Source organism: Pelophylax lessonae (genome assembly GCF_965119305.1).
Source record: "Pelophylax lessonae genome assembly, chromosome: 1".
Taxonomy (NCBI): Eukaryota; Metazoa; Chordata; class Amphibia; order Anura; family Ranidae; genus Pelophylax; species Pelophylax lessonae.
In genome coordinates this window covers 233,838,458-233,961,241 of record NC_138768.1, presented here as the reverse complement: position 1 = coordinate 233,961,241, position 122,784 = coordinate 233,838,458, and the positions used below count along the sequence as shown (strand labels likewise).

Below are 122,784 nucleotides of genomic sequence, written 5' to 3'. Positions count from 1 at the left end.
AGTGCTGGGCACAGGACTGAATAATACACAGAGTGCTGGTCACATGACTGCATAATACACATAGCACTGAGCACAGGACTGCATAATACACATAGCACTGAGCACAGGACTGCATAATACACAGAGTGCTGGGCACAGGACTGCATAATACACAGAGCGCTGGGCACAGGACTGAATAATACACAGAGTGCTGGGCACAGGACTGAATAATACACAGAGTACTGGGCACATTACTGCATAATACACAGAGCACTGGGCACAGGACTGCATACTACACAGAGTGCTGGGCACAAGACTGAAAAATACACAGAGTGCTGGTCACATGACTGCATAATACACATAGCACTGAGCACAGGACTGCATAATACACAGAGAGCTGGGCACAGGACTGCATAATACACAGAGTGCTGGGCACAGGAATGCATAATACACAGAGCGCTGGGCACAGGACTGCATAATACACAGAGAGCTGGGCACAGGATTGCATAATACGCAGAGCGTTGATCACAGGACTGCATAATACACAGAGCGCTGGGCACAGGACTGCATAATACACAGAGTACTGGGCACATTACTGCATAATACACAGAGCACTGGGCACAGGACTGCATACTACACAGAGTGCTGGGCACAAGACTGAAAAATACACAGAGTGCTGGTCACATGACTGCATAATACACATAGCACTGAGCACAGGACTGCATAATACACAGAGAGCTGGGCACAGGACTGCATAATACACAGAGTGCTGGGCACAGGAATGCATAATACACAGAGCGCTGGGCACAGGACTGCATAATACACAGAGAGCTGGGCACAGGATTGCATAATACGCAGAGCGTTGATCACAGGACTGCATAATACACAGAGCGCTGGGCACAGGACTGCATAATACACAGAGAGCTGGGCACAGGATTGCATAATACGCAGAGTGCTGGGCACAGGACTGCATAATACACAGAGAGCTGGGCACAGGACTGCATAATACACAGAGCGCTGGGCACAGGACTGCATAATACACAGAGCGCTGGGCACAGGACTTCGTAATATACAGAGCGATGGGTACAGAACTGTATAATATACAGGAGGGTGTTAGGCATAGAGTACAGGGTTCAGAGGTTTGCTAGGCACAGAGGACACTTCTGCCCCCACATTCATAGATCACCTCTGCACCTGGGGACAGTGTCATTAGTCCAGGGACGTCTTGTTACCCTACTTTACTATGAAAAATGAACAAAGCATATCCTTCTATAGTGTGTACTAGCCCCAATCCAAAGCACAGAGTGCTATTTCTTCCATCTGCTATCTGCACAGGTCACTAACAATAGTCCAAGCTGACTCCACAGCATCCTGGATGGGAGTTGGCTTGCAGGGGGGCACCCCCCCCCCCAGCACACAGCAGCTGATTGACATCCACAGCTGTGTATGTATCCCTATGATGCTATGTAGAGGGTGGCGTGTTCATTCTCTTTACTCAGGTTTTACTGAGCTCTGTGATCAAGCTCCCCCCCCCCCCCCCCCCGTCTTCTACTGCTGAGGAAAAAAGAAACTTTGATATGTATACTCTTTGAACTGATGTAGCAAAGTGATGACTGCAGATAAATGGGTGCAGCTTATGTAGGAGCATTTGTTTCATCTCTGTGTAAAACCTGAGGCTAGTCACTTCAGTGGATATACATAAGGCTTTACAACCACTTTCAATAAGAACAGTGAAAGTTGAATAACTGGTTATTATGGTTATAGTTCTTTAGTTGGCCTTTATAAATGGGCAAAATTGTGTTAAGCTGAATCATGGAAATAAACAGAAGAAACACAATTTTTTTTTTAAACTAAAATGTATTTGCATCTTTTCACTACAAAAGTTTACACTTTTCAATGACTTTTCAGCTATAAATAATATAATATTGTACCTTTCCAGGTCCTACAGTAAGATGCTACTCCAGAGTTTGCATACATCTTCTTTTGTTTGATGCTTAAAGCAAATAAATTAAAAGGGAAGGCATTTCATTTTGTTGAAAGGCAATTTAAAAAAAAAGCAAATATGCCATGTAGCGCCAGCAAAAGGACATTACAAAAACTATAAGGGCTGAAACACACTTTGCGATAGGGTGCGTTGAATAAGTGCATGTTTTATTGCAAAGCACAGTATCTGCTTTAGCTTGGTGAAGTGCCATTCATTTTCAAGGATACCCCACCAGACCAAGGCAGCATAGTTCTGATATGCGCTACAGCACACTAATATACACTTCTGTGCATTGTGGTGTGCCGCACTGAAATAAATGCTGTATGTCTATTTTATGGTCTTTTCTTGTGTGTTGGCAGCCCACTCAATATTGAATGCCTTAACACAATGCACATTAATGCATGGTTCAACATGTGTTAATGCAACACACAGAAATAAAGCAGTGTGAATTCAACCTTAGTGAAATACAGCATGTTGCCTAGCACCACTGTTACTAAAGTGCTTCAGTATCTTGTATTCTCCATCTGTAGCAGCTTCTTTTTACATTATTCCAGTACCATTATCAATTTGCATAGAGGCCTTCAGGCACAAAGCCATCAATTCATTCCCCAGTCTACAGTATGAATGCCTGTCGTGTCTTTGTGGTGCTTCGGCTTATGTGCGACTCTAATCACATGACTATTAATATTCACAACGAAGCATTTTATAGGTCGTTCATTAGTGATGCGGCTTGTGCTAAAATTACTTTACTCCATTATATTTATACTTTAGCTTTATTACTGTACTTTAATGCTGGTTTCTACTAAGACAACTAAATAATGCAAGCTAAAACATATCTACAGTGAGTAGTGATAATGTGTGCGCATTTATTTTCCCAAGGGCTATAAAAATATAGATATATAGCGACAAGGCCTTGTTTGCTTATTGCCAGGCATTGCCACGAGACTAAAGCTATTATTATGGAGGATGTTATTTACTCATTTTTTTCCAAAGCACTTTACAGAGAACACTGAACCATCCATGTCAGACTTTTTCGTACACAGACACCTAATGGCCATTTTGTATGGATGCCAATTAACCTGTATGTGTTTGGATTATGGGAGGAACCAGGCCACCAGGGTAAACCCATTCAGATCTAAAAGAGGATACAAACGCCGTGCAGAAGTGTCTTTAGTGCAAATCAAACTCAGCCTAACCACATAACCATGACCATCATTATGTCTACATCAGGCATGTCCAACCTGCGGCCCACTGCCCCCTGACAATTTTTTTTTTTGCTGGGGAGGAAGGAAGTCGGGTCGGGGGCACGGCCACAGCAGCTTCCAACTATTGGTAGGCAGAGGCTGCCTTGGAGGGGGGGGGGGGGGGGGGGGAGGCGAGCATGTGCAATGTTTCTGACTCCTATCCTACCACCATGACAACTTCAAATCACTGTAGTGGTTATGGTGATTAGAGTGTTCCTTTATTATCTCTCAGAAGAAGAAAACCTCTGTATACTGATTCCATTTCATTTGATCATCCTCTAGTTGTGTTAAATTAGTGCAGGGGGCGCAGCGGTGCGGGAAGAGTGCGGCAGCATTTTATTACTTATATACCTTAACTATAGTATATATTTTATATGCGGCCCGAGAAAATTCTCTACACTCAATGTGGCCCAGAGAAGCCAAAAGGTTGGACACCCATGGTCTACATGGTAAAGAGACCCACATGAATCCAGCACAAACGCTAATGATACAAGTACATTTTTTGCTGGTGATGCCAACAACAAGCGGGGTCTATTTTACACATGTTCTGGAGTTGCCTGCTCCTATAGAACTTATGGAACCAGGTGAGAGAAATGGTATTTAAACTGACAGATGTCCACTAAGGCTTTCTTCCTCCACCTAGCACCCCTGTTGGAAAAGTGGTATAAATGTTTGCTCTTAATACGTCATTTGAACTTTGCAAAAGCCTTCATCTTCATATATTGGAAACTGACTACTCCCCCTTCAATCAGTGTTTGGCTCAGTAAAGTGAATGAGATCAAAACCATGGAGGACATTATAGCCTCCTCAAAGAGTGGAACAATTTTTTAAAACCTGGTTCTGTTGGGTTGACCTTACTTGCACTCCAGAATATCAAGCCTAAATGGCCCGTTCAGTCTATGATGGTTCCACTATCCTTCCAACCCCCAGCAACTCACCTCTCCTTGAACTATGAGTTAAGCCCCATACACATGATCAGATTATCGAACGATCTGTCGTCCGTTTTTTGTGGCATGCTAGTCTGATGTGGAAAGTGAAGAGGTTATTTTCATACGAATTTTCCCATACGACAGAATTCTACTTCAGAAGTGATGTCATGTGTTGGATTGTTTTGTATGTGTTCTTTCTCTCTGAGCATGCCTTGTCTTGCTCTTAAGATTTTTTTCTGTCGAAATCTGTACTAATGAGACAAAAATCGGACGTTCTATTACGGACAACAAAAATTGTATAGCCTTTTTTGTGAGCCGAAAAGTCGGAGTTGGCTGTCGAAAGCACCATACTAACAATCCGAAAATCGGCAGATCGGTCGTCGGACGAATTTTCCCTACAGATTTTCTTATCATGTGTACGGGACTTAAGGCCTTGATAGGCTGAAAGGCACTAGTGCTGGCTCTGTTTGGAACATGTGTACTCCTTGGACGAAATAAAGAGAAATTTTATTCATCCTCACCTGGTTGCTGAATTTATCTACATGGAAGGTCTCCTTCCTCTCCCCCGAATGAAAATAAAGAATTACATATAAAAGTCTGCATAGCGTACAGCCAGCAGCACTGATTGGGAGATTGAATAACTCATGAAAAAGGTCAGTGATCTGACTATGATGTAACTATAATGCACTTTAGCAGCCTTCTGTTGCTATTCATGGTCTTGTAGTAAAACATGTAAGAAACATTATATTTTTTAATCTACTTGTAGTATATTGCAATACACAGCTACTACAATAAAGCTGAGTTGTATATCTTTACAGATGCCTAGTGTTGAAATAACATCGATCACACTGAGGTATTTGTATCTCCAGTAGACTCATGCACAGACTTTTTTTATTTTTAACGTTGAGGTAAGCCTTCAAGTACTGTAGTCCCAGATCTGTATCAGCATCATTTTTCTGTGCCCTCTTCTTGGTGACGTGTTGACCTTGTGTGATCTTTTTCCTCTGATCCGAGGCCAGAGACTTGGCGTTGAACGAGCTGGGAATAAAGTCCGCCTTCCTCCATCAGCTCTTTGTGACTCCCTTGCTGAACCACTGTGCCTTTGTCTAAAACAATGATATTGTGTGCTTTCTCCACAGTGCTCAGTCTGTGTGCTATAATTAGCACTGTGCGACCCTGCAGATCATTATCCATTGCTTGCTGGATCTGTAAAGAGTGAATCATCAACAGTTTTTTTTTTATTTGACGTTCACATGTGTGAAACTCCACCAAAGCACCACTTCTCATGTTTATTCAGTATTAGCAATACTGGGACTAAAAGTCTTCAGAAATCACAGTTAAAATATGGACATGTTAACTACTGGCCAATTCTGACATTTCTCACATACAGTACATGTAAGAATCAGCATTCTTTTTTTTTTTTTGCTTGAAAATTAGACCCCCCCCCCCCCCCCCCCAGATATGATATATTTTTTTTTTTAAAGAAAAAGATCTATCTTTGTAACTACAAGGGGTGCAGATGGTGCAACTTAAGATGAAGATGCTGCTCTGGAGTCCCATTGTAACTGTTAGTCTTCTATAGCTCTTAGCACTATAGAATTATAGGTTTTAGCTTTATAGAACGTTTTTTTTTTTTTTGTTTTTTTTCCTTTTCAACTCTTTTACAACTTACTGGCAATTTAAGTAGAATTTGTTAAAAGAGAAAGCACAATCGAAGAAATTAATATCAAATAAAACTGTTTTATACTGTATGTAGGGCACTTGGTTTTAGTTATTGCATCTATCATGTTAATTTTTCAATAAATATCCAAGAAAAATGGACCAAATAAGCATTAAAACAATACAAATACAAAAATATGTGCAGCGCTAGAAGAAGAATTTCCCAACAAAATGAATTGTCCAATCGCAGGAAGCATTCCACAAGTAACATAGACAATGGGTGGTGAGAAAAAGTCCAATATATAATGGTGCAAATCATATAAGTGCAGCAAATCCCGTCACCAGTGAAGGTAAAAATATATTGCGCTCACCAGATGGATGGGACCCCAAAACACCTTATAGTGTAGGAGTCAAACAGGCTTAAGAATGATGAAGTATCCCCACAGATTTTTTCACCGATTCCAACGGCAACCATGCCAATCTCCGGTAGATGAAATAATTCAGAGATTCCCCTTCAACATGGTGGGTGGTAAATCCGAAAAAAATGGAGGGACATATAGCGTAATATTGCTAAGATCAATTTAATATCAATAAAGCTGATACACTTACAGACATCTTTTGGTGGGAATTCATATACCAAAACCTACTGCACATCCATAATATTCCAGTTGACACCGTAATCTGGCAGCCCCGTTTGGTCCTATACCAATTCTATTAACAATCTTTTTCTCTCACAGAGAGAGTCTGTAGCTCTCTCAGCAATGTTGTCTGAGTCCTGGCTCTACCCTGGGTGTCAACTGGAATATAATGGATGTGCAGTAGGTTTTGGTATATGAATTCCCACCAAAAGATGTCTGTAAGTGTATCAGCTTTATTGATATTAAATTGATCTTAGCAATATTACGCTATATGTCCCTCCATTTTTTTCGGATTTACCACCCACCATGTTGAAGGGGAATCTCTGAATTATTTCATCTACCGGAGATTGGCATGGTTGCCGTTGGAATCGGTGAAAAAATCTGTGGGGATACTTCATCATTCTTAAGCCTGTTTGACTCCTACACTATAAGGTGTTTTGGGGTCCCATCCATCTGGTGAGCGCAATATATTTTTACCTTCACTGGTGACGGGATTTGCTGCACTTATATGATTTGCACCATTATATATTGGACTTTTTCTCACCACCCATTGTCTATGTTACTTGTGGAATGCTTCCTGCGATTGGACAATTCATTTTGTTGGGAAATTCTTCTTCTAGCGCTGCACATATTTTTGTATTTGTATTGATTTATCACTCTCTTTAGTTCAGTGATTGATGTCAGCTGCTTACAATTTTTAAGTTAGCGCAATAATTTCTATTTTATTTTGTAAGCATTAAAACAAACTTGCAACTTACAGCATGCTCACTCTCTGCGTCCAGAGCACTGGTGGCTTCATCCAGTATTAGAACTCTAGGATTCCGGATCAAAGATCTGGCAATAGCCACCCTCTGCTTCTGACCCCCAGAAAGCTGTGCACCCTTTTCTCCAGTTTCTTATGGAAGGAAAGAAGACGCACCAACATTACAATGTACAGTTTTCAAAATGTATAATCCCCATTGTTCGTTAAGTACCCCCTTTTCTTCAACATCATGGCAGCCATGTCCCCAACAACATAATTTTATACTGTGCACTTGAAGCAAACTAAATTATATGTTAAATCAAGCCAATAAGGCGAATGACTAATGTCTATTTGTTATCAATTCTCATTCAGACTTTAATCAAGTGTATTTCTAAGTAGAGATGTAAAATTTCTGTAAAAAGTTTTTTTTTCTTGTTTTTTTTCTCCCAGAAATTTTTGGAAAAATTAAAAAAAAAAAAAATCAGTGTAGAGTAGTTTTACATATTTAAAGTCATTGTTACACTGGGAAAATGAAATGCACTGTATATTTAGTATACTTAAATAAAAGTACAGCCTATTCCATAAATAAACTAAACTTGCCTAATTTGAGAACTATTGGAGTGAAAAGCAACTGCTACACTTTCATTATGGTCCTTAACATTTCATTACATAAATTATTTTTTTATGTTTTTAGGGCACCTCTGGCATGCAAGGATGTGTTTTGTCAATTTACTGACCAGACTATATGGAAACAATATGGGGTGATGGTGGAGATCATTAATATGAATCATTTGTAGGTTATGAAGATAAACTAATTTGTCTGACAAATTTATCCTCTTACCTGTCAATTAAGGCCTGAGAGGATAGAAACTATCATCTACTGTATCCCAACAATCATCCAACTGTAGGAGGTAAAAGATGGAGCCCACAAGCAATCTAAACTGGAGCCTTTCCCCTGCAGTGCCCGCTAGTCGCAGAAATGCATATTTATCTTGTTTGAGAACTGCATTGAGAAGTACAGTGTTACTTGAATTGTATTCCAGGTTTTGCTTGTCTTCAGCTGAGAGAGCTTCCAATAATTAAGGACTTTACATAAAGTCTCAGAAATCTTTTATTAGGATCTCTATGTGATATAGTTTGAATACCATGTAATTTTTCTGGGGGAAACAAAACAGAAAACGACTTTGGAAAAACAAAAGGAAAAACAAAAAACATTTTTTCCCCCACTTTTTCAGTTTTTTATTCCAGGCCATCCACCTCTATTTCTGAGTGAAATCTCAGGGAATATACAATACCTGTGTCATATCCATCCTGAAGCTCTGCGATAAAGTCATGGGCACTGGCTCTTTTGGCTGCACCAATAACAATCTCTAGGGGCACAGAGCTCAGTCCATAAGAAATATTACTCTCAATGGAACGGGCAAACAGTACAGGCTCTTGACTCACCATTGATACCTATCAGATAAAAACAGGAAAGTGAAAACAGGCAGTCATACCAAACACAAGTTCTAACAGAACAACAAAAACGGTGTGGGGTCCCCCCTTAATCAATACCAGGCCCTTCGGGTTACCACATGCAATTTCTTTTGTGAATTGATTTTTACTCCTGTTTTATGCAGTATTTACAGAGGCTTTTTGCTTCTTGCAAGTAAATTGACATTTTTAGGATCACATGAAGTATTTGTGAAAATATCTAAATACTGCATGCAATCTGGTTCGGTGAATGGAGCCCAGTGTCTGTTGACAGGCCACCATGATTGGTAGGTTTAAGCTGTATACACACTATCCAACTTTTGTGGTTAGATTTCCTTCAGATTTACCTTTTCTATGTAGTGCAAGGGCCTGCCAGATTGCATACAAATTGAAAGTGTTTAGGTTTGACCTCATATTATATGGTTTTGGTAAATCTAAAGGAAAAAGTCTTCAGAAAATCTTATAGTGTGTATGGCCCATTACTCACTCACTTGCCTTCCCATACCACCTTCCTGCCACAGAATTCTATGCTGGGTAAGTTCTGATGTTGCACTGTGTTGAAGCGTAACCTGGTGGATGATGTCATTGCCCCTCCCCAAGTGACAGTGTTTGGGTCTGGCGATTAGATGCTCAGGCACAAGCATTGCCAAGTAATGCATTTTCCTATATTTAATATCAATGTCACACGGTGCTGTCTACGCGCCAAACTCATAAAGATATGCTTTATATGATATTTTAGGCATACAGTTGTACATACAAGAAACAGTAAAATATATCATTAATACAAAAGCAGAAATGTTTATTCAATTAAACACAACTTAAATACATTCTGTAGGATTAGATTGGAGTATCGAGATTCAGTAATCAGTCATTACTGTATTTGGAACTACGCAAAAACGCATTATTTGAGTAGGCACACTGATAACTACTTAAGACATTTACCATGGCATTCTGGCTAGTGGGTCTTACTGTTTATTATTTGGGTTCACCTGTGGACGGGTAAAATTCTGCCCAATGGTATTCAAGGAGTTCTTCCAGAGGGCCTCACTATATAAAGGGGCCTCGGGTAAGTGGTTTGTCTTTTGGCTGGACAAGCTGAGTAAGAGGAGCTAACCCCCCGCCCGTCTGCTGTGGCCAATTTATGCCAATTTTTGTGTTCTGTGTCTTCTTTAGCACAGGCATGGTTGTATTTGGTATTTTCCTTTGGGTCATTAGTGCAGAGAGCAATCCCATGTTTTTACCTGTATTCCTATAACCATTATCAGCTTGGTGAACGAAAGCCAGAGATGATAACCACAGTTCTGGCTGGATGGCTCATTGGAGAATATAAATAATTTAAATAGAATGTGGAAATAAATATATGATATTACATTTTGACCATAGATACAATGTAAAAAAAATCCCATGCTCTTTTTGCTATACAGGAATGGTAACTACTTGCATTCCTATTCATAGGTATTGTAGGGGATCAGACTCCATGCAGGGACAAATTCACAGTTTCTTTAGGAAAAACTTCATATTTAATCCACAGAATATTCATAAACAGAAGAAACAGGCTCATTGCCATAAAACAAACTAAAGTAAACTTCTGCTCTACTGAGCCTGAAGCCCCGTACACACGTACCGAATGTCGGCCGAACGATCGGCCGTCTTTTGTCCGGTGCTGTCCTGTCGGTTGAAAAGTGCTAAAGACTGCACACAAATTTTGTCGGCCAACAACAGCCGACTGCAGAAGTGATGTCATGTGATGGTTAACTTTCTGTGTGTTTTTTCTTCTCTGAGCATGCCCAGTCTTGCTCATCTGCTGTTTGTTGGCCGAATTCTGTACTGACTGGCGAACAATCGGCCGTTCTGGTGTTGGCCAACAAAAATTTTAATGCCTGCAGGACAGATTCTGTTCGGCCGAAAAGTCGCAGTCGGTTGTCAGAAGCATCATACTAACAAACCGACAATCGGCCGATCGGTCGGTGGCCGAATATTTACGTCCGACAATCGCTACGTGTGTACGGGGCCTTACTGTGTCTGTAGTCCGACAAAGTCCTAGTTCTAAGGTAAGTATCCTTTACAAAGCAAACATTTGTATCCAAATTTCAGGCATAGGCAGCCATGCTCCTAGTCACCTCCTCACATGGAGACATACACACTCTCTCTGAGAGCTAGGACCAGCTGCCTTAAATAAGACCTAGACAGAAATCATTATACTGCGGTCCATGGAATTGGGAGTCTGTCCTACCCAGAGCTTTATCAGACTCCCAGAAAAATCAGCCCCGAAACGGACTTTACTAACACAGGGTAAAGATATATCTTTCTTTACCAAGAAATCATTGCTGACATTACCTTAGATTGCAAATCTAAGAATCTGTGGAGGAACATATATCCCATCAATAATTTTTCCTGTTATCCGAACCTGTTTCAAAGGCACCCCGCTACAGTGGGTAATGTACGCATGTTTGAAAGACATTGATCTTGAATCCATGAGAGAGGACATTAATTATGGATTATTTTATGCATGCTATTGACACATACCTTTGTTTCCAATAATTTGTAATGAAAGGTATTTTAAAAGAGAAAGGTATAAATCATATGATAGGATAACATTGGGGTAAGACATACCTTTGCATGCAGATATTTATGGTCATACATTGTGATCGGGTGACCATCCAGGAGGACTTCTCCTTCATGCACAGGATAAAAGTTCTCCAAGATATTCACACAGGAGCTCTTCCCACTTCCTGATGGTCCCACCAGTGCAGTGATTTTCCCAGGATACAGTGTAAAAGACAAGTTCTGCAGAACATCAAAACAGCACAATATGACAGTTAGTAAGAGTTCTTCTAATTTAATGGACAGACATTCTTTGGTAACTGTTACCTTTGTGTTCATAAAAACTTCACACAAATCTGGTAAAACATGGGTTCTATTCATCAATGCTTTCATCCAAGATTTACACAACGTTGAACCCAAGATTCAGTTGGAATAATTTGTCGGTCTTAAGTAAAATTTGTATGAATCTTGGATGAAAAAACCTGATAAATAAACTCCATTGATTCTGCTTATAGATAAGGGAAATGTCAACAAAAGGGTTAAATAATCTAGGAAAGGGATGGTCGGCACTCAGGATGACATCCAAAAAAGTATTTCTTTACTAAGTAAACATATACAAAGCTGTAAAACAGCCTACGCATTTCGGACACTAGCCATGACTAAGGACTAACGTAGGCTGTTTTACAGCTTTCTACATATTTACTTAATAAAGAAATACTATTTTGGATGTCATCCTGAGTGCCGACCATCCCTTTCCTTACTCTGGTACGTTGGAGGTGTCAGCAGCCTCAAGGTCTGAGCACTGGGTGGAGCTTTTATGTGGGAAGGTTGTAGCGCCTATAACCTTTTTTCCCTAAATAATTTAGTGGCAAATGTAGCACTGCCCCCTTGAGGACTGCTGGATTGTTCACCTTAGGATCCCCCTGGGTTACCATTAGCAACTGCAGTATGCACAATTTAACTCTTTACTCTCTGGCTCAGTCAATGAACAGTCTAGGGGATGTAGTTGTTTTTGTGGTTTTATTTAAATTAGGGATGGGAGAAGGGAAAAGTGGGATACTCCAACTTGAACTATTCACAATAGGTGAGGACTCCTGTCTGAAGATGCAGCCAGGCTGCTGATTCACATTGCCAGTTAAATTAACTTAGGATTACTTGTTAGGATGAATTATCTTTGGGATACACATCTAGTACCCCCTTTCAATCGGCCTGCTGACACCCGTCCTCTGACTATCCTAAACCAGGGTGGCCCCCCTCAAGTCAGGCCTCTAGACACGATTCCCTGTACTCACGATACTGTTTTCTTTAGGTTCTCCAGTGTCTATACCCCCCTCAGTCAGCTCTCATGGACCTCTGGGTTCAGCTCCTTCTTCCTGGTCCCTAGGCCGACTGCCTGTGACCGCGTGCCACTGCTACAGAGGAGGAGGCAGCCGCCACTCTCCCTCCCTCCAGGACTTTGCTCACCAGCCAAAGACCCCTCAGCACATGTGCTCCTGGCTTTTATACAACACCCCACAATGCACCAAGACAATCAGTCTGTGCCAATCACTGGGGCTATATCAAAGTCTGTGTACCCATTGGTCCGATTTCTTCCACTGTCCAATATGCCCCACTATTGGAGCAGTGTAAAACACTCCCTAGACCAGATTAATCACACACTAAGCACCAGGAGCAGACCAAACTCACAGATCCTTCTCTCTGGTAGGCAGAATGCAATATAAATTTGCCTGCTGCTTCTCTGATAGGGAGACAGAGCCAAAAACTATACTCTCCCACTACCACCTACCTAGGAGAGTGCTACACAAAGTTCACTGAAAGTAGACTTCTACATGTCCCACAAATCCTGGGACAATTATTTCATTTTAATCCAAATCTATTTTATAGCAGCAGTGACCTTCTTAAAGAGGTTGTAAACCCTTGAAACTTTTTTTTTTTTTTGCTGCAACCTGAAAGAGAAACCCATAATGAGCTAGTATGCATCGCATACTAGCTCATTATGAAATACTTACCTAAGAACGAGCCCCCGCCGTGTCGCCCGCTCACCTTAATGACGGGCGACATGTCCAGTCGCCCGTATCCGGGATCGCGGCATCCGCCCATCTGATTGGCCGGAGCCGGGGTGACGTCACTCCCGCGCGCGCGCGTGGGAGCCGACGGTCACAGCAAGGGGCTCTGAAGAAACGGCACCAGCGGCCGTTCCTTCAGAGCGCATGCGCCAGTGGCTGCATGTAAGGTAAATATCTCCTAAACGGTACATGTTTAGGAGATATTTACAGTATCTATAGGTAAGCCTTAATATAGGCTTACCTATAGGTAAAAGTGTCAGAGGAGGGTTTACTTCCTCTTTAACTACAATTTCCAGAATTGCAGCGCTATACACATACAGTATACTAAATATATAGTATATGTCATATACATAGAATGTTTAAAAAAAACATTGACGAATTGAGCATCTAATAAATTAGCTGTGAAAATCCACTACTATCATAGTTCACTTTTTTCTTTTACACATTTCATTCGCACCTGAACCGATGAACAGGGACGCACCGGACCCCAGGCACTAGTCATGGCTGCATATGTGTTAACCCAGCCTAACGGGCTTAATTTGTTAAAATTGTCCAAAATCTGGTGTAGCGCTGCACAGAATCCAATCAGCTTCTAGGTTTTATTGTCAAAGCTTAATAAACAAGCTGAAATTAGAAGCTGATTGGCTACCATGCACAGCTGCACCAGATATTGCACTCTCCAGTTTTAGTAAATCAACTTCTAAGCATCCATTTACACCAGCCTCTGCATTACAACACAATGGCTAGTGTGTTTTGCAGTGCCATAAGTGCTGATGCGCCAATCCCGGTGCATCCCATTATTCACTTTTTTTAAACAAACTTTATTGAAACGTCACAGTGACATTTCATCAAGTCCTATCAACCAGTTTGCAGCGACTGAGCTGCAATGATCCAGGAGTTGGGCTTTAAGATTATTGGGGCTAGTGCATCAGCATGGCATCCAGGAAACTAACATTTTCAAAGGAGACACCGGCAATGCCTACCTATTTCTCCCACCAGTAGATCTATATTAATATTTTACATTTGTTCACATTTTGGGCGGTTACACAGGAGATCAATCACTTACCAGCTTCTCATATCACTAAAACACTCTCTTGCCTACAACATGTAACAGCAAGCAGAGCCAGAGATGTGTAGGGGGCAGATCGTACACATGGAATCCCTGAGACGTAAAAAATTCAGTGGGCAATTCAACCCACTAGTGCCAACACATCTGTAATACAGATTTTGGCTGCACCAATTCTTTAACGCTGTGACTGTGACAAAACATTAGCTCATTGGTTCTTTAAATTCAAGTCACAACCTCAAGTGTCTGACTGATGATGTGGTAGTTAGAAATAATCAGGGAACGGTTGCAGAACCTGAAAATCACTGCCGCCAAGAGTAAACATAATTAAATATAAATGGAGCTGTTGACTAAAGGAAAAGTTGTGGATGCAATCCTACAGTATATCAAGTTGTGTGGTACAGTTTTTTTTATCTACTGTCCTAAGATATGAAACACAAGAATGTCTATTGTGGAAACATGTATTTTATGACTCAGAAAGCTATTGAAGCTCAGCACTGAACTCTGTAACACAAAGGGATATTTAACTACAAAAAGGTGTCCGATAATATTAAGAGGCAAAATAATATATTCAAACACTAGCAGCGCTAAATAAACAAACTGAAGAATAAAATCCAAAGTCCTTAAATGGGTATTTCCAGGTCATGTGGTAAGTTGGTTAGACACAATCCTTTTATCACAGGGAGGGTGTGAGGGGTCCTGGCCGTAGCACCTGATTTCCACCACCACTTTGTGCTCCCCCCCCCTATTCTTAAAACTCACCAGAGGATGGTGAATCAAGATCCTTCAAGGAATTCCACCACTAGATTCCAACATTGGACACTGGACCACTTTTCCTCTATTAGCTGTACAATCTCCTCCGTTGCCAACAAACTGGTGCTGTGCGATTCTCTGTCTCTCCCCTCTGAACAGAGGGGAGAGACAGAGAATCGCACAGCACCAGTTTGTTGGCAACGGAGGAGATTGTACAGCTAATAGAGGAAAAGTGGTCCAGTGTCCAATGTTGGAATCTAGTGGTGGAATTCCTTGAAGGATCTTGATTCACCATCCTCTGGTGAGTTTTAAGAATAGGGGGGGGGAGCACAAAGTGGTGGTGGAAATCAGGTGCTACGGCCAGGACCCCTCACACCCTCCCTGTGATAAAAGGATTGTGTCTAACCAACTTACCACATGACCTGGAAATACCCATTTAAGGACTTTGGATTTTATTCTTCAGTTTGTTTATTTAGCGCTGCTAGTGTTTGAATATATTATTTTGCCTCTTAATATTATCGGACACCTTTTTGTAGTTGATCATATCTTTTATAGCAGCTGCTTTGACGTCAAGTCGTTATTATTGATTTTATTCTTGTGCCTTCTTATTTATTTTAGCGCAGGGTGAGTGTATTTATAGGATTTTAATTTTCATATATTTATCACTCCTTACTGTCCACAAAGGGATATTTAGATGGGGCTGGAAATGAATAAAATGACTGTCTGGCTGCAGACTAGGTAACTGAAAGAGCGCGGTTACTGTTCCCAAGAGAAAACTTGATGATCACTATGAGCTGGGTATAACACATACATCCGATACCAAAGAACAATAAATAATGATGAATCATTCAGCACGTGATAACTAATATCGCAGTATGTAATTAGAAACTGGAAAAGATTTCAAAAGGAAGAAGGTTATGTTCAACCTTAAACAAAATATGGGTCAATGGTAACATACCTTGCCATCGTAATGAAATTAGAACATCTAAAATGTGCCTACTATCTTCCCAAAAACAATTTAAAAAAAATCTTATATATATATATATATATGCATATGTATATGTATATATATATATATATATATATATATATATATATATATATATATAGTATCTCACAAAAGTGAATACACCCCTCACATTTTTGTAAATATTTTATTATATCTTTTCATGTGACAGCACTGAAGAAATTACACTTTGTTACAATGTAAAGTAGTAAGTGTGTAGCTTGTATAACAGTGTATATTTGCTGTCCCCTCAAAATAACTCAACACACAGCCATTAATGTCTAAACCGCTGGCAACAAAAGTGAGTACACCCCTAAGTGAAATGTCTAAATTAGGCCCAATTAGCCATTTTTCAAGGTATCAGGTGTGAATGGGGAGCAGGTGTTGTGTTAAATTTGTTGTTATCACTCTCACTCTCTCATACTGGTCACTGGAAGTTCAACATGGCACCTCATGCAAAGAACTCTCTGAGGATCTGAAAAAAAGAATTGTTGCTCTACATAAAGATGCTTAGGCTATAAGAAGATTGCCAAGACCCTGAAACTGAGCTGCAGTACGGTGGCCAAGACCATACAACAGTTTAACAGGACAGGTTCCATTTAGAGCGGGCCTCGTCATGGTCGACCAAAGAGGTTGAGTGCATGTACTCAGGGTCATATCCAGAGGTTGTCTTTGGGAAATAGACGTATGAGTGCTGCCAGCATTGCTGCACAGGTTGAAGGGGGGGGGGGCAGCCTGTAAGTGCTCAGACCATACGCCGTACACTGCATCAATCTGGTCTGCATGGCTGTCATCCCAGAAGGAAGCCTCTTCTAAAGATGATGCACAAGAAAGCCCACAAACAGTTTGCTGAATACAAGCAGACTAAGGACATGGATTACTTGAATCATGTCCTGTGGCCTTATGAGATCAAGATAAACTTATTTGGTTCAGATGGTGTCAAGCCTGTGTGGCAGCAACCAGGTGAGCAGTACAAAGACTAGTGCGTTTTGCCTACAGTCAAGCATGTTGGTGGAAGTGTCATGTTCTGGGGCTGCATGAGTGTTGCCGGCACTGGGGAGCTACAGTTCATTGAGGGAGCCATGAATGCCAACATGTACTGTGACATACTGAAGCAGAACATGATCCTCTTCCTTCAGAGACTGGGCCACAGGGCAGTATTCCAACATGATAACGACCCCAAACACACCTCCAAGAAGACCACAGCCTTGCTAAAGAAGCTGAGGGTAAAGATCATGGACTGGCCAAGCATGTCTCCAGACCTAAATCCTATCGAGCATCTGTGGGGCATCCTCAATTATAAGGTGGAGGAGCGCAAGGTCTCTAAGATCCACCAGCTTTGTGATGTCATCATGGAGGAGTTGAAGAGGACTCCAGTGGCAACCTGTGAAGCTCTGGTGAACTCCATACCCAAGAGGGTTAAGGCATTGCTGGAAAATAATGGTGGCCACACAAAGTATTGACACTTTGGGCCCAATTTGGACATGTTCACTCAGGGGTGTACTCACTTTTGTTGCCAGCGGTTTAGACATTAATGGCTTTGTGTTGAGTTATTTTGAGGGGACCGCAAATTTACACTGTTATGCAAGCTGTACACTCACTACTTTATATTGTAGTAAAGTGCAATTTGTTTAGTGTTGTCACATGAAAAGATATAATAAAATATTTATAAAAATGTGAGGGGTGTACTCATTTTTGTGAGATACTGTATACACACACACACACACACACACAGAGCATACTGTATATATACAGTATATGTTAGATATTTCTTATTAACTAGATATCTGCAATAATTACCAACTATTTCTGCCTCCCTGTTTCTTTTGATTGTTCTTCCCATGTTTGTGCTCCTGCTGCACTCTTGATAATATAAAACAATTATAAAATCCAGCAGATAGAACCCTCTATAATAGACGCAGCAGGAATGCAGATCTAGGAACCGAAGTGAAAACATATCACCAATAGAGCTCATAAGAGATATAAGAAGTTGTTAGATTGGCTTAACTCTCCAACATCTACCAGAAGCTGAATTATCATCTATAAGTGTTTTGTCACTTTAAATGCCTGCTGTCTGATCCTTGATTTGATATACATTTATTTTGCCAGGATCACAGAGACAAACATTAGAGGAAAATTCAGACAACGATTTATTCATACTTTCCAACCTTATTTAAGACATCTAAATTATTTATTTTTAATATACCTGTGCTCGTTCATGGAACTGCTACCTACTGTTCTGTACTGTTCAGTACATGTTTTACCAGATACATATATAAACAAGTATTTAGTTCTACATACCTTTAACACTTGTGCCCTTGGTCGAGTAGGGTATGAGAAGGTGATGTTTTGGAACTCCACTTTACCTTCCAAATGCTCAGGGGCCAGGGTGCCATCATTGACCATCTTTGGTTTGCGGTCTATGAATTCAAACACTTTTTCTGCAGCACCAACACCTTGCATTAGACCTCCATATACTGATCCAATGGACTACAATCCAATATACATAAAACATAAAAAAAATAATATCAGTCTGTTAAGAAGTATCAATTTGCATATGTCAGACACTGTTCCCAGCCAACCCTGTTATTATATTTAGATGCTGAAAAAAGCGTTTGACAGGTCAGACTGGGAGTACCTAACGATGACCTTGGAATTCCTGGGAATTTGTCCAAAAATGACAAGTCATTTATTTATGTATCACCCACCGCGAGAATAAGGATTAAATACCCGTTTACATTACATAATGGAACACGTCAGGGGTGTCCTTTGTCCCCATTATTTGTTTTATCTCTGGAACCCTTTCTTCAAAAGGTTAGACATAATCCTGATATACATGAAGTAAAGGTGAATGGGAAAGAACATAAATTAGCTGCTTACGCAGACGATATGATATCCTATTTTATGTTTAGCAACCCAGAATTTCTTTACCAACTTAAGGCTTACCTACATACTTATTAAGCCTTATCAAACTATAAAAATTATATGTCCAAGTCCGAAATATTAAATATTATTATCCCATCAACCGAGGCGTTGAAGTTCAACCCCTTATTTACTTTTCTTTGGCAACCAGTTACCTTAAAATATTTGGGAGTTAATTTGACTGCCCATTTATCCGATTTATTTAGACACAACTATTTTTCTTTGTTATATGCAATAAAGATAGATCTACGCAGGTTGTCTTCAATTTGCCATTTATGGCTGAGCAAAATAAATGCCATCAAGATGAACATATTACCTCATATTTTGTTCCTCTTCCAAATGATTCCTATGGGGGTCCCTATAGGTTTTTTTTTCTAGTTTACAATCTCTCATCTCACATTACATATGGAAAGGAAGACGTGCGAGAATCTCTCCAGATGTCTTATATAGAACTAAACTAATGGGTGGGCTGGCATTGCCCAATTTTAAATTATATTATATTATATTATATGTGATTGCCTTAAAGCGTATTGCAGACTGGAAACAACCTAGCGACTCCAAACTCTGGGTGCAAGTGGAATCAGCTCCTGCAGACAAAGACCTGTCTGTGGTTCCGTGGCTTCCACGTTCATTTAGGGGCTGGCACCTTCGACATATCTTTTATTCTATCCACTCTATCCATATGGGATTTATAACACCCTCGTTATTCCTGGAAGTACAATTCTCCATTAATGCTGCTTCTTGGTCATACAAATTTTTTGCCAGGATCTATGGATAAAGGGTTTAGGTGTTGGTTTAGAGAATGTCAGCCTCAGTTACATCAAATTCTTGAGAATAATAAGTTAAAACCATTACAATCTCTTTGTGGAAACATTGAGCCCACTACTGTGGATCAATGGCGATATGCACAACTATCCCATTTCATTAATAATTTGCCGCAGCTGCTTCGTACACTGTTCCAACTGAACCATGTTGAAGCTTCTATGCGGTCCAAGATCCACCTTCCGCATTGTATATCAATGTTTTACAAAACTTTTTTTTAATCCCTCCACAGCCCTCGATATCCTGGTTACATTGGGAAAAAGATTTGCAATTAAGTATCACTGATGAACAAAAAGATAGGATTATGCAGTTAGTCCATGTGTCCTCTATCTCATCTAAAATGGAGGAAGTCAATTATAAACTCCTTATCTGCTGGTATTACACTCCAAATAAACTACATGCAATGTCCTCTTTGGCATCACCTTTGTGTTGGAGGGATTGTGGTAGCACCGCAACGTATGGACACGTTTGGTGGACTTGTCAACTTTTTCAGGGGTACTGAAAGGCAGTCGCTGACATAATCTCTATCATGCAAATAGATTAAATAAAGCCAGAACCTTGTTATTTCATTGCTCAGCAGTATCAAAAGGCAGATATAAGAGCTCGATCACTCCATATATATTGAACGCTGCAAAATCTTTGATCCCTTTGTATTGGAATAGCTACAAAAAGTTGATGATTTATGTTTTTTAGAAGAGTTAACATTTATGGCTAGAGATAATGCTGTTAAATACTTCAAAATATGGGCCTGCTTTCATGAGTTTAAAACTCCTGCCTCATATAGTAATATTGTCCTAGGTTTATGACAGCCTCATTACAAACCGTGACGCTTTGGAGTTCATAAGAAGGGAAAGGGGAAAGGAAATTCTTCGTATTGTAAATGCTGTATCGGAACTTATGTACAGATATGCACCCGATCGTTTTGCCCTTCTCTCTTTCATGTTACAATAATATAAAAGACAATGAGTATTTCTGGGGATGTACTGGTATGATTTCTTATATGGTCTTATAAGACATTCCTTTGTTTATATTCCTTGTTGAAATATTCTATAAAAACCTATTAGTATAAATTTGGAATCGTGCAGTATTGTAAAATTAAAACCCAACTCCTTGAATATTCTCCTATCGAATCAATACTCCACTCTAGACCCTTCTGGTCCCAATCCTTGCATCCTTTTTCAGCTAAACCAAACCAGTCTTCCTGTGCTTTGTCTGGTTGAACAAGCCAGCCCTGTTACGACAATCAACACTTTTTGTGCCTAAAGATAAAGGGGATACCAACTTAAACGATGTTGTAGCTCACCTAACTAGAAAGTTTTTTATACCTACTATGTCCCCTTAAGAGTCAGATGCCCAGCACCTACACTTCTGTTTCTGGTCCTGAACAACCCACAATTCCCACCAGGCATGTCTGATGGGGGTTTTCAGCCCATGTATGCTGAAAGCTCCCCCACTGGCCACTTCCTACTGGATATCTGGTGGCCCACTTTACATGACATGCAAGCAGACTCCTCCTATGTGTCACTGGGTTTTTGGAGGACTGTCCAACAGACCTCTGACAGCCAATGAAACACCTTGCATGGGACAGGACCCAATAAGACATAACCTATCTACGCTTTGGTATGCTATGATGCAGGCTTAAGCTGAAATGCGTTAGCATCTTATTGGAGTCTGTCATTGCTGTCATGCAACAACGAAAGTTCCTTAATAAAGAAGCAATCGGGTTGCTGGCTCATGTTTATTATGGATCTGCAGTGAACACTATAGCCAGTGCACCAATACTCTGCTCATACACCTTCCAATATAGAGGTAGAGCTTGGGTGAAACTTTTTGCATCTACGCTTTACCCTCTACTCTCGAGCCTAGAATCAATATTCTCCCATGCCTTTTTCCGGAAATTGTAGAGGGATCTGTAAAATAAATTCTCCTCTGAACAAGTTGGTAAACTGATCTAGCATACTCACAAATCCTTAATAAGTAATACATATAAAGAAGCGGATCACAACTTGCTCACATACTGGTATAGAGTCCCTTTTGATCTTGCACCAGATTCCCCTGGTCCCTGATGAGTGCTGGGGAAGAGCTGAGAGCTCTTCCCCAGCTGAGAGCTTTCCCCTCGTTTCCTGTAAGGACCCAAATAAGGCCCAACAACAGTAAAAAGTTGAAAGAAGTTCTAACTTTTCCCCACTATATCCAAAAGTTTAAAATATTTTTGCTGGAGTTGGACTTTATTTTCATAATATTGGGCTATAACACACAGAAAGTGGGGTTTTGTTCAATGGAAACAAAGCGTTTAAAACATGGCGGGTGTTCTAGTCCTTCCTTGCCCTACCCAAAACTAGAACAAATATTTAATCTGCAGTTTGGATTTAATGAATTTGAGAGTCCATGGACTGCATTTTTATACACCAGAAGGAGGGAAAAAAAACAAACTGCAGTATGCACATTATTTACAGACAACCTGTCATGATAGAAATAGGGAGGCTACCACTGGTTATCCCTTTGGAAAATGTTAGTTGCCTGTCTACCATGGTGACTCTGTCTCACTGACAATGGACAAGCATGGCGAAAAGAAGTTGTGACTTTCTTTGATTTTATTTTTTTATTTAAGTTTTAGTTTTTTTTTTTTTTTTTATTGTAGTGTCCAGCACAGCTTTTTTACACAGTAGGGTAACATAAAACCAATACCAATGTGCACACATGACTAAACTTAAAAAGGTTCAACACCATTAGCCCAAGGTCCATAAAGGTACAGTTGTTGCAAACTAGCAGTCTTAACTGGGGTGAACGTACACTGCCGAAAAACTGCGAAACGGTGTCAATAAATCACATACGACTCCCATGAAGTACAAAACCCAGGTGAGGTGCCAGAGCCTCTTCACATTAAGCGATGTTGAAACAAGTTTTAATACCAAAAATACCAAAAATTTGGAGAGAGGCTCTGATAGGAGCTAGTGGGGGCAAATGGCGAAAGGTAGAGGAAAAAGGGAGAAAAACACTAAACACAAAAAAAAGGAGGGGGAGGAGTTCCAAATTAGTTTTGCAGCTGATTGCTTGAGGGCCAGGCATCGTCACGGAAGCCAAGAACAAACACCTACAGTGCCTTGAAAAAGTTGTCATGCCCCTTGAAATTTTCCACATATGGTCATGTTACAACAAAAAATGTAAATTAATTTTATTGGAATTGTATGTGATAGACCAACACAAAGTGGCAAATAATTGTGAAGTTGAATGAAAATGATAAATGGTTTTCAAATTTTTGTACAAATAAATATCTGAAAAATGTGGTGTGCATTTAGGTTCAGCCCCCTTTACTCTGATGCCCCTAACTAACTAAGAAGCAATTACCTTTAGAAGTCACCTAATTAGTAAATAGGGTCCACCTGTGTGTAATTTAATCCCAGTATAAATACAGCTGTTCCGTGAAGCCTTCGGAGGTTTGTTAGAGAACCTTAGTGAACTAACAGCATCAAGGGACACACCAGACAAGTCAGAGATAAAGTTGTTGAGAATTTTAAAGCAGGGTTAGGTTATAAAAAAAATCCCAAACTTTGAACATCGCACAGAGCACTGTTCAATCCACTATCCAAAAAAGAAAAGAGTATGGCACAACTACAGACCTATCAAGACATGGCAGTCCACCTAAACTGACAGGCCGGGCAAGGAGAGCATTAATCAGAGAAGCAGACAAGAGGCCAATGGTAACTCTAGAGGAGCTGCAGAGATCCACAGCTCAGGTGGGAGAATCTGTCCACAGGACAACTATTAGTCGTGCGCTCCACAAATCTGGCCTTTATAGAAGAGTGGCAAGAAGAAAGCCATTGTTGAAAGAATGCCATAAGAAGTCCCGTTTGCAGTTTGTGAGAAGCCATGTGGGGGACACAGCAAACACGTGGAAGAAGGTGCTCTGGTCAGATGAGACCAAAATGTAACTTTTTGGCCTAAAAGCAAAACGCTATGTGTGGCGGAAAAATAACACTGCACATCACCCTGAACACACCATCCTCACCATGAAACATGCTGGTAGCAGCATCATGTTGTGGAAATGCTTTTCTTCAGCAGGGACAGGGAAGCTGGTCAGAGTTGATGGGAAGATGGATGGAGCCAAATACAGGGCAATCGCAGAAGAAAACCTGCTAGAGTCTACAAAAGACTTAATGAGGAAGTAACCTGTACCTATAGGTACCTATATGTAAGCTTATGACAAGGCTTACCTATAGGTACTGTAAATATCTCCTAAACATGCATCGTTTAGGAGATATTTACTTTGCATGCAGCTAGTGACATCATTGGCACATGCGCTCTAAAGGAATGGCCGCCCGTGTCGTTCCTTCAGAGCCCTGTGCCATGAACGGCTGCTCCCCTGTGCAAGGGCAGGAGGTTTTTATTTTTTCAATATTTTTTTTGAAGGTTTACAACCTCTTTAAGACTGAGGCAGAGGTTCACCTTCCAGCAGGACAACGACCCTAAACAAACAGCCAGAGCTTCAATGGAATGGTTTAGATCAAAGCATATTCATATGTTATAATGGCCCAGACAAAGTCCATACATAAATCCAATTAAAAATCTGTAGCAAGACTTGAAAATTGAACAGATGCTCTCCATCCAATCTGACAGAGCTTGAGCTATTTTGCAGAGAAGAATGGGCAAAGATGTCACCCTCCAGATGTGCAAAAATGGTAGAGACATACCCAAAAAGACTTGTTGCTGTAATTGCAGAGGGGGGGGGGGGGGGCTGAAAACAAATGCACTCCAGCTTTTCAGATATTTATTTGTAAAAAAATTTTGAAAACCACTTATCATTTTCCTTTCACTTCACAATTATGTGCCACTTTGTGTTGGTTTATCACATAAAATCCCAATAACATTTCAAGGGGTATGAATACTTTTTCAAGGCACTGTAACAACAGTCACAAGTGTATTGGCTAACTGTATGAGGTCGACTGATTTTCTTCTGAAATTAAGTGTGTGTTGTATTCCCAGGAGTACTGAAAATCATGCCAGTAATACCACGTTTTTCAGAATTTTTTCCTTTTCTGTGTAGGGCCTTGGTGAGGCATTCAATTTTATTAATTTCATCAACTACAGCTATGCACTGTCCCACCATTGGGGGGGGAGGTCTTGACTTTTTCACTTTTGTGGGATGAAAATGTTCGCAGCATTGAGTAAGTGGATCAGGAACTAACTAAGCTACTTTATTTTGAACTATGAATATATATTAACCTCCCTGGCGGTATGATTCTTTCCGATTTTAGGTGCTGAAAGCGGTACCATTATTTTGCAAGTAATTCTTAAGAACGAGCAGCCCAAGCCAACTATTTACATATGATTTTTTTTTTTACTGTGCGTTCTTCTTTATAACATCTCGGGTATGATAAAGTTTGAAACACAAAATCATAAATTATAATATAATAAATACCTATAAATAAGTTAAAGTATGTATGTATGTATACCCTTCATTAAATGATACTGTCACCAATAACCCATCTAGTTTATACCTACACAACAAAAAACACAAATATAGGGAAGAGAATAGAACAATCACTTGTAAATAAAAGAGAAAAAAATCACTGCAAAGATATTGATTATATTACAACTGATGTAATATTCTCACCTCCATGCAGTCACCTAGAAGAAATTCATAGATGACAAAGGAAATCAAATTACCACTGGTCATTTGCTCTGATATTACCAGGTGTCCGCCATAGTAAAGTATACTAATTTGTAGTGCCAGTTCTGTAAACTAGAAGAGAAATAGTTTTTGATAAAAACATTATTATGTCCTTATGTGGAAAAGCAGTATTAGTATATATCAACTGCATAGTAAATCATGCCATATAAAGCAAATTTATGTGAACTCATTACAGTGTTTAAAGAAGAACTATAGATATGTTAGATACCTACAATGAAATTGATGTTTAACTTTATTTAATCAAGGTGCTAAATCAAAAACTTTTTTTTTTAATTTTAGATAGAATCAGGAAATGTTAAAACCTTAAAGCGATATTAAAGCTTTGTTTGTTTATTTTTAATAATTATATGCTCTGTGTAAGTCTCCATTCACACTAGTACGACTTGTCAGGCGACTCGGTCAGCCTGACAAGTCACGCACCATCGCGTCCCATAGTGTAGTATAGGGCCGGTTCTAATAGGAGCAACACAAGTCGCTCCGACATAGAAAAAGGGTCCTGTACTACTTCAGGGCGACCTGGAGCGACTTGCATAGACATTCATTTTATGAAGTCTGTGCAAGTCGCGCTGCACGCGACTTCACAGGTCGCCCCGAAGTCGGATCCGACCTAGTGTGAACGGAGTCTAGGTTTTGCAAAGAGCAGCCCCGCAGATCCTCCTTTTCCTGGGTCACATACTGGTGTTCCTGGCTCCTCCCTCCTGCTGGGTGCCCCCACAGCAAGCAGCTTGCTGTTGGGGCACCCAAGCAGGCAGGCTTCTGACCCGCGGCTCTGTGTATCCATTCACACACAGACCTGCAGCTTGGTCCCACCCCCTCTGTCTCCTGACTGGCTCACTAGCTGTAAATGACAGCAGTGGGAGCCAATGGTCAATCAGGAGTGCGAGTTTCCAGAGAGGCAAGGCTCTCGTGGACATCGCTGGATCGGGAGAGGGCTCAGGTAACATTAGGGAGGGCTGTGGTGGCTGCTGCACACAGAATGTTTTTTACCTTCATGTGCCTTTACAACCACTTTAAGAGTTCCAGCCATTTTGTGTTTATTAGGAGTCAGCAGCTACAAAAAGTGTTGCTGCTGACTTTTAATAAACACACACTTACCTGTCCCATGATCCATCGATGCGGCCGGCGGGAGCCTCGGTTCTCTCCCTCTTCTCCCTGCCGCGCCGGCATCACAAGTGTGGGCACCTGGCTGTGACAGCTTGTGGCTTCACAGCTGGGTGTGCACTGTGCATCCGCAAGTTGCGCTGAGCTTCCTTAGTGGCCAGTCAATCTTCTGGGACCTGTGACATGTCCCAGAGGTTTGTAAGGAGGGAAGGGGAGAGGAGAACTTCAGCTCGAGCCACCTAGGCGGCCCGGGTGGTAGTGGGAGCGGGTACCTGTCAAAACTAGGTACCTGCTCCCCTCTCAAATTACATGCCAAATGTGGCATGTCAGGGGGTCAGTAGTACTTAAAGTGGAAGTTCCACTTTTGGGTGAAACTCCTTTTTAAGCTGGCCGTACACCAGTAGATTTATGAACGAGTGTTTGTATGAACATTTGATGGATAATTCTCATCAATACATATGATGGACAAATGAATGTCATTTGAAGGTACTTTAAAATTTGGTTTGCTTTTATCAATCAATTTTTGAATGAACATAATTTACAGAGAAAAAACACTTTTATTGTTAAGCTGGCCATAAATGGAAAGAATCTCTGCCGGTTCAGCAGAGAACAGCTGAGATTCAATCCATCTATGGGCAGGCTGGTACTGAAGTTAATTCATTGATCAATTTCAGTACAACCTGCCTATCAGATGTTTTGCATGTGAATACTTTCGGTGGCTATATCCGCCAGCATATGCATTGTGTACATTTTATTAAACAAGCAACTTTTGACTGGTAAGTCAGGCAAAGAAACAAAAATCTGGCACCTAATATATATTTTATTATGCTAAATCAGCACAGGTAAGAGAAAAGTTATACTTACGCCAGTAGACCATATGTAGTAAGTATAGGCAAAAGCTTCCTTTTTGTAGAGAGAGTAGAGTTGCTGTAGCTTATCACTATACACATTGGCCTCTGTCTCCTCATTAGCAAAACTCCGGACAGTTTTAATTGCAGAAATAGTTTCTTCTGCAGTGCTATTAGCCTTTGCTAATGCAGTCTGAACCTCTTTGGCAAGTTTCTATGAGAAAAACAACAGGAGAAAAATAAACACTGAATACGTCTGGAATATTTCACAATCTGAAACAGAAGCCATTCCAGAAAGACGTACATTAATATTTGCCAAACAATGTGGGCCCTCTACGTTCAAGCAGGAATGTGATCTAGGGGCCTCTTCACCCACAAAGAGAATAACATTAAAAACATTGCTCTAGAATGGAAATACGCCAGGGTAGGGACAGATCTGGTGTAAAGAGCAAGAAACTGTTTAACAGACCTTCTACTGATCTATAATAATATGTTCTTCACTGACATGGCAAATGCTGTGCCATTAACATATAAAAAAATAACATCCAATAATCAAACATATATAGTTAAGCCTTGTGCACACAAAAGCTGTCAAATGCGTGTTTACAGGCGTTTGACATTGTATTTTTTTGATCTGCCCCTAAACGCCCCTCTATGGGGTGGATTTACTAAAACTGGAGAGTGCAAAATCTGGTGCAACTCTGCATAGAAACCAATCAGCTTCCAGGTTTTTTTGTCAAAGCGTAAATGAACAAATTAGAATCTGATTGGCTACCATGCACAGCTGCACCATATTTTGTACTTTCCAGTTTTAGTAAATCAACCCCCTAATCAGCACACCTAGGCATTTACAGGCATTTAGAGGCAGGGGATGTTTATTTGGCAGAAATCTGAACGCATCAAAAACGTGTTCAGGAGAGGAGCATTTAGCAGAAAAAATACGTGCCTAGCACTTGAGTGTTCACACTTATGAATGGACAGAATAAATTACTATTTTGGCCAATTAAATTAATTAAAGTGAATCTAAAGTTTGCATTTTTTTTTTTTTAATAACTCATGTTATACTTACCTGCTCTGTGCAATGGTTTTGCACAGAACAGCCCCCATACTCTTTGGATTTTCTTTCTGCATCCCCTGCTGGCGGTCCTGGCTCCTCCCCCTTGCTGAGTGCCCCCAATAGCAAGCCTTTTACTATGGGAGAACTTAAGCAGACTCGCTCCTGAGCCGCACTCCTGTGAATGGATATTGTCAATTCACACACAAAGTGTGGCTTGGCCCTGCCCCTCATTGATTTACTGGCTGTGATGGAGCCATTGACTTCTGCTGCTGTGTAAGCCATTGAGGAGAGAGAGACCCGGGAGAGCCGCTGCTCTCATGCACATAGCTGGATCGCGATGAGGCGCAGGTAAGCATAAGGGGGGCTGGAGGGGAGCTGCACCCAGAAGGCTTTCACCTTAATGCATAGAATATATTAAGATAAAAAACCTTCTGTCTTTAGAACAACTTTAACGCCCAAATGCTTGACGCACCTGAATGCATCTATATGCACCTAAACGTGTTTCAAAAACGCAGCTTTATGTGAATTTTTAACGCTGCTTTATTCCTGTCAGGACAGAAGCGTTCTGAAGAGCATAGTGTGCATGAGGGTAAGGGGTTGATTTACTAAAGGCAAAAAGACTGTGGACTTTGCAAAGTACAGTTGGACCCTGCAAGTGCAGTTGCTCCAGAGCTTAGTAAATGAGGTAAACCTTCACTTTGCAAAGAATACCCAATCACATGGAAGGAAAAGAAAAAAAAAAACAGCATTATTGCTTGCACGTGATTGGATGATGAAAGTCAGCAGAGCTACTGTTCATTTACTAAGCTCTGGAGCAACCGCTGTTATAGAGTGCAACTGCACTTTGCAAAGTGCACAATCTATTTGCCTTAACCACTTAAGCCCCGGAGGATTTGGCTGCTAAACGACCAGGGGGGTATTTTGCGATTCGGCACTGCGTGACTTTAACGGACAATTGCGCGGTCGTGCGATGCTGTACCTAAACAAATTTGACGTCCTTTTTTTTCCACAAACAGAGCTTTCTTTTGGTGGTATTTGATCACCTGTGCGCTTTTTACTTTTTGCGCTATAAACAAAAAAAGAGCGTAAATTTTGCAAAAATAACAATATTTTTCACATTTTTTTATATGAAATTCCTCAAAAAAAAATGTAAAAATAAAATTTTTTTAACATTTTCGGCCAATTTGTTTTATGCTACATATGTTTGGTAAAAAAAATCGCAAAAAGCGTATTTTTATTGGTTTGCGCAAACGTTATCGCATTTACTAACAAAGGGAAAGATTTTTGTCATTTTTGTTTTTTTTTTTTTTAACGCATAATGGCGGCGATCTGCGATTTTTTTTGCGGTACTGCGACATTGGGGCGGACAGATCGGACCCTTGACTGACATTTTTGACACTTTTGGGGTTACCAGTAACATTTCTACAGTAATCAGTGCTATAAATATGCACTGTTACTGTAAAAATACACTGGTAGTGAAGGGGTTAACTTTATTTGAGAGGGAGAGGCTGTGTGTGTCCCTAGGGGCGTGATTCTTACTGTGATTGGCTGTGACTTGAGGTGTAAGGACACTGATCAACGGTTCTACATAGTAGAACCGTATGATCATCATTCATACACCGGGGAGAATGACAGGCGGCTTGTTTACACAAGCCGCCTGACTTTCTCCCTCTCCCCCGACGATCGTCGAGTGACCGGCGGACATCGGGTCCGCCGGTCACACGCGCGGGGGGGTCCGTGACCGCGCGGGAGCGCGCCTCTGGCGGCGCGCGCTCGCTCCCCAGACCCTCCCAGGCTAGTGACGTTAATTAACGTCACTTTGCCTGTGAGGGGCTGACCGCCGCAGTAAATTTACTTGCGGCGGTCGGCAAGCGGTTAAGGCCCTGTTCACACCTGAGCGTATTTCAGCTTGTAAAATGCTCATCTCTGAAGTCTCAAAACGCCCGACAAGCAAAATCCTATTCATTTCAATCATCCCTGTTGACATCTGATTATTTTGTCTCCTGAAACAAAACGCCTGAAGCTCCAGAAAGTACATGAGCTTCTTTTTTGGAAGATTACAAGCATTTTTTTAGATGTCAATGCCTGCCGCCAAACACCTGCAAAAAACTGCTGAAAAAAGCCTGAAAAAAAGCCAGAAAAAACCCCATAAAAAGCCCCCCCAAAAAACCACCTTAAAACGATAGGCTCAAGTGTGAATGGAGCCTACACCCTGTTCACACTTGAGCGTATTTCAGCTCATAAAACGCTCATCTCTGAAGTCTCAAAATGCCCAACAAGCAAAATCCCATTCATTTCAATGGCCACTGTTCACATATGAGGGTTTTGTCTCCAGAAGAAAAATGCCTCAGGCTCCAGAATGTACATTTCTTTTTCTTTTTTTGGCTCATTACAAGTGTTTTTGTTAGATGTCAATGCCTTCCTCCAAACACCTGCAAAAAAGCCAAATAAAACGCCTGAAAAAAGCCTGAAAAAACGCCAAAAAACGATACGCTCAGGTGTGAATGGAGCCTTAGTAAATTAACCTTGTAGTGTGCATGAGGAACATGATTGAAAACTTTTAATTACGTCAAGGGGGTGAACAAGGTCCAGGAGGGCAGTATTTTCAGTAGAAGGCTAGGATCAAAAACTAGGAGGAGGAAAGTTCTAAACTAATTTCAGAAAGTATTATTTTACCAGAAGTGTACATGATGCTTGGAATAGACTTTCAACAGATAGCGAGTCAGTCAACGGTACATAGATTTAAACATGCTTGGTACAAACACAGATCTATAAATTTACAAAAAAATAGAATAAAAATGGGGCAGACTCATGATGGATCACTTGGTCTTTTTATTGTCGTCATTCTTCTTGTTTATTTATAACACAAAAATTACCTAAAGTGTTGTTAAAGCATCTTGATTGTCTTCCTATTTAAGGAGGGCAGCAGACTTTGAGAGGCTGTTGAACAGCAGTTTTCAGGTGTTCAAGAGGCGATATTGCCACCTCCTGAATGGCTGTTTTTTACTAAACCCAAGGGGGATTTTATTTTGAAATACCACAAGCATTGGGCACACAGTTGCTGTGCGGTCCCACTGACTTCAATGAGCGTATCTGGCAGGCGGCACCACCTGCCAAACGCAACATGTCAAGTTGAATTTGCCACATGTACCCACAGCAATGTGAGCAGACCTGAGCGACCACCATGTTAAATTGCAGATAGGGGGCCGAGAATGTGGTACAAAACATGGATCAATCGCCTTTTTATTGCTCCTCTGCCACCTGTGTGAAATGCAGTCAAGGATAGTGGATGGCTCCACACTACATAATGAAATAATGTTTGCACAGAATTCCAGATCTAGCACAGTGTTGCACAATGCACACACCCCCCCCCCCCCCATCCCAAAAAATGGTGTAAAGGGACAGTATATAAAGATTACATCACTCATAAATTGCTTTATGTAAACGAGAAGTGTATTTAACCACTTAAGGGCCAGGCCTATTCCCATCACTTGTTGTTTACAAGTTCAAATCAGTATTTTTTGCTAGAAAATTACTTAGAACCTCCAAACAATATATATATATATATAATGGAGATTGTTGCAATACTTTATGTTGCACTGTATTTGTGCAGCGGTCTTACATATGCAAGTTTTTGAGAGAAATACACATTATTAAATTAAAGAATAAGAAACCAGTAAAGTTAGCCCATTTTTTTTTCTATAATGTGAAATATAATGTTACGCCGAGTAAATAGATACCTGACATGTCATGTTTCAAAATTGCGCACGCTTGTAGAATGGCGACAAACATTGATAGCTCTATATGAGACACCTTAAAAATGTCTGCAGGTTACCAGTTTAGAGTTACAGAGGAGGTTTGGGACTAGAATTATTGCGCTCACTCTAATAATCATGGCGATACCTCACATGTGTGGTTTGAACACTGTTTACATATGTGGCAACTTGCGTATGCATTCGCTTCTTCGCACGAGCTCGGAGTGACGGGATGCTTTACATTTTTTTTTTTCTTATTTATTTTACCTTTTATTTTTTTATTTTTACACTGTCCCTTTAAAAAATGTTTTTTTTTATCACTTTTATTCTTATTACAAGGAAACATAAAAAGACCTCAGATCTCACATCTACCCGTAAAAGTCATTTTTTGTTCAGCAAGAAAAAAATGGGCCCTTTAAGGCCACTGGGCGGAAGCAACGTATGATGTCGCTCCGGTCCTCTAAGGCAATAGAGTCGAGTGGGGGCCATCTTGTTCACTCCTCACTCGACCCCAAACCCCTCCAATGCCCTTCAAAGTATTCAAAACATAGAAATCTGCATTTTTGAATACTGTCAGGTTTTTTAAATTGGCGCCGTTAGCAGCTAAGTAAACCAGAAGTGATGTTGTGGCGTCGCTTCTGGGTTACTTGATCGGAGACCCGATGGAAGCCGAATTCCAGCATCCTCCGGGACTCTAACCAGACAGCAGATGTGCCGGCTGGTTGCTCAGGTCTCCCAGTGGGATGGGGACCCAGGCAGAGTGGCAGAAGGCGGCAGGGGGGACGTGGATAAAAGCCGAGCGGCTGAGCCGCATTGCTTGTTATCACCAGAAAGCCAACCGCCGGCTCTAAAAAAACAAGACCGGGTTAATGCCTGTAGCTGCAAGCATCACCCCGGTACAACCACTTCTTCAAGCCGACGTTCAGGTACATCAGTTTGCGGGAAGTGGTAAAACCGTAAAAATATGCCAACTCGTTAAGTCAGTGCGGTCCCTGCAGCATATGTATTAATACAAAAGAAAAAAGGTGACTGGAATAGCAGTCAAAGGGAAGCTTCTTACATAGGACACATGTGGTATATCAAAAACAACTACGTTAAATTTATTAAATACAAAATATCTTAATAAATGTAAAATATTGAATGAAAATAGTATCAAAAATCACACACACATATAAAAAAAAAGGCAACTTTGCCTTAAATTCTGTCGCATAGACAAAACAGGAAGTGAGAGGAAATAGAGAGGGTTAATCTCCCTAACAGGGACAGCAATAAAAACTGACGGTGGGTCGAATCCATCTTCCCTCTAACCAAAAGTAAAAAGAAAAGTAAGTCAGCCCCAATGATTCTGTGTTTTTCCATATTTAGGTTTTCATGCATTATTGTTGAGAAACTGATCCAAAAAGGTAGAGAGTGAGACTAGTCAAAACTGGCTATTATATTTGTACATTTCTTAAATACCTCATGCCTGGACCACTACTTATTTAACTCATGCATTTATTTATTTATTTCCTTTAGTGAACTGACTTTAACGGCTTGCCGACCGTCAGCAGTACATATACTGCGGCAAGTCGGCTCTGTCACACGTAACGATGTAACTGTAAGTCGTTTTGTACAGAGGCTGCGGACATGGTACAGGAGGGGGGTCAGAGGCTGCGGACATGGTACAGGAGGGGTGTCAGAGGCTGCGGACATGGTACAGGAGGGGGGTCAGAGACTGCGGACATGGTACAGGAGGGGGGTCAGAGGCTGCGGACATGGTACAGGAGGGGGATCAGAGGCTGCGGACATGGTACAGGAGAGGGGTCAGAGGCTGCGGACATGGTACAGGAGAGGGGTCAGAAGCTGCGGACATGGTACAGGAGGGGGGTTAGAGGCTGCGGACATGGTACAGGAGGGGGGTCAGAGACTGCGGACATGGTACAGGAGGGGGGTCAGAGGCTGCGGACATGGTACAGGAGGGGGATCAGAGGCTGGGGACATGGTACAGGAGAGGGGTCAGAGGCTGCGGACATGGTACAGGATGGGGGTCAGAGGCTGCGGACATGGTACAGGAAGGGGATCAGAGGCTGTGGACATGGTACAGGAGAGGGGTCAGAGGCTGTGGACATGGTACAGGAGAGAGGTCAGAGGCTGCGGACATGGTACAGGAGAGGGGTCAGAGGCTGCGGACATGGTACAGGAGGGGGGTCAGAGGCTGCGGACATGGTACAGGAGGGGGGTCAGAGGCTGCGGACATGGTACAGGAGGGGGGTCAGAGGCTGCGGACATGGTACAGGAGGGGGGTCAGAGGCTGCGGACATGGTGCAGGAGGTGGGTCAGAGGCTGCAGGCATGGTACAGGAGGGGGGTCAGAGGCTGCGGACATGGTACAGGAGGGGGGTCAGAGGCTGTGGACATGGTACAGGAGGGGGGTCAGAGGCTGCGGACATGGTACAGGAGGGGGTCAGAAAACTTTCAACAATGCACACTTTACAGTTGAAAAACACAGCTCAGGGTTTTAGAAAAGTAGGCATTCTATTAGTGTAAGGACATATCTGGCCAGCTGGGCTCATTATACAATGTCAGAGGTCACTGGATGGGACTCCCACTCTCATCTTGCTTGCTAACTCCCGAGCATATAGGCTGCAGGGGGCGGGGAATAGAGGTCTGGGGGCGGGGCTCCCACTCCGATCATTGCTCTCACTACAGGCAGCGCTTCTAATCCTACCAGACAGGATGCAGCAAGGGAGCGGGACTGGGAGCTCCACTGATGCTCTGACCCCCTCTCCGATCACTGCTCTCCCTACAGCCGCTCTGATCGAACATACAGGATGCACGGGGCGGGGATCAGAGCATCAGTGGAGCTCCCAGTCCTGCCCCCTCTCTGCTGGCTTGCTCGGGAATGCAGCCTCCGTGCGCTCTGCATCATCCAATGTGCGGGTTCAAGCGGCAGCTGCTTTGGGCCCCTCAATAAAGATTGGGCCCTGGGCAGTTGCCCCGGTTTGCCCTGCGGTAAAGACGGCCCTGTCTGGACCACAGCCCCTCCTGCGCGAACCGATGTAGGACTACGTCGATTGCGCGCCTGGCGCCCTTCTGCTAGGGGCAGCAGCGGGGATGCTGATGCCACGTGGCAGCGGGGATGCTGATGCACGGGGCCAGCAGCCGTGATTGCCGCCGGCCACCCGTGATCGCTCCCCGCTGAGAGAGAAGGAATGGCAGCTGTTGTAAACACAGCTGTCCGTTCTTCTCTCTGGAATGATCACAGAGCGTCTGTGATCCTTCTATATAGGACCACAAGTCTCTATGGTCATTTCAATAAAAAATCTTACTTGCTTCATCTTTGATGCTCTTTCATCAATATACACATTATCCAGTTCTGGACTGGAAGGTTTTGCCCCCCTAATGACCAGGTCGTTTTTTTGCGATCTGGCACTGCGTTAATTTAATGGAAACTTGTGCGGTCGTGCGACGCTGTACCCAAATAAAATGAATGTTCTTTTTTTGCCCACAAATAGAGCTTTCTTTTGGTGGTATTTGATCACCTCTGCAATTTTATTTTTTGTGTTATAAACAAAAAAAAAGCGACAATTCTGAAAAAAAATATATATATTTTTTACTTTCTGCTATATAACATTCCCAAAAAAATCTAAAGTTTAAATTTTTTTCATCATTTTAGGCCAATTTGTTGTCTGCTACATATTTTTGGTAAAAAAAATCGCAATAAACGTATTTTGATTGGTTTGCGCAAAAGTTATTGCGTCTACTAACTACGGGAAAGATTTATGTCATTTTTGTTTTATTTATTTTTTTACTAGTAATGGCGGCAATCAGCGGGACTGCGACATTGCAGTGGACAGATCGGACCCCTATCTGACATTTTTGACACTTTTGGAGGGACCAGTGACATTACTACAGTAGTCAGTGCTAAAAATATGGACTGTTACTATACTAATGACACTGACAGGGAAGGGTTTAACACCAAGGGCGATCAAAGCGTTAAGTGTGTCCCTAGAGGGTGCTTTCTAACTGTGTGGGGGATAGGCTTGCTGCATGAACACAGAGACTTGTGTTCCTAAATAGGAGGAACACAGGATCCCTGTGCTCATCACTGACAGAACAGCGGTCTGCCGTATTTACATCGGAAGACTGCCGTTCTGTCTCAACGGGGAGCGATCGTGGGTGCCCGGTGGACATTGTGGCCGCCGGACGCGCTGATTGGCTTCCCCTGTGGCCAATCGGCATGTGAGCGTGCACCCCCACTAGCTGTCCAGTGAAATGTACGTCATTTCTACTATGCACCTTTTCTACTATGCCTGTATATGTCTATGTGTACAAGGACACATAGGCTAACATGGAGATGCATTTAGAGGCAGAAAAAAAGAAAAAAATGTCAAACGCCTACAAAAGCAGCGTTTTTGTAAGCATTGTGTACATGAGCCCTAATGCTGACTTATATAACAGGTGACTCGCTGACAGGTTTGTTTAACAGAACAAGAAGAAGCCAGCACTCAATAAATAAACCTTCAACCCAATAAAGCCTTTACTACACATTTTACTGTCACCATTGCAAAATGACCTCATTAAAATTGTGAGGTTTATTGGTTGAGTGCTGGCTGATTTTAGCCGTGCACTCCCGGACTGCAGCAACAAGGGTGAGGTGCTGGATGGAATTGTTTCCAGATCTGTTTAACAGGCAGTGGGGTGTTGCTCTGACATGCTTCACATAGTTGGATTCTGACTACGCAGTCACAGCCGTTAATCCTATAATGCATTACCACTGGTTAAATGTTTAGATGTAGTACTTTGTTATAATTTGAGATTACTTCAAGTATATCCAAAGCCAACGCTTTTTTTTTTGGTTCCTTTTGGATAGAGCAAGGACTAGTTAAACCCATAGTCAGTTTTTGCTCCATTGTTGTGCCACTGGGGAGATTTTCCTTCACTTCCTGTCTTGTGAAAGCACAGAGAATGGGAATAAATCTCTCCAAAGTGAGGGAAATCCCACCCATGTGCCACCAGAATATTGCTCCCCATTGGATGATTTCTTCTCTATTCCTCTTCTGGTAACAACTGAAAAATGTTGGATTTCCCATCCGTGCAACAATGGTCATTGGAACAAATACAGTGCATACGGAAATTATTCACAGTGCTTCACTTTTTCCACATTTTGTTATGTTACAGTCGTATTCCACAATGGATTAAATTCATTATTTTCCTCAAAAATCTACAAACAATACCCCATAATGACAACATGAAAGACGTTTGCTTGAAATCTTTAAAAATGTATTAAAAATTAAAAATGAAAAAAAAATCACATGTATATAAATATTCACAGCCTTTGCCATGAGACTCAAAATTTAGCTCAGCTGCATTCTGTTCCCACTGATCTTCCTTGAGATGTTTCTACAACTTTATTGGAGTCCACTTGTAGTTAATTCAGTTGATTGGACATGATTTGGAAAGGCACACACTTGTCTATATAAGGTACCACAGTTAACAGTGCATGTCAGAGCACAAACAAAGCCATGATGTCCAAGGAACTGTCTGTAGACCTTTAAGACAGGATTGTATCAAGGCACAGATCTGGGGAAGGGTACAGAAAAATGTCTGCAGCATTGAAGGTCCCAATGAGCACAGTTGCCTCCATCATCCTTAAATAGAAGAAGTCTGAAACCACCAGGACTCTTCCTAGAGCGGCACTCCCTGGCCAAACTGAGCAATTTGTGGAGAAGGGCCTTAGTCAAGGAGGTGACCAAGAACCGGATGGTCACCCTGACAGAGCTCCAGAGTTTCTCTGTGGAGAGAGGAGAACCTTCCAAAAGAACAGGCATCTCTGCAGCACTCCACCAATCAGGCCTGTATGGTAGATTGTCCAGATGGAAGTCACTCCACAGTAAAAGGCACATGACAGCCTGCCTGGAGTTTGCCAAAAGGCACCTGAAGGACTCTCAGACCATGAGAAACAAAATTATCGGGTCTGATGAAACAAAGATTGAACTCTTTGGCCTGAATGGCAAGCATCATGTCTGGAGGAAACCAGGCACCGCTCATCACCTGGCCAATACCATCCCTACAGTGAAGCATGGTGGTGGCAGCATCATGCTGTGAGGATGCTTTTCAGTGTCAGGAACTGGGAGACTAGTCAGAGTTGAAGGAAAGATGAATGCAGCAATGTACAGAGACATCTTCGATGAAAACCTACTCCAGAGCGCTCTGGACCTCAGAATGGGGCAATCTTCCAACAGGAGAACAACCCTAAGCACACAGCTAAGATAACAAAGGAGTGGCTACGGGACAACTCTGTGAATGTCCTTGAATGGCCCAGCCAGAGCCCAGACTTAAAGCTGATTGAACATCTCTGGAGAGATCTCAAAATGAATGTGCACCAACGCTCCCCATCCAACCTGATGGAGCTAGAGAGGTCCAGCAAAGAAGAATGGGGGAAACTGCCCAAAAATAGGTGTGCCATGCTTGTAGCATCATACTCAAAAAGACTTAGGGCTGTAATTGGTGCCAAATTTGCTTCAACAAAGTATTGCGCAAAGGTTGTGAATACCTTTGTACATGGGATTTTTTTTGTTTGCAAAAATTTGCAAAGATTTCAAACAAACTTCTTTCACGTTGCCATTATAAGGTATTGTATGTAGCATTTTGAGGAAAATATTGAATTTAATTAATTTTGGAATAAGGCTGTAAAATAACAAAATGTGTAAAAAGTGAATCGCTGTACTTTCTGGATTTGCTGTAGAGAGAGTGAATTTCTAAAACGGGGATACCCAGCAATCAAATCTTAATAGAGGTTCTAATCCTTCCCGCTTCTATTAAAAACAAAAAACCTTTTAAAGCTTCAGCTTAAGGGTTATCTGGAACATGGAACAGCAAGCAAAATAAATGTCCTAGTCTTCTATGAATAATAAAATGTGATTTTTTGGGAATTCAGATTTTTCTTCATTATTTGCACCTTAAAAGTCCCACTTTGCCCCTTCCTATTGTACTGTCCACATTACAATTCAGAAAGAGAGAAGGCCAGAAGTGTCAGATCATCAATCACAGTCTAACACAGTGAACATGCATACAGGAGGGAAAGCACAGAGATTACCTCACTCTTGAGCTGCTCCTTTGTTGTCTAACCAGCAAATTAGGGGACAGGGACGTGACTACACTTTATTATTTACATTTATTAGAAAATACATTAGGCGCTTTTCCACTGCATGGTACGGCTCTGTTTGGCGCTTTTCCACTGCATGGTACCGCATGGTACATGTTAGAATGGTTCGGTACGGTTTGGTACAGCGGCGCTTTTCCACTACATGGTACGGCTCGGTACTACTTGCTTAAAGAGTACCCCCTCGGTTGGGGTTCCAAGCGGGCCGTACCTATACCATATCCCACAATCCTTTGCATGCAGCCTTGATTGTTTGTCACTACTAGCCACTGATTGGTCAGAGAATCATTGTAATCCCACCCACTTACTACTTTAGTGGAAAAGCAAACCGAGCCGAGTAGCGCCTATACAGTGCTGAAATGTGCCGACTCATACCACACAGTGGAAAAGCAAACTGAGCCAAGCTGGGCCAAGCTGAGCCAAGCTGGGCAAAGCAATGCCGAGTGGAGCCGAGCCGGTACTTGCAGTGGAAAAGTGCCAATTGTCACCACATGTTTGCATGGATCAGGAGAAGTGGCTAGGAGAATCTCAAATATATTGGCTGGTTAAACAGTCCACATATATGCAGGGCCAGATTTATAAGGGGGCAAAAGGGCCATTGCCTCGGGCCCCCCTGACAGAATCCCCCCGTACAAAATTATATAAAATAATATAAAAAATAAAATATAAAAAATAAACAATAATAATAAAATATAACATTTATAGTAAAAAAGCATACTTTCTTTTATTTACTGTATCTTGGGAAACAATATTTTGCCACCTTCATCTGCTAGACTCTGGGCTGGTATTTCTGCATCGTTTTTCAAAAATGAATTTTGGTGGCTGAAGCAAACCACACATAGAGCACTATGACTGCGTGTGTGTGTGGGCATGTGTGACCTCAGAATGTTTTGTCATGCATTTCAAAAAATGTGACTGTCATTAGGAATGTAAACCAACTCTGTGTAGAAAGGCCCCCCAAACAGAAGTGCCCTGGGCTCCCCGAGGTCTAAATCTGACTGCATATACAGGATGTCAATCGAGTAGTTATCTGCTTGATCAGAGTTAGTTTGACAGTGTGAGCCGAGGAGAGCTGAATAACGGTACTTCCTCATTTACATGTAACCGGCTGTGATTGGACACAGCTGATCACATGGGTAAAGAGTCATGTCATTGACTCTTTACTGAGATCGGGATCGCGCCGTGTCCTAGCAACACGGCGTGGTCACGATCGCCGCTCCGCTCGCCCCCGATGGGGCGCGAGAGAGGCTGTTCTGGTGCGCCGTCATTGGACGGCGTCCCAGGATAATAAGTACACCGCACCGCTTTGACGGCGGGTGGGTAGTAAGCGGTTAAGGGGGCATGGCAGGGGGTGTGTCTTATGCCTAGATACTTTTTGTAATAGGTGTCTCTCATTCCCAACTCAGAAAGTTGGGAAGTATGAGTAAAGCATGCTTGTTATACTCACTGTGGAACCTAAGGGGTTAATCCTCTGAATTGTTTAAAAAGGCTGTTTGATTCTGTCTTCTCTGATCCTCCTCTTCTTCTACAGTACCCAATCTATCTCAGCCTTGGATGCACTCTGCACATGCTCAGTTTGGTGTGTATTGCTAGAGAGGTTTTTTTTTTTTTTTGGGGGGGGGGAGGGTGTGATCAACACAGGGCCAATCAGCACTGTCCAGACAGATGGTCAGCCTCATAGGACAGTGAGAATAAAATGAAATCTCCTCCTACAAGTTTAAGGCAGACACTGATAGAAGTCACAAGACCGCCATATACTGCTGATAAGAAAAGGTATTTAGCAAATGATATTCACAGCAGAAGGAAAACAGCATTTTCTGGAATATCAGGTTAATGACAGGACCTTACTGCTTTTCATTTGGAGGCAATTGTGTAAAAAGGTCAGCACAAGTCTTCACACTGCTATTAGAGGAGAAGACCAGTTGTGTGGACACTTATTAATTCATGAAAAAGGCCTTGGGAACAATGATAACATGGCATAGCTTGTAGTTGGACCTTCAGCATGTGTACTCGTCAGGCAACCATAGCCCTAGGTGTGGTGCGTGTGGTTCATGTTACACGGCCTATATTTAGATACTGACTAATAACAGGAAAAGGGCAGAGGCTTTCAGGTAGCTATTAAGCAAATGTAACCAATGACACATGTACATGTGTGCACCTGAAGCTTCCTCGTGAATGTTCTAGTCTTCCGATGACCTAAAAAGCCAAATAAAGAAAATAAAAGCACAGTGTATTTTTTAGATGTTTATATTGGAATTCCTTAACATGATTGCCAGCCTGCTACAGACTCCACTGCTTTATACACACAGATATAGTAAACGTATGCCGACTGTGCCGCTAGTGACAAATTACCAGCTGCAGGGTAAAAAAAAATAGGCTTCTTGTGTATCCGTATGGAATCGCTCCCTCTGTAGCCAGATGCAGTAAGATGTTACCCTGTCGCTACAAATCGTGAAATCTAGGAGCGATATCATATGGCACTTTTCCCCTGCAAGTCCCGGCTCTGCTCCACTCAGCCCTGCTTGGCTCGGTTTGGTTTTCCACTGCATGGTACCGCATGGTACGGTGTTTGAACGGTTCGGTACGGTTTGGTATGGTTTGCTTTTCCACTAATAGTAAGTGGGTGGGATAACAACGATTCTCTGACCAATCAGTGGCTAGTAGTGACAAACAGTCAAGGCTGCATGCAAAGGATTGTGGGATATGGTACCGGTACGGCCCTCTTGGAACCACAACCGAGGTGGTACTGTTTAAGCGAGCCGTACCGTTCGGTTCCATGTAGTGGAAAAGCGCCGCCGTACCGTACCGTACCGAACCGAACCGTTCCAACACCGTACCATGCGGTACCATGCAGTGGAAAAGCGCAAAAGCGAGCCAAACCGTTCGGTTCCATGCAGTGGAAAAGTGCCATTACTGCCTCAGCTATGGAGAGAGCAGTACCATAGGAAGAAAAAGCAACCTTTTAGTGATCCTCCCACTGCTGATTTTGGCAAATTGTCAGCAACAGGATCGCTAGCAGCAAATCACCCCTGTGTCATCAACCGTAGGACCCATGCACACTGGGCATTTAACTCTGTTCCTGAGACTCTGGCGTTTGGTGTGGGTGAAGGGCACAGGTGCACTGTCCAGCCCCGCTGCCTGTTAAACAATAGGAGAGGCTGAAAGCTGCTGCGACTGGACAGCTGAATCATGTACAGTACTTACAGTGGGGAAAATAATTATTTGATCCTCTGCAGAGATTTTGTAAGTTTGCGCACCTACAAAGAAATGAAGGGTATATATTTTTATCATAGGTGTATTTTAAATGATAGAGACAGAATATCAACCAAAAATCCAGAAAAGACACATGACATAAATGTTATAAACTGAATTGCAGTTCAGTGAGTAAAATAAAAATTTGATTCCCTATAAGCCAACAATAATTCTGGCTCCCACAGACTGGCTACAGTATGTGCTCATGTGGTACACAGATTAGTGATGTCAATTTAAGATGGTGCATCGACAACTCATTATGTGTATAAAAGACACCTGGCCGCAGAATCTCTTTCTTCTATTCAAACCTTGCCATCATGGGCAGGGCCGGTACAAGGGGTGGGCAGGAGGGGTGGCTGCCTTGTGCGTCTGTAGCATGGAAGGTGGAGGGGGAGCTGCCAGGAGTGTTTCTCTGCCTATTAGCTGACAGGAGAGAATGGGATGTGCTCTCTCTCCTCCCCAGCCTTACACTCCTGTCACTGTATCGCTCGTCAGATCGGGACTTCTCCTTCTCCTTCGGCTCCTCCTCATCTTGATATGTCAGAGCAGAGGAGGAGTCTAGGAGAAGCCAATTTCTAAAGCTTTAAACAGACAGCTGGCGGGAGAGATGCTGAAGGGGAAGAAGATTGCGGCTCAGGGATGCCACTGGATGTCAGATCAGAACTATACAGAGTTTGTTACCCCATCTCCTCCCAGCAAACAATGTGGGTAGGGGGTGGGTAATCGAACTCTGTATAGTCCCCATCTGACATCCAGTGGCATCCCTGAGCTGCGATCTTCTTCCCCTTCAGCATCTCTCCCTCCAGCTGTCCGTGCAAAGCTTTAGAAATCCTAGGCTCCTCCTCCGCTCTGACATATTACGATGAGAAGGAGCTTCAGAAGAGGGGAATCTGAGGTCTGCGTGCTTGAGGAAATTACTTCTAGGTGGGATCGATATGGGAGGGGGAGGGGGTGGTTGTGCTGGGATGGGGAATTTGAGAGGTGACAGGATAAGATTTTTTCTAGCAGGGGAATTGAGGGGAGTGCTGGGAGGGGTGATTTGTGCTGGGGGGAAGGGGGGGATTTGTGCCAGGAGGGGGGATTTGAGAGATTGTCCTTGAAGAGATTATTGGGATGGTGGGATTTGTGCAGTTGGGACCACAGTCACCAAACAAACCACTGTTAACACATTACGCTGCCATGGATTGAAATCCTGCAACGCCATTAGGTCCCCCTCCTCAAAAAGGCCCATACAGGCCAGCCTAAGTTTGCCAATGAACATCTAAATGATTCAGAGAAGGATTGGGAGAAAGTGCTGTGGTCAGATGAGACCAAAATTTAGCTTTTTGGCATTACCTTGACTCGACTTGGAGGAAGAAAAATGCTGACTATGATCCTAAGTACACCATCCCTACAGTCAAGCACAGGGGTAAAAACATTATGCTTTGGGGCTGTTTCTCTACTAAAGGTACAGGCCTTTGAGGAGCCAACAGATGAGGCCATGTATTGTAAAATCTTGGATGAGAACCTTCTTCCCTCAGCCAGAACAATGAAGATGGGTTGTGGATGGGTCATCCAGCATGATAATGGCCCAAAACTTACCGCCAAGGCAACAAAGGAGTGGCTCAAGAAGAAGCACATTAAGGTTATAGAGAGGCCTCGTCATTTTCCAGACTCCAGCCAGCCTCCTGAGATGTGTGCAAAGCTGGTAACCAAGTACAAGAAACTTCTTACCTCTTTGCTTGCCAACAAGGGTTTCCTGACAGACTCCATGGCAGCCTACGTGCGGGTTAGTCCCGCCTCCTCCTACCTCATAGGACCCCACTCCCATAAATTTCACTCTGCCCCAGAGACCATGTTCCTTTTTTGTCCTCCTCCTGTTGGATGGATATCAAGTCTTACCTCATGAAGATTTTCGGTCTATTTCCTGGTGATTTACACGATTGATTCCAGGCTGAATTCCTGAAGAGTCCAGTACGCCCTAGCTACTAGCGGGGTAGGACACGGGTGTGCAATCCCATGCATTGGAGAAGCATAAAGCCTGGCCACTGGCGGGCAAGCTGAATATGGCCAATCGTCCTAGCTATTAGCGGGAGGCCCATTAATACACCCCGAATCGATGCACTGGAGGTTTTCGTGTCCCAGGTCAGACCGTGGTTCGGAGCGTGCTTGGTAACGTATGGCAGCCATTTTTTGTATATGTATTTTGTCTTGCGGTGTTTTGGAACGCAGGTGCGTTTCATCTTGCGGCCTCGGCTCTTCCTGTGTCCCAGCGCAGCTTCCGGGTCACCGCTGGGTGTCTGGGGCGGTGCCGGCGCAGTGGAGTGGCTGTTCGTGCTCACACATGCGCACGGATGCTGTCTGTCACGGGGGGGGCGGTGACGTCATCGTCTGGCGGCAGATTTAAACTGCTGTCACAGTGGATCACATTGGTATTGTACTGCGGGCATATGCGGTGGCTTCCCTGTGTTTGATCGTTCTCTGCTAGTGGTAAACTTAATCCTGCTGGATGTCTGTGTGCAGTCTGTGGTGTATACAGCACTTCCTTATTCCTGTGTTTGTTACAGTCTTCCTGTTAAAGAGGTTGTAAACTTGTTTAAAAAATTTTTTTTTTTTTTACAACCTGCAAGAGAAAGACATAATGAGCTAGTATGCATCGCATACTAGCTCATTATGAAATACTTACCTTAGAACGAGCCCCCGCCGTGCCGTCCGCTTACCTGTATGACGGGCGACATGACATGTCGCTCGTCTTCCGGGATCGCGGCATCCGGTCATCTGATTGGCCGGAGCCGCGGTGACGTCACTCCCGCGCACGCGCGCGGGAGCCGACGGTCACGGCACGGGGCTCTGAAGGAACGGCACGATCAGCCGTTCCTTCAGAGCGCATGCGCCAGTGACGTCACTGGCTGCATTAAAGGTAAATATCTCCTAAACCGTACATGTTTAGGAGATATTTACAGTACCTATAGGTAAGCCTTAATATAGGCTTACCTATAGGTACAACTTCCTGAGGAGGGTTTACTTCCTCTTTAAGAGCAGTATGGATACTTCACTGCCCCCCAGTGGCCAACCCTTACTCTACAGGTAAGAGTGGTATTATTTTTACCTATCCCTGTACGGTTCGGATTTAGGGCAGTAGGGGTAATTTTTCCCTTTTCTCTTAGCCCTTCTAGGTCTGATAAACAAACTAAAGCACGCGAAGATAAGGACCTTACTAGGTCACAACGTCATCACACATCTCCTGGCACTAGTCGCCACAAGTCTTCTACCAAACATCACAGGGAAGGCTCCACGCTTGCATCAGCACAAAGACACCCTGATAGAAGATCTTGCTGGGGTTGTGCAGCACGTGTTTCTAATGGCAAATCACTATGTGATGCATGTTTTGCCCATGCCTCTAGAGAAAGGGGGAATGATAACCAGCAGGTGGAATCCCTGGTTAGACGGGTGGTCCAAGAATCCCTACAAAACCTGGAGGTTGACCGCACCTGTAGCCCCTCGGCTGGTATGGCAGACATCCCTGTTAGGGATAGCCTCAGTACTCCCGGCCCTTCTCAGCAGAGCATTTCCGGCTTCAACTCCTCGGATAGTGAGGACGAATCGGATACTCCTGGCACAGGCTTTGATTTTGCCTTGGTCCCTACCCTGGTTAAGGCAGTAAAGGGAGCCCTAAAGTGGGAGGAGCCAGTAGAGTCACCATCTAAACAAAGAAGGTACTTCAAGCACCTAAAGAGAGATAACTTTCCCTTTTTAGGTGAACTTGGTGAAATTATCTCGGATGAGTGGGGATGTGCAGAGAGGAAAAATTCTCTGGTATCCAAAGTTTCCAGGATGTACCCATTCAAGAGTGAGGATGTGAAGCACCTGGAGTCAGCGCCCCTAGTGGACGCCGCCCTCATGAGATTAGCGAGGCACGTCACTCTTATACTCGAAGACACAGTGTCTTTTAAAGATGGGCTGGAAAGAAGAATCGACACTGACCTTAAGAAGATTTATGTGTCTGCTGGAATGGCTTGTAAGCCAGCCCTAGCCATTGCGGCTTTATCCAAGGCCATGGAGGCCTGGACAATAGAGGTGGATTCGGATCTAAGGCCCGTATCAGAAGAAGTAGCCAGAGCTTCAGCAGTGAATGAGCTCAGACTGGCGGCTTCTTTTCTGGGGGAGGCTTCCCTAGATATTATTCGTCTGGTGGCCCGAGGCAATGCTCTCTTCAGTGACAGCTAAACGGGCTCTATGGCTGCGCCCCTGGCTGGCTAATCCTTCCTCCAAGCAGGCTTGGTGCCGTATTCCATTCGAAGGGTCTTCCTTGTTCGGGAACAAGCTGGAGAGCGCTATTTCACGGGCCACGGGCCGTAAGTCGGGGTTCCTCCCGCAGGATCGTCGTCTGTTGGGTCAGAGAAGGACACAGTCCAGACAATCTTCGGATAGAGCGAAGGATGCTCGAAGTTACAGACCTGGTCGTGAATTCCAGAAAACATGGAGGAAAAATCCATCTTCAAACCAAAAGACTTCCAAAGGAGCCTCTTCTAGTAGCCGGGAAGCGGCTAAGTCCTTTTGATGTTGGGCCTGTCCAGACGGTTCAGGTCGGTGCTCGCCTTCTCCGGTTTCGACACGTCTGAGCAGCCTCGATAAAAGATTTTTGGGTCATCAGGACAATCTCTACAGGACACACTTGGTTGTTCTGCAGTCCACCTATCCTCAAGTTCGTTCCCACAGCTCTTCCACGGTCGGAAGAAGAAAGGCAAATCCTTTTGGCATACGTAGATGCACTGCTGCTTCAAGGCGCAGTAGTTCCAGTACCAGCCAAAGAGAGGTTTCAAGGCCTCTATTCACCACTCTTCTTAGTAATGAAGAAGAACGGCCCCTGGAGACCGGTCATAGACCTCACACATCTAAACTCCTTTATAAAAAAGGGAAAATTCAAAATGGAGACACTATTGACAATCCGCCAGGCGGTTCAGCCAGGAGATTGGCTTGTGTCAATAGACTTGAAGGATGCATATTTCCATGTGTCTATAGCAACAGAGTTACAGAAATACCTGCGGTTTGCTGTGGATCAACACCATCTTCAGTTTACATGTCTCCCATTCGGGCTCACATCTCCTCGAGTATTTTCAAAACTCTTATTGGCTGTGGTAGCCCTGATCAGAATCAAGGGAGTGCGTCTTCACCATTATTTAGACAACTTACTACTTCTGTCGCAAGATCGAGAGCAACTCCTGGTTCACAGAGATCTAGTCACGGTGACTTCTCGAGTTCGGCTGGTTGCTAAACTTGGAAAAGAGCCATCTGGAGCCCACACAGGCACTTATCTTTTCGGGGATCAATTCAATACAGTCAAGGGCATCATCTCCTTGCCTCTAGAGAAAATCCTGATTATCAGAGACAGAGTACAGCTGGCCATGTCAACATCTCATCTCCAGGTCTCACAGTGCCTCAAAATAATAGGTACTATGGTGGCCACGACACCTATGGTGAAATTGGCTCAATGGAGGATGCGTCCTTTTCAAACAGGATTTCTTCGCCAATGGTGCCCAGGCGACATGGATCATCTGATTTGGATTTCCCCAGTAATGCGGGACAGTCCCCTGTGGTGGTGGCAGAAGAGGAATCTACTCAATTGCCATTCTATCCTTCCCATCTCTTGGGTCACGATAACCACGGACGCAAGCAACACAGGTTGGGGCGCTCACTGCCTATCAGAGATAGCCCAGGGCAAATGGAATCCTCGGTTACACAGGGAAGTTTCGAACATCCTGGAGCTTCGAGCAGCGTTTCGAGCTCTCCAAGCATTTCATCACTTTACAGTAGGAACATCTGTCCTCCTGAGGCTGGACAATACGACGGCAGTGTCTTATATAAAGCGTCAAGGGGGAACTCGCAGTCACTCTTTGTTGAGAGAAGTCGAGCCAATAATGGTCTGGGCTCAGAAATACTTATCCAACCTCACTGCGGTTTTTCTGCCAGGGACACAGAACATCCATGCGGATTTTCTCCATGGACAACGAGTGGAGTCTTCGTGCCGATGTGTTTCAGTGGCTAAAATCCCTAGGGTTCCTTCCGGAAGTGGATCTGTTCGCTTCCCCGTGCAACTTCAAGTTGGAGAAGTACTACACGAGATTCAAATGCCCACAAGCTTTCGGGGTGGATGCCCTAACAGAGCAGTGGAGGTTTCACAAGGCTTACGCCTTCCCACCAGTTCCAGTCCTCCTTCGATTCCTGATGAGACTCAGGTCGGAAGAAGTGGAGGCTCTTGTGATAGCCCCATATTGGCCGAACAGGCCCTGGTTTCCAATGCTGCTACAGCTGAGCTTTCGCGAGCCAGTTCCACTACCTTCCAGGCAGGATCTCCTGTCTTAGGGAACGGTGCTACACCCTTGCCCGGCCCATCTGCACCTGATGGCCTGGTTTTTGAAAGGGAAAGGCTGGAGGCATTAGGGTGTCCAAGTGGAGCTATCTCCACACTGTTGAATGCGAGAAGAGCTGGAACAAATAGTCTACGAAAGGACATGGAAGAAGTTCATGTCTCATATCCCCGGAAATATGGATGTGCAAGGCACTCCAAAGGTTCAACACATTTTGAGTTTTCTACAATCTGGCCTGGATCTGCCTTTACCAGTCAGTTCTCTTTGAGTTCAAGCGTCAGCTATCTCGGCTTTCACAGGAACATCCTGGGCAAAGCATCCTCTAGTGAGGCAATTTTTCAGAGGAGCTTCTAGGCTCAGACCACAAAGGAAGCCCAGATTCCCTAAGTGGGATCTTCCACTTGTTCTGGATTTCTTTGCAGATCTCAGAAAAGATAACCTGGTTCAACTCTCCATCAAAGAATTGTCTCTTATAGTAGCGTTCCTGGTGGCAGTCGCCTCAGCAAAAAGGGTCTGAGCTAGGAGCTTTGGGATGCAAAGAACCCTTTTTGTCTTTTTTTTCCCGTATTGGGTGGTTCTGATTCCCATGTTGGATTCGCATCCAAAAGTATCCTCTATTTTACATGAAAATAAGGAAATTGTCTTGCCAACATTCAAATCCTCTGACTCTGCGACTCATCCACTGGATGTAGGGCAAATTCTGAAACTATATCTGGAAGCCACATCTCATTTCCGCCATTCGGATTATTTGTTTGTCCTGTTCTATGGGAAGAATAAAGGCTTGCGTGCTTCATCTAGAACGATCGCATCTTGGATTGTCCAGTCCATTCAATGGGCCTATAGAGCTAAAGGTTGGCTCCCCCGGAGGCGGTGACAGCGCATTCTACAAGAGGAATGTCGACTTCTTGGGCAGCGTTTCGTCATGTGGCTCCCGAAGTTGTATGCAAAGCGGCCTCATGGTCCTCAATCCACACTTTCATAGCTTATTATTGTGTCGAGCCAGCTTCTTTATCATCTGTTGATTTTGGTTTGCGGATACTATCAGTTGATGGTGCAAATTAAATTTCTTTTGAACAGCAGATTGCCCACCCTGGTGTGTTTGGCTAGTTATTTCCCACACGTAGGCTGCCATGGAGTCTGTCAGGAAAACGGAAAATTTATATCAAATACTTACCGTAATTTTCCTTTCCTGATGGACTCCATGGCAGCCGGAGTCCCCACCCATCTGCCGGAGGAGGCTATTTTATGGAACATGGTCTCTGGGGCAGAGTGAAATTTATGGGAGTGGGGTCCTATGAGGTAGGAGGAGGCGGGACTAACCCGCACGTAGGCTGCCATGGAGTCCATCAGGAAAGGAAAATTACGGTAAGTATTTGATATAAATTTTCCGTTTTCTCCACCAAGCACTAAGTCATGTTTTGCTTGGGGATCAAATACGTTTTACTCACTGAACTGCAACTCAACTTATAACATTTGTATTGTGTTTTTTTTTTTTTTGGATGATATTCTATCTCTGTCATTTAAAATACACCTATGATAACAATTATAGATCCTTTATTTTTTTGGAAGTGGAAAAACTTTAAAAATCTGCAGGGGATCAAATAATTATTTCCCCCACTGTACATTTAGGGGCATCCCTGGCATGCGCCCAGGGATGAATGTCTGGAATGCAGTATCAATGTTGAAGTCAAATTTCAATTTAGTTTTAGTTACAGTCCTTGGACTAAAATGCTATTTTAGTTTTAGTCGTATTTAGGTTTTCTTAATTGTTTTAGTTTGAGTCGTATTTTAGTTAACTTAAAATAAAATATTTTAGTAGATTAAATTAAAGTAGATGTTTAGCCTAAAACTAACTAACTCTAAATCTACTGGCAGTTACATTCTAAGACTAATCTATCTAGCCCTGTAAAGCAAAAATCGCTATACATACCTTTTCTGCAGCCGATCCGGTCCCACGCTTAGCTGTCAGCGGCAGCTTCTCTGTGAAGGAGTGTGCAGGAGAGGCAGCTGACAACGGAAGCCCCAAAGTAAGTCTATAGGTGACGTCACTATCCATTCATTTCCTAGCCATTGTTGGCTGTCTCTTCCACATAACATCCGCAGCTGGAGACCTGACCAGATCAGTTACAGAAAAGAACTGTATAGCGATTTTTGCTTTACAGGGTTAATATATTAGTCGTAGAATGTGGCTGCCAATAGATTTAGAGTAAATTCATTTTAGGCTGAACTTCTACTTTAACCCTGCCTGCAACCATATGCAATGCACTCAATTATGCCAAGGTGGTGTGGGCTTTTATGGGTTAAATCAGGCGGTAGGGTCCTTTCACACGGGTTTTGCGCCCGGCGGACATCCGCCAATCCCCGCTGAGCAGGCAGATGACAGGTCCATCTCCGCTCTGTGTGCAGAGATAGACCTGTCAGATCCCCGCTCTCCTCTATGGGGAGATTGGATGAAAACGGACCACCTGTCCGTTTTCATCCGATCCTATCCGATTCGATCCTCCAGACCGTCTGGATTTTACGGACAGGATCAGATCGGATAGCAGCGGGTGTCAGCGGAGATGTCATCGCTGACATCTGCTGCTCCATAGGGCTGCATGGACCATTCGATCCGGTCCACCTGAATAACTGACGGAACTGATCAGAAAGCCCTGTGAAAGGGGCCATAGGGAGGTGACATATTGCTTCCTCTCAACCTGTCAAATGTCCTCTGGAAGGTGATGTACCGTGGATCACTCATCAGAGGGGAACACTTTTGTAAACAAGCCCTAAGAAATTTCACACATACTGTACGCTTTTTTTAGTGTGTATTTAGCCATTTTCCTACACTTATAAAAGCAAATTTAACATTTTCTGCATAGCAAAGAAATTTGTTTTCATAGTGCTTCATTGCTCAGAAATCAGCACTACTATTACTCCCAAGTCTGTAAATCTTACAACACATCTAGAATACTGAGCAGCTTAAAATAAGAGACATTCATTCATCTGGCAAGCAAGAGTGGAAACTGTGAGTTGTTAGCTAAAAAGTGCACAAGGGAGTCTCCAAACCTTGTAATATTTCCCGTAAACCCTGGAAACCAGCATTATGATAGGGAATCCCAGAAAGGTCAACAGCGAGAGCTGCCATGACAGGCTGAACATAAAGGCTATCACTCCCACCGATTTCACCACACTGCGCAGGAAGACGTTAACATTTTCAGAGACCACATCACTAACGATTGTTGTGTCAGAGGTCAGGCGAGAGATGATGTCACCTGCAAGTAAGGAACAAAAAGATCACGAGTTATTACCCTGCCTTTGTAATGACAGATCACAGGGTGTCGTTTTTCAGCTGTGCAGCAAGACAGCAAATATAATGCGTAGCAATCGGAGATCTCCATTCTTACTATAGAAAGCCCAAAAACATGCCTACAAATGTAGCCTAGCATTGCTCATTTCTCCTGGTTGCCTGTTCTCATTTTAATCCAGCGGCTTAAAGGGCTAATACACATAGGCAGAAATTTTTTTTTACTTTTAACGACTTGCCTGCTGGCCACTTTTACCCCCTTCCTGCCTAGGCCAATTTTCAGCTTTAAGCGCTGTCACATGAAAATTGTGGGGTCGTGCAACACTGTACCCATATAACATATTTAACATTTTTTTCACACAAATAGACCTTTCTCTTAGTGGTATTTAATCACCACTGGGTTTTTATTTTTTTGCTAACAAACCACAAAAGACCAGAAATTTTGAAAACAAAACAAAACATTTTTTATAGTGTGTTATAAAATTTTGCAAACAGGTAATTTTTCTCCTTCGCTGCCATGCGCTCATGAGGCAACACTAATGGGCACTGATGAGGCGGCACTGATGGGCACTGATAGGTGGCACTGATGAGATAGCACTGGTGAGCACTGATGAGGTGGCGCTGATGAAGCTGCACTGATAGGTGGCACTGATAGGCCATACTGAAAGGCGGCACAGATGGCTACTGATAGGCGGCACTGATGGGCACTAATAGGCACTGGTAGGTGGCACTGAGGGGCACTGACAGGCAGCACTGATAGGTGGCACTGATGATGAGGCACTGATGGGCACTGATTAGCAGCACTGGTGGGCACTGATAGGCAGCACTGGTGGGCACTGTTGGGACAGCACTGGTAATCAGAACACTGATCATCAGTGCCCTGATTATCAGAGTAGATGTCCATTTAACACAGGCCAGTTATCGACTCTCTTCTCCCCTCCTCACGTTGTGAGCGCGAGGAAAGGAAAGCTGATAACCGGCTTGTGTTTACATTGTGATCAGCTGTTAATGGACACAGCTGTTTATATGGTAAAGGGCCGCAGTGATTGGCCCTTTACCCTGATCTGTGATCAGCTCAGTCCGAATAACACAGCAAACAGGGAGCACGCCACCCACGCAGGGCAGGGAGCAAGCGGGCAGTGTGATCACAGGAGGGTGTCCATGGATGCCCTCCTGGCAAAGTAAACTGTCTTTCGGCTATAGCGTGAGCGGGAAGGGGTTAAAGGTTTTTTTTTTTTATGCCTCTGAATGCCCCCCTGTTTTAGCTCACACATGCATAAATGCATGTGAATACATTCAAATGGCTAGACTAAATGAATAGTCAATAGAATAAGTTTATACACATATGTTTCTAAAAGCCATACACTTATAAACGCACGTAATTACACACCAAAACCAGCATTTTTATTTTTGCTGGCCAATCAAAGGCAGTGATACCATGATCATTAAACTAGGTATTGGTACTTTTGGCAGTGTGGGCAGGTGCCAAGCCCTGCTGAAAAATGAAATCATCATAAAGTCTCCATAAAGTTGGTCAGCGGAGGGAAGCATGAAGTGCTCTAGAATTTCCTGGTAGAGGGCTGCGCTGACTTTGGACTTTATAAAACACAATGGACCAAAACCAGCAGATGACATGGCTCCCCAAATCATTACGGACTGTGGAAAATGTTGCATTTCATTTGGATATCAAGGTCCCGGAGTCTGGAGGAAGAGTGGAGAGGCACAAAATCCAAGTTGCATGAGGTCCAGTGTGAAGTTTCCACAGTCAGTGATGATTTGGGGAGCCATGTCACCTGCTGGTGTTGGTCCACTGTGTTTTCTTAAGTATGTAGAACAAAAGTAGTATGTAAAAGGAGCCCCACAAAGTATTGAGTGCATTCTATACTGTACATGGACATGCTTTTCAGTAAGCCAACATTTCTGTATTAAAAATACTTTTTTTTATTAGTCTCATGTAACATTCTAATTTTCTGAGATACTGAATTTCGGGTTTTTCACTAGCTGTAAGCAATAATCATCAAAATTAAAAGAAAGAAATGCTTAAAATATATCACTCTGTATGTAACTCATCAATATAAAATATAGGAGTTTCACTTTTTGAATTTAATTACTGAAATAAATTAACTTTTTGATGATATTCTAATTTTATGAGATGCACCTGTACTAGCAGACGCTAGTATATCACTGCAGCACCATCTATAGTTCGGAGTGCATAGTACATGTTGTTGCACTCCCAACAGCAAGCGTGTAAGCAAGCAAAAGACCTGTTAATTTTGCAAAGGAATTTACACTCTCCAATGGAATTTTCCCTTAGCTTAGGGAATGTAGTGAAAATTCACTTTGCAAAAGTATATTCAATAACATGGAATGAAAATTAAAAAAAAAAAACTTTTTGCTTGCACATTTTTGGATGATGGAAGTCAGCAGTGCTTCACATCTTTTACTTTACAAGGACAATTCCCTTGCAAAGTGAACAGCCTGTAAATCAACCCCAAGAGCTCAAAGGATATTAAACCAGGACACAAGTATAGAAGGAAGTCAGAAATGACAGCCCACAATTTCCTCTTTGTATGTTTCCTTTAAGAATCAATCTCAGGGATGCCCCGGATACCATAGATACTAATAAAAAAGTGATATTTAGGAAATACAGCGGTGTCATATGTTGACAGAACTATATGTGTTCTTTATTGATTTTACATACAACTGACCTGCTTTCTGCTAATACTTTTTTGTTATTGCTGCTAAAGGCAGATAAAAGAGTCTGATTGCATGACCTAGCTATTAAGTACCCCTGTGCAATCACACCTTTACTGGAGATATTGTGATGCCTGCAAAAAACTTTTAATTATGCCACCACTGTGACTTAAAACCTTGGCAAACCAAGAACAGGCTGGTGTTTTCTTGGCCATCATCTACAGTACAGTGCACTTGTATTGTCTCTGCTACCATCTAGTGAAAAACCTCTGCTACAAAAAAAGATAAATCTGTCTATTGACTAAGGCAGGCCAAACATTATACATTTTTTTTTTTCAATCAATCGTTCATTGTTGAAGGAAAAAAAAAAAAAAATGTGCCTATTCCCCTATCCACACAATCAAGGTGGATGGGGTAATCACTCCTGCTGTGCTATTGAGTTTTTACAGCAGGGAGCCTTCCCTGTCATCAGAATACAATGATCAGTGTTACCGGTGTAACGTTAAAAAACCATACCCCATGAAAATTCCATACCCACGTCACTTCCTGTCATAAACGTAATGGAACAGCTGAGCAGCGTAGCAGTGCGCATGCTCACAGCTCCGGATACGTCATTGAACAGCTGAGGAGCTTAGCATTGCGCATGCTCGGAGGGTAGGGAATTTTCACGGCAGTGTGTGTAACGGTACACCGCCTCAGCTGTTGCGGCAGTTACATTAAAACAGCTCGGCTGCAACATGAGTCATCTCCGCTCCTACCCCTGTCACTTCCCTGATCTCGGCTACTAAATGTAAAAATGTAAAATCTAAATCACGGAGATCTCGGCTCCGTGATTTATATTTTCATAGACCCGCCGCCGCTTTTACATTTAATAGCCGAGATCAGGGAAGTGACAGGGGTAGGAGCGGAGATGATTCATGTTGCAGCCGAGATGTTTTAATGTAACCTTTAATGTAACCGCCACAACAGCTGATGCGGTGTAACGTTACACACACTACCGTGAAAATTCCCTACCATCCGAGCATGCGCACTAGTCAGCTGTTCAATGACGTAGGTGCACCGGAAGTGACGAGGGTAGGGAATTTTCATGGGTATGGTTTTTTCACGGAACACCGGCTATAGCTGGTGGCACTTATCATTCGGAAAAAGAAAAGCAGGGTAATAGTACAGAGGTCGATCAATAGATTGACTTCTGAACAACCAGAGTACCCATACATGGATCAGAATTCAGTTGATTCATGCTGAACCAGCCGAATTTTGATCCATGTATGGCTGGCTTAGGCTTCTGTTTGAGGCAGGGTTCACACTGATGCCAACGGGTTTCTCCGCATCAAATTCACATGACAGGAGCATGTGACTGGCTCTTAATGGAGCTAGTTCACACACCTTCTAGGGCCACGGTCCGAATTGCAGAAGGGTCCTGTGCGTCTTCTGGTCCATTTCAGGTGCGAATTCAGCCAAAATTTCTGACATGATTCACACCTGAAATGGTGAACAGGCACGCACTGGACCCCCTGCTGTGAGCCGCGGATGCAGCTAGTGTGAACCCAGCCTGAGAGTTTGTTCAATGGGGGGGTTTTGCTTCCTATTTCATTGGAGTGCACTTTTCAAGGCAACAAAAAGCATAAAAAATCACTTTGGGTTCTTTGCACCAACAAGCATTACTGTAATGCATTTAATATATAAGTAATAAATGCTGCATTTTTAGAGTATAGATCTGCATTTGGCTTCCTAAAATATTTTCACCCTCTCTATTTGTCCTGTTTACCAATCATTGAAAGTGAAAGTAAAAGAAAATCCCAAATTTTGGGTTGTTCCCAGAAAAGTAATAGAGGGGAAATCTTCCAATGGGGACACTAGTTCTGGTGACCTGGAGGTCCCCAAGGAATTCCCTTAACCTGCAGGGATTTACTCTCACTTCATGTTTAGCTATGGGACGGGAACTGAAATTTCTGCAATGGGACACAGATGGCGATAAAAAAAACTGATAGGAGGTATAACCCTCCCCCTACTCTATCCAAAATGAAAAAAAAAAAGTTTTGTCTATAGTTCTACTTTAAAATAGAACTAAAAGCAACATTTTTTTTTTTAATTTTCGCTAGAGTAAAAGAGAATTATAACCTCTGCCATTTTCTTTTTTTTTTTGCCATCTGTGTCCCATCTTTTCACTTCCTGTCCTGTAGCCAAAACAGAAAGTGAAAAGGAAATTCCTCCAAAGTAAGGGAATCCCTTGCTGTCACCAGATGACAACACCAGGGATTTCCAGCTTCCACAGAGATCCCACAGGTATGGAAGATATATATAGATACGTATATTGGTCCAAGCTGGACCAATGTAACTACGTACAAAATTGGCATACCTAAACTTCAGCTTTAAGTTTAAAGAGTTTTTCAAGGCAAACTTAAAGCAAAAAAAGACAAAACATTTTTAAACAAGTCTGCATAACTTTCATGCAAGTTGGCTTCTGATTGGCTGACTGTTGGTGAAAAATTCCTTAACTTCCTCCCTGCTTCTCCTTGGATAGGAGAACAACCCACTGGTATAGCTAAAAGGCTCCGCTATAATGTGTCCAACTCCTTCTTATAGATCTTCCCATGACATCCCTGGCCATTAGCCTTTATATTCATTAAAAAAGAATGGCCACACAAAAGTTATAGTTTCTGCACAAATCTGTTGTTCTTCAAAGATGGCCGTGATACATCACATCACATAGACATACTGACAGGTGTCTTCAGCAAACATTGACGTGCACAAAAAGGGACAAGCTGTAGTAGTCATTTGTGAAAGCAGAACATTTCACATTGCTCATATGCCATCTTCCCTTAGCTTTTCCTCTCTCCTCTCCTTGGGAGAACAAGTGTAGGGACCTGTCTCCCTCTATACTAAATCTGTAGCATTGCCCAGGGGGCAAGTACAAACCAGGGGCCCATGGTGCAGCGACTCAGCCCCCCTCCCACTTTCTTTCTTTCTGGCCTCCTCCTGATCCTCATTCCAGGCTGAATCTCTGCTCTAGGTATTCTCTACTCACCGGCCCAATCTGGGTTCCTGACCAGGGGGGCAGTTGGGGGGAGCTGGGACAGCTCGGTCGGGTTGTCTCCAGTGGGGCATGGAACCGGCCTCTGCTCAGACACAGTTTCCACCATCTATGCTGGGGGGGGGGGGGGGCTGCGCTCTGTCCTTGTCTTCATCCCGCACTCAGTAGGTCAGCAGAGGGGACTTTTTATTTCTCTTCAATAGGAATCCTTTAGGCATGTCTGTGGCAGAAGTGGTGCAGCCTTTTTACGGGGCATCAGAGCAAACAGAGCAATTGCCCCCCTGCCCCCTGGCCTAGTCCTTCCCTGTTCACGAGGTGAAGCATCCTGTTCTGTCAGAGATTAACAAGGGGCCTTCTGTAGTATACCAGTCTCTGTCCCATGCCATAGCTCTACCCAGCCAAGTAGGCTCCCAGATGTCACTATCAGTCCCAGGGCATTAGTACTCACATCAGAGAACACTTAGCCTGGCCGAAAATGTATTTTGCCATTTGTATGTTTGTTTTTTGTAAAACTTACAAACCTCTTAATAACAAAATTTGATCAAAAAAGGTCTTTTGCATCCTGTTCCCAGCCCTCATAGACCATGTTTTGAGTCAGAACAACTATAGCTGTTTTTTCTGGGTATTATACTATCTCATCCAGGTCTTCTGCTCTGTGCAGGGTCTTTGTAGTAGCTACATTTGCATGGCTGTGGGGTGTTCAGCTCCCATGCCCTGCCTCACCAGGCTCCTCCCCTTCTGGCATATATATGGACACTAGCTCCACCCATTACATCAATTTAGGAAGGCTCTGTCTAAAAGGGAACCTAATACCCAATTACAAAATTCCCTATTACCACACTATTTTGGAACAGCGAAACAGAACAGTGGTAGGCTAGCTAAATGCACCTGCTTACACTCACATTTCTCCATGTTTAATCTATTTAAACATACTGCAAATACAGATAAAAAAAACTGTTGACACAATAGTGATATAATGTGCTCCTACCTTCCTTTTTAAAATGTTGACACAGCTCTGAATTCCTCGGCATTTGGTGTCAGCCCTGCCTACTTCATTTCTGATGGTTTGCAAAGAACACAGATGTCACCTCATCTCCCCCACCCCTTTCCCTATTTCAAAAACCCCTCCTTCTGTACAGGCAGAGAGCACAGAAAGTTATCAGCTAACAACAATTCTGGCTAAATCACTTTTGAAATAAAAGAACAAATAAAAAACTTTCAATGGTATACCATTGTATATTTAACAGAGCAAAAGGGAGGAACATAAGTAAAGTTTATTGTTAGGGTCTACATTAATGGATCTTACAAATGTTCTATTATAAATTGACAATTACACACTGTATGCATTTTGATGTGAAAGATTTATAGTTTGAAAAAAAACAACACTAGTTGCGCACAGACCCCCTTCGACAAAGTCAAGGAAGTGACGAAACGCATCAGAGACGTGGCCACTCGGCGGTCTGGAGGATTCATCGAGGTGAGCGGAGACGTTCCTCTGGCTTCAGGAACACAACGTTATATGACACTGCAGCATACGGGACTAGAGTGAGCTCTCCTATCCCCTCCTATTTGGGCTATTGTAACGATATATGCGCTTGGCAAGATTTTGACATGTACGTGCAATTGGGTGTATTTTATTTAAATAAAGTGGTTTAACGTTATTGCACTAGAGGGGCCCTTCTATTGTGTTTTTTTACATGCTTGTGAGCTGAAGAGTGGTTGCCCATTAACCTGTGCTTTACGATTGCTGCTTTCCTGACTGCTGAGTTGGAACATCTATAGCGCTGTCAGCCTTATCCACGAGAGTGGTGGGCAACAAGTGTGGGTGAGTTGCTAATTTGAGGGGAGTGGATCACAATGGTGGTGGATCTTCTGGGTGTTTCCTTATTTAATTAGCACTGGATTTCCCTGGATCACCTGTTTTATCACTACTACGATATTGTTTGCTTGGACTCTTTCATCATTTTCATTTTGGATTAATACATGGACTATTGCTATATATTTTAGTTGTAGTCTCATTGATTCATCACTTTGATTTTTCTTATATCACGTTGGGTTATACAGTCGTATATTAACACATATGGTATGATATATTGGTTCATTTGTTCTGTGCGCAACTAGTGTTTTTTTTCTCACTATTTTTCAATTTTTATAAATTAAGTTGCGGCACATATATTTATATTCACCTATTTTTGTTTTCATTTTTATCAAGGTGTGAATAGGTTCACTATTAATAGCGCGAGATCTCCTTTATATATAAAGATCTGTTATAGTTCCCAAAATATAAGCTGTTACGCCACAGTATATGTAAGTGAATGTATTTATCTCTTTTTTAATTGAAAATATGTGTAAAGAAAAATATATAGCAGGGAATTTATTTATACACACAATTTTTCATTTCTTTTGAAGGACTTAAGTGTTACTAAAACCAGGACCCTGCATTCACTATATCTGGTCTCCCACAGTCCACAGAACATGGAAATGCAATTTTAGTAAATATAAACTGCTAAATACCTTTTCTCATCAGCAGTATATAGCAGTCTTATAACTTCTATCAGTGTCTGGTTAAAGATTGTAGGGGGAGTTTTCATTCTAGTACTGTCCTAGGATGCTGCAGGACCCCTGACCTTCTGTCTGGACAGTGCTGATTGGCCCTGTGCTGATCATATGCACCCTCCCAATTTAAAAAAATAAAAAAAACTCTCTAAGAATAGACACCAAACTGAGCATGTGCCTCCAAGACTCTGTTTCATCAGTAAATGGGCGCGGGCAGAGTCCCCCCGGCCAGCTTGGCATGCTGCCATGCCAGGGTGAACAGCCCGTGCCATGTCAGGGTGACCGCAGTACGATATTGCCATGGGTTGGGGACAGTAAAGGAAGGGCAGGATCAGAGAAGACAGGATCAAACAGCAGTTTACACAATGCAGAGGATTAACACCCTTAAGTTTCACAGTGAATATAACCAGCATGCTTTACTGCATATACAGACTGATTTTACTGTTGTGGGTTTAGTAACACTTTAATAGTTCCCCATTCAATGTCTACAGTGTCTCCGCTGAAGGATTCTAACCTGTGTGATTTTCATCAAAGAAACCAATTTCCTGCGAGACCAAGGAGCGGAATAACATGTTTCGGATCCTGATATTCAGTCTGGCGAATGTGAAGGTGAAAAGACCACCCCGCAACCCTGCAGAAAAAGAGCTGGAAAAAAATAGTGGAAAACAAACAGTAACATTATATTTTTAAATGCTGGTGTGTAATACTATATTGTCATAGATTATATACTTTTTTCTACTTGAAACAAAAATAGGTCAGAGGGTCTGAATCAGGAGCCCACTAGTTGTGAAGAGTAATTAAACTTTCAGCAACTGAATTTATCACTTTCGGAGTAGGCAGGTTTTTTTTTTTTTATTTTAGTCCTGTGTTCCCGTTTAGGCTGGTGCCATGACAACTGCCCCAGATTTTCTGCTTCAGAATGGCTCCTTTCTCCTGTAGCATGCTATGGAGTCACCCTTTCCATATGGGACTAGAACTGTGTCACACTATACTGCACTATACACTATACTATACCCCCCCAAAAAAAAGAAGAAAAAAAAAAAAAGGATTAAATAAAAAAAAAATTGTCAATTTTTGCCCACTAGGGGCGCCAGACCTAGTGCTGGGTATGGGGGGGGGTTTGGGTTTTTGACCCCACCTTCGGCTGGCAGAGGCGCCGATTGGCGCTCTTTTGGCGGTCATCGGGGCGCAGAGCAATGCGCCCCGACACTCCCCACTTTACTGATGTCCGGTCTGTGATTGGTCCAGACTCCAGCCTGGACCAATCACAGGAGGACATGGACCTGGTGACGTGACGTGTGGGGGCAGTGCACCACCCCAGGGTCACTATCACCTTCCGTTCTCCCAGAGAGAGGACACAGGACAGGAGAGCGAGAGCCACCACCGCCATCGCGTGACCTGAGTGAGTCGGATGGATCGGATCTTCGAAATTGGTGACCTACCCGATGCCATTGGCTGGGGGACTCTGGGGAGGACGAGGGCGGGAGCCGGGAGGGCCGAGGAGTCGCCAGTCGCCGCCACGCCGGAGAAGCCGCCGCTGGTCTAGAGACTGCACTGTCCCCTGCTAACTCCTTCCTGGATGACAGGAAGTTCAGGGAAACAGCATTGAGAGAGCAGGGCCAGCAGCATTAAAAGCAAGTGCTTAATTAAGATATTTAACAAATTTACAGCGGGATTTTATTGTGCTTAATGTGTTTAGCTAAAAAACACTTAATACTAATTTAACTAATTTGAAATGCTAGATAAATTCTGATGTTGCAATACTGAATGTGTTTAACAATTAGATTTCAATAATAGCAATATAAAAAAAAAATCTAACTATACCAATATAAGTTAAAACAGTTGTGCGGTGCCACTCAGAACTACAAAAATAAAGAACAAAGTAAATGTGTCCATTACTGTAGGGCTACAGTATGCACTCATGGAGAAGGAACCCATATCCAGATAGATTCAGAGCTGCAAGATGTAGGTGTGATCAGAATATGGTAAAAACCTCCCCATGTCCAATCGTGTGACTATACTGAATATCAAAACTTCACTCAGTTTAGGGGCACATGGGTAAAAAAAAAAAACCTTGGGGCATCAAATGCAGGGCTGGGAACAATGCCCTTAAAGAGAACCTGTTGCAATGCTATCCAATTCAACAACAATCATCCCTGGAGATTTCATGTGCATTTAATATATTCATGTTATTAACCAGTGAAAGCCCATCATCTTGAATGTGATGTCAGCAGCCCCACCAGACTCAGAGCTCTCATGCAAGTGACACTTTATTGTATTCCCCTTTTCTCTTCCCCTGACAGCTACATGAAAGTTTATGTAGACAGATGAGGAGAAGGGCAGAGGAGCTGGGCCAGAACAGAGAGTAATTAGACACTCTCAGAAGAGGAGACGGCTATGATGTGGCATGATATGAGGCAACTGTGCTAGGGAATTGACTATTCCTGGGGTGGTAAAAATTTTTGGAATGCTTAAAGGCACAATGCACGTGAGCAAAAATTGTTTATGGGAAGGAAAATGGGAAACTTTCTATCAAATACTTACAATAATTGTCCTTTCTTGATGGACCCCATGGCAGCATACATTTAGGTAGCCCCGCCCTCACTCCTACCCCAAAGGACCCCACTCCCATGAATTTTAAGGCTGAGCCAGAGGCCGCATTTCCTAACTAGCCTACCTTTAACACTGGGAAGGAACTCCTGCTGCCATTGAGTCCATCATGAAAAGAAAATTACGGTAAGTATTTGTTAGGAAATTTTCCATTTTCCTGACAGACTCCATGGCAGCATACATTTGGGAATTAACTAGCCCAAACAAAACAAGAGTGGGATGCCGAAAAAAATGTTTCCAACATAGCACGTAGCTAACAGAAAACTTATGAATAGATACTAACAGTATAAGGAAGTTAGCGAAACCCCACAATGAGCTAGAACAGCCTTAATGGAAGACGTCATCCCCCTACAAATATTTCTGGCCCCCTTTCACAGGGAGCCCACAAAGCCTACACACTCCTGGTTGAGTGTGTGGTGATGGATTCCGTAGGAATCAAGCCCTAAGCTTTACAAGCCTGTTGGCTAGCTAGAATGACCCATCCAGCAATGATTTTGGATGATATCTCTGTCCCGCTGGTTCTGCAAGAGAGAGTGACAAATATTCCCAAAACTCTAAGCACATCTGTAGCTTAAAAACATGCTCAAAGTATCCCAATATCCATGGCATCGAACCAGTTATTCTTAGTGGTCCTGCCTATGGGAAGAACAAATCTTTTTTCAGATTGCCACACTACCGTTCTCAAGAGCTAGCAATCAGACACGTCAAAGCAGGTGGTAGGTAATAGTAGACAAGATGTACAAGAGCTAGCAATCTAGTTCAGCAATGCAGATGATAGGTATTAGTAGGAAGATGTGCAAGAGCTAGCAATCAGGATCAACAATGCAGATGACAGTTATTAGTAGGAGTTGCAATGGATAACACAGATATGTTAGTCTCCCCCATTGGGGTACTTATCCTTATAGGAGTGTGGAAACAGGTTGGTAACCGATGTGAGAATCGGATAGAGCTGGTAACCGCCGATGTGAGAATCGGATAGGGCTGGTAACCGATGTGGGGTTCAGAAGTAAGCACAAACAGAGTTGCAGGGTAACAGATAGTAGTAGACACAAGAGCTAGCAATTAGGCTGAGACATGCAAGTAACAGATAGCATATGTGGTCTTGATAAGGGAGTTCCCCAGTGGGATACTTATCGGATCTCCAGGATACAAGCAGCGGCTAGCAGAAGGTAGAGAAGCTCCAGTCGGTCCAGCAATGAGGTACAGGGTCACTGGCAGCTACAACAGAGTCGGTTTAAGCAACTCCTCTGAGCGGTTGCACCAACAACCTCTTCATCCAGACCGGCAGTTCAAATAGGCGCCATGAACGGCACCCGATAATGACGTCACGGCGCCGTCAGGCTTCACCACGCCCACATGCGTTCCACCTGACCAACTGGTGGAACGCAACCCGGAAGTAGGAAACCCCAAGGGATCTTACAAATACAAACAAGAATTCCCTCATGGCGCAAGGCCCAGATCCTGGCAAACCTCCTGACTGAGGATAAAATAACTCTTAGAGAGTGTCAGGGTGCCAGGAAACCAGACCACATGGGAATGCAGGTAAAATAAAGCAGTTTATTGGAGCAAACAACAGTAAACGCACAGCAAGAGTAGAAGCAAGATGAGGAACAAGCCGGGGTCAAGTCCAGAAGCAGGTAGTCATCCAAGCCAGGGTCGAGTCCAGAAGCGGGTAGTCTGCCGATGCGGGGTCATCTGCTAATGCGGGTCGTCTGCTGATGCAGGGTTGTCTGCCGATGCGGGGTTGAGAGCCAAGACAGTCGTCAGGGGATTGATATAGTCAGGTGTGCAGCAGCATCATCACTGTGCGACACCCAGGGAGCAGGCAAGTGATTATGCAATCAGAGTTTATAAGAAGCAGCAGTCTACACATGTCCAAGATGACTGCCAACAGGAGGGCACAATGGCCCCTCCTCCGCAGAGCAAAAATGGTTTCTGAGGAAAGCGAGCATGGAAAGCGAGGAGAAGGGCAGGAGCATGAACATCAGTGGAAGGAACGCAGGAGCGCTCCTCAGTACCATAACCCTTCCAGTGCACCAGGTATTGAACCCAACCTCGGAACAGACGAGAATCCAATATGCTGCTAACCTCATACTCCTCATGATTGCCCACAGGAATGGGACGAGGGTGAGGGAGTGAAAGAAGAATAGCGATTGCAAACCAATGGCTTCAAAAGTGACATGTGAAAGACATTGGAGATACACATGCCAGGGGGAAGACCAAGGGCATAGGCCACCGGGTTCACCTTACAGAGGATGCGAAAAGGCCAAAAAAAACAAGGTGCCAGTTTTGGAGTGGGCACCTTGAGGTTGAAATTACGGGTCGACAACAACACCCTCTCCCCAACATGGTACGAAGGAGAAGATACACTTCTCCGGTCAGCCTGGAGCTTCTGACGCTGTACAGACACCCGTAAAGACTCTTGAATCTTCACCCAAGAGGAACAACTTGGGCAACACAGCGGGTTAGAACCCATAATTGGCCATGAATGGAGACATTCCGGAAGACAAGTTGATGGCAGAGTTCCTAGCAAACTCCGCCCAGGGTAGCAGATCAACCCAATTGTCCTAATGGTCAGAGATATAGCAGCGTAGAAATTGCTCCAGAGCTTGGTTGGAACGCTCAGCGGCACCATTGGACTGCAGATGGTAGGCCGAGGAGAAGGAGAGTCGAATACCCAACTGGGAGCAATTGGCGCGCCAAAACTTAGAGACAAACTGGCTCCTATGGTCCGAGACAATCTCCTTAGGCAACCCAAGTAAACAGAAGACCTCCCTGCCAAACACTGAGGCAAGTTCCTGAGCGGTAGGCAGCCTCTTAAACACAGTGGCAAATTTTGGAGAACCAGTCGACAACCATGAGGATAACCTTGCAACCACGAGATGTGGGAAGTTCAATAATAAAATCAATGGCCAGGTGAGACCAGGGTCGCTTCCCATTGGGAATGGGATGCAGTAGGCCCAAGTGAAGATGCCGAGGAGATTTGTTCTGGGCACAGACCAAACAAGCAGCCACCTACACAGCAACAGCAGTGCGGAGAAATTGCCTCCAGAACTGACGGTAAACAGCCCAGGACATCTGATTCTTACCAGGATGACCGACAGTCTTGGAATTGTGGTACGAGCGCGATAGTCTGATGCGCAACTCCTCAGGTACAAAACATTTGCCAGCAGGTCTCTCTGTGGAGAATCAGGTTGGGCAGCCAAGATCTGTTCTCAACTCAGAGTACTTGCGAGACAAGGCATTAGCCTTAACATTCTTGGAGCAGGGAAAATAGGAGACCACGTAGTTAAAACGAGACAAGAATAAAGCACATCTGGCCTGACGGGGTGTGAGCCTCTTGGCCTCTGAGAGATATGTCAGATTCCTATGATCAGTGAGAATGAGAACTGGAACCACAGTATCTGCAAGCAAGTGTCCCCACTCTTTGAGAGCCAAGATAATGGCCTAGAGCACTCTGTCTCCAATCACCTCATAATTGCATTCAGCTGGAGACAGCTTCTTGGAGTAGAACCCACAAGGAAGTAAGGATCCATCAGGTGTCCGACGCTGAGACAGGAGGGCGCCTATTCCCATCTCAGATGCATCCACCTCTAGGAAAAAGGGCAAACCAGGATTGGGATAAGACAGAATAGGAGCCGAAGTGAAAGCAGACTTGAGGGCCTCAAAAGCTTAGATGGCAGCAGGCGTCCAATTGTGGGAAATGCTGCCCCTCTTGGTCAGATCTGAGATAGGTTTAGCCCAAGAGAAAAAGTTCCTGATACATTTCCGATAGTAGTTGGCAAACCCAAGGAAACGCTGAATGGAACGGAGACCACTAGGGCGAGGCCACTGTAGAACAGCCGAAACCTTCTGAGGGTCCATGGAGAACTCTTCCGCAGAAATGATGTAGCCCAAGAAGGCAACCTGAGACAGGTGGAATTTACATTTCTCAAGCTTACAGAAAAGCCCATTCTCATGTAACTGTTGCAACACCCCTCTGACATCCAGGTAGTGTGATTCAATGGAGTCTGAGTAAATCAAGATGTTGTCCAAATAGACTACCTCGCCTTGCTGCAACATATCACAAAAGACATCATTGATGAACTCCTGGAAGACAGCGGGCGCATTTCACAAGCCAAAGGGAATAACCAGAGATTCGGAATGACCAGTTCTGGTATTAAACGCGGTCTTCCATGCGTCGCCCTCCTTGATCCTTATGAGGCTATACTTGGCCCTTAGGTCAAGCTTGGTAAAGACCGTTGCTCCCTTGAGGCGGTCGAACAATTCAGTGATCAACAGAATTGAGTATTAATTTTTGACCGTGATGTGACTGAGGCTCCTATAAGTATAAGGTCTCAACTCACCCCCCTGGAGAAGTGGACTTGCGAATGTGCCCCGGAGCAAGCGCACCCGCAACGTACTCCTCCATGGCTCTATTCCCCACAACCGAAAGAGGGTTAACCCTGCGACGAGGGGGAATGGCACCAGGTTGCAAGTCTTTAGCACAATCGTACGCACGATGAGGAGGAAGAGTACCAACACGCACTTTGTCAAATACATCTTGATACTCATGATATTCAGTAGGTAACACTGAATCCAAGGAGGTACAAAGTACCTTAACAGGCCCATGGATACACACAGTGCCACACTGGGAGACCAAGAGAGGATCTCGCCCGACTGCCAATCAAAGGTCGGATTGTGTTTCTAAAGCCAAGGGTACCCAAAAAAACAATGCAGTAGTGTTGGGACGAAATAACCTGGAAACAGGTTGACTCCCTGTGAACAGCCTCTATCAACATATCAACTGGAACAGTCTTGTGGGTAACCTGTGCTGGTTGCAGGGGTCTGCCATCAATTGCCTTGATAACCAGTGGAGAAACACGAGGTTGCAAGGGTATGAAATTCGCAGCAGCAAACATACTGTCAATAAAATAACCGCCAGCACCAGAGTCTTCTAATGCCTGAGTAACTACCAAACCCGCTGCCCAATAGAGGACAACAGTGATTAGCGATTTATCTTTATGGGAAACCGGGGACGAGGAAACCGGGGATGAGGAAACCCCACATAAGATCTGCCTACGACAGGACCATAGGTGCGAGCATTTCCTGGACGGGTCGGACAAGATTTCAGGAAATGCCCACCAAGACTGCAATACAGGCAACGGCCCTCCCTCCTCCTAAAGGCCCGCTCAGCCTCGGAAAGTTTGTGGGAGGTGAGGGAGGAATGGGTAAGAAAACGTAGGAGCCAATCTGGTAGGAGGCCTCCGCAGGCGCTCCTTAAACTATGGTTTCTCCCTCAGCCTGGTATCAATCAAAATCAGGAAGGAAATGAGAGCCTCGAGCTCGTCAGGGAGATCCTTGGTCGCAATCTCGTCCTTCAATGCATTGGAGAGACCATGAGAGAAGACAGCCAACAGAGCCTCATTATTCCAGCCCACCTCTGCTACCAATGTACGAAATTCAATGGCATACTTGGCAACGGTTCATATACCCTGTTGAATGGACAAGAGCTGCTTTGCAGCAAAAGAAGAGCGAGCATGCACATCGAATATCCTATGAAAGGAGGCAACAAATATTTTAGATATAAAAAAAAAAAAAAAAAGGAGGCAACAAAACTCGGGTAATCGAGTACCACAGAATTATCGTTCTCCCATAAGGGATTCACTCAGGCCAAGGCCTTGTCCGAGAGCAAAGAGATTAGGAAGCCCACCTTGGACCTATCAGAAGGAAACGCCTGGGAAACCATTTCATAATAAATGGCCACTTGGTTTAGAAAGCCACGACACTGACTCGGTTCGCCCCCATAGCACATCAAATCTAGAGAGACTTAATAGCAAGTGCCTATTAGTCAGCTTTGTATATACCAGCTTTAAGAGGCCTCCAGAAGGGCTGACAATCAAAGAAACAGTGCCAGTAAGACACTGCCCCCCTCCAGCTATAACCTGCATAGAGCAACCACACCATGGAGGGATTAGACTGCTGGCTGCACAAGGACCTGTTGCAGTAAGAAATAAATTCATGCTAAACTAGGTCTAAGGGAGAACTCCACATTGTTAAGAAACAAAGTATTATAACATGTACAATTGCTGCTTAAGCCATGTAATAGTTTATTAAATAACCTTCCAATTCAAAGTGCAGCTGCTGAAGTTTCCTAAACTATCCAAAAAAGACAATGCAACAGTTGTTTCTGTTTGCTAGGTGAGAAAACCCTCTAAGGGGTTTACTACTGCTAAAGGAATACTGACACTGCAGCTTCTCACATCAGAGCACTACTACAGCAGGTGACTAATGAAATAGACTCTGCCATACAGAAAGAAAACCTTGCTTAAACAAACAGTTATCTGCTCAGGACAGAAAAAAGACAAAAGGTAGGCCACTGCACCAAACTTTGATAAAATACTGCCATGTGCCCAGAGCATAGTCATCTCCATGTGTTTTCATTTTGCTTTGTTTTTTTAACATAAGTGGAGTTACCCCATAACAGCCCGCATGGCATCTGGTCCCTTCTGCTGTAACCTAGACCTCTTCCATGGGGCAATCAATGCATCTGCTGTGCGACCCGGATCCCAGAGGCAGGAATGTAGTTGCTATATCTGTGTTGGGCACACTTAACGACCACACGCTAAATAGTGGGGGCTCTGCAAACAGCCGCCAATGGCAGGGCCCACTCTCCACATCGATCCTCTGCATTTGCGTGCAGTAACACCACCCTGCTGATAGCTGGGGACTCAGTGACCATTCGAGTACTCCTGGAAGACTTCTGGATACCACAGGACACTCTTGACAACCGCACAGCTGTCCCACACGAGACCTGTCCGCCTACACTTCCAAAAAGTAGGAAAATGTCATACAAAAATGGTCAGTTGAGTGAGGAGGACAAAAAAGAAGTGAGGCCTCTGGCTCAGCCTGAAAATTTATGGGAGTGGGGTCCTATGGGGTAGGAAGGGGGGTGGGGCTACCCAAACTTATGCTGCCATGGAGTCTGTCAGAAAAAGCACAGTTACGTTTTTAAAATAGTTACATTTTTTGTACAATAACCTTCAATTTGCAAGAATGTTTTTTTTTAAGGTACTCATACTAGACAAAAGGACTAATAACATTTTCAGATGACCCTTTATATTTAGAGAAGGGTGTCTGAATGCAGTCAGAAAATGCCTACATGTCCAATCACCCTCTACTTGTTTCACATCATTTTTTAATTTCCGAACTCTAGTAATATACCTTATTAAATGATTAGTGATCACAGTCTGCTAGGATATACATGCATGGAAAATATTAGATCAGATATTATCACACCAGAAAAAGAGTAATGAGCCAGAATGTTACCTCCCCACCGCCAGAACTGCTAGTATTACAACCGCGCTGGAAAACTGCTTCAAACTTCTTTGGACGACAATACCATCTATGACCAGCCCTGTGTAATATGGGCTAAATATTTCCCCTGTGATAAAGGAAAACTGTATTTGTAAACTGATAACCAGCCCCTGTGCAAAGAAGAGGCTTCAAATAGCAGTCCTAACTGAAGAGTTTACCATTATCCATAAATAAACTTCTGTTTTCTAGTGTAAATACTTTTTCATGCCGCATTGAAATACATAAAAAGCAATGCCTATTACAAAATGGTACCATTGTTGTGAGTTGATATCAGTTCAGTGGTTGTCTCACTTGGTTATATAATGACATCACTTTGGTTCTACTGACCTGCAGAGATGAGTTTTTCAATATGATATCAATTTGATCTATTTTGTATTTGGCTTCTGGATTTATCTTAGGGATTAGATTTAGAGGTGGTTTAGGGTTTGTATAATAAGACAATAATAAGGCAAAAATGATTTTAATGGTTTTGGCTAAGGTTGAAAACTAGCTTTAGGAAATAGGTAGAATTTAAAAGTTGGGTAAAGGAGCATTGTGTGAGATTCAGGGTTAAAAGTTTAACTGCAGTTAAGAATATCATCTGCTTCATGGTAATTTTTTTGGCTGTGATACATTTAATTTTTTTGGATTTTTATATATATTACTCATTCATTTATTATACAGAAAATGAATACATTACATCTTTTATCACTCAGTAATTCGATGTCATAAATACTCACTGAACTCAAACGAATTAAAGCATCGCCAGTAAAACTTATTGTCAACAGGATCCCCATAATTTTTATCAACCTGGCAATGTAAAACCATTGGTGTCAATCCAAGAACATGATATCAATTTGGTCCTAGCTTGATGTAGTAAATGAAGTTTGGGCAGGTATCCTACTTCAACTTTACAAGGGTCCTGCTACTCCTGAAACCTAGGGTCCTCTGACAGATACACGTCAACTTTTTTCTGGAAAATTCAAGACTGGTCTGTACTGTTCCTTCTCCTTCAACTCTTTATTTAACACCAAAGCTGCCTATCAAGGTATGAACCCAACAGGAAGAATCAGAGATGGGCCAGCCTCCACTTTTGCAGGAAGTTAAGTAGGTCTCATGGTTCTTATGTAGGTACAGGCAGGCAATCAATTTAATGTTCTTGGGAAAAGTCCTCTAAAATAATTCTTCCTTTCCTTCTCTGTCTACCTAACAGCACAAGTTTATTACAACATCTTTAAAATAATTCAGAAAGTACGGGATTGTGCACGCTATGTCCATTGGGCTGCCTTAATCTGCATAGATCAACACAGGCTCAACACAAGGCCCATAAAATGAAAAAAAAAATGTATGTTCCCTGCTTACTTCACACAATACATGTGTGATGATGTGTACACAAATCATCACACTGCTGTAACAAGGCATTGCACTGCCCCTACACAATGTACACAATGTATAATAACGATCCTCAAGTATGCTATACATGGCAAAGAAATTTCAGCAGTGGTAACTAATGATCTGGGAACTAGATCTTAGCAGATCTTCTACGTTATGCTGTATAAAAGAGGTATTTCACACTGAAGAATGTTAAAGAGGAAGTAAACCCTCCTATATTAAGGCTTACCTATAGGTACTGTAAATATCTCCTAAACATGTACCGTTTAGGAGATACAGTATTTACCTTTCATGCAGCCAGTGACGTCACTGGCGCATGCGCTCTGAAGGAACGGCTTCTGGTGCCGTTCCTTCAGAGTCCCGTGCCGTGACCGTCGGCTCCCGCGCGCGTGCGCGGGAGTGACGTCACCTCGGCTCCGGCCAATCAGCTGGCCGGATGCCGCGACCCCGGAAGACGGGCGACTGAACATGTCGCCCGTCATACAGGTGAGTGAGCGGAACGGCGGGGGCTCGTTCTAAGGTAAGTATTTCATAATGAGCTAGTATGCGATGCATACTAGCTCATTATGTCTTTGTCTTTCAGGTTGTAAAAAAAAAAAAAAAACCATTTAAACGAGTTTACAACCTCTTTAATAAACATTTTTCCTTTTTTCTTCTTCTTCTTTTTTTCACTTTTTCTTTATGTTGTATTGTTTGTTCCACCCTGCGAAGAGGGTAGTTACTTTGTCTTTGTATTTTTGTGTGTAAAATGCAGAAAAAAACATTTTTATAAATAAAATCTGAATTAAAAAAACTAGAAAAAAAAATTTCAGCTTCATGTTAAAAGATGAGCCAGGTGTAAGGTGCCCTTTAATGTACAAGTAAATCCTTAAGTGGCAGTTACTGTCCCGGGTCCCACTTTTGCGATGCGGGAAGGCTGCAAATTCGCAGCCTGTTCCCGCATCGCAAACGCACATCTGGCAGTTCACACTGCCATATGCGATACGCAGGGGGTGTCAATGAAATGTTAACGACACCCCCAGTTTGATCGCATATCGCAGTGCGATCTGACAGTTCGCACAGGATCGGATCGCACAAGTGTGAACCACTGTGCGATCCGATCCTGATGCGGCTGGAAAAAAGGGTCATGTGCGTGTTTGGTGCGGATACAGTGCGAATTCAGCCATACAAAGTGTATGGCTGAATTCGCATCCGCACATCCGATCGCATGTAATGAAGGAGCAGTGCGCTCCGAATTACATGCGATCGCCGCACTCGCTATAGTGTGAACCGGCCCTAAGAGTCTGAGAATTGCCTGGCTAAGTAAACTTATTTAAAAGAGTGAAGTGTTTTTATTAAGGAGATTATAATGGTGTTTGGTTTAGGAAAGATTAATCCAAGGGTACAGTTTGTGTATTTACATTAACAATCTGATATGTGGCAAGTAATACAGTGAGAACAATGCCATAGCTATTACTCTAGTACCTACTTGATCTTAGAGTCAGTCTTTCCACTGGCTCAGAGTCAATGGTGAAATAATTTAAGGGTATCTAAACCTAAAAACAAAAATGCATTATATTGCATTTTACCAATCCTTAGGCATGGTGTTCGCATTAGTTTTCTTTTTTTTTGGCTTTTTTTCCCTTTATTTTCACCTGTTGATCCAGCCAGTATGTCTGATATTTTTTACCTTCACATAACACACCAAGGTCTTGCAAAAGTGGCAGTTAGAGGGTTGAGATAAAACATTTAGCATTGATGTGGGTGCTTATAATGGTTAGATTTCATCAATTTACAGTGCAATTTACAGTGCATCCGGAAAGTATTTATAGCGCTTCACTTTTTCCACATTTTGTTATATTACAGTCTTTGTCAACGGGTCTGTGGTAGTGAGCCCTTATAGATCCCCAGCTCAGGATTCCCCAGGGCGCGGAGTCTAAGCCCCAGCCTGCTTCTTCACCAGGGCCCCTGATGGTGGGGATGGACTTGCAGCAGACTGGAACCAGGTCGCGGCCCCCAGGTAGGCCCAGCTGAGAATGTGGAGACCTCTGGCGTGTGCAGGGTAAACATGAGACTATAGGAGATCCAAGAGACAAGCCGAGGTCAGGACAGGCAGCAGACAAAGGTAGACGGAGAAACAAAGCCGGGTCGGTACACAGGAGATCAGATACCATAGCCAAGGGATACACGGATGGGAGCTCAGAGAACAGCGAAGTTTCTCAAGCAAGGAACAGTGCACTGAGCATGTGTATATATAGGGAAGCAAACAGGGAGGTGACCCAGGAAGTAATTGACAGGAACAGGATATAACCCACAGTGGAGCAGGTGACGCCCATAGGAAACAGAGAAGCACAAACACCACATGTGAAGGGAGGCAAAACAGAAGCACTGCAGCAAGGAGGTAAGAATATACAGACAAAACTATAGGCTAACTTGTGACAGTCTTATTCAAAATGGATTAAATTCAATATTTTCCTCCAAATTGCTACAAACAATACCCCAGAATGAGAATGTGAAAGAATTTTATTTGAAATATTTGCAGTTATGTTAAAAATAAAAAAAATAAAAATCCCATGTACATAAGTATTCACAGCCTGTGCTCAATACTTTGTTGAAGCACCTTTGGCACCAATTACAGCCTCAAGTCTTTTTGAGTATGATGCTACAAGCTTGGCACGGCTACTTTTGGGCAGTTTCTTCCATTCTTCTTTGCAGGACCTCTCAAGCTCCATCAGGTTGGATAGGGAGCATCAGTGCACAGCCATTTTCAGATCTCTCCAGAGATGTTCAATTGGGTTCAAGTCTGGGCCAGGGCAGGCGCTATCTATAGGCAAGGTAGGCGCCGGCCTAAAGCGCACATCAGTGTGGGGCGGCGCTCGCCCTCCCTCCCTGTCTCCCTCCCTCTCTGCATCCCTCTTTCCCCTCCAGCGTCCATTACTTGTGGAGTAGCATACCTTAAGTCCCAACAGTCCCAAGCAAGCGGGGCGTGCGGCCGCAATGAAAGCGTGTGTGAGTCCATGAAACTCTGATGTCAGGAAGGGCGTGGGCCAATATGTGGGGCTCCGCTCCTTTGTTCCGTGCATAGAGAAAACAGCCAGCATTTACACATTGGTAGGCGGGGAAGAAGGTGGCAGGGGAAGGGACCAACTACTGCATGTGCACCCACAGCTCTGTATAATTCAGGTTGATTATAAAGAGCTGTGGGTGCACATACAGTAGTTGGCCCCACCCCTGCCACCTTCTTCCCCGCCCACCAATGTATAAATGCTGATTGTTTTTTCTATGCAGGGGACAAAGGGGCGGAGCCCTGAACTTTGGCCAAGCCCTTCCCAACATCAGACCTTCAATTTGACAGCTCAACTCATGAACTCACACTCACTCTCATTGCGGCCGTATGCCCCCGCTGGCTTGCCCACCAATCCCTGGCTGTGCTGGATAGAGGTTTATACTGCTGAATGTCCTGCTCTAATTTATTATCTATCTGATGCCTGCATTCTTCCCTCAGCTCCTGTATGCTGATAATCACGATTTTAGGATGTAAGTGTGCAATGTTTAATTCATTGGTGTCTTTGCAGTTTAACAAATTCCTGAACCTTGCACTCTGTACAATGCATTCCTGAACCTGCCCTCTGTACAACGCACTTCTGAACCTTGCATTCTGTACGAAACACACTCCTGAACCTTACACCCTGTACGAAATGCACTCCTGAACCTTACACCCTGCACAATGCACTCCTGAACCTTGCACTCTGTACAAAACGCACTCCTGAAACTTGCACCCTGTATGAAACGCACTCCTGAACCTTGCACCAGGTACGAAATGCACATCGCATACCGCACCCATGGGCAGGGCAAAGGGGGTGGAGTCAGGGGTGAAGCCGGGGGGGGGGGGTAGTGGCTGGTTTTCTCCAGACATGACACTTGCCATTCAGGCCAAAGTGTTCATTCTTTGTTTCATCAGACCAGAGAATTTGGTTTCTCATGGTCTGAGAGTCCTTCAGGTGCCTTTTGGCTAACTCCAGGCGGGCGGTCATGTGCCTTTTACAAAGAAAGGCCACTGGCCACTCTATCATACAGGACTGATTGGTGGAGTACTGCAGAGATGGTTGTTCTTCTGGAATGTTCTCCTCTCGTCACAGAGAAACGCTTGAGCTCTGTCAGAGTGACCATCGGGTTCTTGGTCACCTCCCTGACTAAGACTCTTCTCCCCCGATTGCTCAGTTTGGCCAGACAGCCCACTCTAGGAAGAATCCTGGTGGTTCCATACTTCTTCCATTTACGGATCATGGAGGTGCTTATTGAGACCTTCAATGCTGAAGAAATGTTCCTGTACCCTTCCCCAGACCTGTGCCTCAATACAATCCTGTCTCGGAGGTCTACAGACAATTCCTTGGACTTCATGGCTTGCTTTGTGCTCTGACATGCACTGTTAACTGTGAGACCTTATATAGACAGATGTGTACCTTTCCAAATCATCTCCAATGAACTGAATTTACCACAGATGGACTCCAATCAAGTTGTAGAAACATCTCAAGGATGATCAGTGGAAGCAGGATGCATCTGAGCTCAATTTTGAGTGTCATGGCAAAGGCTGTGAATACTTACAGTATGTACATGAAATGTTTTTATTTTTAATAAATTTGCAAATATTTCAAACAAACTTTTTCACGTTGTCATGATAGGGTATTGTTTGTAGAATTTTAAAGAAAATAATGGATTTAATCCCTTTTGGAATAAGGCTGTAACAAAACAAAATGTGGAAAATGTGAAGCGCTGTGAATACTTTCCAGATGCATTGTATGTAAAACTGTTATCCCAAAAGGCAAAATACTATTGCTGTAACTGCCTAACTAGTTTAGGGTACTGGACGTGATAGATATGTGTAAGAAGACTTCAAAGTGCTTTCTGCCCTGCTGTCAGCCCCCTGCCCCAGCAATTCCCAGCTCCCATGAAACTAGGAGTTGCTGTGTACATACAGCAGCTCTGGCAGTTGCCAAAATAAAATAAAAAAGCTGTCTGATTCAGTGTTTACCAAAATCGTTGTGACAGTGCTAGGCCCTGCCACTGTATAAAAAGAGGTAAAGGGCACCCAGGATTCTCAAGGATGCAGACTAAGGGGCTCCAGAATGGCAATTATGAACAGAAAAAAAATGGGGTTTCTGTTTTATCTAGGTTTGGTAATTTCTGGGTTGGGTTCTTTAGTTATTTGAAGAGTCTTGGTAGGGAAGAAGCCTCTAACTCGATGTCCAGGTTTCACTGGAGACTAGCAGGCTGTGTGTGCAGGTGTGCACAGTCTTTATAATCAAGGGGCTGTCTGTAATTCAGGGATCAACCTAGGAGACAGGAGATCCCTTACCCAGAGGTAAGAGTCAGAGCAGCAGAGCTGCAAGAGAGAAAGCAGGGAGAGTTGAGAGAGAGGTGCAGAGTTGCATGTAAGCACAGTGGTGCTGAGAGATGGTCTGACAGTCCAGACCAAAGACCAGGTTTGAGGCCTGAGCAGCAGCACTGCGAGAGGAAGCCAAAAGGATTGATGTATTTTTTCTTTGTGTTTGAAATGATGATGGGCAACTGTTTTCTTGGAACTTTTACTTTCTTTTAAAATAAAAGTGGGCCAGCAAGCCCCAAACCCCCTTTCACACACGAGCCGTCAGCTTGGGTCCACCTGTCTGTATTTCAGGCGGACCTGATTGGATCCTCCATTCTCCTCTATGGAGCGGCAGATGTAAATGAACTTGTGCCCGTTTACAACCGCCTACCTCCAATCCAACCTGGTCCATTTCCATCCGACTGTCCATAAAGCAAAGGATGCTGTGTCCATGCATAAGCAGACAAGGACATGTTATCTGCCCCCTCCACTCAGCTCAGCAGGGGATCAGGGGAAACCAGATCTGGCCCGTGTGAAAGGGGCCTAAAACAGTATTTTCTGTCTGGACTGAACTCACTGGGAAGCATCTTGAGTGAAACTGTCAGGGCTGGGCTCGCAGCAGCTCTCTTCTCTGTGCTCAGGCTGCTCAGCTGTCGGTTATTTGTCAGCACTCATTGTTTCCTCAGTGGCTCACCTGGTTATTATTATCTGCTCGTCAGTCTCACCTACAGCCAGCCCCGAACTGCCTTGTTCATTCCTTTCCTGCCTACGTCTGGTCAACTGCCTTCGTCTGGTCAACACATTTAGAGTTTCTCTGCAGGAGTGTTCCTGTGAAAGACTGTGAAAGACTTTTCCTGGCTGACGTCACTTCTGGTTCCTGATCCAGTTCCTCTGCCTCCGACTACACTGATTTCTGGTTTCCGGTGTTATTTTACTGCATTTTCTGTCTCAGTTTGATCCATGGTTTCTGAAAGAAACCCGCTGGAATATCACAACTGTTTAGATGCAAAACAGAGAGATGCAAAGTAATAGTGCTACTTTTGTATCTACAAAGTTTATCTGCAGATCTAAGAGATGAGCTTGAATCTACAAATGCTGTCAGCTAAAGCAACTGATAAGTTAAAAAAAAAATGAAAGTGGTAGTAAACTGGTGGCGATTTTAAATTTTTTTTTTAACCTGCAAGGCAAAGTTATAATGTGCTAGTATGCATCACATACTAGCACATTATGTTAAACTTACCTTAGAACGAAGCCCCTCCAGCAGCGTGCTATCACCGCTGATTGGGCTTCCATCTTTACCTGGCCTTCCTTCCAGGTTTGTATACTCCGTCTGTGTGAGCGGCCGGAGCTGCGATGATGTCACTCCCATGCATGCACGTGGGAGCCGCCATTTATGGCAGAGGGTTTTGAAGGCTGGGCCTTTCAGAGCACATGCGTCGGTGACATTAGCAGCTGCATGTACAGTAAATATCTCTTAAATGGTGCAGGTTTAGGAGATTTTTACATTACCGATAAGTAAGCCTTTCTATAGGCTTACCTATAGGTAAAGGTCATGCATGGGAGTTTACTCCCACTTTAAATGAAACATGTCTCTATTTAACCACCTATTAACCCTTAGTTTACCATAATCATCCCTAATCAACTCAATCTTCCCCTTTCTCTCTTCAATTATCATTTTCCTGCTTATTTTTCTGTTTTGCTAACCATTATATTTCTAATCTTTTTTAGTTTTTATTTGTTTTGTTTGTTAGTTTGTCTAGTGTCATATTAAAAATCTGCAAAATGTGGAAAAAACTTTCATTTCATTTGTAAATAACATTTGGTAGCAGAATCATAATTTCACTGTAATGTAAACAGGACAAATTAAAAAATAAAGGTTTAATTTTTATCTACCATAAAGCTTTTTAAACTAACGCTGAACCAACATTTCTTTTAGTTTTGTTACTTTTTGTCTAAGGGTTGCAAAAAAAAAAAAAATAATAATAATATTAATACATTTTGCAAGAAAACCTTGTTTGTCTTTCAGTGTCGGTTCACACTATGGTGATTCGACTTCGGGGGCGAACTGTGAAGTCACGTGCACCGCGACTTCGGCGCGACTTGCACGGACTTCACATAATGGAAGTCAATACAAGTCGCTCCGATGTCGACCCGAAGTAGTACAGGAACTATTTTCTAAGTCAGAGCGACTTGAGTCGCTCCTATTAGAACGGTTCCCTTAGCACAGAATGGACCGCGACTTGTCAGGCTGACCAGTCGCCTGACAAGTCGCGGTAGTGTGAATCGGGACTAAACATTTTTTAGGACTTTGTTATGTTAAAGCAGAACTACACTGCATCTCAGCACCACAAACCAAAAATGCTATTTAATTTATGTTAAAATATTCAAAGCAAACTCACCCATCCAACAATGTCTCCATGCTTTATTTTGCTGAGAAAGCACTTTGAAAAACACCCCCTAACATTTATGTCCATGGCCATCTTGCATAAGGGCAGATGATTTATGTAGTATTTGCTTCCTGGAATCATCTGCCCTTAGCTCAGACATGCAGGCAGGAGGGTGTGCTCAACTGAGAAAACCCCTCCTGAAGACTTCTGGGATGTATGATATAATTTGCCTAGTAACTGAAGAAATCTAAAAAAAATGTTTAAAACATGTAAATATGATTGTCAGGAACGCTCCCTGTGCACACTGAAGTACTGTCATGAATCTGCAACCTAAGGGTTAACCTAGCTCAGGCTAATTTCATTAATTGACAACAGACGGCCTTATTTAAGCACCTCAGCAGCACAGTGTCTTTGCTGTCTGATCTGCAGCTTCTCCTGTGTTCCTGAACCTGAAACCTGTTGTATCCAGTTTGATTCCTGTTTGACCTCCTGGCTTGTCCCTCACCTCGCTTGTCTGCTGCCCGCCCTGACTTTGGCTTGTTTGTGACCACTCTTTGTCTTATCCTTGTCTGTTTATCTGCCACCGGATCCGGACCTGTTCACCTCCTGACAGGGCAACCCTGAGGACCGCGACCTGATGCTATACACGCAGCAAAATCCATCCTCACCATCTGAGGCTCTGGTGAAGACCGGTTGGCACTTCGATTCCACACCTCGGGTTAGCCTGCGTCTACTGCCTAGGTGACTCGTCTGTGCTCCATCCCTCGGTGAGCTAGAGGCTACCCTCTGCACGTCAGGCTCACCTCCAGAGTCCTGACAATGATATATTTTCCTCCTTATTTACTAATGATAGTAGCATAAGGATTTATAGTCAATATTAACTGAGAGATGGAAGTTCCGCTTTAGATAATGACAAAGTTATTGCCGAATAAACAGGCCCATGGCAGAAATGCTAAAATTTCTCTGGTCCTTTGGGGGGTGTACAGGTGTGAGCAGTGAAGTGGTTAGCTGGAGTTCTGCTTATATTTGTTAGTCAAGTCCATCTAAATTTGCTAGTTAATCTAGGGGACCTAGACGATGATGACTGGAATGACGCCCTTGAGTCTTGTACACTCGATTCTCTGACAGACTCACACAGATTTATATCGTGCAGAGGGCATATCTTACCCTAGTCAGAATAGCCAGGTTTGTCCGTTCCAAGTCCCACATTTGCCCCAAGTGTCTCCTGTCCCCGGGTACTTTCAGGCATATTCTGTGGCATTGCCCGTGCATCCAAGGTTTCTGGATGCAGGTGATCCAATTTCTCCATGACCGCATGGGTTCCCCGGTGTCAGCCGATTCTAAGCTGTGCCGACTGGGACTATTCCCTGATGAGGACATGGACAAGCACATGACACGTTTTTTACATGAAACCCTCTTTATTGCTAGAAAATTGATAGCCCGCACCTGGATCCAGCCGTCCCCTCCCACTCTGTCTGCCTGGAATCAATGCCACTCTTCCCTATAAGAGGGTGTTGTATGTTAACAGAGGATGTCTGAAACGATACCACAAAATTTTGGACAGGTGGCTGGAGGACTCCGTCACATGTTCCCCTTAAATTTCAGATCTGTACCAAGTTATACTGTTTAAGATTTTTTGTTTATCTGCTTGCCTAGCCCTAACTCTAATCTTCTGGTTATATGCTGCTACTTTTTGGTTCACCCACGGCTGCCATCATACGCTTCTACACTAATTACTTGGCTTCTTATGCACAGCACGGCAATTGCTTCGGCTTTGCCATCTCAATATGTATTGCTACATGTGTTCCTTCGTGTGTACTACTGTACTCTTATCTGTTGTATTTTTTCTTGATTTTTTGATTTTTGTTATTTACTGTACATGACTCAATAAAGTTTTGTTTGGTTAAAATAAAAATTTGCTAGTGAATCTAACACTACCCACTCCACAGGTTGACAATCCTGCTGTCCAAGGGTGGCTCCATTGCTCTTCCAAGAGAGTGTAGCCACCCAAAGAAGTGTGCTATTGGACAGATCACCAGATGAAAATAAACAAAAAAAAAAAAAAAAATCAACACACTGGTAAGCTACAACATATTCAATTTTGTTTTGGGGTTTAGCTATGCTGTATCTGTACTAGAAAAGGAACTTCCATGGCCTGTTTAGACTGTGAAGAAAAACTAGAGGGCACAAAACATATGGAACTGTACATGACCAAAGGGTGCATATGAAGAGCTATAACAAAAGAAACTATGTTAAAGTAGAAGATCACCTTAACACTAAAATCCCTGCATCTACAGACCTCCACGATCTAACACTAACCTATCTAGCCCTGTAAAGAAGTAAGTATACATACCTTTTTTGAAGCTGTTTTGACCCGATCCCACGCTGAGCTGTCAGCTGCAGCTTCGCTATGGAGGCGTATGCAGAAGACACAGCCGACAATGGAAGCCCCATAGTAAGTCTATGGGAGACATCACTCCCCATTTATTTCAGTCGCTGTCCTCTGTTTCCTCTGCAGCGCTTCCGCTACTCAAGCCCGGATCTGATTGGCTTCAAAAAAGGTATGTTTACTGATTTCTTATTTACAGGGCTAGATAGGTTAGTGTTAGATCGTGGATGTCTATTGAAGCAGGAATTTTAGTTTTTAGGTGGACTTACACTTTAAGTGGTCTAAAAAAATGCCTTAATGGGGTTGTCAATGAGTTATTTTGTGCTCAGGTACGGTTGAGATGTTTGTGAACATCACTTTTATATTCTACTACTCAAGCTAGATTCTGAACGAACTTTAAGCCTGGATCAAACATATCCTGTTGTGTTGGCCCAGCTATAATGGATGACACAAAAGCATGATCAAGCTTTGTTTGGTTTACTGAGGTTAGGCCAGGTTTGTAATAAGGCTACATAGAGTCTGACCTCCAAACAGGTGGGTTTAGCTGTGTCTTGCAATGTGTAAGGTAGTAGGCCTCATGCACACTGGGCGTTTTTACAGCTGCTGTTTTGGGCGTCAGGTGTTTTTTTTTGCAGCCAGTAAACTCCCAGCGTTTTTTTTTCAGAACTACTGCATTTGAAGTGGAGTTTTAACACTGAAAAACACAGAAAAGCTACTGGTCATTTATGAGAGTATAGTTTTGCTAAAAAACGCAAACGTGGAAAAACGCTAATGCAAAACTTGCTTTTTTCACGCGCCATCCTACAGCTAACGCTACTGGCCTTTTTATAACGTCCATTGTGCATAAGGCCTTAGGCTGATGCATCTTTGTGCTAGGAGGATCGATTAACCACTTGCCGACCGCCGCACGACTATTTACTGCGGCGGTCAGCCCCTCACAGGCAAAGCGACGTAGTACTACGTCGCTAGCCTGTAAGGCTTCTAGGGAGCGAGCGCGCGCCGCCGGAGGCGCGCTCCCGCTCCCGCGCGGTCACAGACCCCCTGCGCGTGTGCCCGGCGGACCCGATGTCCGCCGGGCACTCGCGATCGTCTGAAACAACGGAAGAAAGGCAGGTGGCTAATGTAAACAAAGCCGCCTGTCATTCTTCCCTGTGTAAGAATGGAGATCAGACGGTTCTACTATGTAGGACTGTTGATCTCTGTTCTTACACCAGTAGCCATGTCCAATCACAGTTAGAAGCACGCCCCTAGGACACACTTAACCCCTCCCTCTAGAATACAGTTAACCCCTTCACTGCCAGTGTCATTTTTACAGTAACAGTGCATATGTATAGCACTGATTACTGCAGTAATGTCACTGGTAACCCCAAAAGTGTCAAAAATGTCAGTCAAGGGTCCAATCTGTCCGCCGCAATGTCGCAGTCCCGCAAAAAAATCGCAGATCGCCGCCAGTACTTGTTAAAAAAAAAACAACAAAAATGACAAAAATCTTTCCCTTTGTTAGTAAACGCGATAACTTTTGCGCAAACCAATCAAAATAGGCTTTTTGTGTTTTTTTTTACCAAACATATGTAGCATAAAACAAATTGGCCGAAAATGTTAAAAAATTTTGATTTTTACATTTTTTTTGGGAATTTCATCTAAAAAAATGTGAAAAATATTGTTATTTTTGCAAAATTGACGCTCTTTTTTTGTTTATAGCGCATGATCAAAAAATCGCACAGGTGATCAAATACCACCAAAAGAAAGCTCTGTTTGTGGGGGAAAAAAGGACATCAATTTCGTTTAGGTACAGCGTTGCACGACCGCGCAATTGTCTGTTAAAGTCACGCTGAATCGCAAAATAGCCCCTGGTCAGGAAGGGGGTAAAATCTTCCGGGGGCTTAAGTGGTTAAGACCTGAGATTGCTAAGGCTGGGTTCGCACATATGCGAATTGGATGTGGGTTTCCCCGCATTCAATTCGCATGACAGGCGAGTGTGACCAGCTCTCAATGGAGCCGGTTCACACAGCTCCGGGGTGGCCATGGTCCACATTTGTGGGACTTTGGTTCTGATTCAGGTGTGAATTCAGGCAAAAATTCAGACCTGATTCGCACCTGAATTGGTGAACAGGGACGCACTGGGCCCCATGCTGTGAACCGCGGCATATGTGAACCCAGCCTTAGGGTTCCTAAAACCCTCCTCTGCTACATCTGACATCAGGGAGCTTGCCAGTCCTCTGATGTGTATATATCCCCCACATTCCTAATTGCATACATGTACATTGTACATTGTACCCAGAGGTACAACTAATATATACAATGTAAGACACTTTTAATAAATGCCTAGAGGTAACAATATCAGATAATATAATAGATTTGGTAATCTGGTTCACTAGATGCCTGCAAACAGCAAGGTTTCACAACTAGACTTCCAAATGAAACCAATAAAATAATACGGGATTGTTAACAAATTTCTATACAGCATTGTAACCCTTATTTTAACAATTACTGACCTGATGGACTAGCACTTAGGGATTTGTTTGTAAGACATTTGCCAAATACGCTATTATGGTCATTAAATGGATCTGAGGATAAATACTTATTTTATATGATCATCTGCTCCATCTAGTGGCCATAATTCAATATTTCCTGATTCTGAATGAATGAAAAACATTCAACATGGAGAAAAATTACATTCATTTTTGCCCCCATTCACACAGAATGAATGTACATGCAAGTTGCACAGGACAAAAATCTAAGATTTTTTTTTAATTTTTTTATTATAAATACAGATTTTGGAAAATACTTGCACTGTTGTAAACACTGTTGTAAGTCTCAAGGTAGAAAAAAGAAGAGACTTTTAGAACTGTATGTTAATTTTGATTATTCCAAAACAAGGCATATGGCTCAAAAGTTAGATCAGTGGCTTTGAAGGTAAGGGTGGAGTGATATGCTTGTGATAATATTTTGAAGGGAGCTTTTCTGATGAAATGTGAGAGGGGCGAATTCTACCCCAAAACTGTGGGATTGCATTTATGGATGAACCCACTTATTAACTGTACTTTATAAAAACAAGTAAGAAAATATGTTTGAATTTTTCTAATTTATAATAAAAATATTTCCAGTAAAAAATAATATACACTGCCTGGCCAAAAAAAAAAGTCGCCACCTGGAATTAACTAAGCAACTAACTAAACTAAGCATGCAGTAACTATCCTATTGGCTAGTTACTGCATGTGCCCAAAGAATGAGGTCAGCTGACTACCTAAATATACTGAATGACCAGGTTATTCCATCAATGGATTTTTTTTCCCTGATGGCACGGGCATATTCCAAGATGGCAATGCCAGGATTTATCGGGCTCAAATTGTGAAAGAGTGGTTCAGGGAGCATGAGACATTTTCACACATGGATTGGCCACCACAGAGTCCTGAACTTAACCCCATTGAGAATCTTTTGGATGTGCTGGAGAAGTCTTTGCGCAGTGGTCCAACTATCCCATCATCAATACAAGATCTTGGTGAAAACCTAATGCAACACTGGACGGAAATAAATCTTGTGACATTGCAGAAGCTTATCGAAACAATGCCACAACAAATGCATGCCATAATCAAAGCCAACAAAATATTAGAGTGTGTTACCTTTTTTTTTTGGTGGTGACTTTTTTTTTGGTCAGGCAGTGTATAATAATATGTACCGTTTGACAAAAATCTCAAAATCTAGAGATCAAACCATTTAACATTGATGGTGATTTTGATATGCTCTGGGATGGGCACCTTGACTGTTTTGGCCAGAAATACACTGGGAATACGTTTTTGAACCACCTTTACACTACTGACTCCAGTAGGAATATTTTATTGAAAAAATGATGTGAACAATTAACAAAATAAAAAGTGACAGAGAGGTGAGGATCATCAGAATATGTTAAAGGTGGACAAATACCCACATTTATCATTAAAGGCAGGTATCCTATAGGATAAATTGTAGGTTCTAAATGAGCTTTTAGGGCTACTAATCTTCTGAGAGAAAACATGTCATGGTATAGTTATGGGAACCTGACTTTATGCTACTTCCCTGGCTGTCACGCACATCATGTGATATCGCCAACCAATAAGTCACTGACCAGGATCAAACATACAGACAGTGAGGTCAAAATCTCACCTAAATACATGTTTGTGGTCAGAACCTTACTAAGAAAGGGTGTATTTATAAAAAATTTGCATGCTGTTCATCCATCAAATCTGTTTGTAAATTTGTTCTGTGCTATTAGGGTAAAATCGAATATTCTCAAGCTATATACTCTGCAGATTGAGAATGTATGAATGGGGAAAATAGTGCAATGTGGCCACTAAATGAGACTGACTATAACAGCAAATAGGTAAGCTCCTCAGCTCCATCTAGTGGCTATTATGTGGTATTTCCTGCATTCACACATTTAAAGTGGGAGTAAACTCCCATACATTCATTTTACATTAAGGCTTACCTATAGGTACTGTAAAAAGTGTAAATATCTCCTAAACATGCACCGTTTAGGAGATATTTACTGTACATGAAGTCGGTGTCATCATCGGGGCATGCGCTCTGAAGGAACGGACACCCGATTCGTTCATTTAGAGTCATGTGCCGTGGATGGTGACTCCTGCGTGCTCTGGCCACTCACACAGCTGGAGTCTGCGAACCCGGAAGGAAGAGGGGTGAAGATCGAAAGTCCTGTTTGCCTAGGTCAATTTTCAGCTTTCAAAATTACATTTTTTTCACACAAGTAGAGCTTTCTTTTGGTGGTATTTAATCACCGCTGGGTTTTCTATTTTTTTACTAAAAAAATAAAAAAAACTGAAAATTTTGAAAAAAAAAAAAAGTTTTTCTTAATTTCTGTCAGTAAATTTTGTAAATAGGTAGTTTTTCTCCTTCACTGATGTGCGCTGATGGGGTGGCACTGATAGGCTGCACTGATGGGCACTGATGAGGTGGCACTTATGGGCACTGATGAGTTGGCACTTATGGGCAATGATGAGGAGGCACGAATATGCTGCACTGATAGGTGGCACTGATATGCGACACTGATGAGCACTGATAGGTGGCACTGATAGCCGGAACTGGTGGGCACTGATAGGCGGCACTGGTGGGTGGCACTGATGGGCACTGCCGGATGGCACTGATGGGCACTGACAGACGACACTGATAGGCAGTGATGGGCAGCACAGATGGGCACTGACTGGCATCACTAATGGGCACTGATAGGTTACTGTGGGTACTGATTGATGTCACTGATGGGCATTGATTGGGCACTGTTTTGTGTCACTGATGGGCATTGATTGGGTACTATTTGGGCACTGTTGTAGTTTACTGTAATCAGGGCACTGATGATCAGTGCCCTGATCACCTTTCCTGGACTTCCCTCTGAGGAAGAGCCGCTGACCGGCTCTCCTCACAACACACTCTGACAGTGTGAGGCGAGGATAGCCGGTAAACGGCACTTCCTCATTTACATGTGGCCGGCTGTGATTGGACACAGCCGATCACATGGGTAAAGAGCCCCATCATTGGCTCTGTACCAAGATCGGGGTTGCGCCATGGTCCTAGGAGAACAGCGCAGTCACGATCGCTGCGCTGCGCGCCCCCGTCATCCCAGAATGAGAGCCGCACCGATCCGCCATCATTTGACGGTGGGCGGGCGGCAAGTGGTTAAGCTGCATAGAACATAGCATGAGAACATTGGATTTTGTCCCATTTGCACAGAATGAATTTACACGCAATGTTGATGGATGAACAGTAATGCAAATTCTTTATAAATACACCCCATAGTGATGTAATATGAGAGCTAGAAAAATAAGAATAAACTTTTAGATTGTAAGCTCTAACGAGCTGGGCCCTCTGATTGCCATATTGTCTCCCATGCATTTTGGGTGCAATCTGTTGGTGCTGTATAATAATAAGAAAATCTATCTATCTATATAGATAGATATAGATAGATAGATAGATAGATAGATAGATAGATAGATAGATAGATAGATAGATAGATAGATAGATAGATAGATAGAGAGAGAGATAGATAGAGAGAGAGATAGATAGATAGAGAGAGAGATAGATAGATAGAGAGAGAGATAGAGAGATAGATAGAGAGATAGATAGAGAGATAGATAGAGAGATAGAGAGAGAGATAGAGAGAGAGATAGAGAGAGAGATAGAGAGAGAGATAGAGAGAGAGATAGAGAGATAGATAGAGAGATAGATAGAGAGATAGAGAGATAGATAAGATAGATACTGTATAATAATATTAAAAATAAAAATATATATACTTATATATATTTTTATTTATTTTTTTCAAATGCTAGTACACTACTGAGCATATAACAGAATATTACAGATCTGCTAAGTATTTGTCTTTAGAGAGAAAATGTTCATCACTTACCCAATGTGCATAGAATAAGGAAAAAAAAAGCTATTAAGAGGTAACCAGAATCCTTTTTAGAATAAGAAAGAAGACTTCCTATGGTTGACCCCGATGTGTCACTTTCCACCTCTCGTCTTTGTGTGCCCACCTGTGCTACCTCCTGGTCATCTGGAAGGCCAGAATACATAGTTGTTTCCTGTCTGCAGGAGGGGAACTCTCCCATCTGTTTCCATGCAAAGAGGGTCAGAGCGGATGACAGCCAAGTCCACGACAAAAGACTCCAGAACCAGGCATCCTGTATGGGCTTTTCCTCTTCAGAAAACAGCAGCAATTTTATCATGGCATAAGAAGCAATGAGGTAGCACAGCAGAGTCATTGGCATAATAGATGCCCGTAGTCGTTGGGGACCATTCGCCCTGTTCCAGGATACACCTATGACAGCTCCAACACATAGACAGGTCCTCAGCAAAGTGGTTCCCCAGACATCCAGCATAGAGTGAAATATATTAAATTGCATCACATCTTCAAAAATACTTGCCTTTTTACAGCTGTATGTATACAGAACAGTGGATACAGTCAGGTCACAGAGTGTAAATGTAAGAGTAAAAAGCATAACATTGCAAGGCTTCATCTTTACCACCTAGGTGATTTTAGATCCAGGTAAGACGCATCTTCAGTGATATCCCTGTAAATGATGCCACCAGATATCTGATGGTAAAAAGATACAATAATATTCAATCAGCAAGGTCAGTAACTTAAAGAATACATTCCTTACATGTTATAATATAAAGCAGTAGTATATTTTTTTTTCCAAGAAAGTAGCTGCATTATCACGTAACCTCTAATTGTCTGAGCCTAGCCAGTCTCTCAAAATCTGTATGCCAGTAGAATGTTATCAGTACTCTGCAGAGTTGTATAAAGTACTCAAAACCCATACTTGAGTAAAAGTACAAGTGCTCGATCAAAAAGTGACTTGAGTAGAAGTAGAAGTGCTCGGTCAAAAAGTGACTTGAGTAGAAGTACTAAAGTATTCAACATTTTTTGTACTGAAGTATTGCAAGTAGTTTTTTTAAAAAATGTTGCTACTCAAGTACTGAAAGTAAAAGTACCAGTAGTTTTGAAAAAAAAAATTGCTACTCAAGTACTGAAAGTAAAAGTACAAGTACTGTGTTATGTAGTTATGAAAGAAAGAAGTCAAAAGTTTGAACATCATATTGTTTTTTATTATTTCAAATGCAGCTTTTATTTATACATACAGTAGCATTTATTTTCGTATGTGCTGATAATACACATGTTTTGAGCTTCATGAAACCTGCCATCTACTGTTCTGGCTAGGGATGCACCGAAATGAAAATTTTGGGCCGAAACCGAAACCGAAAATGCAGGACGCCCTTGGCCGAAAACCGAAAATTACTTTTTCCCCAAAAAAAATTTGAAATGGATAGAACAGGGGCATACACCAAAAACAGGTAGTGACGTACACCTGTCGCTGCCACCCTGTCACAGTATATGTACTGTGATGAGTTGGCAAGAGGTTAATTTAATTACCAATGGTATTTGTATTATGAAGCATGAGGGGTTAATGTATTGTCACTGCTGGTCACTCATCTAATAGTGATCGACCAGTGGCAGGTAATTAACCCCTTTGTGCTGCATTAGTGCAACCAGTGTTAATTAACACTGATACTGGTTGCACTAATGCAGCAAAAAAGGGTTAATTACCTGCCACTGGTTCTCATTCACACATAGACGTGCTGAGCTGACAGGGATGGATCACATTAGTTCTCTCTATAGCGGCCGCTCGCCCCGCCTGGTATAATTCATAATGCACAGATCGTAGTAGGGACGTCATTAAGAGGCGGACGGCCGGCCAGAGGCGGGACTTTTAAAACCTGCCCTGCGGTGCGCTGCGCCATCCTCCTTCCCCACGGCGGCCATATTTATTTTCGGCACTGTTAACCCATTATCGGCCGAAATTTCGGGGCATCCCTAATTCTGGCAGTGGTAATTTTTATAATAGTAACGAGTTAACTATGCAGCACAAAAAAAAATATCGGAGTAGAAGTATTGAAATCATTGAAAAAATGTAGCGAAGTAAAAGTGGAAGTAGGAGAAAAAAATTCTACTCTAGGAAAGTACAGATACCGCCTTTCGGTACTTAAGTACAGTAGTGAAGTAGTTCTACTTAGTTACTATACATCTCTGGTACTCTGCTTTGGGCAGGTGGAAGCATTTCCTCGGCTCTCCTTCCTGCACTGGTGACTCCGTAGTATTCTGACAGGTCATAGGTAGGTGCAAGGGAAAAGAGCTGTGTAATTGTGATGGATTTTAAAACTGGCTAGGCACAGACTGCAGGTAGAAGCAGGGGGATTTAGCTGTATAATGTTAACACACCGTCAAGAACATTAAGGCTACCATACACGTAAGGAGTTACACTACTGCATTATTCATGGGTCAGTATCTAAAGCTGGCCATACATGGAGTGGATTTTGCCTGGTTCCTGAAGACCTACCAAACTCCAAGACATAGGCGTCCCTGTTGGCACCCAACTACTCAACTTTCTTTGATCTGAAAATCAAAGGAGCTGGATAGAAAATTGTTGGCTGAACACTGGCAGCACCCAGTCAGCTGCCGCCATTATTCTGGGATTCTGATCACCAGGGGTGCCAAATGTCAGAGTATAATGACCAGAGATGCGGGTTCCTCCATCCAAACTATTTAACAGTGATGGGAGAATCAATAGCTTTTTCTTGTTCAGCTTGTGGGGCTAAAGTCCAAGAAGCATATGTGGACCTTGGAAACCAGAACCAGACATTGCCTGCTTTCTGAGAAGAAAGGACAATAAAGGCATTGAGTACTGCAAGTCCTTTAAAAGGTATTCAAGATCTGTAAACGTCACATATTACTTAGCATGCATACACTTATGTATCTAATGATTGATGTGCTTTAACAAGTTGAGTGCTTGACAGCTCTTTTATTTAGGAGTTTAGGAGTGGAAGTGTTTAAAAGTTCTAAACTTTTTTCGAAGAATTACTTTGCACCATTGCTCTTTGTGAAAATCTCCATATGCTTGCTTCATTTATGTCTGCTTTTGTGTTTAAGAACAATACCTCACACATGCCACGCATACATCGTCTTAGCACATGTACAACCAGTTTCAGATTAGGACAGGGAGGTACACATGGCGTGTAAACTGGCAACATTCATCACTACGGTGTGGGGGCCTTGAAATTGCTCATTACCAATGAGGAAACGATTTTGTTAAATGGTTAGGAGAAATTTGCTTCAAAAAAGATAATGAATCTAACAAGAGGCTGTTTTGTGGCACAAGAATAGGTCCAGCAACTTCCACAATCTCCAGGACCATTTCAAGCCCATTCCTTTCAAACCATCAAAAACCTTCTAAATTTCACCTTTCCCATTGACTCCAATGCATTTTGTCAAAATGCCAGGATTTTGCTTACAACATTTTAGGGAATTAAAAACTCTTGATTGCCATCATCAATATTTATTACTGTTTTTAGCACTGATTTTTAAGTACAGTATTATTACTCTTTCAATGGATTTGTAATGGACTAAATGCATGTACATACTACAGGCCATTTTCTAATTTTACGTTTTGCCTAGTATTACAGATATCAAATATAGGAGTAATACCTTGGATTTTTTTTTTAATTAAATAACTTTAACTAAACTTCTTTAGAATAGCAGTGGCTGTTAAATAAACAAATTTTCTCTGTGTAATTCTGTGGCCAATGAGTCAGCAGTGATGAATGATGAATGATGCATGATCAATGATGTAACAGCAGGCCATATGCTGATAAACTATGAGGCTGCACTTGTCTTCCATGATCACATTACCTACAGAAGCATACATTTTTAATAGGCAGAATAAATTCTGTTTCCTAGGTAGACCCAAGATGCAAAAGGAATGGACACTAATTTCAAAAGATAATATAAAGTAGGAATGAATAGGCACCAGGAATTTCAAGCCGCACACCCCCCCCCCCCCCTTCCATCCACCATGTTTTTTTTTATTCCACTCCTACCTTTTTCTACTGGTATAATGCAGAATTCACATATTCACCCAGTCAGCCAATCCAGCGCTGTCCTACTGTGATCTGCTACGCAGCTGTCACACTCTGGGTCCCACGCTGCCACCTTGGTCGCTGATGTCACCAGGTGTCGGGTGCCTCTTCCTGGCTCTGGCAACCTGGCCCCCTGATGATGTGCTCACAAGTTCCCTCACTTACAGCTGTATAAATAGAGCCTGAAGCATCCTGGTATATAAGATGTGCATATCTCAGGAGGCATTAGAGCACAGAAGATACACTATATTACCAAAAGTATTGAGATGCCTGCCTTTACACGCACATGGATTTTAATGGCATCCCAGTCTTAGTCCCCAGGGTTCCATATTGAGTTGGCCCACCCTTTGCAGCTATAACAGCTTCAACTCTTCTGGGAAGGCTGTCCACAAGGTTTAGGAGTGTGCCTATGGAAATGTTTGACCATTCTTTCAGAAGCACATGCGTGAGGTCAGGCACTGAAGTTGGACAATTCATCCTAAATCTGTTCTATCGGGTTGAGATCAGGACTCTGTGCAGGACAGTCAAGTTCCCCCACCCCAAATTCACTTATCCATGTCTTTATGGACCTTGCTTTGTGCACTGGTCCTAATCATTTGGTGGAGGGGGGATTATGATGTGGTGTTATTTTTCAGGGGTTGGGCTTGGCACCTTAGTTCCAGTAAAGGGAACTCTTAAGGCATCAGCATACCAAGACATTTTGGACAATTTCATGCTCCAAACTTTGTGGGAACAGTTTGGGGATGGCCCCTTCCTGTTCCCACATGACTTCACACCTAACCTCACAAATCCGCTTCTGGAAGAATGGTCAAACATTCTCATAGACACACTCCTAAACCTTGTGGACAGCCGTCCCAGAAGAGTTGAAGCTTTTATAGCTGCAAAGGGTGGGCCAAAATAATTATTGAACCCTACGGACTAAGACTGAGATGCCATTAAGTTCATGTGCGTGTAAAGGCAGATGTCCCGATACTTTTGATAACACAGTGTATCATTCTAACTTCAAGTGGCCAGCGGGAGCAGCTAACAAATAAACAGCAAACAAAAATTTTACATTTGCCATCCAATCAGATGCAGCCAGTATTTGGGTATTCTGACAGCCACAGGTGCCAGCTGTCAGAATGTCTGTATGTATGGTCAGCTTACACCAAGAACAAATATATAATATATTGCAATTTACCATTTCTTATATGTAGTGGGCTGCATTAATTTTCCTTTTTCAAGCTAAGTACATGCTCTGCAATTACAGAAAATAGATTGTTGGTCCTGCTGAAAATATTGTTTCCCTAAAACTTCCTGTGCACTGGTATGAAATGTTATTAGCCTTTATAGCGATCTGTGAACTACAGAACAACCCCTTCACCTATGTAATGGTGGTTAGCAGCGTGGGGGAGATTGTAGTCCAAATCAGGAGAGCAGCCTGGGTGGACATTGCTGTTCCCCTAAAGATATATTGCAGTGACTCTGAGTGAGCATTGTTATCCTAGGGCAGGAAGGTTGTAGTCACCGCATCTAAGGACTGTAAGCAGCAAAATATTAACCAACATTTTATTTATTTTAATATTCTTTCCTTGCCAAAACTTATTTTATTGAGTTTTAACATATTATACAAGGAGGTTTAGATGCAACAATATGAAAGTAACATCATAAAAGTACGGGTATAAAGATAATTACAAAAATAATGTAATATAATGAATACAATGTAGTTCAAAAATAGGTATAGCAAATAAGAAAATTCACCCTTGAAAATATCTAGAAAAGGATCAAAATCTAATATATCATAACCGACTAAGATGTGAAGCTTATTAAAGCACAACAATATAATGTTACATGTATAGAAAGCGTAGGTATAAATGTTGCTACCTGAACCACATGGAAAGAGTAAAAGAAGGGAAAAGAGGAGCAAGAAAAGTAAGAATAGGAAAAAGAAATAGGAATAAGAGAAAAAAAAAAGGATAGGGATAAGGTTAAAGATAATCCCCGGGATAATGTGCGACCTCAAGCGTTTAATATACATAAAAGAAGCTTGAATGTATAAATAACCAAGGCATCAATAAGGATTCATCAAAGTTTGAGGGTAAATAGTGTGTGACCCAAGGGCGCCAAATTTTCTCAAAGTTGCAAATTTTGTCACGAGTGATGGCTTTTATTTTGGCATGGATCACAGCTTAGTTAACTTTATGTTTGGCTTCAGCCATTATCAGCGTTGGGGATTTCCAGACTTTGGCGATGGTCTGTTTTACAGCCGTAGTGACTTGCAGAAGGAGTTTAAAGTGGGATCGGGTCAGGTTAGTCGATCTTAAATTTAGAAGTGCTATGGAGGGGTCAGGAGGGATGGGCTCTTCAAACAATGTAGAAAGTATATGGAATATTTCCTTTCAAAATTTTGTAACTACCGGGCAATCCCACCAAATATGTGAATGTGACCCAAGGGCAGTACAACCTCGGAAGCAAGATGCAGGGTAACTGGGGGTAAATTTTGCAATCATTGCAGGGACCAAATATTATCGTGTGAGTACTTTATTATTTGTTTATAATGCATCTGTATTTTGCAATGATGATTTTGTTACATCCCATATCTCATTCCAATCAGTTGTTTCTAACTTACGCCCAAAGTCAGACTCCCATTTAGCTACATAGATAGGGGATTCAGCATCAGGTTTGGCAATAAGTTGGGCATAAGTCGAAACCAGTCCTTTTGTGTAGGGATCACGTTTACATATGTCGTCAAAACAGGATAGATTATTGAGTCTAACTCCGTCTTGAATATATGGTATGAAAAAAATGTTTATTTGAAGGTATCTAAAGAGTTCTGATTTCGGAAGTACATGATTTTCACATAAAGTGGGGAATGATTTGATTGAGGTGGGAGACGTCAATTCTCAGAATCTAGTTAGATTAGAAGCAGAACATGCTAAAAAGGATTTAGGGGAGATCCAGTTAGTATAAAGAAAATGGTTTTTAAGAAATGATTGAAGTGGGATATGTGGGGATTGTAAACCGTACGTTAATTTGAATTTGTCCCAAAGAGCAAGAAGATGCTTGGTGATTGGGTTAGTGAGTTTTTTGCGAAATCTGACGGGCGCAACCACAAAAGGTTAGCCAGAGACAATGGATCGCAATCCACGGATTCTAACGTTACCCAAAGTGGGACTTCAGAGGTTGCGTGATATTTGGGTAGTTGTGCAAATTGGGCCGCATAGTAATAGGTAGTAAAATTGGGAAATTCGAGGCCACCTCTATTCTTAGGAAGGTATAGGGTGTGTTTCAGAAGTCAGGGTTTTGAAGAGCCCCAGACAAAAGTAGTTGCTTTGCTCTGTAAAATAAGTTTAGAGAGGTTAGTGGTGAGTGTAACACCTAGGTATGGCAGGTGAGAGAAGGACCATGAAAAAGGGAGGAATGCTTGTGCTTGTTGTAAATCAGAAGAGGATAGGGCTATGTTTAATGCCATAGATTTATGAGGGTTGATGGTTAGACCTGAAATCTGGGCAAAACATTCAAGTTTTCGGATGAGGTTAGGAGCTGAAATATGTGGGGAAGACATATAAATTAGGATATCATCAGCAAATAAACAAAGTTTATGTTGATGACCAGCAAGTTCAAGACCCTTAATTCAAGGATCAGAACGAATTGATTGGGCAGTGGGTTCTATAAGTAAAGCGAACAAAAGTGGGGTTGCTAAAACGTTTGCTAAGAGCTTGATGTCAAAATTGAGCAATGAAATACTGTAGGTCTATAGTTGGACCAAGATGAGTCATCAGAATGAGGTTTAGGAATTATTGAAACTATTGCCATCAAAGTCTCAGGCCAAAAAGAATGTCCATTAAGAAGAGAGTTAAATGCATTACTCGGAGGCAAAATATGTGCAAATTCCTTGTAGTATGTGGCTGAAAAACCATCCGGACCTGGACGTTTATTCAGCTTGAGAGCTTTAATAGCCAATAAGATTTCAGTAGTGGTAAAGGGGTTTTCAAGATTGTCCCGATCAGTCGAAGGTATAGCTGGTAGTGTTATTTGGGAAAAGAAGGAATCTGCCGCAGTCTGGTCTAAAGGGCCTTCCATTTTATATAGGGAGGCAAGGTTTTTCTGGAAAGTATGGATAATCTTTACAGGGTTACTAGAATATGTGTCTCAGGATAATTTAAATTTAATCAGTTTAGGAGGGCGATTTAGGTTTTTAAGTAGGGATAGACCGATTATCGGCGGCTGATATGCACTTTCCCTGATATATTGGTATTGGCCCTGGAACTGGCCGATATTGCCAATATTTTTGTGATGTCATTCTGCCTACTTAGGCCGCCTCCCTCGCCTTTGACAGCCTTGTCTGGAGTCGGGACTAGTCTCACGGGAGTGTATCACAGCCATACACCCACCCACAGCAGCCCGGTTCCAGCCAGCCACCCACCCACATTCACAGGCCCTGTACCAGCCAGCCAGCCTCCCACAGGCTCTGTACCAGCCAGCCACCCACAGGCCCTGTACCAGCCAGCCACAGGCACGGTACCAGCCAAGCACAGGCCCTGTACCAGCCAGCCACCCACAGCCCCTGTGCCAGCCACCCACCCACCACAGGGTGCCAGCCAGCCATCCAACACAGGGTGCCAGACAGCCAGCCAGCCACCCACCACATGGTGCCAGACAGCCAGCCACCCACAGACAGGGTGCCAGACAGTCAGCCACCTACACCCTGTACCAGCCGGCCACAGGCACTGTACCAGCCAGCAGCCCACAGGCCCTGTACCAGCCAGCCACCCACAGCCCCTGTGCCAGCCACCCACCTACCACAGGGTGCCAGCCAGCCACCCACCACAGGGTGCCAGCCAGCCAGCCACCCACCACAAGGTGCCAGACAGCAAGCCATCCACCACAGGGTGCCAGCCAGCCATCCACCACAGGGTGCCAGCAAGCCAGCCACCCACCACAGGGAGCCAGCCAGCCACCCACCACAGGGTGCCAGCCAGCCAGCCACCACAGGGTGCCAGCCAGCCACCCACCACAGGGTGCCAGCAAGCCAGCCATTAAGCATTAAACAAAAATGAACATGTTCAGTACCAGATTTGTGTCAAAAATTGTCTTTATTTTTCAAAACTTTAAATGTACAAAATATCGGCCCATATCGGCTGATACCGATACGTTGTGACCAAAATATCGGTATCGGTATTGGCCCTGAAAAAACCATATCGGTCTATCCCTATTTTTAAGGGTATGGGTTATAAGTGTATCAGATTTATTAGCTTTAAGATAGAACGTGTGTCAAGATTTACTTTAGATTTTATCAGCAGAGTCAGATAGAAATAGATCAAGCTGTGCTTTATCAAGTTGTAATCTAGTTGCGGGAGTAAGGTTTGATTGCGTGAGAAGAATTGAATTTATCCTCCAGTTTTTGTTGTAACTGACGTCTTTCTTTTTTAAGATAAGAGGCTTGGCAGATATAAGCTTCTCAGAGCACAGTTTTGTGAGCCCCCCAAAGTGTCAATGGGGAAACATCAGTGGTTGAGTTACTAGTTAAGTAGTCTTTCAGAGCTAATTTTAAATCAGCCGAGTGAGTTGGATGGTATAAAATAGTATCATTAATACACCATGTATAATCATGAGTTTTAGGGATCAAGGATGTTAGCGCAGTGCATACAGCACTATGATCAGTCAATATAAATGGGAGGATCAATGAAGAAATAAGCTCAGGAGTCATGCCTACTGTGATTAGTATATGATCAATTCGAGAAAAAGATTTATGAGGATGAGAGTAAACGGTGTATTGGTGTTGCATGGGGTTTGTCTCTAGCCAAGAATCTATCAAGGAGTATTGCTGGAGTAGTTGAAATAACGTCTTCCGGTGTTCTAAAATTTAGTCGGACCCGTGAAAATTCCGGACCCTCGTCACTTCCGGTCACTTCCGGTGATGCTACGTCACCACCAGCTGGTGCGACAGCTGTTGCGAGCCCTGGTGCGCATGCGCACAAGACATTTTCCAGGTCCGATTAAATTTTAAGACTTTGCTAACAGCTGACTGAGAGGAGGAGGGGCTGAGGTGGGACACACACACCGCCGCGGGAAAATTTTACAACACCGCCGCATCATCGAGCAAGGAACATGTTGATCGATCGACTTGGTACATTAAAGGGCCATACACACTATAAGATTTTCTGAAGACTTTTTCCTTCAGATTTACCTTTTCTATGTAGTGCAAGGGCCTGCCAGATTGCATACAAATTGAAAGTGTTTAGGTTTGACCTCAAGTCTTCAGAAAATCTTATAGTGTGTATGGCCCATTACAAGCCTACAATCGGCAGATCTGACGTTGGCCAACAATTTACGGCCAACAATCTGTGCGTGTGTACGTGGCTTTAGGATTTAAATAGTTATTCTACTTGTATTTTACATGTTAAATATTGAAATCGCTAGTTTGGCTTATGACTATGGAACACGAGGTCATAAGTTACATTTTTCTTGATCCCACCTTCCCATTTTCCACCCTATCCCTTATTCCCTTCTCCCTTCCCCCCACCCCATCTCCCTCTTCAAGGTGCTTATTTGACACAAGTTGCCAGCCAATCTCGGGGGTTTTATTATCTTCTGTATGTATATGAATAATGGCTGTTGTTGGTTTGAGAAGTTGTCACAGGCACCCCCTTTTTGTTTATCCTTGGACATACCTCCTCCTTTTGTTATTTGGAGGGCTTTCTCGGATAGTCATTTGGCCTCTGGGCTTGTGATTATCAGCCACCCAGCAGGCCGTTTCTACAAATTGTAAGAAATTTCAATAATTTATAGGATGTTTTGCTTTTTCCCTCTTTCTTTCACTACCCCCTCCTCTTTTTCTTGTGTACTTTTACCTCTCCCCGGGGTGTTATGACTTTGTAGCTCCTGTGTGCATTTAGTGCACATATTTATTTTTTGATTCTCCTATGGCTCCTTTGAATTTGCTTACTTTGAATGCACAAGGTCTTAGCATTCCACAAAAACGTACTAAAGCTTTTCGTTCCTTGGCATCTAAGAAAGCACACATAATATGTCTCCAGGAAACCAATTTTACTACAACATCAACTCATAAATACTTTGGCTCGCTATACCCTCAGGTTTTCACAGCTTCGGCTAAGACCAAGCAATGGGGGGGGGGGGGGGGGGGGTATTAGTGGCTTTCCACCGTACAACACCTTTTTCCCTCCTGGCATTGATCAAAGACCCTGAAGGGCGGTATCTCATACTTACAGGATATTTACTTGACTCTCCAATTACACTTATTTCTTACTATGCCCTAAACAAAACTCCATCCTCTTTTCTTGCACATCTATTCAAGTGATTGAAGCTCATAAATTAAGCACCCTTTTCATTTGTGGAGATTCGAACCAAGTCCTTTATCCATACTTGGATAAATTCCCCGCCCCCATTGTCTCTAGTCCCGGTGTTCTAAAATTTAGTCAGACCCGTGAAAATTCCAGACCCTCGTCACTTCCGTTCACTTCCGGTGATGCTACGTCAATCAACTTGGATACAACCAGGCTGCTGGGTTTTACCTGAGATTATTGAACAACAATAGAATGTTATAAATGAACAACACATTGAAAAAAATCCCAAAAAAGTGCTAAAGTGAAAAAAACGTATAAATATAAGTCCAATCTTGCATGAAAAAATATAGATTTAAATGCACAGTCACATGATAGGATCAGCAATAGGGATGCACCGAATATTCGGCGGCCGAACATTATTCGGCCGAAAATAGAAAAAATAGCACTTTCGGTGTTCGGCCGAATAAGTCAAAAGGCCGAATAATTTTGTGCCGAATAATAGGGCTGAACGATAGTCGATATGATATCGACTATCGTTCTGTGGCCGTAGGCGATATTCATATCGCCGAGGTCATGATATTTACAGGGGGAAGGGACTTGGAGGAGGACAGGAGGACTCTCAGACTTCCGTGAAGCCGGGACACTTCAGCGGTGAGCATACATTACATTACTCACTTGTGCACTGCAGCCCGCCCCACACATTCAGTGAGTCTTACTCTCCTCCCTAGTTTTTTCAATGGCACATTCAGGAAGCCAATCACGCCGTGATTAGCTGCACAGCGAACCAATCACGCGTGCCTGCACACCTGATTGGTTCCGCTGTGCCGCTACTCACGGCGTGATTGGCTTCCTGAATGTGCCATTGAAAAAACTAGGGAGGAGAGTAAGACTCACTGAATGTGTGGGGCGGGCTGCAGTGCACGAGTGAGTAATGTATGTATGCGGCTGTGCTCCTTTCCAGGCTACTACTAGTTCACCTCCAGCCTCCTACTACCACCACTATGACTGACTCTGTCACTGTATAATCTGATCGAGTCCACACTGACACTGACTGACTGTCACTGAGTAATTGATGTTACCACATTAACCCTGACCTGCCCAGTGCCCTGTATCTGCAATTAAAATTTACAAGGCTGCCTGCATGCTTCCTGATTTACATTCCCAGCATCCTTCCCAATCCCTACAGTGTCACTAACATTAACCCTATGGTACAAGGCTGCAGTGTGCACTGAATCCCATTCCCTACAGTAACATTTAGGGAGAGAGAGAGACATGAGAGGACAAGAGAGAGAGAGGACAAGAGAGAGAGAGAGAGAGACATGAGAGGACGAGAGAGAGAGAGAGAGAGAGAGAGAGAGACATGAGAGGACAAGAGAGAGAGAGGACAAGAGAGAGAGAGAGAGAGAGAGACATGAGAGGACAAGAGAGAGAGAGAGAGAGAGAGAGAGACATGAGAGGACAAGAGAGAGAGAGAGAGAGAGAGACATGAGAGGACAAGAGAGAGAGAGAGTGAGAGGACAAGAGAGAGAGAGAGAGAGAGACACGAGAGGACAAGAGAGAGGACAAAAAATTGGCAAAATAAATGGAAAAAATGCGAAACACCGCGTTCGGTATTCGGCCTTCGGCCAAACATTTTATTATTATTCGGCTTCGGCCAAGAATTTCATTTCGGTGCATCCCTAATCAGCAATATAAACATATTTATGAAAGCAAAAAGTTCAGTGCAAAGATGTGCACAAAAAATGGTGGTGACCTGAAAAAAGTGATCTTCTTAACTTTTCAAGTCACCACCAATTTTTTGTGCACATCTTTGCACTGAACTTTGTATATACATTTTTTTCACTTTAGCACTTTTTTGGACTTTCAACATCTTGTCTATAACACAGTATTCACATTTCATTGATGTTCATTTACTTTTGCTGCTTCACATTTTTTCTTAAGATTTTTTATAAGTTTTGTATATTACTTATCTTTGTCAGCTGGCGCCCCACCACAGCACAGAGATACACCTTTTTTATTTTTTTTACCTGCAATTATTGCTAGCGGCTGCTATAGCGGCTACCAATAATCACTGTCTTCTCCCAGTGGGGATGGCTTCCCCATACCCTGCCTGCCACGAGAAGACAATGGCTTGGCAGGAGCCAACCTGTGGTTGCAGGAAAGAAATTTGCTCAATGTTTGGCCGGCCTGAGGCTGGGTTCATACATACACTGTATTACCAAAAGTATTGGGACACCTGCCTTTACACGCACATGAAATTTAATGGCATCTCAGTCTTAGCTTGGAGGGTCCAATATTGAGTTGGCGCACTCTTTGCAGCTATAACAGCTTCAATTCTTCTGGGAAGGCTGTCCACAAGGTTTAGGAGTGTGTCTATGGGAATGTTTGACCATTCTTCCAGAAGCGCAATTGTGAGGTCAGGCACTGATGTTGGATAAGAAGACCTGGCTCACAGTCTCCGCTCAAATTCATCCCAAAGGTGTTCTGTTGGAGGTCCCAAAGGTGTTCTGTTGGAGGTCCCAAAGGTGTTCTGTTGGAGGTCCCAAAGGTGTTCTGTTGGAGGTCCCAAAGGTGTTCTGTCGGGTTGAGGTCAGGACACTGTGCAGGCCAGTCAAGTTCCTTCACCCCAAACTCGCTCATCCAAGTCTTTATGGACCTTGGTTTGTGCACTGGTGCGCAGTCATGTTGGAACAAGAAGGGGCCATCCCCAAGCTGTTCCCACAAAGCTGGGAGCATAAAATTGTCCAAAATGTCTGCTGATGCCTTAAGATTTCCCTTCACTGGAACTAAGGGGCCAAGCCCAACCCCTGAAAGACAACCCCAAACCATAATTCCCCTCCACCAAATGATTTGGACCAGTGCACAAAGCAAGGACCATAAAGACACGGATGAGTGATTTTCGGGTGGAGGAACTTGACTGGCCTGCATAGAGTTCTCACCTCAACCCGATAGAACACCTTTGGGATGAATTAGAGTGGAGACTGTGAGCCAGGCCTTCTCTCCAACATCAGTGCCTGACCTCACAAATGTGTTTCTGGAAGAATGGTCAAACATTCCCATAGACACACTCCTAAACCTTGTGGACAGCCTTCCCAGAAGAGTTGAAGCTGCTATAGCTGCAAACGGGTGGGCCAACTCAATACTGAACCTTACAGACTAAGACTGGGATGCCATTAAAGTTCATGTGCGTAAAAAAGTTCATGTGGTAACCTAGTGTATGCAGGTCGAGGAAGACATACCAAAAACAGATGCACGTGACTGATATTAATTGTTAATGGCACCCCTAGGCATTGGAAAACATGGCAGGCGCCAACACCATGTGGTTCAATGCGGCCTTGTTTTCAGAAAAGGGTTGAGGGACTTTTTCCCCAAGTTTCTTGCAAGTACAGCAGCCTACTCAAATACATGGGCTACTGTGCCTGCGCAAATGTGACACCCACAACCTACATATGCATAAACCTAGACTTAGGACAAGCCTTTCATTTAACCACATAAGGACTGCCCCACGTACATTTACTGTGGCAGGGTGGCCCTTAAGTGCAAAATCACGTACCTGTACATGATTTTGTAGATGGGCTCAAGGGGGTGCCACCTGCGATCGTTCAGGAGAATGACGGAAAGGCGGTCTGCCTAGGTAAACAAGGCGGACTGCCGTTCTGTCAGACAAGAAGAGAGAGATCTTGTGTCCCTACTAATAAGGAGCACAGATCTCTATCTTCCTGCAGTCAGAAGGCTCTGAGGAAGAGGCTAAGCCTCGAAACACGTAAGCCTTTCCAGCTTCAGGGGACGGTACAGCCTTTGATCTTGATGCTGATGACAACGTACCTATTGGATATGCTTTTAACAAGAACTCGTTTGTGAGTATTATACCTTTTATTTGAATAAACCTTTTTTAGAGGATAATGCACTAGGCCGGTGTGCCCTTTTGTTTGTTTTTTCATTTTAGGTTAGAAAGCACTCCCTAGGAGCACACTTAACCCCTTGATTTCCCCTGATGTTAACCCCTTCCCTGCCAGTGTCATTTATACAGTAACAGTGCTTTTTTTTTTTTTAGCACTGATCACTGTATTGGTGTCACTGGTCCCCAAAAAGTGTTACTTAGTGTAAGATTAGTCCGCCGCAATGTTGTAGTCCCGCTAAAAATCGCTGATCGCTGCCATTACTAATAAAAAAAAAAATTAAAAGTCCATAAATCTATCCAATAGTTTGTAGACGCTATAACTTCGGAGCAAACCAATCAATAAATGCTTTTTGGGATTTGTTTTACCAAAAATATGTGGCAGAATACAAATTGGCCTAAACTAATAAAGAAACTAGATTTTTAAAAAAATTTTATTGGCTGTGTTTTATAGCAGAAGGTAAAAATATATATTTTTTTTTCAAAATTGTCTTTTTTTTTTGTTTATAGTGCAAAAAATAAAACCAGCAGAGGTGATCAAATACCACCAAAAGAAAGCTGTATTTGTGGGAAAAAAAAGGACATCCATTTTATTTGGGTACAGCGTCGCACGATTGCGCAATTGTCAGTTAAAGAAATGCAGTGCTGTGTCACAAAAAATGGCCGGGTCATTAAGGGGGATAAACTTTCCGGAGCTGAAGTGGTTAATGGGCTGCCCTAACACAACACACGGCAGTGTGAACCCAGGCGGTGATAATAGGGGGTGGAGTCTAATTTTTCCTGCTTCCTGAACGTCAATGCCACACAATTGTTATAAGGGCAAATTCGGCAGGCGCTGATGCTTTCCCACTGCCTCAATTGGCTTCTACTGAAATACGCCACAAACGCACTGTAAATGCCCATGGAATTACAATGCCTGTTTAGGGCGCTATTGCGGCTGCGGCGATCGCATGTAATTCGGAGCGCACTGCTCCTTCATTACATGCGATCTCATGTGTGGATGCGAATCCAGCCATACACTTTGTATGGCTGAATTCGCACTGTATCCGCACCAAACTCGCACAGGACCCTTTTTTCCAGCCGCATCAGGATCGGATCGCACAGTGGTTCACACTTGTGCGATCCGATCCTGTGCGAACTGTCAGATCGCACTGCGATATGCGATCAAACTGGGGGTGTCGTTAACATTTCATTGACACCCCCTGCGTATCACATATGGCAGTGTGAACTGCCAGATGTGCGGGTGAGATGCGGGAACAGGTTGCGAATTCGCAGCCTTCCCCCATCGCACAAGTGTGAACCGGCATTTAACCACTTTACCGCTGAGTACCGTAGTACTACTGCGGCAAAGTGGCTCTTGTAGGTCTGACGACGTAGACCTACGTCGCCAGACTCCTCCCCTGTAGGCGGCGCTCGCGCGCCGCCGGAGGCGCGCTCCCGCTGTTTTCATTCACAGCGGGAGTCGGGCCAGGGGAGGAGCGGCGGCGATCGCCGCTGCTCTGCCCCGATTGTCGGGGAATCCAGTTTGGAGATCCGCCCGCCTGTGTAAACAGAGCGGGCGGATCTCCTCAGTGACAGGGAGTGACAGATTGCAGTGTTCAGCATAGCTGGACATCCGATCTGTCCCTGGCTCACTCAGTCACCTCCCCCCACACACGTCAGTAAGCACCAGGCATACATTAACCCCTCCCTCTCCAATAAAATTAACCCCTTCCCTGCCAGTGTAATTTTTACAGTAACAGTGCATATTTATAGCACTGATTACTGCAGTAATGTCACTGGTACCCCCAAAAGTGTCAAAAATGTCAGTCAAGGGTCCGATCTGTCCGCAATGTCGCAGTCCCGCAAAAAAAAAATCGCAGATCGCCGCCATTACTCGTTAAAAAAAAAAAACACCAAAAATGACATAAATCTTTCCCTTTGTTAGTAAACGCAATAACTTTTGCGCAAAATACACTTATTGCGATTTTTTTTTTACCAAACATGAGTAGCAGAAAACAAATTGGCCAAAAATTTAAAAAAAATTGGTTTTTACATTTTTTTGGGGGGGAATTTCATATAAAAAAATGTTAAAAATATTGTTATTTTTTCAAAATAAACGCTCTTTTTTTGTTTATAGCGCAAAAAGTAAAAATCGCACAGGTGATCAAATACCACCAAAAGAAAGCTCTGTTTGTGGGAAAAAAAGGACGTCAATTTCGTTTGGGTACGGCGTCGCATGACCGCGCAACTGTCAGCTAAAGTCACACAGCGCCGAATCGCAAAAAGTGGCCCAGACGTAAGACAGCAAAATGCTCTAGTGGTAAAGTGGTTAAGTGTCAAAAGTGATTATTTTAACATTGTAAAAAAAAAATACAGAGCATTTGGGGAGTGTTGTTCAATGGTACCTGAATGCCGGTGTAACTGGCGCAATGCATCTGAAATGTTGATTACCATGCTAATGTGTGTTAAAGGCTGCTTAGCCGTAGCTAACTGAAAATCGCATCAATCACCTTGGATCCTAAACGGCGCATACACTATACAATCGGATTGTACAATCTCCTTTAGACCTACCATCAACTATGTAGAACAAGGACCTGCCTGATTTGATACAAATGAAATGGATTAAGTTTGTCCTCATATTACATATCTTTGGTAAATGTAAATATTGTTTGGCCAGCTTTAGACTACAGTAAGCGATATTTATCTATACAATGAGCCTCTGCTGTGTATGTGTGTGATTGGTGGAGTGCACTTTATTTGGCCCAGGCTAAACCTGCATCAGAGATCGTGCAGCGTAGGGTGCAATGTATCTGTCACAGGTAACAGCAAGGTCCTCCCCTGTCTGGGCCCTCCACACACACCGTGCGATCTATAGGACAGTGATGGGTGAGTGTGCGATCCTTACCTCCGCTCTGCGCAGACACTTCGGGTCCAGCAACCTGCAAGATGCAGCTGTCAGGACACAAGGACCCGCCCATCTCATGACAGCTGAGCCACGCCCACAGCTGTGCAGCACAGGCTGCCCTGGATGATGCTTTTCCTAAGCTCCGTGCTCTGATTAAAGAGACAGCACAGGGTAATAAGGGGAGCCTTTACCAGGGGGATCCGATGAGGATAGGAACAAGGTGCAAATAAAACTCAGCAACCTGGACCTTTATTTAAAATACAACCATACCTCTTTCTAAAATACAGCCCAGGCGTGGTTTATAATGAAATCATTGTGCACTAAGATATAGCAAGTAAAAGATATTACATAAGGGAAAACACACCAAACTGCGCACCTCCCAAGATGCACAGGCATTATGTGTCAGTAAAAATCCCCCCCCCCCTCCCCTCCAAAAGAAATGAACACTAATCTACATGCTTACCCCCTAAACATAAATCCCCCTCCTCCGAGTAAAAATCTGACATCTTGCTGAGATTCCCTCTGAATGCACAAATCTTTGTCCCCCTTATCCCCCCCTCCAAGGTCATATCTTCTCTCTCTCTCCAAATCCCCCCCTCCCCCAAAAAAATCACCCCTCCAAGCACAAATCCTCTCCTATCACTCCGAATCCCCCCTCCCAGCACACATTCTCCCCCCCATACTCCTCCTAGCATAAATCCTCTACCCTCAAATGTCCCCTCCAAGCACAAATCCTCTCCTATCACTCCGAATCCCCCCTCCCAGCACACATTCTCCCCCCCCCCCCCATACCCCTCCTAGCATAAATCCTCTACCCTCAAATGTCCCCTCCAAGGTCATATCTTCTCTTTCTCTCCAAATCCCCCCTCCCCCAAAAAAATCACCCCTCCTAGCATAAATCCTCTACCCTCAAATGTCCCCTCCAAGCACAAATCCTCTCCTATCACTCCGAATCCCCCCTCCCAGCACACATCCCCCCCCCCCCATACCCCTCCTAGCACAAACCCCCCCCCCCCCAAATTCTCCCTCCTAGCACAAGTCCTCTTCCCCACCCCCCCCCCAAAAACACAATTAGCCCCCCCATTTCACCATACCTGCACACACTCCTAATTTCCCCTCATAGAACAATTGTTAATCCCTGCCATCCTCCAAATTCCCCCTCTCGACCCAAAATCCCCACCCAAATCTCCCTGAGTTGCCCCCTCCCCGCCTCACATTTTACCACAGTGCCCAGGGCAGCCCTTGTCACAGCCCTGCTGTGTTCTGACTTCCTCTTAGATGGTGGCTACGTTCGTTCTCCATGGTCCCATTGTATGTAGGAAGGTAGCCACCCTTTCTTGCCCGCTCCCAGGATAGACTATGGACTGTGAGATTTGTAGGGTGCATAAAGCAGTGATCATGACTGCAACTAATGTGCACTACTTGTACTAAACCAATAGAAGGAAGGGGGAAAATTAGAGGTTCGGGAGCTCATACAGAACGTTACAAAGAGGCAAAAAAATGCATTAAGAGACAATGAGTGGGAGTAAATTCCTATGTATGAGAGAATTTCTCCTCTGAATCTGGATTTTAAGGGCAATTATTACACATGAAGTAAAAAAAAGATTATACATTTATTGAGAAATATTTAAAAATTGTTACAAAATCACATTATAAATGGAATCATATACAAAACACAATATCGCCAATTAGGATCACAATCAAGGGCACTCATGTGCCTGAATGAACTCGAAAGGGACCTAATACATCTCCAATTGGAGGGAATAGCCAACGCGTTTCGAATCTTAAATTAACTTGCAGTTCAATTCTTCTTCAGGGAAGATTATTGTCCCACCTCTGAAATAGGGGATAAAAACATTTAAGCTCATCACATATCCATCCTCAAATCTTAGATCCCCCAAGAAACACACATATAAAGCTACATTGCCACTAACCACGTATGTATCCATTGGCAGTATGGAAGGAGAGAACCCCCAAGGTTCTGCCATATATTCAAAGCATCTAAAAAGTCCAATTTTGCCAAAGATACCCCCCCCCCCCCTTATCCCTATCTTTGGCAAAATTGGACTTTTTAGATGCTTTGAATATATGACAGAACCTTGGTCCCTTTCGAGTTCATTCAGGCACATGAGTGCCCTTGATTGGGACCCTAATTGGTGATATTGTGTTTTGTATAGGATTCCATTAAAATCCAGATTCAGAGGAGAAATTCTCTTATATGTAATTGCTCTATGGGATGGTGGCAATTTTTTACCACCTCTGACCTGAGATGCTCTTTATAACTCCTATGTATGCTATTTACATATAGGTAAACCTATAATAAGGCTTACCTATAGGTAAAGTAACTATCTCCTAAATGTGCACTGTTTAGGAGATAGTTACTTCAGATGCAGCCTTTAGATGATGTCACCAGCGCATGCGCTCTGAAAGAATGGCATACCGGTGCCGTTCCTTCAGAGTCGTGCCGTAAACAGCCATGCGGGAGTGACGTCATTGCTAGATCGGCCAATCATATTGCCAAAGCCCACAAACCCAGAAAGAAGACTGGGTGAAGATGAAAGCGCTTTCAGCAGTAACAGTACGCCGCTGGAGGGCTTCGTTTTCAGATAAGTCTGTCATAATGTGCTAGTATGTGATGTAAACTGCCTGGTGCCTATTTTTTTTTTTTTTTTTTAAATATGGTTTACTATCACTTTAATGAAGAATAGATTACAGGGCCATTAGGTAGGGGATGTGTATAAATTATTTTTGGAGAATACCCGTCACTTTAAACTTAGGGCACATTTGCTACAGGCTAAATGGCAATGTTGCCGGATCATAAACATAAGCTACATCACTAACCTGATCTCAAGATATCAACCAAGCCGCTCTCTTCGGTCCTCCCAGGACCACAAGACCTTCTGCTCTCTAGCTCCCTTGTCATCACATCCCATGCTCGCCTCCAGGATTTCTCCAAAGCTTTTTCCATCCTTTGGAACTCCCTACCCCAATGTGTCCGACTGTCTCCTAATCAGCGGTGGCTGGTGCTCCATCGGTCAGGGGGCGTCAGGCGGACCTGGCCATGAACCCCCCCCCCCAATCACTCCAGAGTCCAGTCCACACCATATCCCCCCCTGGGCGCCAGTTCACTTATCTTGTTCCTCTGGAGTGACAGGCAGCGACGGCTTTCCCCTCAATCTCCTCCATGTCCCCTCTCGTCTCGGCGGCCATCTCCCCCCTCCTCCTCCGCCAATAGGATGCCTTCTCCTTTGGCCAATTGGGAAACAAGTCTTAGGACCCGCTTCCTGATTGGCCGGGAGGAGAATCAGTGTGGCAATAGCAAATATTCATTCGCTGTTGTCACACAACTGGGTGGGCTCAGGGCGCAGTGCTCTGCACCCCAAGCCCACCCTTTTTTGAAGCCTATTAGAGCCTCTGGCTCTAATCACGTGCTTAAAAAAAAACAAAAAAAAAAACCCTTATTGGAAACCATGCATCCGGCGCCCTGCATGTAGATTAGGGGTCCGGACACATGGATGAGGGGGGCGGCGCCCCTAATGGATGGGCCGCCACTGCTCCTAATCTATCCATCTTTAGACGATCCCTGAAAACCCTTCACTTTAAAGAAGCCTATCCGGCTTCAAACTAATACACAGTTTCACTTTTTCTATCAGCTCCTCCCCCACAGCTATATAAAAAAAGTGTAGCGCTAATAATGGTATATATTGAAAAAAAACCCCATGGTATAAACGCATAAACTCAATAAAGACAATGTGCAAAGTCCATAAAAAAGAGAGGAAAGTGAATCCAAAAATAAAAATATTGTGCTTGAGGAGAACCACAGGTCCCAGCATGCAGATGAAACCAATATATTCCTCACAACAAACGGGAAGAAGCCACCAGTGGAAAAAAAATAAATGGCTGCTTACCAGATACTAATTGGCCACCCAAATTAATGGGAAAGCCAAATACGCTTGTAGGGAGTAATCAGCCACCAGGGGCAAAATCCTTAGAAACAGCTATTGGGATGTACTTGCAGGGAGGCACATAGGAACCACATGAATGGAAAGGAATGACAAAAGCACATAGCATAATATCTAATTATTATCCCACCTCTTACCTGATTTGGATGTAAATACCCTCAAATTAAAGCTGAAAGTCTGCTGTTCAGTGATTGCAGTACTCTAGTCGACATCTCCCCAAGGTAATACCTAAAATCTGGCCTGTTAGTGGGCCCTGAGGACCACTGGTGTATAGAGCCAAAAAGATTAGAATTGTCGATGTCCCAATATCTATGGACCTGACTGTAGTTGGACTTTTGGACTAAATTTGCACAGTTTTTGCACTTTGTTTTTTATGGTTTCTGATATATTTTTTCTGTATTTATTTAGTTATTTGCACAGAGCACTTTATTATCATTATTGATAGAGTGTGTCTATTTAATTTGCATTATGTTTGATAAATCATTTATTGGCTTTTGAACTTGCACTGCTGATCGCATATATGATTGCGGTTAGTTTATATACATCATACGACCTCTAGTGGCTTGATGCAGCAGCAGTTCTAATTCAATTTGGTTACATTTTCTTTGGTGCGGGTGGGGGAGGGGCGGCAGAAATCACAGTCCTGCCCGGCGCCACACCTATCCCTATCAGAAAACATTTGTTGAACATGCGTGCCCCTGGCCTCATCTCGGGTATTTACGCATTGATGCCCGTCATCAGCATCCTGCACCTACATGTCTCGATGGGAGCAGGACCTCCAGTCCCCAATAGATCTGGAGGACTGAAGCAAGGCTTGGAAAACTGTTGCAAAATGCTCCTTTAATACAAATACACTTGAAGCTGCATATAAGGTCCTTTTCATCTGGTACTGGGTCCCTTCCCGAGTATATCATGCCTAGCCCAGAAGTATTAACAGTTGTAACTGTGAGCAAAGGGGAAATTGCCTGTGTACCTGGTGGTTCTGTTCAAGACTGGTGGGGTTTTGGTCCAGGATTTTCAGCCTGCTCCTGTCCCTGTTCCTGTTCCATCTAACGGTCCATGGGCATGCAAAGCTTATTGCATTGCCTGATACCCGGCTTATATGCGTCCCAGCAGAAGCTGGCCACTTACCCTTTTATCCCTGCCAAACGGACCATCACACAGGCCTGGAAGACCCTGCAACATTGCCTTCCAAGGGGTGAAGTCACACATGACTGCTTTGATGTTCCATGAGCAGATGTCCAGTATAGTGAATGACTCACAGTCTAAATTTCTCAAGATCTGGGAACCATGGGTCGCCTTGAATTTCCCTCTCCAATCGGCTTGTTAGGGCCTCATTTGATTGCTTCCGGCAGGACTTCCAAACACGAGTTATTTTCTCTTTCCCTTTCTCTAGGCTTTATCCCTTCCCTTCTCCCCGCTACATTCTTTCTGGCTTCTCTTTCTTTTCGTTTACACAAATGCCGTCCTCTGGGGTTGGTCGCAGAAGTTGGGCCACCCCTGGGGAAATTGTAAGTATTATCTGCATTATCTTTTCGATATTGATATTATTCCAAAAGTATAGAGTGGTTAATCGATGGTTGCCATGTTTGTAACTCTTACAGATTTTTCTGCAATACCTGACCACATCTGCATTTATTATTTTTTTATATTGATATTTTTTCAAAAGTATAGGAGTTGTTTATGGATGGTTGCCATGTTCGTACCTCGATTTTTCTGCAATACCTGACCACTTCTTAGCCCCTGCGTGGGCAATTTACATGCTTGCTTTTGATTTCCCACAAAGAACCAATAAATACATGGAAACAGAAAACATAAGTGGGCCAAATGTAAATGTAATGATCTGCACTATTCCTGTTCTAAATTTTTTCCCACTCTGCCCCTAAAGACTGCAGGACAGAGCAGGATTACCGACTTCCCAAACATCTGTTTCCCCTCAGTCACTACTTTTTTATTTCTTATTATTGTGTATGTTGATGCTTATACATTCATGTATTATATCAGTTAAAATAAATAATAATAAAAAAAAATTATATATATATATATATATATATATATATATATATATATATATATATATATATATATATATATATATATATATATATATACACACACACACACACACACACACACACACACACATATTTAAGAACACGCGCGCATACAAAGTTGTGTTCATAATCTTACATGCCCCCCTGGCGATTTTTGAAGAAAACACGAGTAAACAGTCTGAACACCTCCTTTTTTTTAAATGTGATTTAATTAAACTATTAGGCATCACAGAATAGCATAAAAATTAAACGAACCACAGTAATAAAGGCAATCCATAAAATGATCCTGATCAAATGTTTGCAAACCCTTAGGCTCCGTTCACATCTCACAATTTGGGACCAGGGGCAGAAATGACACGATTCTGCCCACAATCCCAAATTGCGGAAGAATACATGATGTGCTTTTGAGTGGCATTATTCTTTAGTGGCATCCCAAACGCAATGCGATTCTGCCATAATCACTACGCGATGCGATCGCAGTAAAATGCAAGTTTTAAAAACAAGCTACGTTTGTCGCCCAAATAGGAGCATGAGATACTTTTGGGACAATAAACGCGCATAGGGCAGCCCATGAAGTAATTGGGCTGCCCTATGTGTGACACATGAAATTGCTCAATCAAAAAGTGTGAATGCAGCCTTAGTTCTTGATTTTGTGTATTGTCCACTTTAGCAACAATGAGGATTTGCGATATTTTGTGATAATTGTGCATAAGGTCTTTATTTTTTCATTTGGTGAAGCTGGTCATTTGTCTTGCCAAAAAGCTTTTCGTTTCTGTCTTTGGTTGTTTTGCATAAACTGCATGTTTGAGATCAAAACCTTCACTTTTTTTTTATATTTATATTTCTGATTATATGCTACTTTTTTTACCATCAATTTTGATTACATTTCCTGTGCTGCTGTACTTCACACTCCCCAAAAACCAAGGAGATGCACCTCCATGCTTCACAGTAGGGATAGTGTGCTTGTCCCTTTAGGCCTCCTTGAATCTTGTCCAAAGAATAGCAGTGACGGTTGTAAGCTTATGGGTACCACTGTCTATGTGTTGACAGATTCTAACCAATCATGACAAACTCACTATCTGCTTGTGTTCGTACAGCACACAGTTCTTATTAAGGACATGCTGATAAACAAGACTCACTAGTGCTCCCTAAAACAGAAGCAAAGACTAGCACAAGCATTGGCTTGATCTCTCTTTTAAAAACATGAATAGTTAAACATACATGAAAAGATAAGTAATAAACACTTGTACATCTGCAGTACAGAAGAGGATGGAATTTGCAAGATGGAAAAATATGACGCTCGTAAAAAATAAAATGGCTTCTCTTGTGTAAAGGAAATGTCAGTTCAGTTGTCTTTTTCCACCACTACCAAATCTGGAGCAAAGACAGTTTGGAATTTGAAGGACACAGCATGATGTGGCTTAAACTTTTTGAAAGACTGCTCAGTAACCCCTCCAAACACCTCTTCTTCTCTTTGAAAGTCTGCAGACAGAGGGCTTTTCTGGCACTTCAGAACAGTTTTCCTTACTGGCTTTTCAGTGGAAGATATGTTGGACAGAACCTGCATAAGAAACGAAGAGGATGGTAATGGGATTTGATATAGTAAAAGAACTAGAACCTGGAACACACCTTCCACTTTTGTTTACCATTCCTATTAAATGAGTTGTAAAGGCAGAGGGTTTTTTTATCTTAATGTATTCTTTGCATATTTGCATTTATTTTATAACAGAAGCTAAGAAAAACTTTTTTTTCAACATTTTCATTCTTTTTTCGTTTGTTTTGCAAAACATTAAAAAACTCAGTGGTGATTAAATACCACCAAAAATAAAAAGCTTTATCTGTCTCAAAAAATAATACAAATTTGTAATGGATACAGTGTTGCATTACCACACAATTGTCATTCAAAGTGCTACAGCACTGAATGCTGAAAACTGGCCTGGGCAGGAAGAGGGTGAAAGTGCCCAGTATTGAGGTGGTTAATATCACTTTAAATACCTGACTTTTTACTTCCATGTAGCAGTTTTATTTTGTAGCATTATCTTGGATCAATAATGTAGTTTATTACAACATAGCTATACTGTATGTTAAAGATCAGAAGTAAAATGTGGCATATTTTACCCGGAAAGTCTCTTCCGTCACTGATAACTTTTTAAAATCTTAACTTTTTACATACACTTCACCCTTTTTGTAAAGACAATACCTACCATTTGTCTTACAGTCTCCCTTTGCTCCTGATTAGCGGAAACATACTGGTCTTGGTCTCCATTCACGGGGTATACTGCTATGTGTCCATTGGATTCTTCCACCTCATTCTATGAATACATATTGCATTAGTCTATTATACAGTATTACACATACATCATGTTTAGACCATAATATCAGATCTAGCTCAACTCTAGATGGCTTCTAAACCATGATCAAAATGGGTCAATGCCAATTTATTTTGCTTGCTAAGCAAATGGACAACATATATTTACATAGTTACATAGTTTGTGAGGTTGAAAAAAAGACATCAGTCCATCCAGTTCAACCTATGATGTGCTTGTGTTTTTCAACATTAAACCTCATCTGCCATGTAGTTGCCCACCCCATTATTTTGTTCAGGTCCGCTTGTAAGGTTTCCACATCCTGCATAGAAGATATTGGCATGCTTAATTTAGTATCATCCGCAAATACTGAGATTGTACTAGATATCCCCTCCTATAGATAATTTATGAATAAATTAAACAGGATTGGCACCAGGACAGAACCTTGGGGGACCCCACTTTCCACACCCACCCAATCCGAGTACTCCCCATTAATCACCACCCTCTGGACTCTCCCCTGGAGCCAGTTCTCAATCCAGGTACTCACCCTATGGTCCATACCTACCTTCCTTAGTTTGTACAGTAAGCGTTTGTGGGGAATGGTGTCAAAGGCCTTTGCAAAGTCCAGATACACCACAACCACAGGCTTACCTTTATCTAGGGGGCAGCTCACTTCATCGTAGAAGGTTAATAGTTTGGTTTGGCAAGAACGATTTTTCATGAATCCATGCTGATTACTACTAATAATACCATTTTCATTACTAAAGTCTTGTATGTGATCCCTTAACATCCCCTCCAAAATCTTGCAGACTACTGATTTTAGGCTAACTGGCCTATAGTTACCCGGGATATATCTCGGCCCTTTTTTAAATATTGGTATCAAGTTGGCTTTTTTCCAATCAGCTGGCACCATGCCTGTCAGTAGACTATCCTTAAAGATCAAGAATAATGGTCTGGCAATCACCTGGCTGAGCTCTTTAAGAACCCTCGGGTGCAAGCCATCCAGTCCCGGTGATTTATTTATGTTAAGTTTCTCTAGTTTAGTTCTAAATCTATCTTCCGTTAGCCATGGCGGTACTTCCTGAGGTGTATTATTTCGTTTAGCATTACAAGCCGAGTTAGTGTAGCCCCCCCCCGATTATTTTGTGAAGACTGAAGAGAAGAAATTATTTAACACTACTGCCTTTTCTCTGTCCTCTGTGGCCATATTTCCTTTGTCGTCTTTTATGGGGCCAATGTGTTCTGGCCTCGCTTTCTCAGTGTTTATATACTTAAAGAATTTCTTGGGGTTCTTTTTACTCTCTTCCACTATAAGTCTCTCCTGTTCTATTTTAGCCGCCTTGATTTCGTCTTTACATTTCTTATTACACTCTTTGTAATGCTTGAATGCTGCCAATGACCCCTCAGTCTTGTATTTTTTGAAGGCCTTTTCTTCAGTTTTAATATGCATTTTTATGGTGGAGTTTAGCCACCCAGGGTTCAGTTTTGCTCTTTTAAATTTATTCCCCTTTGGAATGCACTGGCCAATCCCTTTGTTTAGTATGCTCTTGAAGCACTCCCATTTTTCCTCCGTGTTCTTTGTTCCCACGGTTCTATACCATTTGATATTTTCTAGCAGAGAGCGCAGTTTTGGGAAATTGGCTCTTTTGAAATTCAGTGTCTTTATATTACCTTTGTGTTTCCTATTACTATGATTAATACTGAAACTAACTGACCTATGGTCACTGTTTCCTAAGTTGACCACTGTTTAAGGTTCTAGGTTCCAATAATCAGGTAGAAGAAATAAAATGATATCATAAACAAAATGTTATGTCTACTATACTTACTGTGCTACAGGCTTGGGAGTTCCTATTAAACATCAGAAAAAATGGTGTGTATTTTGTGACTGGGTTAATAGTTGTCCGGAACTGAAATAAAATGGAATCCAAGTAATTATCCCAGTCCGCTGCATGATCATTTACTGCTCTCCTGATTGAGGATTTCAGCACATCATAGGATTGGTCATCTAATCCGGTGTGTTCACAGGAATCTGTCACAGTCAGAGTTTGTGGTATATTCCACCTTTCACACAGTAGTCTGCTGACCTGGAATTAGAAGAAGGCCTCATCAAGGTTGCCTATAATTTAAACATGAGTATTAAGCAAACAATATTCCATTATACCAGTTTGTGAACAGTTTGTGGAAAAAGCAACAGTACAAAGTTAATATACAGAATTTCATAATAAATGTGGCCGAACCCACTATTGACTCCCTAGGGTAGATTTTAGCAATGGCTGTTCAAAGTATAGGGAAGACAGGTACCCCTTAAAGCAGAATTCCAGCCTCAAAACGAAATTTTTTTTTGGTTTACATACCTTGTTTTTAAAGAAAATATACTTACCTTCCTTCCTCTTCCTCCCTCTGCGGCCGTGGCCCGCACCGTGACTTCCTGCTTGCATAGACTCCTGGGAGCCGAGAGTCATCACTTCTGGTTCAGGCGCGTCATTCCCTGCTAAACAGCTTCTGGGCATGCCCAGAAGCTGTGCAGGAATGATGCACCTGCACCGGAAGTGAGGAGCAGGGCCACTGCAGGGCATTCTGGGACTCCGACGTCACGAAAGAGGACACGAAGAGGGACGCTCTGGCTTCGGCTGCCCACACCTGAGATGGCAGCGCTGGACAAGACATTTTCAAGGGAAGTATTTCTTCTAAAAGGTAAGTGAAACCGGAGACAGTTCAGAGGCTATCGTTGCTGAAATGCACTAGCCCTGACTACTGGTCCCGGGGGTATTTTTATCTAAATTTTTTTTTTCAGGCCGGAACTCCGCTTTAATAGACATTAGGCTTGCTTACAAATAATTGTAACAGAAACTAATAGTAATCTAAGTAATCCCACCCCCCCAGTTTACAGCTATCTGACTTAAAACCCAGGGTGCCTTTTTTTTTTTTTTTTTTTAATCAGCACAATAAAAAGTACTTACATTAATGAGAAGTGTCCCTTGTGCTGGTGGCTGCTGTCTTCCTCTTCCAGTGACTGTATTAACCCCTGCAGTGCCAAAAGATAACTGCTGCGGTGGGGTTTGGGGGGGGGGGGGGGGAGTAGAGGAAGGAAGATTTGAACTAAGACAGCAGCCACCAGCACAAGGGACACTTCTTGTTAAATGGACCCAAAGTACGGGTCCCTTGCGCTGATTTTAAAAAAAGAAATAAACTTGGGCTTTATTAAATTAAGTAAACTACTCACAAGAGAGTGTGTGAGTGTTCTTTTTGTGTGCTTTCTTTTCATACCTCCTCACAGAAGTCCCAGGACTGATTGCAGTAAATGGTTTTTGAAGCCCCAAATCTGTTTTTAAAAGAAGGGATATAATAATTCATTATTACAGTATTGAAAAAAAAAAACATATTAGCGGTGCAAAAAATACAAAATACTTGTAAATATTACAAAAGGCGCACAGATTTTTATACACAATAAGGCCTCCTTGACACATTACCGGCCTACAGCGGATTCCAGCGGCAAGAATGAATACTTGCTGCTGGGATTCCAGGTTTATTAGAACAGTGTCAGTTGCTCAGCATGTGCAAAGTGATGGCAGGCTGACAGGAGCTTTTGCTGTTCACATGTAGACACAGTTACATGCTGTTAAGGACTGGTGAGTGACCCTGGATGCAGAAAGATGCATCTAGGCTTGAACATCCATCCCTAACCACATGTACCTGCTAGCTGTGCAGCTACATGTGAACAGCAACAGCTCCTCTCAGCCTATCATTACTGTGTAAAGGCTGGGCACCAGTGGCTGCCTGTCGATAGGGGGCGCAGGGGCGCCGCCCCCCCCCCCCCCCAAAAAAAAAAGAAAGAAAAAAAGATTAAATAAAAAACAAAACAAAAAAAAATTGTCTATTTTTCACCCACTAGGGCCGTCGGACATAGTGCTGGGTATGGTGGGGTGGAGTTTTTGACCCCACCCTCGGCTGGCAGAGGCGCTGATTGGCGCTCTTCTGGGGGTCATCGGGGGCAGAGCAATTCGCCCCGACACTCCCCATTTTCAGGATGTTCTGGCTGTGATTGGTCCAGTCTCCAGCCTGGACCAATCATAGCAGACATCCCGGGTGACGTGGCGTGGTGCGTGCGTCAGTCACGCACCGTCCCGACGTCGCCTTCCCGCCCGCCGTCAGAGAAGAGGCAGTGGGCGGCACGCATCATGGAGGATTTGGAGGAAGAAGAGTCCGGTCGGAGGACACCGGTCCGACCGAGCCGCGGCGCCGTGGAGGAGGAAGAAGTCGACCCGACTCCCGAGCAGCACGGTCGCCAGGGAGACCGAGTCCCGAGCAGCACGCTAGGTACCAGAGGTATGAGGTAAGTGAAGTCTCGGGGGGGGGGGGGGGCACGCATTGAATGGGGACATGATGGTTAGGTGGTCACTGTGCATTGAATGGGGACATGCTGGTCAGGAGGTCACTGAGCATTAATGGGGACATGCTGGTCAGGAGGTCACTGTGCATTAATGGGGACATGCTGGTCAGGAGGTCACTGTGCATTAATGGGGACATGCTGGTCAGGAGGTCACTGTGCATTAATGGGGACATGCTGGTCAGGTGGTCACTGTGCATTGATGGGGACATGCTGGTCAGGTGGTCACTGTGCATTAATGGGGACATGCTGGTCAGGTGGTCACTGTGCATTAATGGGGACATGCTGGTCAGGTGGTCACTGTGCATTAATGGGGACATGCTGGTCAGGTGGTCACTGTGCATTAATGGGGACATGCTGGTCAGGTGGTCACTGTGCATTGATGGGGACATGCTGGTCAGGTGGTCACTGTGCATTGATGGGGACATGCTGGTCAGGTGGTCACTGTGCATTGATGGGGACATGCTGGTCAGGTTGTCACTGTGCATTGATGGGGACATGCTGGTCAGGTGGTCACTGTGCATTAATGGGGACATGCTGGTCAGGTGGTCACTGTGCATTAATGGGGACATGCTGGTCAGGTCACTGTGCATTAATGGGGACATGCTGGTCAGGTCACTGTGCATTAATGGGGACATGCTGGTCAGGTCACTGTGCATTAATGGGGACATGCTGGTCAGGTCACTGTGCATGGATGGGGGACATGCTGGTCAGGTCACTGTGCATTAACACTGTGCATTAATGGGGACATGCTGGTCAGGTCACTCTGCATTGATGGGGACATGCTGGTCAGGTGGTCACTGTGCATTGATGGGGACATGCTGGTCAGGTCACTGTGCATTAATGGGGACATGCTGGTCAGGTCACTGTGCATTGAATGGGGACATGCTGGTCAGGTGGTCACTGTGCACTGATGGGGACATGCTGGTCAGGTGGTCACTGTGCATTGATGGGGACATGCTGGTCAGGTGGTCACTGTGCATTAATGGGGACATGCTGGTCAAGTGGTCACTGTGCATTAATGGGGACATGCTGGTCAGGTGGTCACTGTGCATTAATGGGGACATGCTGGTCAGGTCACTGTGCATTAATGGGGACATGCTGGTCAGGTCACTGTACATTAATGGGGACATGCTGGTCAGGTCACTGTACATTAATGGGGACATGCTGGTCAGGTCACTGTGCATTAATGGGGACATGCTGGTCAGGTCACTGTACATTAATGGGGACATGCTGGTCAGGTCACTGTACATTAATGGGGACATGCTGGTCAGGTCACTGTGCATTAATGGGGACATGCTGGTCAGGTCACTGTGCATTAATGGGAACATGCTGGTCAGGTCACTGTGCTTAGAATGGGGACATGCTGGTCAGGTGGTCACTGTGCATTGATGGGGACATGCTGGTCAGGTGGTCACTGTGCATTGATGGGGACATGCTGGTCAGGTCACTGTGCATTGATGGGGGACATGCTGGTCAGGTCACTGTGCATTGATGGGGGACATGCTGGTCAGGTCACTGTGCATTGATGGGGGACATGCTGGTCACTGTGCATTGAATCGGGACACGCTGGTCAATCTTGAACCAACCTAATGATTGTTTGTTAAGTCACGCATTTTTTACCGCGTTTTTTGCCACAAAGCAATACCTATTACATTTTTTTTTTTGCGCCCCCCAAAAATTTTGAGCACCAGCCGCCACTGCTGGGCACCCATCGCTGTTTTCATAAACCTGTCATCCCAGCTGCAGAAATCTAATGATTCTTGTCTCATGATAGGCTTCCTTTAAGTTGGAAATAAAGTCTTGAAAAAGAAATAAAAAAATCTGGTTCCTGCAATTTAATGTCATAATGTGCTAATATGCATTGCACAAATGCAGAAAAGACTTACCTAAAAACAAATCTCTCCAGTGGCATGCTGTCAATGCTGACAGGGCTTTAATCTTCATCCAGTTTTATGGGCTCTGGCTGTTTGAATGCCCGAGCCACAATGACATCATTCCTATGCATGGGCATAGCAGCCACAGCCGTGGCACAGATCTCTGAATGGATGGCATACTCAGTATGCCGTCTCTTCAGAGTGCAGCGCCCACACACCAGTGATGTCACTGGCTGCAAGAAATTGTGAATATCTCCTAAAGGAGGTATTTCTTGTACCTACAGATAAGTTTTATTATAAAAACTAGAACATTTTATTAAGTTTTATTATGAGCTTACCTGGAGGTACAAGTCACCAATCAGTGTTTACTACAGCTTTAAGATGTGATCTTTAAGAGCATGATCAGTCCTGGGTCTTTCCAACGACACAGGTTCCTATTTGCATAGTTAGCTTGATTCATTTTCTTACAAATTTGCCTGAAGTGCAGGAAAGAACACTGCGGATTACTGCAATCAGTACAATTTACATACACACCTATAATAAACAGAGGCCAGCACTTTGGCTACAGATGCTGCATCATTTCTAGAGACTGCCATGGCTTCTGTCCACTTTGTGAAAAAGTCAGTTATCATTATTACATACGTACTGTCCTGAGAGCTTGGCGCAAATGGCCCTATAAAAACCAAAGAGAAAAAAATGTCAGAGTATACCATATACGACACTTAAATTATTATTATACAGGATTGATATAGAGCCGACAAAGAGCTGCACGATTCTGAATAAAATTAGATCACAATTTTTTTGCTTAGAATAAAGATCGCGATTCTCGGCGTAACATCATCTTTCCCATTATACAAAAAAATTGGGCTAACTTTACTGTTTAGTTTTTTTTTTTTTTTTAATTCAATAGTGTAATTTTTTTTCAAAAAAATGCATTTGAAAGACCGCTGCGCAAATACAGTGTGACATAAAATATTGCCACGACTGCCATTTTATTGTCTAGGGTCTCTGTTAAAAAAAAAAAAAAATATATATATATATATATATATATATATATATATATATATATATATATATATATATATATATATATATATATATAATGCTTGGGGGTTCCAAGTCATTTTCTAGCAAAAAATACTGATTTTAACTTGTAAGCACCAAGTGTCAGAAAAAGGCTTAGTCTTTAAGTGGTAAACTGCCTTTATTTACAGACCTTTCGAGCCGGTTCACACATACAGTATGCAATGACAGAAATCACATGCAATGTCTGTGCGATGCAAATTCAGCCATACAGATTGTATGGCTGAATTTGCATCGCATTCGGACACAACTCGCACAGGACCCTTTTTTGGGTCCGCACCAGAATCATGTCCAAACTGCAATATGCAAACTTATCTGGGGGTGTCGTTAACTGTGTATTGACACCACCAGCGAATCGCATATGGCAGTGTGAATTGCCCGCGAGTTTGAGTGCGATGCGAGAACCCGCAGTGGATTCAAGGGTTCCCGCATCGCATATGTGTGAACCGGGACTTCATCCCTTTGATCTAAAAGAACCAAAACAACGTAAAACATATTTATATTTATCTCCCAGTGCTTTACAATGTTGAA

The 122,784-nt window shown here is 43.1% G+C and overlaps 1 protein-coding gene across 2 annotated transcripts; it reads right to left on the bottom strand.

The window, feature by feature from the left end:
• Positions 1-4,568: 4,568 nt before the first annotated feature.
• Positions 4,569-106,686, bottom strand: ABCB9 (ATP binding cassette subfamily B member 9). Of its 2 annotated transcripts, none has more exons than XM_082273171.1 (12): positions 106,585-106,686; positions 88,444-89,133; positions 70,511-70,625; positions 61,107-61,237; positions 52,071-52,276; positions 27,485-27,682; positions 25,442-25,570; positions 18,385-18,573; positions 11,262-11,435; positions 8,471-8,630; positions 7,192-7,328; positions 4,569-5,342 (listed from the first exon to the last, which is right to left on the bottom strand). In XM_082273171.1, the coding sequence occupies exons 2-12, from the start codon at positions 89,054-89,056 to the stop codon at positions 5,085-5,087; spliced, it is 2,310 nt and encodes a 769-aa protein (XP_082129297.1). In that variant the 5' UTR covers positions 89,057-89,133; positions 106,585-106,686; the 3' UTR covers positions 4,569-5,084. The 2 variants fall into 2 exon arrangements, with proteins under 2 accessions (XP_082129297.1, XP_082129298.1); XM_082273172.1 differs by lacking the exon at positions 106,585-106,686 and adding an exon at positions 92,475-92,585.
• Between the last annotated feature and the right edge of the window lie 16,098 nt (positions 106,687-122,784).

Coding starts and splice junctions, on each gene's coding strand:
- ABCB9 (XM_082273171.1), bottom strand. CDS start 89,056: ATGAAGCCTTGCAATGTTATGCTTTTTACTCTTACATTTACACTCTGT. Junction 70,626..88,443: donor CCTTATTCTATGCACATTGG/GTAAGTGATGAA, acceptor CCTTTATCACAG/GGGAAATATTTAGCCCATAT. Junction 7,329..8,470: donor TCAGGATGGATATGACACAG/GTATTGTATATT, acceptor TCCTTCCATAAG/AAACTGGAGAAAAGGGTGCA.